Below are 116,707 nucleotides of genomic sequence, written 5' to 3'. Positions count from 1 at the left end.
CAAGCTGCACTGCCTCCCCTGGTCTGATGAATATTTGATACGAGTTTGCTGCTTCATCTGCATGGTTTACAACTTGGGTCCATACATCTGCAACAGTGGTAGAGGCTGGTGTACCAGCCGTTCTTTCACCCACGCTCTCTGTTCTCCCAGAGGTTGCTTTAGTTTTCTCAGATCAGAGTAAAAGGGGGCGGGGGGGGGCTTAGGAGGAAGACGTATTTCCTGTGGTGATTTTTTTTTTTCCCCCACATTCAGGAGTCTGCCTTTACTGCCGCACCCATGCAGCGAGCCGTAGCTGAAACAAGTGAAGATGAAAGGTGTTATCAACAGGAAAATGAGTTTTAAGGGTGTTTATTGTTAAATGCCCCTAATTAAGGAGATGCACTGGAAAGACATTTATTAGTGAATGTGTGTTTTAAGCCCCAAATCTCAGGAAGAAAACGGAGAATCTAATTTCCAATGTTTGAAATGTTCTTCAAATTATATCAAGCCACCGTCGTGATCCAATTTCACACCTACACGGTGTAGAGAACGTACATTTTTAAAGGTGTGAATTATGGAGTTTTTGTCCTGACTTCACAGATGCAGTTTACTGTTATAACAGTATCACCTGATATCAAAACCACCCTCCATCTGTGCCGATGGACATGTAGAAGCTGTCAAATGGGAAACATATATATTTTTTACTTTGGTTTGTATAGATTCCGATGCTGTGTTTCATGCAGTGAAAGAAACGTCTATTTTCATTTCTTCAATTGCCAGGTCGCCTCTGGATAGCCTGTAAAGCATGAGAGGCACTGAAGAGTGATGAAGAATAGGAGGAAGAGGACAGTTGGAAAAGTAAATGGAAAATAAGGAAAATGATGAATGATTTAAGCGTAATTTCACGTGGAGTGGATTACAGTCTTTTGCTCATCAGAACCAAAATCTGTAAAATCAAATTGAACAACAAGTTCAATATATATATTCAGTCAATGTAATGTCTGCCAGATGAGCTGCAGTTGTGTGATAAAGATGAAAGGCTAACGTTGAGAAGATGAAAAAAACAAATATCAGCACAATGCACCAAACTATTGTTCTGAGTGCACCAGTACAGCACTAAATGGCAGTGTATATTTCTGCCAGTCTGATGAGTCCAGACCCAGCACTCCTTCTGGTTCATCAAAGAGAAATATTCTGCCATTAGTGAATGTGTAGCTTCTCTAGCTTCCCTCACAGCTCAGGGCCTCACTTGGCTTCTAGACTGGGTACGTCTCCTTTGGTCATGAATAGTTTGTTAAGATGTGTATTACAACTGTTAAGCTGATAACACCCAGCTGTTCAAACCTAAACAGAAGGAGGAACTTAATGAATTCATAATAACAATCCAGACCCATCATCTCTGTTTCACAAACAGTCCGGGCTCATGTGGGAAAAAAAAAACGAGACGGCAGATGCTTTCAAAATAAGGAATACATTTTTTCAAACTCAAAATATCTCCATCACTGAAGGTGTCTGAGTCTCTGAGCATATAGGCAGGCGCGTGTGTGTGAAATTCAGGCATCCAATCAAGTTGAGCGATGTCACACTTGACTGCACACAGACACCTTGTTTGTTTTGTCTCAAAAAAGCACTTCCTAGTTGAAAGCCTTCAGACTTCATCTTGAACTCCTGAAGCGAAGCCAAGAGGAACAGCCAGGCAAGGAATCAACTTGTCAAGAGAAACAACATATTTCTAGTTTATGATACAGTGGTGAACACTTAGATGTCTATCTTGTGAAGTTAGGTGTGCTCCCATACTCTCATACCAATGCATCACTCACACACAAATATATTCCTTACGATGTTTGCTTTCTTCTGAGCACAGGTTGACATGTTTACACAACTGACCCACACGGCACAATGTCACTCTCTAATCAAATAATACAGCGTTGTCTCTGATGCCATCTAGCGGTGCATCTGTGTCAACTGATTGTGGAGAAAAATCTTACAGCTGCTGATACTGAGATGACGACAGAAGCCATGCTGATTCAATGACTCGTTCGTTTTACACAAAGATACATGAGTCCAACGACATACACCCACAATCAGTTTTGTATTACTTACCGTCTCACTTACTGTGATATAATTACAAGCCATATTACAAGTTGTCCGGAACTACCCCACCCTGCATCCATTGTCACCTCAAATTTACACTTGAACTGCGATTTTTCCTGAGATTTCAGTCAAATTTGAGTTGATAATTCCGACAGTCAGCAAAGGCAGCATGTTTGCAACTGCCAATGACGACGAAGGAGGCATATGGTTGCAGTTTGCTGTGAGCTACACATAACATAGCCTTACACAACTTGAATCTCAGTGAAAGAGGTGATATTTTAATTGTTCATTTCGGCAGTGTTAACAGTCTTTTTAAACAGTTTATAACGAAGTGTATCGCGGTCTGTGTGACTGGATTGTTTAGTCAGCGTTAAGCCTGCACTTGCCGTTGGAAGTAGCTAGCTGATGTTGTTTTGTCATGAGCTGCTAACTGTTAGCAAACGTTAGTTAACTGCTAGCAGGGGAAAGCATCGAAAGGTATTTACAGTTTGCCGAGACGTTAAAAGTGAAGATGATGTAATGATGTGACCTTTGATTTCCAGTTAAATTATACTCGGTCAACATTAAACTTAAGCTTAATTGATATAGAGAAATATCCAGACATGAATTAGTTTCTTAGAGAGTTTAAAGCTGAATATTATTCAAAATAAATGTTGTCACTAAAAGATGTGTACTATTTTGAACCAAACCGGCAAGCGAGTAGTTTTAATTTTTCTCGAAATGAACGTTAGACAATATAGATTGAATTGTAAACCTTGCCACTACAATAAAACTGCGTTGCCGGTCGGAGAGTGAGGTTTTTTGTTCCGGTACAGCTGACTTTAAAAGGTACACCGGGCATGTTCCCAGGGCGCCCCCTGGTCTTATATCAGAGAGACAGAGGCAGTTAAAATGGGAGCAGGATTTTTGTTATAGAAGAGTTGAAAAAAAAAAACAACACAAAAATGAACAGCACAAAGTGTCCTAAACGGATTTAACCAAAGTTAAAAGCTCAGTGGACAAAAATTAGAAGTTAAAGGATTGAACAAGAGACTAAGAAGCGTGTGATACAAAAGAAGCACAGCTGTATAACAACTGGAGTCGGGCCAGAAAGTGCACATAAAGAGGTGTAAAATGACCAAAGAGAGCAGCAATAACCAAACCAGCACACAGAAATCTAAAGGAGGTGCAAAGTGACCACATTGTGATACAAAAATGTTTAAAGAGCCAGAGCTGGAGATACAAAACAACCACAAACTACAGTCAATCTTTGTGGTTGTTGGTTGGCTTGTTTCTCTCCCTGTCGAAGTGTTTTTGTCCTCGGCAGGGTGAAGTTGTGGCTCCTTTGCACTGCTGTTCCCTGGAAACTGTTGTTTCACACTCGACTCCTGCTTTAATGGTATTATTCACTGTGTTTGCTTTTTCCTGTTACAGGGACGGCGCCTTTGAGGATTCCCTCATGGATCCCCCTCGTCAGTCGCAGAAGGCTAACTTGAACCGAGAGCCGAGGCGCGGCCAGAGTCAGTCAAGCACTCCTCCTCAGAAAGATGCCTACGCCAGGCTTCTTAGCCAGCACCACAGCAGTAAGTTCAGTGTGTATTTGGAGCAATATGCAAAGGACTTGTCGTTCCAAAGAGAGGGAAATGGTCCCGGCCCAGTGCTCGGAGTCCAGAGCGACGGGCTGAATACTCAGCAACAAATGAGGGACCAGGTGTCTAATGATCTTGACTTCTCCTTGTCCTCTACGAAAAATAAAGGAGGGGAGAGTTCGCTGTCATTATACATGGAGAAACTAAGCACTCGCAATACTCAGCAGGAGTGCGAAAGGAAGCAAGGTGTGTCAGACAGGCAGCGGCATGGACAGAGAAGGGACACCACCACCAGCCAGGATGGAGATATTGAATCGGGAGAGGAACTTGGTTCGATAAAGCCTAATGTTGCAAAGAAACACCAGAAGCCGCACAAGAAAAACAAGGATTCCAGCAGAGATGTTGCCTCAAAAGAGGCCGAATTACTTGCCGGGCTTCCGCAGTCTCCAAAGAAAGCCAGTTCAAGCGAGGAGAAGTCAAAGAAGTCAAAGAAAAAAGTCCTGCCAAAGCACGCCGATGAGGAAAGAAACAGAGAGGGGATATTAAAATGTGGGGTTGAAACGCAGATGTCAAGGCCCAAATCTCCTCACGGTAAAGACAAAAAACTACAGCAGCCCAGAAGTAAGTTGTTGGTTCCTTTTTGTTCTTTTTTTTTTATTTTTCTCTTCTCAGAGACTCTACATACAATAATCCACCTCGTGAGGTCAGTGAGTCACTGAGTTATCTCTTTTTCAGCTTCAAGTGCCAATTCTCCTGCCGACAAGAGTAAGAACAAAGGAGGAAGAGGATCAAAGAAACAAGTCTTCGAACCCTACATGACCTCCGAGGAGGTCTCCCATGGCCTCAAAAGAGGAGAGCTCCTTCAGGTATGAACCTGAGACTGAAGCTCTTTGATGGGTGCAAGTTTTACCCTTTAATCTTTAGCTCTCGTCAGCTTTGATTACAATATACAACATATTGTGTTAACCGTGCATGAACCATGAACAGTTTTAAAGCGAACTTTTGCTGTGCTTTCTTTTTCACCCAACTGTGAGCCAGTTGGGTCAGTGTAACTCTCACCTATTTCCTCTACAGGGGCAATTGAGAATCAACCCCAAGAAATACCACGAAGCCTTCATCCCATCTCCCGTGAGTTAGTTTGTCCTCATAGCCTCAGTGAAAAAACTTCCCAGGGAACGTTCCAAAATGGTGTCCCTCTTGAAAATGCCGGTATCCAAAGTCGGCTTTCTTTCTTTTCCTGCTTTCAGGATGACGCGCGGGACATATTCCTGGATGGCATTGTGGCCCGCAACAGAGCGCTGAACGGAGACATCGTGGTGGTGCAGATACTCCCTCGGGAGCAGTGGAAGGTAAACGCTTTTCAGTCTTTACTTACAGTATTAAGCTACAGATGAGCTTTTCTCAGATGCATTTTTACGACAAATGAAAATTGAAGCCAAATTTGTGATGAATGCATGGGTTAATGGCGAGGGTTTGTGTCTGTAGGTGGTGAGATCCGATACCGACTGCGAAGGCGCCAGCGAGTCGGACACCCAGATGGAACGCGTGGCGCAAACGGCTCAGAAGAAGACGAACGGCGCGCCGCGGCGCGGTGTCGCCGCGGAGGACCAGCGTAACGACCAGGATGAACCTGGCGGCAAATATGTGAACACGTCGCTCGCTGGTGCAGGTACCGTGAAGATGGAGTGACTGCAGCAGCCAGCGCCAAACAATGCAGAAAGCTTTTAACCTACTTAGTGCAGTTAATCTGCTTCTTTGCTACCATCTCTGCCCTCATGTAGTGTGCTTCAATACAAGTTTACGTTTTCTCAATTACTCAGAAATAGAAACCGAAAAAGGAAGCGGTGATGCTACATGTTCACCGGCACCCACTTATCGTACAGATTCAGCGGCGTGTGATTAAATCTCTGTGTTTTGATGCCTGTTGCTCGTGCTCACGGGGCCGTTCAACACTCTCCAACTAAATGTGGCTACACGGTGTGTCCAATGCTGTTTCAAACTTTGGACAAAGTTGGCAACAATGAGGAAAACTTGTAAGCTGTGTACAGCTCACCTTGGAGCAGGCAGAGATGGGGCTGTGCCGTGAATGAGGAGAAATACACATTTTGAGTCTCTTTTGGGAAAAATAGTGAAATAACAACATTTTGATTCTGCTGTTTTTCAAAAAGTGTCCGTTTTGAGTTTTTCCTCGTTGGTCTTCGTAGATCTATCAATACGCAGAAACTCAGTCGATGCATCTTAATATTTTCCTTCACCTTTGCGGTGTTAGTGGAACATCTGGAAGACCCCTCAACACCACGTTCCAGTGGAGAAATTCTCCAAAAGACTGCAAAAGTGAGCTGTTTTTCTTTCCCACTTCTCTTTCTTTTTCCCTCAAGTCTTACCCAGAAAATCAGCACAGAGCTGCATGCTTTCTGCTCAAAGTAAAGCGCTGGCAGGCGATGGCAAAAAAATAGATAAATACATTGGCTGCGCTTCACTAATCAAGCGAATCTTTCATAAACACCTCTTCAGTCCAGTGAGTGTTCAGTGAAAGTGTTTGATTCAGTCCAGATAAAACCCTCATGGGTTAAAACAAGTTTCCGCGACAGCTGTGAGCAATAAAAAACTGTTTCCTTAGATCACCAGCGCTGTGTTTTGTTCTTTGGTGGCGAATTGCTTGTAAAGGAAATAAAAAAAGAGACAGATTTGACTTTGAATCCCTCCTCGTTTCCTGCAGGTGGTTTTCATTGTTGAGAAGAAACACTCGCGAGCTGTGACTGGCTTCCTGAAGTTCCTCCCAGACAAACCCTTTGCCATGTTCTCCCCCGTCGACCACCGGGTGCCGCGCATTAATGTTCCCCTTGCAGACTGTCCCGAAGACTTCTGTTCCCGCCCCGGTGACTACAGCAGCACCTTGTTCATCTGTCGGATCGTCAGCTGGGAAGCCGACAGCAACTTTGCAGAAGGGTGAGTGTCGCATTTGAAGGATTAGAGGAAACCGTTTGCTGTTGTTGGACAGCCGTGCCGATCCTCTCATCGTTCTCCCTCAGTCGACTCGCTAAAACGCTGGGCCAAGCCGGAGAAATTGAACCAGAGACCGAGGGCATCCTGATAGAGTACGACGTTGATTTCTCTGAGTTCTCTGATGAAGTGTTGGACTGTCTTCCGAAGAACCTGCCCTGGATCATTCCACCCGAGGAGATGAGCAGGAGGAGAGATCTGAGGTTGGATTTGAACCCTTTTGAGTTGCTTACTATTTAAGTAGCAAACAGTTTTTTATGTCGCTCTCTATCTGATGTTTAGGAAGGAGTGTATCTTCACAATTGATCCTGCGACAGCCAGAGATCTGGACGATGCCCTGTCCTGCAAACAGCTCCCCGATGGTAGATGGCTGGAATAAGTATAGATGAATGGTTATAGTGAAGGAATGTATGGAAACATATTTACAAGACTAACTGTATGTTTGTAACACAGGTAACTTTGAGGTTGGAGTTCACATTGCTGATGTGAGTTACTTTGTGGAAGAAGGCAATTTTCTGGATGCCACTGCCAGCCACAGAGCAACCAGTGTGTACCTGGTTCAAAAGGCGAGTCCTTCTGAAATCCTGAAGTCTTAAATCCGCTCAGTGTGTCTTTTTTTGGTTTGACTGTTGATGTCTTTGTAGATTAACCTTTGAGTTCTATCTCTTTAGTCCTGAATGTGTTGTGTTTTGTCCCTCTTCAGGTGATTCCCATGTTGCCCAGGCTGCTGTGCGAGGAGCTGTGCAGTCTGAACCCTCTCACCGACAGACTCACCTTCTCTGTCATCTGGAAGATCACGCCTGAGGGAAAGGTACGTTCACATGAGCCACGAGGGCCTGTCAGAGTGGATCCCGATGGGTGATGTAGCATGGTGAAATGATCTGGTTTCCTCTCCACCCCACAGATCCTGAGCGAGTGGTTTGGCCGCTCAGTCATCCGCTCCTGTGTGAAGCTCAGTTACGACCATGCCCAGAGCATGATCCAGGCCCCAGAGAAGTTATTTTCCCCCGAGGAGCTTCCGCCGGTGGATCCCGTGCACCCTATTGACGAGATCCACCAAGCTGTGCTCCACCTGCACTCTATTGCCAAGCACCTCCGAGCTCAGCGCTTCTCAGGAGGAGCCCTAAGACTAGACCAGGTTAGAGCTGCCGCAAGACCCCGTTCAACAGTTTTTCCCTGTGTGCAGCAGTGGGAGCCTGCGGGTCAAATCAGGGAGTAACATTCTGTAAAAGCACTTTGTTGCAGTGGAAATACTGAGATTCTTGCTTTTAAGTCATTTAAGAGAAAGACAGCCACCTTTTACTTCCCCTCCTCAAGAACTGTTTCCCAGTTAGACTAAAACTATAGAATCAGTGCCCGACAGCCTCCACGAGCAGTTTATATGTACATAATTCAGTCAAAAATAATAAACTAGCTTGATTATCTGAGGAAGTGGCACTCGTCAGAAATTGTTGTCCAACCCAGCCTGCAGGATTCAGTGTATCAGCATCCCTTCATGTTGTCATAGTTACAGAATGTGTCTGCGTTTAAAGAACCCGTTCCAACACATGATGTTGTTGTAAAAATGGAATAAGTCGGAACCAAAAGGGGAAAACGGGACAAAGCTGGACAGTGTGACAAATGAATCTGAGTTTTAAATTGAGGTTACCTCACCTTTAACTTCAATCATGGTAAATAGAAGAGGTGAACTAAGATCTTCTTACCTTGACCAGTTTCTTACATTATTTAGAATGTTTAATGTTTTGTTTGTTTGTCTTTTAGCTTAAACTTTCTTTCACCCTGGACAAAGAGACAATGATGCCTCAAGGCTGCTATGTTTACCAGTACAGAGACAGTAACAAGTGAGTCATTTCTGTTCAAGCCGTTTCACTTCCGTTCAGTTTTTTTTCTTTCTTCTAATGACATGTATTCCTGAATATCCCCTCGCTCGTCCTTAAATCTGTTCCACAGGTTGGTGGAGGAGTTCATGTTGCTGGCTAACATTGCCACGGCGAACCACATATATCGCAAATTCCCCGAGCTGGCCCTGCTCCGGCGCCACCCGCCACCGAAAGCCAAGATGGTGGATGAGCTGCAGGAGCTGTGCAGCCAGTTGGGAATCGACATCGACTTGTCTTCTGCAGGAACGTTACATGTCAGTAGAGTAATGAAGAAGTGCGCAATCTGTCATAGAGCGTTTAAAGATTCGGTTTGATTTGAGCTAACTTTGTTACGGCTTTGAGGAGTTTCTTCCAACGGTGCACTCCCATGTTCGCTGCCTGTTATTATTAACGTTGATATTTATTGTGGTTTTTACGGCCATGTTTCTCTCCACCGGATGCATCTGAAGCTCCGTTGTTAATGAGCTGATGTCGTTTCTGCTTCTTCAACAAACAGACGAGTCTCAACACGCTTCTCGGTAACGATGAGTATTCCAGTGCCAGAAAAGAGGTCCTCACCCACATGTGCTCCAGACCCATGCAGGTAACGGCTGATTCCACGCTTCAGATACCCGTTTGAACACTTCTAGAGCGCTTATTTAATCTGCACCGTCGCTGTTTCCCAGATGGCGCTGTACTTCTGTTCGGGCGCGCTGAAGGGCGAGCAGCATTTTAAGCACTACGCCCTCAACGTTCCCCTCTACACACACTTCACTTCGCCCATCAGACGCTATGCTGACATCATAGTGCACCGGCTGCTGGCATCCTCGCTGAGTATGTGCCTTTTTCTACAAAGAGCTCTTAGACACGCACACATATGCCTTATATTCGAATGACAGAGTGTCTGTTGTGCTGTGAGACAGTAGAAATGAAGAAAAGAACAGAGCGGCCTCAGCTCTCAGCTGATGCATTGTTCGGTGTTGTTTGTTTCTGCATTTCCTGCCCCTACATCTTGTTTGTGTGTGAGAGAGCGACTTTCTTGTTCATCATTTGCATCGGCTGAATCTTTGCACGCAGAATGCGGGCCTCACATCGGGCTGTCCACGGGGAAAGTTGAGAAACAGGCATCCCACTGTAACGACAGGAAGACTGTGTCCAAGAGGGTCCAGGAGCTCAGCTCTGAGCTCTTCTTTGGAGTGTTTGTAAAGGTGAGCCACCGGGTCACCGAACACCAACAGCTTATAAAAGAAAAAAAAAGATAAATCGATGTTAAAAGAACACATTCAACACAGGATTTTTACATCATATGCTGAACGAGTCACTCTTTCTGAAATGCAGGTGTATAGAGAAGCTGTGGCTCCTATTTAGATTTTTATCAAAAAGCAAACTTAAAGCAGCATCCTGAACTTAAACTGAGATTTGGTCTACTGCTTTGTTGGTCTGCCCCCGCAGGAGTGCGGCCCGCTGGACTCTGAGGCCATGGTGATGGGGGTGCTGGATCAGTCCTTCGATGTGCTGGTTCTCCGATACGGAGTGCAGAAACGGATCTACTGCAAGGTCAGCTACATTTCAACAGTTTGATTAATGGTATTGATTTCTGAACACCTACAGGCATCAGTTTCAGGTTGGGCTTCCTTTCGTTTGAGGCAGGATCGTGACTGTAAATCACTTTCAGTTCAGCCGCCATTTGTCAGACACAAAAAGCTGATTTAGGAGGGTGAAAAGACCCGTCTGAGGAGCGACTTTGTTACAGTACAAAACCAAAACACCAGCGTCGAGGGGTCGAAGTTTTGTTTCAATGGAAGTGTAATAAACACTTATCTCTGCTTTCAGTCTATATCAGGCCTGGCTTCTTTCCATCATCGTAAAGTGGGGAAGAAATCTGAGCTGACTCTGGTGTGGCTCCCAGAGGACCCAGAGAATCCCCCTGTAGAACAGGTGAGACCCACAAGCACTCGCACCGACACAATAACGAATAATAAAACAGCAGAACCTCATTTCTGCTTTCATGGTTTTACAGGAATCTTCAAAACATCATTAACATGTGATAGTTTGTAGTTTTGTTACTGTTATTATGGAATTTCAGGTATCATTTCTAGTGAATTATCGATTTAAAAAGAGTAACTTTTTTTCCCTAAAGTTACAAAAACCAAAATAATTCGAATTTCTCATTTCTGTTCCCAGGTGATCTCCATCTTTTCTCTGGTGGAGGTGCAGCTCAAAGCGGACGAAGCTCCGATGAAATACAGCGCGGTGCTCAAGAAGCCCGAGGACGGCAGATCCTAAGAAAACAAACGCTTTGCCGGAGTTTTGGAATTGCACATTTTCTTTTGTTGATGATTAGAATCCTAACTGACACGTAGTTTAGGGAGTAGTGCTGCAGTTCTTCTGCGGTGATCACGAGAATCACCAGTCAGCTCAGAGTCAGACCCGTGGAAGTCTGTTCCTTCGTATTCTTAACAGATTCACAGCAAATGACCAAAACACGCATTAGAACCTTATTTTAATTCTTTTACTAACCTTAAAATGGGATTGGTGAAAACGTAGATGATCTGTTACGTTGTTTTAAATGGGTAAAAACCACCTAAAATGTCACTTCTCAGCCCGTCGTTCCGTGTGGAGTTCAGTGTGAGCTTTGACTCTGGTCTGAAGGTGAAAAGCAGCACGGACTTTTGATTTTGCTGTTGATTTATTGACCTAATGAGGTCGCTTTTGATGTGACGCACTGTTGCGCCTGATGTGATAAATCTGATTTTTAACATTTTTTTTAATTTAATGTTAGCGACTCCTAACATGACACTGAGAAAAGACTCGTGTTTTTTCCATATAGTATAACACAGCGCTGAGGTTTGCTCTTTAGTCGCTGTAACTTTAACATGTTGTGCTTAAAACAAGTCGTATGTTTGGAGATTCTTAATCCTCGGTGTAACCTGAACAGCTTCAGGTGAAAGCATCTGGACTTGAACGTCTCAGCTCTTCCTCGGTTCTCTTTTGTAAGACGTCTGAAGCTCCTCTGAGGCCGTGAGCAGAGGTGAGACGCCTTCAACAACCAAGCAGTCCAGCTGCCTCCTTCTGGAGCTTTTAGTAGAACTCTGAACAGGTACATTAACACTGACAGAGAGGCTAAGTAACAGCGACCTCCTGACCTTAATATCGTTAGGTGGGTGTGTTTGGGTTTTAAACTCGGAGCATTTGCCTCACAGGTGGTTTCTTTTACTTTTGTTCTTACCAGAAGGTCTCGTGAGTCTGCTGTAATCTCCCGGTCCAATGGAAGCTTCGTGTTTTCTGTATTTATCATACAAGCCAAAGTTTAAGTACTTGTCAGCTCGAGTTGTTTTTAATAGGAAACACGGGAATGACGTGAGCTACTGCTTGAAATGGTTGGTGGCCTTTAGGTCAAAATGAATTTCTTGTTTGCTAATTTTCTTCAGAGTGCTTCCACTGGCTGCTTGTGTTTTTTTTTTCATGCTCAGCTTTCAGGATTGATTTGATGGACGGACAGCAGGTCGTGTTGTGAGGGTTGGGAGGTGGGTTCTGGAAAAAAATAAATGAATTTCTAAATGTGTTATTGTCACCTGTAACGGATGCTCAGTGCTGTTCTGTATTCATTCAAAGCTCCCAAACGGCTGTATCCGGTTTAAAGAAAAATACACGTAATAACCCAAATTGTTGTTGTTCTGGTTTTTTTTGTTGTTTTTTTTTATCACCTGAGAACTGCTCACATATCTGCCTTTTTGATGGAGTCACAGGAATGGGGGGGAAAAAAAAGCTCACACCCTCCTAATGTGAACTGCCCTTTTCTGTGTGGCGAATAAACAGATGAGCTGTTTTTGTTGCCAAGGAGTGTCTTCCATTTATTAGTAATAAACCCCCCCCCACAGATGAAACAGATAATGACACTGAATCACTGTCTTATCAGCTGATTGCAACTGTGACTAAGTTTAAAAAAACATTTTTGATTTAAATTGACATGACTGCCGGGTTATTTACTTTTCTAGACCTGGACTTTGTCATACTTCAAATAATAAATGTTATTCAAAAACCCACTGATCACGTGACGCCATATTTGATAGAATCTAACCACACCACAGTGGCGCTGAAGCGTCCTCCCTTTGGATCGCACGATGGGAGCGTGCAGCTGAGGTGATGATGTGTTTGTTTGGGAGGTTTTACATTCTCCACTTTGACCAACCTTACAGTGGCTTCCTTATCAGCTCTGAACGCACTGACGTAAATGAATAATCAGCAGTGACTTCCATCCCCACCAGGTCCACTGTTAGGACTTTAAACCTACACGGTTACTGCTGTTCTACAGGTAGTGCCGGTATTTCCTTTTGGTTTAAAGCAAACAAAGCCAAACTTGAGTAATCCATGACTACACTATATCATGTTGGAATACAGATTGAATCATACCTTGTCACGCATATAATGAAACCTTTTATGAGCGAAGTATCGCCTTCCTACCCTTCTGTAAATTAATCTCGTATTTATAATCTTTATTGCAGAGGCAGAGAGACGCTCAGCTGCGTCTCCTCCGATTTACACAGGCAGGGTCCAAAGGCTGCACGTAAATTCATTACAAAACTCTGACCCGTTGTTACGTAAAGTATTATTCAACATTAATATTTACTGAAGTGGCTTTCTGTTCATGTAAAAACATGGTTTCGGCCATTTATTTAAACATGAAACATCTGTACTGGATTGCTTTGGGATGCACATTCCCTCATCAGTCCACCGCTGTGAAAAACGATGGGGATTCAAACAATGGTACCAATTTCATAAGAGTTCATTTCAAGTTGGCAAATCTCCCAAAAGCCATAATGCAATGAGTGTCTACAGAAAGACAACTCCTTAAAGAAAAAAGGTGGCCATACACCTCTGAGCACATTTAATTTCCTCTTCGTCACAGAGAGTCCAAAGTTGAAGCGCCATAAAATCTCACCAATAGGACAGCTGGGTTTTCTCCTTCTTCACAGTGAATCAGACTCTGTTCGACGTCAAGACGGAGCTAAGTCGGAGGACTAAATGAGGATCACAGACACAAAGATTGTTGGGTAATTCTCTTATTTTGTGTACGGTTAGAATTAGTGCTGCTTAAAATATGTTACCTATGTGACAACACAACAGTGGGTTATGTCAGCTGTAAGGAATTACAAAGCAAATACTAAACACATTAAACTAAACACTGAGGTCACTCTTTTCTCTTTTTACGGGGTTGATTCGGCAACTCATTCAGATTTACTTTTTAGTGAGAAGAAAAGAAAATAACTGGAGATGCTGAGAAAGGTAAGACATAAGTCTCTTAATATGGACTCTGAGTTATGTGTGGATTTTATTGATGTGACGATTTCCTTTCGGAAAGTCTAGTTCTGCCATAAACGGCATGAAATAATACCAAGTGCTATCATCACTTATTGACTTTAAGAAGCATTTGAAAAAAAAAAAAAGATAAAAGATGTCAATGAAGTTATCAACAATATGTGTTATTTCCGGGTCCTTAGGGGGAATGGGTTTGGGTGGACTCGGACATCGGTCTACCCATTGGAGCCAGGGTCAAAGAAACACCGTCAGGTCGGCGGTTGCTGGTGGATGATGAAGGAAATGTAAAGGCCCTTAACCGTTCATTCAGAAAACTACAGATAGTTGGTGCCTGCCTTCCACTGCTGAGTGTGTTTCCTTCTTGACTCTTCCCAGGAGCAGACGCTGTTCCTGGAGCAGGAGGCCTCTCTCAAGATCATGCACCCCACGTCTGTGGAGGGGGTGGACGACATGATCAAACTCGGGGACATGACGGAGGCCGCCCTCCTCAGGAACCTGCTGCTCAGATACAAACAAGGGAGCATCTATGTAAGTCTCACTCTCACTGAGGGAAATACTGTAGACATTCCTCCTGCTGGAATGTGACAAGCAGCCATTTTATTGATTTCATGTTGCCTCAGCTTTGGAAACAGCTTTTAGATGTGTGTTTTTTTTTTTTTTTTTGTATTTTCTGGGCTGGTGTAGTTGGTTTGCCTATCCCATTATAAACATTTTTGGCAGAAAACCTAATGCAACAACTTTGCTGGTTCTGTAGACCTACACAGGCTCCGTGCTGGTGGCAATGAATCCATACCAGGAGTATCCGATATATTCAGGCGAACAGGTCAGTCTCTGCAGAAGTGTCGGTTTGTATCAGCATTCATCAGACGCTGAATCTTTGAACCAGCTGTTCGCTTCATGCATACATCCTGCTGTTCTACAGATGAAGTTATATCGCGGTCGAAAGCTTGGACAGCTCCCCCCGCACATCTTTGCCATAGCTGAATCCTGCTACTTTAACATGACACGCCAACTCAAAAACCAGTGCTGCATCATTAGGTCAGAATTATGTCCGCTTGAATGAAATCCATCCTACTGGTCCATGCTGTGGAGTCATTCGGTGACTTTATCTTTTTCTCTCTTTCTCAGTGGGGAGTCAGGAGCGGGGAAAACGGAGAGCACCAAACTAATCCTGCAGTACTTGGCAGCGATCAGTGGTGAGCTCTCTCAACAGCAGGTCGAAACGCAGATCCTGGAGTCCAACCCCATTCTTGAAGGTACCACAGAGCTGTACATTCATTACGCTTCACCTCAGCTACATGCACTTGTTTCTGGTGAAAATGACTCAATTCGTTGCCCCTCGCAGCTTTTGGAAATGCAAAAACAGTCCGCAACGACAACTCCAGCCGCTTTGGGAAATATCTGGAGATCTTCTTCAACAAAGATGGAGTGATCGAAGGTGCTCGTGTGGAGCAGTATCTTCTAGAAAAGTCCCGCGTCTGCCATCAGGTGAGGCCGCCCTGTCCAAACAAAACGGAGTTCTCATCTCTGCACTAAACCTATGAAAATCACAAAAAAGCTGTTGCAGGATTATTTAAAAAGGTATACGGTTAGTGTTTTTATCTGTTTTGTAACTGTCAATGCAGTTGATATAAAAAGACGTGAAGGTACAGGCCGTGTGGAACATCCCTCATAACTGTGTTTGATTACGTCCACTCAACAGAAGAGTTTCAAACTTCTTTGGTTTATCTCTTTCTTACCATAATCATTTCTTTTTTCCTACAACCTCAGTCTCTGGAGGAGCGAAACTACCACATATTTTACTGCATGCTGGCAGGAATCTCACAAGAGGAGAAGAGAGTTCTGGGAATTGGGGTTGCCGAGGAGTATAACTTCCTTATTAAAGTATGACGAGCAGCTATCAGCAAGTCATTTCTGGCACGTTCATAAACCTAAACGGGTTATATAATCTTCGCACGTTGCAAACTAACAAAATGTGATCTGTTGTCTTGCTGAAGGGCAACTGCATCGAGTGTGAAGGAAGGGACGATGCTAAAGACTTCAGCCGGATTCGTTCGGCGATGAAAACCCTGACTTTCTCAGAAATCCAGTTCCAGGAAATCCTCAAACTGCTTGCGGCTATATTACACCTGGGAAACGTCAGCTTTGAGGGTGAGTGGATTAAGATTACGATGAATGGAGCAGTTTTCTCCGTACATAGTTTAGATTAGTTTAACGTTAAATTCACTCATTCACAAAGTCGTCAAAATAGAGCAAAGCAACATGTTTTTCAGCAAAACGTCCTGCTCTTCAGACTGTGTCTGATTTCAGGAAAGACTTTGCTTATTTCAGTTGCATATTACAAAACCCCATGGCACAGCTCATATCCTACTTTACCACAGTCTGGAAAACATTCTGAACTACGTCAGTGTTAATCTTCTTGGTGCATGAGTGTAGTTTAAAGAAGAAACCCTGTCCCGTGTCTTTTCTGAAATGTGGCTTGCATCCAATTCAAAACCAGACAGAAAGAAAAAGAAGAAAAGGGATTGAAAAGGGGGAAATTCCCAGTTTCAGTCTCACTGTTTTTGTACTGTTTTCAGCAAAAAACATCCCAAGCACAATTCCCCTGAACCTTTAACCTCTCAGATGCTTTTACTTTCCTCCTCATTCTAAAACTCCATGTGACATTGTACACAGCTGCATTTGAAATGAACAGCAGCAAAACGTCATGGCATTTTTCTGGGTCACAGCATCTGTTGTTTATGTTCTTGTGCTCGAATCAGCTTCCACCCAAAATAACTTGGAAACTAGTGATGTCTGCAAGTCGGAACATTTCACCTTCGCAGCGTCACTTTTGCAGGTGGGTGTCCACAGATATTCCACACAGAATAAGTACCTTCTGTTGAATATCATTGATTTTTCTAATTATTTTTATGATTGTCATTATTTATCTGTGTCCCACTTCACAGGTTAACAATTCTTCCTTGGCGACAAGTTTGACCCATCGCACCTTTATGACCAACAAAGAAAGAGTGACCAAACCTCTGAACTCAGACCAGGCAGCTGACTGCAGAGACGCCTTCGTTAAGGTAATGACGCCCAGCCAGTGATAGTAAAAACATGTTTAGTGTTTCCTTATTGGATTCTGACCCGGGAAACTACACAATCATTTCATAAGCAACTGTTCTTGTGAAACAATCTCAGAGCTTGAGGCCATTTGTTGCCTCTCAATAATACTTGTAAACTTGACACAATCTCCCAGAAGTTTACTTTGATTTTCTGCAGTCTTCTGTGAATAATTGTAGCTTTTTTACTGTTCTCTTAGGCAATCTACAATAAGCTGTTCATATGGATTGTTGGGACAATCAACAACGTCATCTACAAGAAGGTGGCCAACAACCGCAAATCCTTCCTGTCCATCGGCCTGCTCGATATCTTTGGCTTTGAGAACTTCTACACAAACAGGTCAGAAGACTGCTCTGCACATCCTTGAGGCTCACTGTGTCACAGCCAAACAGCTGCAGTGAGTCCAGCGCATACATGTCGCTCTCTGTTTTACAGTTTCGAGCAGCTGTGCATTAATTTTGCCAACGAAAAGCTGCAGCAGTTCTTCGTCAGCCACATCTTCAAGCTTGAGCAAGAGGAGTACCTGAAAGAGGACATCGTGTGGAATAACATCAAGTTCAGTGATAACCAGAACATCCTCGATCTCCTGGCTGGAATACCCTGCAACCTGCTCTCTCTGATTGATGAAGAGAGCCATTTTCCAAAGGTGTGGTGTCAACCTTTCCCGCAAAACCTGACTTGGAAGCCAGTTTCCTTTTTTTTTTTTCTTTTGTCACTAATTTCACTTTTGCTGTGTTGCAGGGTTCAGACGTCACTATGCTGACCAAGATGAACCAGCAACACCACGAAAACCAGATCTACATCGCCTCTAAGTCTGAACACGACACAGATTTTGGAATCAACCACTTTGCCGGCGTTGTTTACTACAACACCAATGGTACACAAGCAACCTGTAATTCATACGAATCTTTTCTAAAAGTGTTCAGGAATTTAATGTTGTTCTTTTTTACTACTAAGGATTCCTTGAAAAGAACAGAGACGCCGTCAGTTATGACGTCCTCAAGATGATTGACACGTCCACCAATAAGCTGCTGCATCAGATATTCGAGTCTAACCTTTCAACCAATGGACTGAATGTCCCAAAGAACACCAGGATCGTCATGACGCCCAGGAGCTCTCTACGGGTATGAATGTATATGCTCTTATACCTGTTTTTAAAGAATGGATTGTGTGGGTGGGATGTGAAGACAAATCTACGACAAAAAACATGAAAATCTTTCTCAAATCGTTTTCAAAAACAAAAAAAGAATAGCAACTGGGACAGATGAAAAATAATAGAATTTATAGTATATAAGGTAAGAGCAGGATTTGTGCCATTCTAATGAGCTTGAAAGTCAATATTTGGTCTGAGCTCCTTTATTCTCCATCACAGCCTGAATCCTCTTAAACAAGCTTTCTGTCGTTTCTTTAAGTAGTCTTCAGGAATAGTTCTCCAGGCTCCTTGAAGGACATCCCAAAGCTCTTCTTTGGATGTCGGCTGCCTTTTGTTTTCTTCTTTGTCAAGATGATCCCACTCTGCTTCAGTAATGTTGAGGTCTGGGCTCTGGTGAGGATTCATCCCTCCATATGACCTGTTGCCACTGATTTTCAGACCACTTCTTGTGTCGTAGGGTATACCTCAGCCTTTTCTCCCTGTTTCCTTTCCTTAAAAATGGCTTCTTGACAGCCACCCTTCCATGGAGACCATTTCTGACAGCAGATACATCTGCTGTTGATAGCTTTTTAGGCCTTACATTTCTTCTTTTGCCCTCCACTTGTTCAGTTTTCTCAGATGTATTAAGGACTCAATGCAAACCATGCTGAGATATGACATGTTTTCAGCTAATAGCTCTTTGGGAATCTCCTTGTTGATGGAGAAAAATATATTTTCTGTCTTTCAAATGTGTTTTCTTTTGTATTTTTCATAGATATATAAAACCAGGTGGATGTAATAAACCATGAAACCTTCCTGTCCACTGTCCCATTTGGCTCATAAAATTTGTCAGAGCACAAACGTTGTCATAAATGTGGTTAAACAGTTATTTGATGAATATATTTATGAACAAGACATAATATAGTAAATTGAGATGAAAAGTTTGAAGTCTTACAAAAGTTGTTGATTTCAACAGAAATGCCTCTGTAACATATCATTTAGTTTCATTCTCCGGCAACTGTTTTAATTATCTCAAGGGATTCTTTTTTTTCTACTTTTCAACGGTTGACTTGGCGTCATGAGCACCTTCCTCTCCCTGTCGTCTCTGCAGGCAAAGACTGACAAACGAAAGCAACTGCCAACGCTGAGCGGTCAGTTCCGTATGTCTCTGGACTCCCTCATGAAGGCTCTGTCTGCCTGCCAGCCCTTCTTCATCCGCTGCTTCAAACCCAACAGTGAAAAGCAGTCTGAGGTGAATGAGCAAGCACTGCAGCACAGAAGGCAACTGCAACAAACTGCGGTCGCTGAGTGTGCTGAGCAGTCATGTACCTTGACCAAAGGAGGTGAAAGTTGAAGCGAAACCTCGCTCCATGCATGAGCAGTGACGTCCAGAAAACTTCATGCAAATGAAAATAACAGAACAATTCGATTGTTTGCTGTGATCCCAGCTACATTGATCTGTTCTCCTTCAGGTGTTTGACAGAGAGCTGTGCATGCGCCAGCTGAGATACTCCGGCATGATCGACACCATCCGCATCAGGAAGCTGGGATATCCTGTCCGACACACCTTCAAGGACTTCCTGAAGCGGTACAGGGTGCTCCTGAAGACCAGCAACTGCGACCCCAAAACCGTTAAGTCCTGATTTCATCTTAAAATTCTTGTCCTTTTTTTATTATTCTATTTATATTTTTTTAATTTAATTTAATTTGGTTTCATACTCAATTTGGTACTATTATTGAAGATCTGGAGCTTTATTAGCCTCTCTACATGCTGACAAAATGCTTTACTGTCCCTACAGAAAAGAGCTGCGGACTGTTGTGAAGCCATCTGCAAGGCTGTGATCAAAGGACAGGACGAGTGGAAGATAGGCAGGGCCCAAATTTTCCTGAGGGTGCGTAATACACATAAAATTCCAACCCTTTTTGTATTCTTGCTCCTCTTAAGACACAAAATGTTATTGCTGTCAGTCAGAGGTAAACTGCATCAACTGGAACTACTGAAGTGCAATCAATACAAGGAAGCAGACATCTTCTCTCTGTTAGTTTACACAGTGAACTGTTACTCTGGTGTAGTTGCTTTGATTTGGAAGACACCAATCTTGGAACTTTATGATTACATTATCGGAGAAAAAGTTTGTTTGTGTTGATCAGGAAGCCCATGACACTGATCTGGAACGGCTCCGGGAAGAAGAACTGAGCAGGGTTGCCGTGGTGATCCAGAGGGTCATGCTTGGACACAAAGACAGGTGCAGTTTCTGCCATAAAAAGAGTCGAATAAGAGTGCTGAGTTGAGCTGAGCTGAACTGAGGTTTGATTAGGCACCACACAGTATTTCAAACCTCATCACACCCCGTAATAACTGATATGCATATCACTACAGCATAGCTACAGATAGCGCTGTTTTATTGCCATGCGTGCCGTGCACATAAAGGTAAGAGATGGTCTACAGATAGAGTTTGATGGTGTTAATAAACTTATTTTTCAGGAGGTCTTTCCTGCAGAAGAGGAGGGCAGCTGTGGTGTTGCAGCGGAATTGGAGAGCTTACAAAGAGAACAAAGATCAAAGAAAGGTGTGATGCTTTATAGGCTTTGGTAACACGCACACTGATGTTTAAGGGCGACCTATCTCAGTTGATATAAATTTTCTCCCTACCTGCTGCATCTAGATTCAGCAGTGTTTCGAACGGCTGGTATCAAAGGTCCGTGGTCGGAAGCTTCAGTTGCAATTCCAGAGACAGCGAGCGGCATCACTCACCATACAGACCCAGGCATGATGTTCAGATATTCTTGTTCCACTTTCCGTAGTGCTTTTTCTAAAAAGAACAGTAAACTTGCAATGTGATGTGCTTCTGAATGTCAGCTTAGGATTCCAATTCCTTTTTTTTTTTTCAATGTTCCATTGATCATCTGGATGTAGGTACGAGGCTACTTGGCAAGAAAAGACTGGAAGAAAAAGAGAAGCGCAGTTAAACGTCAGGCTTACACCAGTGGAGTCCTGGCCGTAGCAGCAGCTGAAACAATGACGACAGACGTGAGTCTTAAACTCCAATGATGGAAAACATTTTGCAATATGTTGACACACAGCAGGTGCAATCAAAACAAAAAAGACAAAATGGAGGCAACTCACCTAAAAATCCTCCTGATAATCCACCGTCTGATGGCAACCTCTGCAAAGACCTTGAGCACAAATAAGAACAGTTGCTTCCACAAATTCCCACAGATTGCTGTTGTGTCGGGGCTTTCCATGAAAAGCGCTGAAAGGAGTGAAAAAAATGACAGTACAACTGGTTCTTCTGAACATGCATCCCTTTTCATCCTTATTTTTTATTGTTTGAAACCCATGGCAGGCCTTTCTTGATCAGATGGAGACAGACGAGGAGGATGAGATTGCCTTGGAACTTCAGAGGCGACTGGAAGAAGTTGCTGCCCAGCAACATGCTAAAGAACCAGAGCCACTTAATGACCTGGATTCAGCAAGTGACTTGTATGAAATCACATCTTTTGTGGAGGGGGTAGAAGAAGAAACATCATTTAAGGTAGGATGATATTTCTGTTGTGTTAACGTGCCTTACATTTTTTATAATGTATGATAACTACTAATGTAAAGTCTATTTTCACCCTTAAGAATACTCCAGAGCCAGAGGAGGAAGTATCTGTGATCTCAAAGAACAAGATTATCATTACTCCGCCCTCTAATTCAACTACTCCAACCCCTTCAATGGATGAGGATGAAGATGAGGATGAGTTTGATGATGAGAGTGACGAGTTTTCATTCTACAAGTTCAGCACAAAACACTTCCAGGGCAAACAAAGCCACAACCACACCACTCAGAGACTCAGGGAGCCCCTCCTGCACCATGATGACGAGGGTGATGCACTGGTGAGAGGACTGAGTGACAGATACAGCGAGGCAGCTCTTAAACTGTCCATGCTAAAGATTTGTGTTTCACATTTTCTATCTCCGCTCACTCTTCCAGGCATGCCTGACTGTATTTTGGATCATTTTGCGATACATGGGGGACTTACCGGAGCCAAAATCACCAGACTCTATCTCACAGCATTCGAGCACCATTTCCCGTCCTTCGCATCAGAGTCGGGGCCGGAGGCTGAGCCACCTGGTGGGACTGGACCAGGTAAACCACTGGAAAATAATCATTTTCAAACCTGTGTTAAGTGACTGTCTTTACTTAACCTCTAATTACCATGTCAATTCTGCACAGAAAATTCTGAGGAAGAACAAGAAAAAGCTCAGTGGGATCAGAAGAGTCTCAGCTATTACTGAAGAGGTCGCTACAATAGTCAATCATTCAGTCATTATTTCTCTGTTCATTCATAATGTGCACATTATGTTCTAATTGTTTTTATTGTTGTCATCCTAACCAGCCAGAAAATCTGACAGAGGACGAGGACATTTTGGTTGGAGAGGGTCCAACGCTGGACCGACCACTTACGACCCTGGAAAAACTTCACGTCATTATCGGACATGCTCTGTCGAGACGAGGCATACGGTAAAAATGACATCAAGTGTCTCCTCAAACACAGAAAGGGATGAACAGTCTGCTTACGATGAAGAGGTCATTTTTGTTTTTTTCTTGCTTTCACCTTTCTTTCACGCCTGTCTGAATGTGCAGGGATGAGATCTACTGTCAGATCTGCAAGCAGCTGGTGAACAACAAGAACAGGAGGAGCTCCCTGCAAGGCTGGACTCTGCTCTCCATCTGCCTGGGGATCTTCCCTCCAACAGACTTCTTCATGAAGGTCAGCCTATAGAAGTCAATCAGTAATGGTGTCTTTATCACAAGTGATTGTTGAGATTGTTGATAAAAACACTGATCCTTCTTGTTGTCCAACCCTCCCTCATGATTTGTCCCGATGATCAGAAAAAGATAAAGATGTGAACAAACACACTGTCTGAATGTTGTTGAAGGAAGATGGTGAGATTAGCTTTCACTGCTTTCTAAATGGCACCTGTGACTCTGTCGCTAAATGTCATTGCGTTTACAGTGGTCGGGCAGTGTATCCCACCACTGATCAGCTATGACCGACAATTTTATTGGTCTAATCCAGAAATACCAACTATAGAGCAACAGCTATTCTTAAGATTCTGGAAAACCATAAAGATGCACTTTCTTTAATTTTTTTGCTAAAGTAATGCCCAACAGTAAGCTGTCCAACAAGTCTGACACTTTGTTATCAAGCTAAGTACCATCATTTGGACTCCGTCCTGCTCTTGTCTGTTCCACAGTATTTGGAGAATTTTCTTCGTAAAGGCCAAGGAGGTTACAGAGAATATTGCATCAAGCGCTTTCACCGGATAATGGCCAACGGGGAGAGAAAAGAGTTGCCCTGTTGGATCGAGCTGCAGGTAATGATGATGTTTCTTGTTGAGAATATTAGCTGGAAAACAGATTTTTTTTTTTAATCATCATTAACTCTTGTCCTTAAATCGCCATTACTGACAGGCTGCCATTAAGAGGGAGCCCATAGATGTGACTGTGTCACTAACGAACGACAGAACAATCAGTTTACCCCTGGATTCAGCCTCCACCTCAGCCGAAGTCTGCCAGGCTGTGGCTGACAAAATTGGACTCAAAGACACCTATGGGTTCTCCCTGTACATCAGCCTCTTTGACAAGGTGAGTAATGGCCTCCTATTCCAGATCATACCTTTTAGGTCATTCTGTCCGGTTTCTCAATGCTGATGATCAGCACTAAAGTTCAGCACTGACAGGCTACCAATTTGACGGGTCTTTTGTGTCCAGATGTGGTCTCTGAGCAGCTGCAGGAAGCACGTGCTGGATGCTGTGTCTCAGTGCGAGCAGGAGATGAGGAGGCAAGGCAATGAAGAGAAGGACACCCCTTGGAGACTCTCCATCCGCAAGGAGCTGTTCACACCCTGGCACAACTGCTCCAAAGACCCCGTCAGCACAGATCTTATCTACAAGCAGGTTATCAAGGGGGTCAAATCTGGAGAGTACACCAGTGACAAGGTGAGGCTGTGGAGCGACATGCCATTGTTTGATTAGTCAAAAGTTAACTACTTCTTGGTTGTTGCATAACTCAGTGTTGCTTTTGTAAGCATTTCCAACATTATGACAGTGGTGTTGGACCAGCTGCTTTAAACTGTTGGGGGAATGGCACGTGGTGCAAATAAAGATGCTAAAACACTTTGTGTAAGCAGCCTAAAGGTCAGAAGACACTGAACAAAATGCGTCGAAACAGCCGCTTCGTTCTCCTTTTTATTTTCTGATATAAAATCCTCCACGCCTGCAGCGGCTGGTCATGCGATGGCGCTCAATGCGTCACCCCACATCACTTCATGACAATATCCTTTTTTCAAGCACTGCCACTCCCAGAAAAAAACATTCTCCTCGTCATATCTGCTCCAAGCAAGTACAGCAAGCTCACGATTTATGTGGTCAAACCCTTCTTATTGGTGCTAGTGGTGGCAAGCGCCACGAGTGTGTTGATTTTCAGCCTTTTGCAACCTAAAGCTTATATAATCAATATCGTAATGTGTAAAACTTGGCTGTAGCTTGATCATTTCCAAAAATACATTTTTCTCCATGGTATAGATTTCAACCTAGAACCTTGTGCTGCGTTTAAGTATTTCCAGCGCACATTTTCTTATGCTGCATGTTGAATGATATCGATGCATAATCCAAAACAAATGGATGCAATAAATGCATTCTGAATTCAAACTGATCTGTGTCTCTCAGGAGGATGATTATGTCCAGCTGGCAGCGATGCACCACTACATCCAGTATGGCCGAGGGCACAACAAAGAGAACGTCCGGGAGGTGGTTCAGGAGTGCATCACCACCACACTGATTGAGAACAAATCTATGACGAATTGGATCCAACTCATCACCGAAGAACTTAAAGAGGTAAAGAACAAAAATAGTCCCTGTTAGTCTGTTATGAATATGGCTAGAGCCTAAGAAATGTGGGGTGTTTTAAACAATACACTCCTCAGAATCTCTTCAGTTCCAGTGAGCATATTTAACTGTGTGTGAATATGATCTAGTATTTACCTGCGTAATTTCAGCACAATGTAAGTAGTACTAAACTGAGGTATCTGGTGATAATTCTGACATTTTGCTCCTGCAGGAGCAGTATAACACTGGGAAGCAGAGCTCAGAAAAGGTGAAAGGAGAACTGGTCGACATCGCTCGACGGCAGTGGCCACTCAACTTTTCAAAGTTTTACGAAGTTACAATGATATCAGGTCAGTCCAAACACGGCTTTTTTCGATTTTTTTTCTTTCCTCATTATCAAACGAAAATTTCTAACTTTTTTCATCCATCTGAATAGCACATACAGTCAGACCATAGAAATATAACGGAGAGCACGATCCTCAGTCTGAAAAGGGAGGATTTCCCTCTTTGGGCTGGCAGCCAGATGAAATCGAGGAGTTCTTTGAGTTTTTATTCAGGACTGACAAGCGGATTTGGTCAGTGTCTGCAGTGATGCGGATTCTGTACAAATCTGTTGTGGTGAACGGAGCTGAGTCAAAAGGCAAAGCTGCCAAGCTATGTTTCAGTCTTCACCTGTGGGTACAAGCAGTGGGTAGTGACAAAAAGACTTAGACTGCGAATACAAGCGGCCAAAACGAGCTTTCTCTTAAGATTAGCCAGCCTCACCCAGAGGGTGAGGAGCTTGGTGACTTGGAATGGACTTAGGGTTGATTGCCTGATCATCAGGGCAGACCCAGGTCTCGCTTGAGAGAATAGATATCTCTTGTTTGACTTGGGAAAGCCTCAGAGGAGCTGGCTGGAGAGAAAATTCTGGTTAACTCCACTCAGATTGTTGCCCCTGCGACCCAGGCCTGCGTAAGAGGCAGGAAATGAAAGGATGGGTTTTTAGACCACACAGAGCTGCCAATAAAACACTTTCAATGTCCCCTTTGTCCACAGGACCGCCTTTGCCCAAAAGCAGGTTTGTTGTGGCTGTAAACTGGAGCAGTATTGTCTTCATGGAAAGAAGAGACAGGTGCCTCCTTGAGATTCCTTACCTGGAGGTAAAGAGCGCTGGACTAGTGAGGTATGGGTCGTTTTTTTTCTTTTCGTGTTGATTATGTTTTTAAGAGTCCCAGATATATGAACCATTTGTCATCTGTCTAGTGAGGGCCATGTCAGTGGTCACTATGTGAGATTGACCACAATCAGAGGAGATTTTGACCTGAAGTGTATGGAAGCTGTGGACATGGCAGATCTGATTGACAGTAATTTGAACGGGCTCATGCGACGCTCAAAGTATGCAGTGGCTCAGCATGATTTCAGTAAACCCGGTAAGAGCCTGTGGCACCTGTAGTATACTGTAATTTTGTAAACTCTCACAAGCTAAACACTCCTGCCTCTCTTCCTGTCTGTCTTTCCTGCCACAGAGGACCCGATGTACCTAATTTGTAAACGAGGTGACTTGCTGGTGACGGAGAAAGATGATGAATACTCGCTAGATGCCAGGTGGATCAGAGCAACGAACTGGCGAAGCGGGGGCAGCGGTGCAGTCGATAAGAGCACATTGCAGTTTCTGCCAACTCTTAGCATGCCCACTGAGGAAATGCTGGTAGCGTTACATTTAAATGTCTTATAGATTTACTTTTTATTTCCTCTAGAAGATACAGTTATCTGAAAAAGCAAGTACACCCTCAGCTTTTACTTGTCAGGACATAAAAAGTCACCCTGTCACATGAACAATGCAGGACAGATTACACTGTCATTATGTGACAAAAACTAAGCCAAAAATACAGAAGCAGTGTGTGAATAACTAAGGCAATCCTTACAGCCCCCACAGGAATTCAGAGGATAAGAAGCAGCCAGGAGCTAATAATCAAATACACTTAATTATCTGATCATCATCAGTGTGAGCACCTCTATAAAAGAAGAAATTTTGTCCGTTTGCTGGTCTGGAGCATTCAGGTGTGTGTTAACACAATGCCAAGGAGGAAAGACATCATTAATAAGCTTAGGGAAGCAATTGTTGCTGCCCATCAATCTGGGAAGGGTTATAAGGCCATTTCCAAACTATTTCAAGTTCATCATTCTACAGAAGATTATTCACAAGTGGAAAACATTCAATATGGTTTTTAGTCTTCCCAGAAGTGGACATTCCAGCAAGTTTACCCCAAGGTCAGACAGAGTGCAACACTCAGAGAAACTGCAACAAAAAAACAAGAGCTACATCTCAGACTCTCCAGGCCTCAGTTAGCATGTTAAATATTAAAGTTCATGACAGTGCAGTTAGAAAAAGACTGAACAAGTATGGCTTGTTTGGAAGAGTTGCAGGAGAAAGTCTCTTCTCTCTAAAAAGAACATGGCAGCACAGCTTGGGTTTGTAAAGTTACATCTGAACGAACCACAAGACTTCTGGAACAATGTCCTTTGGACAGAGCAGACCAAAGTGGAGATGTTTGGTCATAATGCACAGCAGCACGTTTGGAGAAAACCAAACACAGCATATCAGCACAAACACCTCATAGCAACTGTCAAGCACGGTGGGGGAGGGATGATGATTTGGGCTTGTTCTGCAGCCACAGGACCTGGACACCTTGCATAAACAAATGTCTACAATATCTATATCTTGTGGAATCATGGGGTGTACTTAGATTTTCACAGTGTTCTGTATTTTTTCCATGAAAAATGACACATCTTGTTTATCTAAGGTTGTATTTACCTCATTTTAAGACCAGAGGACCAGATAAAAACATTCCTTATCAGCTTACAATGTTGTGACTTCACTCAGTTCCACAGAGAGCTGCAGATATGAACTCCACCGTGAGATCTCAGGTGTACCTGTTGGTTTACACGAGCGCCCCCTTGTGGTGTAACTGATACAGTGCTTCTCGTCCTTCAGGAACTGCTCAGGCCGAGGCAGAAGAAAACTGCACTCTCAAGTAATCTCCCTGCGGAGGAGACAATGGCTCCCGTTTCCTTAAAAGAGTTTGCACTTGAGTATTTCAGGTAAAAACTAAACCATTTTTTTTAAGTTAAAACATGGCACTTCTCGAATGTTTATCTTATAATATTTGTGTTAGACCTCCTGGTAAAGAAGGTGGTCGACAGGGTGCAACCAGAGGGGTCAACAGGGAGAAGCTGTGGGCTTATTCCAGAGAACCTCTCAAACAGCCACTCCTGAAGACTGTGGTGAACAACTCGGACCTCAGCATCCAGGCCTGCAACGCCTTCACCGATATCCTTTGAAAATAATGCTGCTTTGAGTTAGTTTAAAAAGTATTACTGGCATTCGAGGATTGATTTTTGCACAGAGAAATGAGCCATTGGGAATTCTGTTGCCTCAGGTTGACAAAGATATTTGAGAAAAGGGTCTAACCATCTCAAAAGACACTGTATTGTTCTCCAGTTGATTCTGTTAGATGTGAGTTTTAGAAGAAATTGCCCTTCCACAGACTCAGGTCTAATTTTCACACATCTGTTTTAAGTCCTTGACCGTGGCTGCCACCTATCCTGAAATACATGGGTGACTACCCCATCAAACACGCCCGCAGCCCAATAGAGCTGACTAACCAGATCTTTGGTCCTCCCACCAAGCACCACGACCTGCAGGATGAAATCTACTGTCAGATTATGAGACAGATGACCAGCAACGGCAACAGGTGCGCTCGAGTCTGCACAGCTGTACTGAAAGATGAAAAATAAACTCTAAATCTCTAAATCAGCAGCTTGCACATCTAACCTTCCATCCTTAAATATATATTTCTGTTTTGCACCTCACCCTCACCCCTCAGGTTGAGTTTGGAGCGTGGGTGGCAGCTGATATGGCTGTGTACGGGCTTGTTCCCACCCAGTCCAAATTTGAGGAACCACGCTCAGCGCTTCATGGAATCGCGGCCCAGAGAAACGCTCTCAGCCGAATGCCTGCAGAGGATGCAGGAGATTTGCTGGTAGGAGGCCGGAGACAGATATAAGAAGTGAAGAGAAATAACAGAGCACTTGTTTGTTGATTTATGGCTGGTAACGATGCTGATTATCAGACGGGGATGAGTGACAGCATTAGTAGTTGTATTTCTCATTATTAGTTTTGTTTGGTGTTCCAGGTGCACCGTTAAGTTGGTGGAGATTAGTGGGGCTTTCCTTTGGTCGCCAGTAAAATAAAAACAAATAAAAACGTAGTGCAACTCATTCCACAGGTAGTCATTTCTTAAAAATAGATAAAAATAATACTTGAAACAATTCATCAGTCGTTATCTTCAAGGCCTTTTAAGTGAGAGAAGTTTGAGAAAAAATGGCAATGTTACAGAATGTTAAAAGATTTGTTGGAATGTGTTGCAGGCCTAAAATGCATCAATGGATGTATATTAACAAATGAAATTATCTTTATGAAACAAAACATTAAATGTGCAGGGTCCAAACAGACTGCCCTGAAAGAATTGTCCAAACGTCCAACTAAATGTTGGAATTAGTGGGGTTTTTTTTTGTTTTATTTCAAATGTATGTATTTTCTGTACCACTGCAACTTCTTTGTTCTGAGGTTGAAAAATGTTTTACTTTAAAAAAAATAATAAATAAATAATCATTTTAATCAATATGGTCTAATATAATAGATTTCCCAAAACCTTACCTCAGGGTTATATCATTTGTGAGTGTGGTTGTCCAATAAATGAATCTGTGTACTTCTGCCTCCTCAGTCGGGAACCCAGGAAGTTTCCTCCCTATCAAGCAGAAGTGGATGCCATCCAGCAGAACAGCACTCAGATCTTCTATAAGGTCCACTTTCCAAACGACACGGATGATGTAAGACGCAGAACTTTAAATTACTATTCTATGCTGAGTAGTAAGTTAGCTCTTTGTCAGCTCAGCTTTGTTTAGTAATAGGTGGATGTTTGAACCAAACTAAACAGTTTCTGTCTTCATATTAAATCAAGTCTTTTTGAACCTCATGTTCTGATGTATGAAACCTTAGAACTGAAAGAGGGTTTACTGTCCTTTCCACATGGCCCACCTTTACACATTTAACCACACGCAGGAGAGTCCATCTTCTTATTCAACATTCTTCACAGAAGCTAATTAGTGAATTGTCATATGACAGTCACACGGTTCCTTTGAGTTACATATTATGACACGTTATCTTGTGATTTCTTGACCTTGCAGTTGTTCGAGGTGACATCCACAACCACAGTCAAAGACCTGCGCTGCAGCATTGCTTCTCAGCTCAGTCTTACCTCACCTGAAGGATACGGCCTGTATGTGAAAACACTACAGAAGGTGCGTCCTTGTCAGGTTTCTCTTCTTCGATACATTGCTTTCTGAGGAACGAGGGGACATTAACGACATAAACTTCTGTCCTGTGTCATATGTTGTAGATGATGAGCCTGGATGAGCAGCAATATTTCTTTGACAATGTAAGGCAGCCTGCAGAAGTTCCTAAAAAAACAAAAAAAGGGAAGGAAGGTAATACAACTACTATGGCACTCATGATTTTTTCAATGTCTGTGCTGTCCGTATTTCTGATTCAAGTCTTTAATGTCAGTCATTCAGACCAACATGCCGAGCCTGGTGATGTTTAAAAGGAAGCTGTGGTTCAATGTGACTCCAGGAAAAGACCATGTCGCAGATCTCACTTTCCATTTCCCACAGGTATCTACCATGACTCACAATCATGCTCTTTATTCTGCTGGATATTTGAGATGCAGAAGGGTCATGACGCCTTTGATTTGCTTCCACGCAGGAGATGCCCAAGTACCTGCGGGGATTACACAATTGCACCAGAGAGGACATGTTCCATCTGGGCGGCCTGCTGTTCAGAGTCGCCGTAGACTCCGACAGGTCGCAGTTTGTCATGATCCCCAGAATGCTGAATAATCTGGTTCCTGCCGACCAGCTACAAAGCATGTCTCCTGAAGAGTGGAAGAAGGTAAAAGAGGGAACTTTAGGGAGGTTCAGTGGAAACGTTTCATTCCTGATTTCAGAGAATTGAAATGATGAGTAAGTAGCTCCACTGAGCATTTTCTCCCTGTGTTCATTCCTCTTCGTGCAGCACATCATCTCCTCATACAACAAGCAGAGTGGCATCACAGTGCAAGAGGCCAAGATCGCCTTCCTGAGAACCATTTCAAGCTGGCCAACCTTCGGCTGCGCCTTCTATGAAGTCAAAGTGAGTTACCTGGCTGATAGGATTGCCCCATTGGAAATGCAAAGAAACTCATTCATAATCTCATTTCATTTGCAGCAAACATGCGACTCCAGCTACCCAAATCCAGTTTTGATTGCCATCAGCAAGAAAGGTGTCAACTTAATAGATCCACAAACAAAGGTATGATAATAGTTGCCCATACATTTTATTTTTACATTATAGAGCTTGTTCTGTTCTTTATTAGTGGGGGGGTACAAAGTCTTGTGAAAAACAAAAGAACACCTTCTGTCAAATGTAAAGTTTTACAAAGGTGTTGCCCAGACAACATTGCAAAGAAGAACGGGCCAAACATCCTCCACAAAGTGAGATTTAAAGCGGCTACTTCAAATTATTGCTTGGAGCAGTGGTTCAACAAGCTCGTGAATCAAGGGCTGTACTTAGATTTTCACACACTGCTTCTGCATATTTTTATTTAGTTTTTGTTAAATAGATTAATAATGGCTGTTTTTTGTTTAGCTGTCCAGAGTGAGAGTTTACTTTCTTACTCATATGACTGTATGAGCCCTCTTATTGTGTTCTCTGGTCGTAAACAGTTCCATTTTGGCTGTTAATTTATTCCTGTTACTGGTAACGAATGATTGTATCCTAGTGGATCATAACTGTATTGTACTGAAAACCGTGCAGGAGCTGCTGGTGTTGCACGAATTCAACCGCATCACAGATTACCTCAGTGAAGGGAACTTCTTCCAGATGACCATCCGCACCCTGGTGAGGGGCATCATCTTTGTTTGTGAAACCACGCAGGTGGGTGGCTTCCTCCTTAATGTGGCTCCGTGTGAAGTCAAAGCGTTCCTTTCAGAACATTCCAGTCCACGTTCATACATTTAAGTTGGATCATTTGAGAAAACTGATTTGCAGTAACAACTATTTCTTCCTTCACAGGCTCACGCAATCGAGGACCTCATTAGATCGTATGTTAGGATGTATGAGGGGCACAAGCAGGCCTTTCGACCAAACAACCGGATGTTTTCCAGGGGCTTCACCAGAATACCCACCGGGCCATTCTGATTTACGTGCACTCTTGCTCAGTATCTTTGCATTAATGAGTTTGTAAGGATTAAATTAAGTTACTCCTATTAAAATAATAGTTGTATCCAAAGTTGTAAGTGCAATATTTTCATTATGTTTGTCTTGATTTTCCTTTTACCCTTGTGAGAACCCACACTGGGATTCATGTGCCGTACACTGGTAGTATTAAACTTCACTGTGTCTAGCTGCACGTGTTTTTTCTTAAGGTGCTCAAAAGTGAGTATCAGTAGCTGCTGCACTTAAAAACACTAGTTCTATTTCTCTGCTTCTGTTTCTGATTTTATTGATTCTGAAAACGTATGTCAAGGCCCTTCTATCTCAAAATGAAGAGTTCAACATGTCTCCACTCAAGAAAGCTGCAGTCTTTGTCGTGTTTTTCAAGGTGTGCCGTATATGCGTGAAACTGTACGTTTAAATTTCTGCTCCCCCTTTAGCTCCACATGATGTCGACATGGTGACACTTTGCATGCTTCGCTGGCGCAGTCATCTACACGCTGCACAGATGAAGACCAAACTAACTGGAAAATTAAATGACTGCCCTAAAATAAGCCAAATACCCCACTCACACCGATGCTTGGTTTTGCCTGAAAATAAACTCATGCACGACGACGGTGGAGAAATAAAGAAAAAAATGCTCATATGACTAGGTTTTCAACGACACCGGTGACTGACATTTCTTTTATATTTTTCCCTCGGAGGGTGGGCCTACAACACCAGTAATATTGGCAGTTCATTTTCAATAATTATATTAACAAATGAGCTAGGAAATAGCTATCCTCAAATAGTTCCTTAAGCAGAACTTGTTCTTGATGATGGGAAATGTTTCCCACTCCCAAACGAGAGAAGAAGAAAGGGGTTTGGCGGCGGTGTCCTGCTGCAACGAGCTCTCATCAAACCGTTTTGGTCGATGCTGACTTTTGCAAAAATGTTGCTTTTGCTCCACAGTCCCTTAAGCTGATGTAGTTTTCTGATATCTGGACACAATGTGGTTAAATGTCACTGAGTGTTGCCTTTGGTCTTGAGTTACACTTCCCAGAGGTGGTTTTTCCTGTCATGGTTATTACATCAAGTACAGCATGCATCTGTAGTGAATGCATTAAGATCTATGTACCACTGGGTTTCTTGTTTATGTCAAAATGCCCATTTCCCTTTTTTTTTTCTGTCCAGCCACTGTAGATACTAGATATCAGTGATTATGTATTTCAGTAGCAGGTATATTTAGTTTTTCATGCAGTCTTCTGAGGAACTATATATGTGTGTGCAGGTTTACTGTTGCTTGTGTTTCTTTGTGATGGAAATAGTCAGTATAGGTAATCATTTATGGTCAACTCACTCATCGGTATGGGTTTTCTTTTTTTCAAAGCCGTTAGTAGTTAAATTGATTTGTCTTGCCAACATTTTCTATGTATATATATGCTCATAAAATTCATTAATAAGTTAGAGATTTTGTAAAATGTATCAAGTATTCTTTAAATGGCAATAACACAAGTGAACATGCATTTCCCATTTGAAAATTTCCAAGAAATCAGTCTTTTTCTTTCAAGTTCAAAGAAGCTGACATCAGTACACTATGCAAAACAAATTAATGATTTTCCTCTGACACTTAAAAATATATACTGATAAGAACGTGTTCCTCTCTGCCGCTTACTGTACGTTGCTGAATGCTGCGTCATGAACTGTCTTTCAAAACTTTTATTACTATCTAAAAGGCCATTGACGACTACAGCCCTCTGTCTTGGCCGGAGGCTGTTTTCCAAAATGTCAGCCAACACTTCCAGTTTTCCATCAGGCATCTGACACAACTGGAATGTCCCGACTGCTTCTTAAATATCAGTTACCCATCACCCCTTTTCCTCATAACACAACTCCAGTTTCGAGGTTACGTCACAAACTCGGGTTGACTGTGACAGTGAGAGCGTGTGTAACGTAGTAGACTGCTTATACAATATTTCTTGCTGCCTGTCAGTACTATTGCTCTGTTACCATGGAAACCCTGCCACAAAAAAAAAAGAAATCAGCCATGGGCAGGTGCACGCGAGATGCAGTGTGATCGTTTGCACCTCAGTCTGTTTCCCTGATGCAATTTGACTGCAAGAGATGTAAAAGGTTTGCCAGACAAAAAGCCTTTTTTACGTTGTGTTTACCATCGATTTGGATGTTTATCTGAAACAGTCAGACAACCGTAGCAAATAAGTTTGCAACTGTGACAATAAAAATCTTCCCTTCGTAGAGATAAAAAAAAACAACAAAACTATTAGTTGACTCTTCACATAGATTGTAGGTTACAACGTTAATGGGTTTTCTTTTTCTTTTTTTTAAAAGCAAAATAAGACAGGAATGTAGATAAGATGTAGGCCACGTTGACTGTTCAAGTGAGGGAGAGACTTGTGCATGCGCTGCCCTACAAGATGGCAAAGACATTTTGATGCACTGCACCAAATTTGGAACAAAAGACCCTATAGCCCAGACCACATCACTATCCTCCCACCTGCACCCCCTCCCTGCAACTTGTATTTCAAGACAGAAAAAAAAAGCCCAAAACAAAACAGCATATCAAGTCGACAGCCCAACCAAACACGTTTCCACACGCATGGTGCACGCGCACAAACGCGCTATTTTCTGTCGAAGTTAAATAACATCTAGATTAACAATGCCTTATGAACTTACAGGAGTGTGCAAGTCTGTTTACTGAACATGAATGTGTCTGCGTGTCCATAAGTGTTTGTGGATTTAAATACAAATGTGTGCTTATTCCTTCGCTCTCCTCGTGCAGACAAGAACTTTCGGCCATTTTTTTTCGGGGTGTTTGTTGTTTGTTGTTTTTTCGGGCTGTTCTCAGTTCGACGCAGGGTGGTGCCTTCCGGTGAACCCAAAGCTACTTTAGAGGAGGGTAAAATGATCCCAGATCAGTGTCTGTTTGGTCTGTTTCGGCGAGAAGCCGCCCCCTCCTCCCCTCCTCCCCTCCCCCTCCCTTCGCGCTGCTAGGTGAGCGCCAGCCTCGCGATAGCCTCGCCTACAACTAGAATCAAAGCTCCGCTCGCGAACTGGATGCTGACAGGCGCGCGGTGCGGTCATCATGCAAAGGTTACGTTGGATCCGTTTCAAGAAGCCGCTCCTCCGCAGGGCTCGTACGGGTCACAAAATGCGAGACGTCTAGCAACACAAAAACGGACTAACTCACGTTTACAAGGCTGTTTGACTACAGCAGGTGTCAAACGATGGACGCAAGTTTGGGATTTCCGCAGCAGGCACTACGTACGCTGGCTCCTCTCGGCGGTAAAGTGGCTTCATGAGTGTCCAAAGTAACAGTGGAAGTGGTGGTGGAAGTTTGGAGGCGACGCCATCTTGGTCGCAGCTCTCCTCGTCCCCAACGATTTCTCAACAACATATAACGGCGACCGCAAAGAGCAAGGAAGGTACATCAGCCCACCAAGTGCGCGACCTACTCCGCTTCACCTTAAACTGTGTCCTTTTTTTTAGAAGAAAGGGACCGTCTTGGCCTGGTCGAGCTAACGCTTGTTTAAGTAAAAATGGATGTCAAGTTCACTGATGCCGAGAATTGGAAACCAAACGTCAGCTGTCAGTTCAGTTTACGGCCAGTCTAAGTAGCAGAAAGCTATCATGTTTGCACAAAGGCTGCGCTAGCTTGTTGTTGTGTTGGAGCGACTGCCGGGCGACTCGATTTCTGGTTGCCAGCGCCCGCTGATGCGATAACACTGTTTTTGTAGCAGTTTGTAACATTCGCCTCCTGACATCTAACAGATAAACAACGTAGCTCTGCACGCATCCATGAACGCATTACAGCACATTCCCCCGCTGTTATGAACTTGAAAATAGGCCGTGAATTGGACTTTTTATGAGTTTGGATGCATCCTGTTTCTCGGCATGTTGACATGAAGTGACTGGCAGTGAGTTGTGGTGTGGCTTAACAGTGATAATGGGCAGCAGCTGGTTGTGATACATTAGTAACAGGGCATGATATGTAAAAATATTCATGTCCCGATGGTGATGGAAGGGTGGTTTCAAATGAAATCTGCGCAGCAAGTACCAGAACGTGAATTTCTTTCAACAACGCCACTCAAAACGCGCGTGATTACTGTGCTCTGACATTAATATCGCAGTATTAAGCTCTGTCTCTATAGATTAGCACGAATCAATCTGTCCTTTGTCCTGGGATAACCTCACAGTTTGTTTTTTTTTCTTATCAAGGGTTTCATAATGCCCATTATGCCTTTAAAGGCCTGTCCCCCTTGCCAGAGGCTATGGAAAGATGACAGCCAGGAAATGTCCACTAAGGATACAAACACTCACAGCAGTCAGCGGGGAGCAGAGACCTGTGTTGGCTCTCTGGAAAACCGGTTGCATTAGAACAAACCCCAGTCGGACAGCACATATGAGTAATCTTCCTCACGTCTGAGAGTCATGGGTTGGTCTGATTTTCAGCTCAATGGTTTGCCACAGAGGTGTCTGACTGTAGTTTAGATGTAAAACAAGGCCTGAATAGCCTTTTTGACCAGTGTAAAAACCACTGATGCGCACATGCAGCATTTGCTTTAGACACAGTTGCCCGAAAAGCTTTGGTAGGGCATTTTTGCCTTTGGTAAAAAAAAAAAAAAAATCTAGTGTTACCATTTCCTGTCCTTGGGGTTTCTGCCTTTATCTCCCAGAATGTTTGAGACTCGCGCAGCGTTGTGCGGTGAGGTCATTGTGGAAGCAATGACTTCAACGTAATACTGTAGGTAGTGAAGATTTTTGTGCGGACAAACCGGTAGGCTCACTTAATCCGGCCTCGACTCGTCTCATTCTGGCTCCTCTGTGGTAAAGTGACCTTTGTGCTTAGTTTAGAAATACCGTGTCACTAATCTGCTGCATCTTCCACCGAATTCCCAAAGCCCATCATTTGAGGAACCATCGACTTCTCTTTTTTTATTTATTTTTATTAGTGGCCTCTAGTAATTTTGTGACGGGAATCTATTTCACTCTGACCCCTTGTATTCTCTAGCTGGTGTCTTATCTTACACTACTCCTGTCCTCGTGCCAGGCCCCATGGACGAGCTGCACAGCCTGGACCCCAGGAGACAGGAGCTGCTGGAGGCCAGGTTTACAGGAGCTGTCAGCGGCAACACAGTAGGCAGCACTGGGAGCACCAGTGGAGGTGCTAAGGTAACGGCTGCACAGAAAAACAAAAGCCTCCATTTTGAGATACGACATGCATGCAAAACCCAGAGAGCCTCGTGAGTTAAAACGTCCATTTATGCATTTGTGTCTCTTCATTATCACTCTCAACCGGAGCTGCTTGACAGATTGGTTCAGATGTCTGTAACAAGAGATACCAATCTCAAGCTCTTATCAGCACCGAGACCAGAAACAACCAAGCAGCCTTGAAGATCGTGTTCATGAGTAATGCAATAGGTAATTGTCAGAAAGTACTACTCCCAAGCAGGAGCCCTTTTTTATGCTGAGAAGTTCAAAGTTCCAGTGATTGGAAAAGCAGGTTAAGGATCCCGTTTTCCTAAAAGGGATTCTGGGTTCCTGGAAATGTTCATGTGTTGGAAAAGGGCCAAGTGGCACACCTATGAACCGAGGATCTGCATTCCTGACAGACTTTATCCAGTATTGGTTTACCTGGGGTTTAATGAGGTTACTGGTCTTGCACGGCTCACCTGCGCTGCCTCATCACCGGTTTTATTCTTTCACTCATGTTTGAATTCTTTGTGTAGGGTCTGGCCAATGAATCCTCTAACCACAGCTATGGAAGTCTGGGCTCATCTAGTGACAAAGAGTCGGAGGTAAAACGCACATCGAGACAAATATAAAACCGTTTAGAACATATATACTTGCAGTAAAGTGTCGTTAGGCTCTTGAACATATTGTCAGGCCTCCTTCCTTGCATTGCCCACTCTTCTTTCTTTGTCTCCCACTGCCTCCGCCTCTTCCTGTCCTCTCATCCTAGAACTCTGATTTGAAAAGAGGGAGCTCCCCTGCCTACTCAGTATGTACTCTTTCTTCCTGCTGAACACCAGCACTGCTTTCTGCTCTGTTAGATAAAACACCAGGGATTCATGCTTGTTTTTTTGTGTTTTTTTTCCTCCTCTTATTTCATATCGATTCCCAGACCCCAGAGAAGAAGCACTCCGAGTCGTCCAGGGGGAGGAAAAGGAAAGCTGACACCTATTCTGAGAGCAGTCAAGGTGTGTTAGATTAAACCAGTGGGATTCAGGTACATATGAATCTGTTATAGGGCATTCTGAAATCTCGATATGCGTGTTGTTTTCCTTTCTTCAGGGAAGACTTCAACACGTGGGCCAAAGATCAGCGACTATTTTGACGTGAGTACCGCTGCTACTGCACTTAGTTCCAAATCTGATCTTTTTGAATGGGATTATTAAGTCTACCCTCTCTGCAAAGTTCCAGGGTGGAAATGGTTCCAGTCCGGTTAGAGGCCTCCCATCAGCTCGCCGCTCTCCGCAGAGCTCACACTCAGCTCCAGGCTCAATCGTAAGTATTTCGGCGAGGACTGACTCTTGCGCTGGGATTTCTGATGAGTGGGCGAGAGTCTCCGAATGTTCCAGTGAGGTTTGATTAAACCGCTTGTGTCTGCAGGTCCGGCAGAATAGCTCCTCTCCCACCAGCCTGTGTTTCGGGGAGCACAACCTCAAAGCCTCCTTAAGCAAACTTGTGCAGGTACTGGGTCCCCACAGAGAATTCACACACCCAGGGCACCGTTTTTACACAGTGGTGAGAACGGCTTTCAGCGGTAATTCTCTGTCTTGCTGTCGTAGACGGAGCTGACGGGCCTGAAACTCGCTGCGCTGGAGAGCAACAAGAGTTTGGACCTGGAAAAGAAGGAAGGGCGAATAGATGACCTCCTCAGGGTGAGTTCTGTTCCTGTATCCTTCAGGACAGCTGTTAGCTCCTCTGTAGGTTGTCCTGCTAAGTTTGTGTTCACTGCATAGAAGTTTCACGCCATGGTTTTTTTTTGTTAACAGGCTAACTGTGACCTGCGGAGGCAGATCGATGAACAGCAGAAACTTCTGGAGAAATACAAGGAGAGACTGAACAAGTGCATCACCATGAGCAAGAAACTGCTCATAGAGAAGGTGTGTATTTTGTATTTCTTTCCGCACTCGCTAGCTTTATTTGTTATATTTTATTTATTTGTTATATTTTATTTATTTGTTATATTTTATTTATTTGTTATATTGTCGTACAGCTTGCAGTACTGCGCAGAAGTCTCGAGCCACCTCTCATTTCTTTATAGATTTGCCAGGAAAAACCGAAAAGAGTTGCTGTGATCCATTAAGAACGTGCAAACATAAACATTTCAGCTCATGCAATTCAAACAAGCCTGACAGTCAGTATTTGGTTTAAGCACCTTTTATTCTTCAACACAGCCTGAACCCTCTTAGACAGGCTCTTCAGACACAGTTCTCCAGGCTCCTCGAAGGAAGTCTGCCAAACTTTATCTTTGGTATTTTTTGTAGATGCAACTAAAGAAGCAGGAACTCATTCCGTGCCTTTGCATCAGGCTGCTAGTAACAAAGCTTTTAAAGATATATTCATTTGATAATGTTTCTTTGTCCGCTCTCTGTTGAGACAACACCGGTTCATCCCTTGAGTTTGGTGCCTTTTTGATGCTTGAGTGTTTCATAGGTCAGTGTTAAGTGGCTTAGAAATGGTCAAGTACAAGGATTGAAATGAAAGTGAGTGAAAAGCAGCCAATGAGAAGCCAATCCCTCACATCGGTCCAAAGAGAAGCTGAAAAACCCTCAAAAAGCCTGGAGAGTCCCCTTTTTAATAGATTTAAAAAAAATCTGGCTGCTTGGATGCAAAATATAAAGAAACAAAGGCGGCTCACAACTTTTGCACAGTACAGTATGTGTTAGCTTTCTCTCGATTCGAAAGTAGACAGTATGTTGAGATCCACGGGCATCTCTTTCCAGTAATAAGGGCACAGTTGTTTGGTTTAACGTTGCTTTGAGTCACTGTTACTGAAAAAAAGTCCGGTTTTTGACCCTCCTCACCTCAGCCATCTGTCGACCTGCACGCTTTGGGTTGAAGTTGCACAGAGACACGGTGTTAGAACTTAGTCTATTAGCTACCCAACCCGGTTCAGTAATATTAGGCAATACTGTTTCTCTCCCGCTGAAAGAGAAACAGCTTCTCCGATCGCGTACTGCTAATAAACCTTCCTGGTTTCTTCCTCAGAGCACACAGGAGAAGCAGTCGTGTCGTGAGAAGAGCATGCAGGATCGCCTCCGTCTCGGTCACTTCACCACCGTCAGACATGGTGCATCCTACACGGAGCAGTGGACAGACGGATATGCATTCCAGAACCTGATCAAGTCAGGACCCAGTGTTTTATTTTCTGTAATCCAGCTAACTTCTGCTGCTGCATATGACCAGCTGAGCCTGTCATTCTCCTGTGATTTCCACCACGCAGGCAACAGGAGAGCATCAACCAGCAGAGGGAGGACATAGAGCGACAGAGGAAGCTGCTGGCGAAGAGGAAGCCTCCGAACCCCGCGTCTCCCTCCCTCTCTGTGGCCTCCACATCTGAGCCCAAGCAGCGCAAAGCGAAGGTGGTCAACGGCAACGATTCCGACCCCTTCCTGAAGCCTTCCCTGCCTCAGCTGTGAGTAGAGTCAAATAACTGCATGTTGTCAGTGGCTCCCTGTTTTTTTTCTTCATTTGTTGATCGTTTATTTCCACTTTTGGACAGACTGACCCTCGCCGAGTACCACGAGCAGGAAGAAATCTTCAAGCTTCGCCTTGGACACTTGAAAAAGGTCAGTGGCTTCAAACTTAAACCAGTAAATGAGCCATTCAGTAAGAGCGATGTAGAAAGACGTCACGCTAATGCTTTTTTTTTTTCTTTTCCTTTTTTAATCATCAATTGGAGTCTTGAATCTCTGTAGAAGATAATTGACCAGAATTCCTATATTTCCAGGAAGAAGCTGAGATCCAAGCAGAGCTGGAGCGGCTGGAGCGGGTCAGGAACCTCCACATCAGAGAGCTGAAGAGGATAAACAACGAGGACAGCTCAGCGTAAGAGCTCGTTTGTTGTGTCTTCTAATGTATAGTTTTCACAAAGGGTTCCGTTGTAACGGCAAATCATTTAGAGAAAGCTGACATTTTAGGCCTCGATAAGGCCGTAAGAGACACTTTTTTTTCCCCCCCAAGAGAGCCGATCAGGAGTCGACGGGACTGAATGTTGGATTTTTCAATTTCAATTAATTTTTATTAAAAATAGCTACAGAAACCAGCAGATTCCTCTGAAACCTCTCTTTGATGATTTGGATTTTCACTGTGATGTGTCAGATGTTTGCTCACCAAAATGTCCTCCCACAGTTTTAAAGACCATCCGACTCTGAATGAGAGGTACCTGCTGCTGCACTTGCTGGGCAGGGGCGGCTTCAGTGAAGTCTATAAGGTACCGTGTGTATGCCTGCACTTACTTTTGCCCTTTCCCCGTGCATGAAGTGTATTCGAAGACGAGGCGTTCACGTGTGCTTTCTTTTCACGCGTAGGCTTTTGACCTGTTTGAGCAGCGCTACGCAGCTGTTAAAATCCACCAGCTCAACAAGAACTGGAGAGAGGAGAAAAAGGAGAACTACCACAAGTAGGTCTCAAGCACACGCAAAGATGCACGGGCGCAATATTTCACCCATCATTGCTGGGTAACTCCATCATAAGTGGACACGTTTGAGAGCCAGTCGCTCAGGCTGCATTTTTTTTGCACAGTCGGACCTGTGCTGGACTCTTTTGGTTTGTTTGGTCCTTCTAATCGTAGTAATAAGCATGTGTCTGCACACAGCAGAAGAGTAAGATTCTTTTAGGAGATGCGTACCAATCCCTGGTACGACTGACTCGCCTCCAGCTGTCCACTTTTGATCGGATCACCCAAGACGCACGTTGGGGGACTGTAGACGCAGCAAGACAAAATGTTTCTTTCCTTACACACACACAGAGTTGACACCTCTTCTTTTGCAGGCATGCATGCAGAGAGTACCGGATACATAAGCAGCTGGACCATCCCAGAATAGTCAAACTGTACGACTACTTCTCCCTGGATACCGACACGTGAGTCACTTCTGACCTCTGCCTGCTCGCACATCCTGAGGCTGTTCCTCTCCCAGCACCGAGCTAAAAGGCTTCAGGGGTGTTGGGTTTGAACTGGCTCGGTACATCTGTCGGTGTCAAACCTCTGCAAAGGCCCAACCCAGTTGAATATTCACATACGGCCTGATTTGTTTGTGCTTTACCTTGAGACTTGTGGTGAGGTTGTTATTAGATGTAAGTTCACAGAGGAATGTTTCATTTAGTCCTGACAGCTTGAGTTGTCTTTTAGTTTAATCTAAACATGTATGTCTAAAGAAAGAAAAAGGACGACTCAAACAACTTTACCCACCCAGTTTGAAAAGACTGTATATTTGTTAACATAATTAGATGGATCTAGTCATTTTTGGAGTATGTTGAGTTGGAGTTCGCCTGTGAGCAGCTCACATACAGAACATGGCAAGTCTATCCAGCTCCGAAGGCGACTTGGTCTCCTCGGGTCGATCTTTTTTCCCCCGAACGTAACCGGGAACGCGGCTGTTTTCAACAGGTTCTGTACCGTCTTGGAGTTCTGTGAAGGAAACGACCTGGACTTCTACCTGAAGCAAAACAAGCTGATGTCTGAGAAGGAGGCGCGCTCCATTGTCATGCAGATTGTCAGCGCCCTGCGCTACCTCAACGAAATCAAACCTCCCATCATCCACTATGACCTCAAACCAGGTACGCCACACGTTCCACAAGAGTTTCCCAGAGTCGGCCTCCGAAAGTGAACGATCTAAGTGGTCTTGAGTGGGTCTCCCTGTCGAACGCTCACTGACTCTGGCTCCCCCTGTGGCTCAGGTAACATCTTATTGGTGGATGGCACTGCATGTGGAGAGATCAAAATCACAGATTTTGGCTTGTCTAAGATAATGGACGACGACAACTACGGTGTGGACGGGATGGACCTCACATCACAGGGGGCAGGCACCTACTGGTGAGACACACAAAAAACGCCTTTCTTGCTCGCTAAACCCATCTTAGCAGTAAATCTCTTGTAGTAAAGGTATTATTAACTAAATCTTCCTTCTCTTTCTCTGCACACAAACGAAAAAGTCTGAGTTACTTTTTATGACGTGCAAGGAGTGACATGGATTGTGTTTTCTGTGTGTGTGTGTGTGCTCAGGTACCTCCCTCCAGAGTGTTTTGTCGTAGGGAAGGAACCACCCAAGATCTCAAACAAGGTGGACGTCTGGTCTGTGGGAGTGATCTTCTTCCAATGCCTCTATGGACGCAAGGTACAAGAGTAGGACTGCGTGTAGCTTCCCATCTGTGTTCAGATGAGGGGTTTTGTTCTTTGTAAAAGACTCGTTCCTGTGGATGACTTTCTGTTTTGTTTTTGCAGCCGTTTGGTCACAATCAGTCACAGCAGGACATCCTCCAGGAAAACACCATCCTCAAAGCCACAGAGGTCCAGTTTCCAGCGAAGCCACAGGCCAGCACCGAGGCCAAGGTAACATTCAGTCCCAGGCAGGCGACAGTTTTACTGTATGCAGCTGCTGAGCTGCCGTGTAAATGGGTTCTTCTTGCTGTGGGAGTTAATGGGGGGTAGCATGGGTCAAATCTAACGCGTTTGTCGTTAATCTAATTATATAAAAAATACATTAAAATAGAAATAAATGAACAGAATAACTGTTTAAAAAATCCACAAAACAGCAAATAGCATTCGTAGTTCTGGAAGCCTGGCGTGTTTAGAGAGGTGAAAGATGTGGTAGCTCTGGGGAGATGAAACATTCACTACGGTTACATTGATTGTGTAGACGGAACGTAAAAGATGGAACTTTGAGAAGCGAAGCTCGCAGACGGCCTGTAGCATGCGTATAACAGACCGCGTGCTCTGCATTAAGACCTAGAATACGGAGTTAAGCTTCAATGTCTTGGAAACACAATAAAGATAAGGAGCAATATAACAGATTTCCAGCCCAGGGAGGGATGAGAAACACTAGACTGTAGCTGCTGCGATGGCGTGCATCTTTTTGTAAAAACAGCGACGTATCGGTACACAATGATGGAGTAGAATTCCCACTGAGGCTGCTCTCATTCTCTTTTTTTTTTTTCTGTTTCATGAGTTTTTAGCAACTTGGCTTGACTAAAATCCTCTGCATTGATCTGGTTATGAATGAAAACGGGCATAGCTGCGATTAAGTAACGTAATTCCAGCCATGATGGGTATCCTCAAAAAGTTGGATGGCTAAAAACGGTTACTTACCTTCTGGCAAATAATTGGCAAAATAATAGCACACAGGGTTGGTTGTTACCAGTTTGAAAACATGTTTGTAGCTAAAATATCGACTGTGTCCTGCAGGCGTTCATCCGCCGGTGTCTGGCCTATCGTAAGGAGGACCGGTTCGACGTCCACCAGCTGTGTTCGGACTCCTACCTCCTCCCTCACATGAGACGTTCGAACTCTTCCGGCTCCCTGCAGTCCTCCACCTCCTCTCTCCCCTCCTTCTGACTCACGGCACCGACAGGACCCTCAGGTCAACATTTAGGCAGGATTATCGGAATCGAAGGCTAACAAACGTGGATGTCTTTTTGGTTTTTTTTTTTGGGGGGGGGGTCTTTTCACCTGAGCTGTTCCCAAAAGTGGATGAAATGGCTAAAAAAAAAAAAAAAAAAAAGAGGAAGAAGAAGAAGAAGAAGAAGAAGAAAAAAAAAAAGGATAAAATGGAAAAGAATTAGATGGAAGAGAGAGGAAGTGGAAGCAGGATGCTCCCGCTGCGTTTACAGAGCTGTGCCCGAGCGAAAGGAGGGACGTGACGGAGATTTAAGGACTGGAAGGAAGAAGGAGGGGACACGGGACGATAAGAGGCGCAGCTTTGGTTGGAGTAAGAAAAAGTGATGAAAGTGAAGCGAGCGGATGTGTTTCCGGACTGAAATGAGCCCTTAGCAGACACCACAGCAGCATAGATGCACTGTCCAAACCCACTCCTTGTAGCTCCACATCCATGACACAAGTCATGATGCTGTGTCAACAAAAAGTCACCATCGCACTCTTTTTACTTATTAGAACTGAGGCCAGCAGGGGGGTGAGGAGATGAGTGTCTGTATGTCACATGAGGCAGAGAATAATGGTTGCATCTCATTGGCATTTTGAACTCAACTCCTCACGCCGGAGGGGTTCATTCATAAGCGATGTAGCCACGATGGGACTCCACTCACTGGATTTGCACTTCCGATCCGGGTCATGCTCGTCTGGTCTCAGATTTGGCTTGAAGTACCACAGTGGCCTCGCCGTTAAAATGGAAAGCATTTCAGGTCTGCGGATCTGTCTCAATGCTTCTGCTGTTGTTTCACGCAAGAGTCAGAAGGTTTGAGAGCAGCGTGTTGCAATACGACACTGATGTCGGGCGTATAAGTACGGGCTTGAAAAGCTGTTACTGTATTGCAAAACCTATCATGAGGGGGTGGGGCACCAAATTCATTGTACATTTCATGTGCAGGAGACATTACTCACTAGCAAATATATAATAATGAAGCTTTTCCTCGCTTCTTAGGGTCTCAGTTTGCTCCGTTTGATTTGTTTCCCCCTGAAAGCTGTCAGTTTGCTGCTATAAATGTTGCTTTTAGTTTGTAAACGTGAATGATTCTCATCCTGCGTCTGTGCATACTTGAACTGTGTCAAGAGGACATCTCCAGAGCCTGTCCCACATCCAAGGGGAGGAATGTGACGCGTCATCGAACCCCGACACGGATTTTTGTTTACTCAAGTGGGAAAAGTCCGTCAGACGTGTAAAAGTCCCATCGTGCTTTGTTCATGCCGGCAGAGAAAGGGCATGCTTCAGGTTAGCTGAGTTTGCTGCATAATTTAACCCTCTGGATTTCAAGTGGACATATCCAAATGTTGTCATCCTGTAAATAAAACACTTACCTGTTTGATGTTGTGACGTTTGAAGCCCGAAGCACACCCGTGGAAAGAGACCAATATTTCTGTGGTCAGGGGGGAAAAAAGACAAGTTTCACCGTTTATTTTCCCTGTTTTCCCACATTTTGTTTTCTCATCAGATGAACTAACTGCAGGATAGGCCGGCCTCACCTCTGCGGCGTTAGGCCGTGTCATTACAAGCCAAAACTCCCGCAGCGCGAGTCTTGCTTCCTTCGTAGTGTTATGCAACCTCACTGAAACGAGGTGGAGGGCAGAGGAAGCTGATGACACTCGTGTTTGTGAGCAGAAACATGAGAAGACATGCCTAAATCATTTATACACCCCGTCTTAGACTCTTTGTTGCAACATATTGGAGCACTACTGAAAAATAAAGTTAATAAGTACGCTTATTAATTCTAAAGCTTGATGTATCAGAATAAATCATCCATTTGATCCTCACCAGGTCTTAAAAGGAGGTAAAGACAACCACAGAATGTATTACACTGTCATTGATTCTACAGCTTGTAGAACTTACTTTAGCAGTAACGACTTGAGGTAATGATTTTCTTTATGTTGTCAGTCTCTGATCTGCTCTCCTTTACAATGTTGCTTCAGTTCATTGGCCTGCCTGCTTTTATATACAGTTCTCCTCAGGTCTCAGGTCAGCATCTCAGTCAGGCTGAGGTCTGGACTCTGACTGGGTCACAGCGACACCTTGATTCTTTTCTTTTTCAGACATTCTGTTGTAGATTTGCTGCTGTGTTTGGGATCATCGTCCTGTTGATGACCCAGTTTCAGCCAAGCTTCATCTGTCAGACAGGTGGCCTCACATCTGATTCTAGAATACTTTGGTACACAGAGGAGTTCATGGTGGACTCAAAGCTCCTGTGGCTGCAGAACAAGCCCAAATCATCATACCTCCCCCACCGTGCTTGACAGTTGGTATGAGAACAAGCTGTACTTGTTCAGTCTTTTTCTAACCGTACTGTAATGAACTTTAACATTTAACATGCTAACTGAAGCCTGGAGAGTCTGAGATGTAGCTCTTGGGTTTTTATCAGTTTCTCTGAGCGTTGCACAGTGACATTGGGGGTGAACTATGGTGGGACGTCCACTCCTGGGAAAATAAAGACTTGTCTTTAATGATGGACTCCAGATAGTTTGGAAAAGGTCTTATAACTCTTCCCAGACTGATGGGCAGCAACAATTGCTTCTCTAAGATCATTGCTGGTGTCTTTCCTCCTTGGCATCATGTTAACACACACCTGAACGCTTCAGACCAGCAAACTAACAAAACCTCTGCTTTTATAGAGGCGCTCACACTGATGATGATCAGATAATTCAGAGTATTTGATTATCAGCTGCTTACCCTCTTTAATTCCCACAGAAGCCGTAAGGCTGGACTTCACACACCCTTCTTCTGCACTTAGAACAACACAGTGTAATATGTCATGTGACGTATTTACAGAATTTGAAGACCTGGTAAGGACCAAGGACCAATTCAGTTGCTATTTTCCCCCCAAAAAATCTATTCTTATTTGGTATAAACTAAAATAATAAAGCACATTGAAAGAGTACCAAAGAAACAAACACAGTAGACCGCACACCGACACAACCTGTAAAATTCATTTGGCTTTATTGCTCGCACTGTGCAGCCTGTAGTTGTTTTCTGAGAGTTTTACAGAGACACCTTGTGGCCATACTGCAAGTCTGCCAACCGTTTCACTTTGGCCATGCCAGGGGAGGTGTGCATAAAGTAACATATCACCCAACAGCAAGCGCACACTCTGCTCAGTGTCTCGGGTACATATAAACCTCTGGCTGTTGGAACTGGTGTGTATTATAGAGTTCTGCGTATACATGGCGACATACAAAGGGACTAATAATTTCAAAACACAAATGTGGTGCAAAATAATGCAGATTCATTCACTGGGGAGGAGATGTACTTAAACATGAACAGAAATGATTACGTGTTAATCCAATCAGTCTACTGGTCAGGGGGTCTATCAGCTAATGAAAAAAAAAACAAGTTACATATGGGAGCTGGACAGTAAGACAGAATCTACACAGTTTCCTTTGTTTTATACAGCAGTGCAGGAGTTTTCTTTGCTTGTGTACGATTTCATGATGGAGGTGAATCAGTAAATTCTGTTTATTGTCCAGAACCATTAACAGACACTGGTTATATGTTAAAAATAACCCCCCCCCCAAAAAAAAAAAAAAACCCAGATTTGTCAGATCAGAAAAGAGAAACTAAGAAAGTTCTGCCTTGTTGTGACTGCAGAAATGCGAAGCAAACTACAAACCGAAGACGTCACCTCGTCTCCGTCATACAGTAGCTTAGACAAGCTGCAGTGCCGTCGGTTCCTCTGCTTTATGACAATCTGGACAGATCAATCTCCAACCGTCCTCCTTTCTTCATATCCTTCATCTCATAACCGTGTCTGAATTGTTGCATCTGTCTGCGTGCTCTTTCTTAGCCAAATAAATAGAAAAACACAGAAAGACAGATGGGAGAAAGAGAGAAACCAGGTGTGTTTAAGTTTGATTGGTGGGGGGAACCTTCCTCCCCACGTTATGACGACGCTAGCGTTGTTTCCGTGGCGACTGGCGGTTCCGTGGCCTTCGAGGAGTCGGCTTCTGTGGAGGCTGCGGTGACTGTGACCGAGGCTGGTGGGACGGCGGCAGAGGTGGGCACGAGGGGAGCCACGCCCTGAGAGAGCAGAGGAGGTAGCTGGGAGGGCATCGTGGTGGGCAGGGAGGGAAACGGGGTAAGACCCGGCAGGTTCAGGGGCGGCAGTGAAGCCAGAGGCGGCACTGAAGAAGACACATTTATTTAGTTTTACTAAGAGTTATTCCGAACGTTCACACACAACTGATTAGCCTTGGAGAAAAATGTCAGCTGGAATCTGTGGCTGCTCCCAGATCCTGCTGACCGTCTCAAAAAGCCGCACTTTGCGAAACCTCACACAAAGCAGAGTGGAAGTGGCACTGCTGGGCTCTTTACTCACCTGTCGTCCCTGCTGCTGGTGGTAGGGTGATGCCTGCTAGTGACACTGCGCTGAGGTCTGGGAGTGGCAGGTTCAGGTTGGGAAGGTTAGGGAGTGGAGGTAATCCAGCTGGGAGGGGCATCAGACCTGGAATTATGCAACAAAGTGAAGGTCGATCAAAACTGGAGACAGGAAAGGGTGGCAATAACAAGAGCTGTGTAATCAGAGTGTGGGATAATAGAAAAGAAAGAAGTTGAATATAAATGCTTAGTGGCTACACAGAGGCATGAAACTCCAGCGGTTTGAGAAATGTCTCACCTGGTAGCGTGGAGGCCGGGTTGAAGCTGGTGGCAGCAGGATTCAGGGGGATGAGCGGGGAGAGTGACGGGTTGGTGGTGGGGAGGAGAGGGACTGTGGGCAATCCTGGAAGGGAGGGAGGGAGGAGGAAAACACTTTAGCAGAAAAGATGCAAAGTAAACAAAAGACTCCTGCAAGCATAATGGGATTACTAAAATAAAAAAAAAAAAAATGCCCCCCCAATGCACAGTGGTACCTGTCTGCAGCTCACTGGGCATGGGGGGCGGAGCCGAGCTGATTGACAGGCTGGAAAGTGAATCTTCAAGGCCGGAGGGAACGGCTGGTGCAGAGGAAGGAGGGGTGACAGCTGAAAGCTGGACCTGGAGAGGGAAAGTATGAAGGAGGAGCACAAGATGCTGTTAACCTCATATCCATTCAGACGCGACTTCAGGCTCTTTGGCTGCGTACCGTCTGATCTGCTGCATTCAGAATGGGGACACACTTATTTAGCAGTGGAGTAAAGTGAGAGGGTGCAACTAAGCATGAGCTGGGTTTGTTTCAAAAAGTCACACTTTCAAAACCCCTAAAATAATCCATCACACCGTTCCTGTGGTACAAGCCGTTTTTCTCTCCACAATTTGTCAAAGACAGACAGTGCAGGATTCCAACAGGTAGTGTGAAAGAGCAGAGAAACACGACGTGTCAAAACAAGTAGGGTGTTTTGGGATAACAATAAAAGAAGTTAAACCCGCATGCAAGACGTGCTCAGAACAGTGGAACAGCACCAGCCATCACTGTCCACCAAATTCAAGGTCATTTTGTCCTAAAATGTACATCTTCAGTCAAATGAGCATTCTATCAAGACAGATAGCTGTCTGCTGGCTCTCTGCTGTTTCGTGGCTGTAGGGAGAAAAAGCACGATGTGTGTGTGTGTTGGTAAAGACATGAGCCCAGGCTCCTGCTTCTCGTATGCATGTGCATCAGTGCTGAAATAACTAAATCAAATCAGAACTTGGTCTGAAAGAATGTGGAAAGTGACTCCAAAAACCTCGACGAAAAGCTCACTTACAGTCCTTTAAATCCATTTAGAAGAATTCAATCATTCATTTGATCATAATACCTTCTTTTTACATTAAACTTATACTAAACGTTGCAAACGTTTCATGTGTTGCATAAAAAACATTAAATGGATTGTGTTCAACGGGGAAAAGCTTTTAGTTTCTTACTCAGACGTCTCAAAGAAACGCATCCTACAAACTGTGATATTTTCCCCAAAGGTTATCGTACCGCCAGGATGAAAGCTAAAGAGCATGTGCAGTGTGTGTCTGTCCTGACCTCGGTGAATCCATCTTTGAGCGGACTGATGGGCTCGCTAGGAGAACCTCCAGGGAAGCTTATCTTCTTCCCCTCCTCAAAAGGCCGAGTGGGAATTCTGTGGAGGTATCCGTAGCCGATCCCACATCCGAGGCTGAGAAGTGGAGGAAAAGCCAATTTAAGATATCACCAACTGAAAACCATTAAAGTGTATTTCTTAAGTCTTGAAATATGTGCTACTTGAAGGAGAATTAAGTGTGACTGTGGTGCAACTTCAAGTGTGTGTATTACCTGCCCTCCCCTCCCCACGCACTGTGTGGCGTAATGACCACCTCTCTGCAGTTGTCCGTGTCTGTGTTGTACACATAGAGCTTCAGGCCCTTTCCCTCGTGGCTCTCGATCAGAGAGAATAAGTCTTCAGACTGTAGATTGTCAAAAGAAAGGCGTAGAAGTTGGAAAAAGCATCAAGACACATGATCGTGGTCATAACTGGGAGGCAAAAAGGAGACAAATGCTGAGGATAACCAACCTCGTTCATGACCGTATCGGCTCCAATGATGTAGTCTGTGTGCGGCCGCAGGCCAGCAAGGGCCGCCGGGGAGTTAGGCTCCACTTCCTGTTGCAAAGCGGAAACAAACTGCTGTTGTATGACATAGACGGAGACAATAAAAGTACAAGTGGGCCTCTGTGGCTACCTACCAGCACATGCCACACATTCTCATTGGCTCCTTCGAAGCTGCAGAAGCGAATGGAGACGCCGAGCAAGCCCTGGCCACCCCACAAGTTGCTGGGTGTCACCGTGCACTCACGCAGCTCCAGGGTTTTTGAAGAGTAAACCAGCATCTTGACTGGTTTCTCCACGCTGGCTTTGAGCAAGTCCTTCAAGGTGTCGTTGTCCTTGTTCTGCAGGGAAACGGGAGAGAGATGAAAGAGCAGGCTAACCTTGGATGGAGAACGCCTCTCAGCTCAGAATTAGTCCCCCTCGATGCACTTGCTCCCATTTCTTACCAGCCTGGTGTTATTTATGGAGACAATGAAGTCAAAGAAAGGCTCCAGTCCTGCCCGATGTCCAGGTGAGTTCTCCTGAACCTAAAACAAAGGTGAGAGACACCCTGAGCTGCTGGACTGTAACACAAACAGATGCTCTTCTAAAAAAAGACTTCTTAAAAATCTCATTTCTTGTAAACAGGATGCACTGACAGGCAGAAATAACTGAGCCTTACCTTTATTATCAAATTTCTGTTTTTGGGGTACAAATCTGTCGAGTGAGATTTTGGTCTGGCTTACAAATGCATTCGAGACGATCACTGGTGGACGTTACAGTAAAAATGACAGGATCAGTTCGCTTACAGACACATACGTCTTCACTGCTGTCTAGTTTAGCTTTACGTTGCTGAACGTAGCTTAACCTTGCCGATAATTCCAAGTTTGATAGACTATACCAACGACATCAATTACCCAAAGTTGGCCTGACACCAGAGCCCTCATATTCCACAAAATAAACTAAAAGCAGCAAGATGTATAATGTCAGCGTCCGATAATGGATGTATTACTACACTCAGCTTGGCAGCTGTCATTCAGCAGGCTACAGCTACGTAGCTTTAGCACCACTGATGCTTGCAAGTGGCAGAGACACTGAACAAGAGGACATATAGAGAAGATGTTTTTAAAAGGTAAGAGGCACTGACATATTTCTAAAGTTCACAGCATTTCCCTGGCGTTGCGTTGTGTTTTCCAGCCGGAGGCCGCAAGACTCATCCCCGGCCTCTCGTCAACAAACCGAGCTGGGACTCTGCCTCTCACTTAATGCTAAGCTAACAGCAGCTGGAGATGCTAAAAACTCACCCGCAGAACGTGGTAGCCCTCTGAGCCTCCACCCGGTATCTCCACGCTTTGTGATCCTCCCATGATTTTGCTCTTCTGAGGCTTTTGAGGATGTTCTGGCAGCCTGTTACCCGGCAGAAGTGAGATACCTGTGCACTTCCACACACCGGGTACACGTCGCCAAATGACTAGCTTTGCTATGCGCATGCGCCATTACGTGGCAGGAAATAACGCCTTTTCGTAGTTTTCGAATTCCTATTCGTTTTCGATAGTTCATTAACGTCAAAGAATTAACACTATCATTTAAGAACGTAGAATAATATCCTTCCACACCAAAATAACACACAACACCTAATGTGAGTGACGTGCACTAATTTTTTTTAAGTTGCTAGTTAGAATCGTCGTTACCTTACCCTCATTTTCGATTGAGATATGATTCTCTTCACAAATCTTTTCAAGTTCATTGTACCAATTTGTATCCTCCGCTGGTGAAACTAGAAAAATCTTGGAATTTCATTGGCACTATTAACACTATTGTTAACACTGACAGTCAAAGCAAACCAAAACCCATTATGACAAATAACTTGTTAAGAGTACTTACCAAGTTAGGCTTACACTGTGATTATTGATGATCATTGATCACTAAAACTGTTATACATAAGTAGTTTGTTAACAAATAAGTCAACCCTTACTGCTTCCAGAAGAATAAAGAGGGTACGTAGCAGCCATTAAATACACTTGATGAACTGGTCATCACCAGCAAGTTTGAACACCACTAAAAAAGTTTTGTCACTTTCCTAATCTGGAGCATTCAGGTGTGTGTTAACATAATGCCAAGGAGGAAAGACATCAGCAATGATCTTAGAGGAACAATTGTTGCTGTCCATCAATCTGGGAAGGCCATTTTCAAACAGTGGAGTCCATCATTCTACATAGCGAAATATTACTCGCAAGTGGAAAAAAATTGAAGCCAGTAGCCAATCTTCACGGGAGTGGACGTCCCAGCAAGTTAACCCCAAGGTCAGACTGTGCAATGCTCAGAGAAACTGCAAAGAACCCAAGAGCTACATCTCAGACTCTACAGACCTCAGTTAGCATCCATCCATCCATTTTCTATACCGTCAATCCGTCGGTCGGGTAGCGGGTGGGCTGGAGCCTATCCCAGCAGTCCCTCAGTTAGCATGTTAAATGTTAAAGTTCACAAAAGTATAGTTTGAAAAAGATTGAATGTGGATGGCTTGTTTGCAGGAGAAAGCCTCTTCTCTCTGAAACAACATGGCAGCACAGCTTAGGTTTGCAAAGTTACATCTGAACAAACCACAAGACTTCTGGAACAATGTCCTTTGGATAGAGCAGAGTGGAGATGATGAAATTAATTAGATTAATTTAAAATTTAATTCATTGGATTTGGTTGGGGGGGTGCAGGGTGGTGTGGTGGTTAGCACCGTCTCACGGTAATATGGAGAGCAAGGTCTCAGGCCACTCTGCCACAGATGGGGGGCCGAGCAAAGCCTTTAAGTATTATTAAGCTGAGGGCCATAATATATGTATATATGTCAACAGACAAAAATGAAAAATCATTTTTCAAACTTTTTGAGCAGCCAAAGCAGGAGAGAATGTGTGTGAATGTGTCAATAATTCAGACTCATTTTTTTCTTCCCTTTTAATAGACTTTATTCAATATTTTTTCATGATGGTATAATTCTGTTAAAGTGCCTACTGAATGAAGCTACTTAGAATTAGCCTCATCAAAACCCAGACTGGTCACATACAGTATACAGATAACCTTAAATATAATCTATGCAGTTGTGCCATTCACATATGGTCCCTAATTACCACAGATTTATCTTAATACACATCCATTTACAATGAAAGATAGAAAGGTGAACACTGTGCAAAGACACATACAGGAGCCTTTATACAAGATAGCCACTGGGTCCCTGTAACACTGAGAATACAAGTAATATGTATTACAATGAATATACTATATTACAGTTAGGATTCACACGGATACATTACTTTCTTCCCAGTCCCCAGAGGAGAGTACATTCTCACATCCTTGTGCTTCTTTCTAAAATAAAAGACCGGCACAACAGACAGAGGATTATATAGATTCACTCTTAATTAATCTCTCCACATGACCAGTCACAGCGAGAGAGTGTTCCAGGTTCAACTCCCGGCTGGGGCCTTTCTGTGTGGAGTTTGCATGTTCTCTCCGTGTGTGCGTGGGTTCTCTCCGGCTTCCTCCCACTGTCCAAAAACATGCATGTTAGGTTAATCGGTGTCTCTAAACTTGTCCTTAGGAGTGAGTGTGAGCGTGTGTGTGGTTGTTTGTCTCTGTGTGGCTCTGTGATGAACTGGCGACCTGTCCAGGGTGTGCCCCGCCTCTCGCCTGATGACCGCTGGGATAGGCTCCAGCGACCTCCCCTCCCCTCACCTTACCGACGGATGAATTGAACTCCCAATTGGCTTGAATTAAAGTACCTTGAGATGACATTTGTTGTAATTTGACGCTATATAAATAAAACTGAATTGAATAGATGTTTGCTCATAATGCACAGCAGCACGATTGGAGAAAACCAAACACAGCATATCAGCACAAACACCTCATACCAACTGTCAAGCACGGTGGAGGAGGGCTGATGATCTGGGCTTGTTCTGTAGCCACAGGACCTGGACACCTTGCAGTCATTGAGTCCACCATGAACTCCTCTGTGTACCAAAGTATTCTGGAGTCAAATGTGAGGCCATCTGTCTGACAGCTAAAGCTTAGCTGAAACTGGATCATCAACAGGACAATGATCCCAAACACAGCAGCAAATCTACAACAGAATGTCTGAAAAAGAAAAGAATCAAGGTGTCGCAGTGACCCAGTCAGAGTCCAGACCTCAGCCTGTTTGAAATGCTGTGATTGGACCTTAACAGGGCAGTGCATAAACATATCCCTGCAAACATCAATGAACTGAAGCAATGTTGTTTAGAAGAGTGGGCCAAAAGTTATCAAAGTTTTATGAGACATCATAAAGCTGAAGGTGCTTCTAACTCTCCCCATAACAGCCTGCTGATACCCAACTGTGTTGGACTCTTCTATCCGCAGTTGATTAATTTAAGACTTAAAGAGAAAAATCTTTACAAATGAGTGTTTCCACATCCAGTGTACAAGACACAGGCCAAATCAGAAGCATGACTTATGGGATCTAGTAATTCAAACCAAATGCAAAATAATATTGTAATCTCAGTGGAAAGCAAAAGACACTATAACAAAGTAAAATAAGCATCTTTAAAGTTCAATTTTTCATGTGTACTTCACTTCCATTCACCATTTCTCATGATGAGGTGATTAACTCTTAAAGCCTCCAGCTCCACTTTTACCAGATGAATGAATGAATGCTTAGTGACTGGCAAATTTCTACGCACAAATGGAATCCAGAGGAGGCTTGCCTCCAGTACATATAGATGTATTTGTAGGTTTAAGGAACCCTCTTCTCACAGCTATAAAGCACATGCCTTTTTCCTAAAGATTTATCGTCTTCCAGTGGATTGTGAGGGCACAGAGTCACCACCAGATGGAGCTGGTGACACACAATGGTGTCAAAATGCAAACTCCTCGGTCTCAAGAGGCAGAAACAAGACGTGGACATAGGTGGAAGCAGAAAATCAAAGGAAGACATGAGTAAATGAGCCTGGGAAAATGAGATGATAGGGATATATAATATATAATATGGAGAGCAAGGTCTCAGGCCACTCTGCCACAGATGGGGGCCGAGCAAAGCCTTTAAGTATTATTAGGCTGAGGGCCATAATATATGTAAAAATGTGTGTGTTCAGCCAACAGACAAAAACTTTTTGAGCAGCCAAAGCAGGAGAGAATGTGTGTGAATGTGTCAATAATTCAGACTCATTTTTTTCTTCCCTTTTAATAGACTTTATTCAATATTTTTTTCATGATGGTATAATTCTGTTAAAGTGCCTACTGAATGAAGCTACTTAGAATTAGCCTCATCAAAACCCAGACTGGTCACATACAGTATACAGATAACCTTAAATATAATCTATGCAGTTGTGCCATTCACATATGGTCCCTAATTACCACAGATTTATCTTAATACACATCCATTTACAATGGAAGAAAGAAAGGTGAACACTGTGCAAAGACACATACAGGAGCCTTTATACAAGATAGCCACTGGGTCCCTGTAACACTGAGAATACAAGTAATATGTATTACAATGAATATACTATATTACAGTTAGGATTCACACGGATACATTACTTTCTTCCCAGTCCCCAGAGGAGAGTACATTCTCACATCCTTGTGCTTCTTTCTAAAATAAAAGACCGGCACAACAGCCAGAGGATTATATAGATTCACTCTTAATTAATCTCTCCACAAGGCCAATCGGTCATCTCCAAACATTCAGTCAAAAAGACTCACAACCACAGAAATAAACAAACTGTAGAAATTGCATTGTGTTCGGAGTTCAATAGCAACATTTTACAAACACCTAGAATCTATAAGAAGTTTTACTCAAAAGACAATGGATTGCTCTGTTCCCGACTTTCTTTCTTTGGCAGTCAAAAATCACTAAATAAATTCAACTCCATCCTTATGACTACATTTACAAATGTATTACTATGTAATACACATAAAGATACATTTACAGTAAAATACCTGAATCCGCAAACAGTGGAAATGCAATAAATATTTGTTCATCTATATTTAAATATTAATACTCAGTCTATCTTATACTAACTTATGGGTACTGCATGATTGTGTGGAACAGACAACGAACCAGCGTTTCACAAGTCAAAGGTTGTCACAGGCTCCAGATATCTGAAGACTTCATCAGTCTGAATCTTACAAATAATCTTCTATGAGGAAAAATGTTGCAGACTGAAGCTCTGTTGACAGAGGATTCTAAATCTGCTCAGTTTAACGCGCTTTTTATCTTCACTGGGTACACTAGCCTTAAATAAATGACAGGACACAGTCAGTGTGTTACATGCACACCTGCACACACACTGCTTCAGGGTTTTTGGACACTGATTTAGCACAAATAGGTTGGTGCACTGTGATTAAATATATGTATATACATCTGAAAAGCACCAGTGATTCAATTGTAAGTAGCAAACGTATGATAAAGCAGAATAACTTGATGCTCTAAATATTTTGTGCTATTCTGTGCTTTTTCCCCATTTCTGTGATTTAGCATATTGACACTCGCTCACTCTGGCACACACTGAGACATTAAAAGACAAACATCATCAGAAGAAACAGACAGACACACATATTTTTCACAACACACACATACATTGGAGTATGTTTGTTGCACATGGAGTATTCCGATTCTCTTTTTATATTTTGTCTACAGAAGGAGCTCTACAGAAACATTTAGAATGCTTCAGGCAAAGACCTGCTGGATGGAAAGGAATTCAAACGTATCATCTCCCTGTCTGCAGCACTGTGAATGTTTCGCCTCAGTGGCATTAACCAGTAAAATATAAGAGATGTAAGATTTTATCAGTTATGTCTGGTCTTCAGAGGGATGATGGCATAGACCTCTACAGGTCCTGACCCAGCCTCTCAATCTCATCAATGAGGAAGTCGATGTCAGACTGGGTGGCGGCAAGATTGGATACGACCATTCGGAAGAAGTTTACTTTGTTGCCCTGGGGCTGGTAGCCCACCATGGTGGTCCCTGTCTCCATCATCATGGCCTTGATCTTCGGAGCCACCTGGTGTTATAAAAACACAAAACAATTCTCAAAGGTGCCCTGCTATGAATATCCATAATTCATTAAAAAAAAAAAGTTCTGCGATTAAAATTAAACAGCTTGAAAGCTGCAAGTCGTACCCTGTGGAGTTTTTCTCGCCTCTCATCGCCGTCAGGCATTCCTCTCAAGCTGGGTGGAATGTACCAGAAACAAACGTTGGTGTGCTGAGGCTGCAGGTGCAAACAAACACAGTCAACACACGGGTATCGTGCAATTTTCATCTTCACCAAAAACAGTGAAAGATAAAAACTAGTCAGTTCTGTTTTTATATTATATTTGTTAAAGTAACACTTTTCTGCTCTTTGGCTCCCCCTACAGTTGTGAGATGTAACACCATTATCATTAAAAACAAATCTCTGAATGAGCCCTGTGCATATACAGCCATACATGGGAATTTGCTGTCATGTTATAGAGGCTACAAAGATGGCCTCAGAAGCCCACAACAATTTTAAGAGAACATAAAGTAAATCGGTTGGTGTAGGGCTGGAAACCAGAGTCATAAATCTCAGCCCTCAGGTCCTTTAGAGCAGTTTCAGGCCTGGGCATGTGCATAAGAAAAGTCAGTGTGCTTCAAAACGAGTAAGACGTACATAGTTTTAAGGTTTCACAAATTGCTAGTGTTGCTTTAATGAGCCTTTAAAGATAGTTTCCATTGAGGACAATATTCAATTAATTTCTGTGATTCTAAATGATACCAGTTGAACAGAAAATTAGGAAAGCTCACCACTCCATCAAACACCATCTCATATCCCTCCCTGTTCTTAATTTTGTTGTACAGGTACTGAGAGAGGTCCAAACACTTGTCAATGTGCTGCTCAAATCCAATGGTGCCCTGCAGGACAAAGATTCAGTCAGACAGTGTTCATGACAGAAAAACACTGTGTGCAGACCCAGCGTATTTACTGTGTGCGCTTGAGAACTCTCTGTCCATCTCACCTTGGCTTTCCACATGAGCCAGAACTTAAATATGTCAACATGCCGGCCACACTGGATTGCCTTGTCACCTGTGTCATAAGTGGTGTCGTACTGTTTGTCTGGTTGGAACAGGTAGCCGGCGCACATTGAGTTACAGCCAGCCAGGATTCCCTACAGAAAGACATGAATTACAACCTTTTTAACATTTACTTTCAACTCCTTTCTTATACACTGGTCTAGTTTTATTCAAATATTCCACTGACTGCAGGTACTATAGAAAACTGGAATGGATATGAGGATTTAATCATACCATAATGTAGATATAAACAGAGCTAAAAAGAAACCCCCTGATGTAACTCTGTATGGTATAGCTTGGCTACAGATAAGGGTAAGTTTAGGTTAAAGTTAGGTACGTTATGGTTACGGTTAGTCTAAGCATCCAGAAAATGTGTTTTCTTGTACCTTCTCTCTGACCAGGATTGCTGAACACTGCAGAGGGACGCCCATCATCTTGTGAGGGTTCCATGTGACAGAGTTGGCCCTGTGAGGTTTAAAACATATGGTGTGTGATACACTGATGTAGTTCAACTGAAAGCTTCTTCAGAGTGACCCCACACGCCGTGTCACGTGTTCTCATGTGCTTACCTCTCAACTCCATTAAGCTTATGGCGATGCTTCCTAGACATCAGAAGTCCACCGCCCCAGGCACCCTGAAGAGAGAATGGACAACTCTTACAAAGGGCTCTGCACGGAGCGACACAGAATAGCCACAACTACAACCAACTACTTGATGTCAACTACTCACATCAACATGGAGCCATAGGTTGTACTTCTCACAGATGTCAGCGATCTCATTGATGGGATCAAATGCACCATAAACAGTGGAACCAGCTGTGGCATTGACAAATAATGGCACATAACCCTGCAGAACGACAGAAGGGAGAAATCTTAGTTAAAGAGAAAAATACAGAGATACAAATACAAGTAAGAGAAAAATAGAAAAAAAAAGACACCAACCTTCTGTTTTGCATCAATGATTTTGGCCTCAAGATCTGCAGGTATGACTCTCCCTCTAAAACATGAAGTACAGCCAGAAATCACCATTTTTTCATGTTTTCAGCACAGTCTTTTCATATGCTTTCTGCTCTGATTCAGGCTTTTAGGTTAATTGAGAAATCTCTTACAAACCTTTCATCTGTGCTGAGCAAGATCACATTATCAGTCCCGAAGCCCAGAGCAGCACCGGCCTTTTTTATAGAGTAATGGCTCTGTGGGGGAAACACATTCCACAAATATTTAATCTCTAATTGAAAGGCTACATGCAAAGAGGGTGAACATTTTGTGAGCTAATTGCTAATTGAGTTTAGTATTGCTAGCTCTAAAGTTGCCAAGTGTGCAATTCTCATAAAACAAAAGTAGCTGTGAAGAATAGAAGAATCCATTAAAATGGCCATTGTACTGATTTGAATAGACTTACAGTTAGATGATAGACTTAAAATTAATCAGTAGCCAGGAAAACATGGCATTTATTTAATCAGAATATCTTGACATGTGTGTGTTTGAGTGTGTGTGTTCGTAGTCATATACATGTTCGGATGTGAAAAGGACAAGACGGGGAGCAGCAGACATGCCCTTGGTCTTGACTTCAGGGAAATACTTGTAGCGTGCGATCATCACGCTGTACATGTTGGAGATAGCGCCCCCTATCAAGCAGACAGAGACACATCATCATCCCAGCACGGCTGCGTTCACGCATATGTTACCATCATAATCCCAATAACAACTCATTATGGTGGTGAAGCTGGCAGCTTCCATTATAAACAGTCATAAACACTCAGCTTTCGCTGATTCCGTGATTTTCTGTGAACTGACCGGGCGAAAAGAGGCCATCTCCTTCTCCACCTGGCCAGCCAATCATCTCTCTCATCTTCTTCAGAGTCAGCTGCTCCATCAACACAAACACTGGAGCGATCTCATAGGTGAACCTGCCAAATCATATTGTCAATTTATGAGTACAGCTCGTCATTCCACACATTCGAAGAATGAAGGCACACAAAAACTTTTGGGCAGCCTATCAAGCGGCACAAACACGGACACAGCAGCGCACACACAAACACTCAATGATTTCTTTTCATTAGCCTTCCTGTAATTCCATCCACAGAGCACGGAGCTGACGGGGCTAATTAAAAAGTGCCCGATAGGAGTCAACCAGCAAACATTCATATTCAAATGCATTCTAAAAATCACTGAGTAGTTTAATTAAAGCACACAAAGCCCTGATGGCTATCTGTCAATCCTGCCAATCTCAGCAGCGAGTCTGAATGGGGCTGATGTGATGGCTTAGAGGACTTGAATGTGTAGAGTGTGTGCGGATGTGTGGAAGAAAGAGGCAGAAAGGAGGTTTTACAGAGATAGCAGCTTCTGCTGGACCCAAAGTACAGAAAATGTGGAGGAGTCTGTATCAGTGAATGTCATTATCTCATTAAAAGACTGAAAAAGGGAAGATTAAGATACAAAAAAAAAAGATTGTCTTTGTGACACAAGAAGAATAGTCCTAAAGATGAGCTGGTGATTTTAATGCTTGATGTATGTACCTCTCTGTCAGTTAGTAAAATATAAGATGACAGACAGCTCCACAGATAACAAAAGCTAAACTCCAGGAGAGGCTAAAGTAGGTTAAACAGAGAGACAGCTATAGTTAAGTCTTTGCTAACAGACAAGCCATCTCCTACATGCACCCTTAGGACTGATTCCTGTTTACCCTGCCTGTAATTAGGTCCTTTACACAACACTCTTCCACTTTCACCACCGGAGCTCCGTCAACGCCTAAATCAATGACAGCATACTCTTCACTCCTCTTTGATTCCTCCCTGTTTTACTCACAGATAAATGTCTGAACAAGGACTGCAGCACTTTGTTTTTTGGGCAGAAAGGGAGGAAAGCAAAAGCTCTGAGGAGGGGGGATGTGCAGGGAAACACTATGCTTTAGAAAGCTGTGACAGAGGACAACAAAGAAAGAGGACTGGATGATACAGATGCAATGCGTGCAGAGCAAAGCATACAGAAACAGGACAAGAAATGGAATAAATAGCAGCTGAAAGATGGCAGAGAAAAGAAAAGAAAAAAAGCCGTGAACGATGACGGGGAAATTTAATTAAAAACGAGGGGATTTAGAAAAATAAGAGTGACATTTTCTTGTGTAATTGGTCATTGTGATGGCTAACACATGAGCTGGATATGATTTAGACCACTGGCTTTACTCAATATACCAGAGCTAATGATGACTTCTGGGCTTTGACTATGATCTACAACAACAAAGGACAAAATAAAAAGAATAAAAGACAAAGCGTCTCCATTTTGAGGCTCTTATTGGCCTAGAGTTCTTTGATATGTTGGAATTATGTTCCATGTAAAGCAGACGGATATATGTAACATGTTTATCTCGCTTTTTTTTTCTCTTAAAACTGAGCCACAGCAGGAAAAAAAGGAAAAAAAACAGTGAGCCATTTTAAAATTCTGATTTCCCCCCTGAGTCATTTTGCGCTGTAATGACAATAATGGTGATCATTATCACAATCAGAGCCAATCATTGGTCTTTTCAGGGTGAAAATTACCCCTCAGTCACTTGTCTGTCTCCAGAGTCAGCCCCTAAATGCCCTTATTATCATCATCAAGGGCACTCAGTGTGTATAAGTGTGTGTGCGTGGATGTGTGTGTGTGTCTGTATATGACTAACCCTCTGACCCTAAGCCACACTCTGCTTTCAGCCCCTCAAAAGACCTCTGAGTCAGTCCGTACCCTCGGGGGACAATAGAGCCAGAATGAGCACTCTGCGGGGAGCTGCAGCAGCCAGTTTCCACGATGTAACAGGGTTTTCTGTGCAGCCCGAAGACATTGTGTGTCAGTGTGGGGCCCAGCTGGCCTATCTGCTAAGACCAGCTCACAATGAGGCTGCAGTCAATGGACTGGAAACCTTTGCTTCAGTATCTGGGACAGCCAGAGCTGGTGTGTGGATGTGTGAGTGTCTTTATGGAAGTGTGTTCGAGTGTGGGAAGTCAATGGTCCTGTCTCTTGGGGCTTTCTTCCAACCAGGAGATGAGATGGGAAAGTTTCTCTAAGAGGGAGTGGTTTCCCAAACTAATGTGTAAGAAATGGGACAGATTAAGTGTCTCAGATTTTCGTTTATTATCCTCACAGCTAATCTTTTCCTCAGCTGCCCACTGTTTGTTCTGTTTTACCCTTTTGTACAGCACATTTGCATTTTGCTACATAATTTTTACTCAGATATCCAGTGAAGTAACCTGGTGTCTAAATCTGATTACCACTGAGCCAGTTTCTGTGCTGTCTATCAAAAGCTAATCTGTCCTGACCATTTTGACTCCTGCTGTTTGGTGTCTTGTCTTTATTCAGCTCTCAACCATAAAACACAGTAAGTTGATCCATTTGTTAAATAGATAATGCTGCATGTCTTTATTTCACATTAAATACACTGACTTTGGGCTGTTAGTCTGCCTTTTAAGAAAGTGTTTTGGGATTTTTTTCTATTTTCTGTTTTTTGATCAATTAGATGATATCCTACACCAATCAAGATTCAATTATTATTAGTTGCATGTTTGTGGTGGGCTGATTGTTTGTATGAAAATCTTTTTTTAGGTAACTGAAGACAAGCCCATGATTTTCTTTGGTCTTTGACAATTACTAAATGAAATGACAGATCAATTAATTTATGCACAGAGAATGAATTCTTGTGCGTGTGAATGTACCTGCAGTCAATACTGTGATGTTATACACGACTACTGCCCTGATGTTCCTGATTCTGTTTTGGTGATCTTAACACAGAGTAACTGCTTATTTACAGTATGTGCCTGCAGAATTTGTGTGGATGTAATTTTGTGTTGAGAGTGTGTGAAGCAGAGGTGGTTCATGCCCTCTATCAGCCTGGGCCACCATGTAAGTGTGACCTGAGATCAATATGCAATCTAACCACCCCTGGGGGCTTGGCTGGCTCCGATTTACAGTACAGCACAGTGGCAGTCGAGCATCTGTCAATACACGGTCCTTACAGGACAAACCAAGCACTTTATATAACTGGCCTTTGTGATTGTGGGGACCAGTAGCGGAGTAAACAGAGCTCAGGGGAACAAGACAAACACTTTCGATATGCCAAAATATTATTTGGACTGGGGGCTATTTCCGGTGGCCTACAAACAGGAAATCAAAATTGTCCCCTCCGGACATATATATGGATCACTGTGTTCTGCTCAAGCAAACATGCGACCTGCATACTGTACGACTTACATGTTGGTGTTTGCGGTTGAGGTGAGCCACTCGCCAGCCAGACCAATGATGTCCAAACCAGAAGATAATTGGTTGAAGAAGCGAGGGTGGCCTAAAGAAAAAAAAAGATATGCAGGCTAGAGTGCATCACATTTTATACAGTGGCCACTTTTTTGTCCTGAGTACAATTTCACTGCACATTTCATTCTGTATTTCTTCAGTCAGTCATGATACCAGAGGGATCTGACATAGCAGGCTCGCTATGCCATAATTACATTGGTAACAGCTATATGACAACCATTTAGACTCTAAGGTGCATGCACAAGCAGCCACAGTGAGCCTGGAGCCAACATGCAGTCATGGATATATGTAATCTGTGGCTCTAGTATTATACAGTAATACCTTCCATGATAAACAGATGTCTTCTGCGCATAAGATATATAACAATGAAATCTATTAGTGTGATTCCGTTGAACAAGCCGACAGCGTTTCTAACAAGCAGAAGTTTCCACTCTTTCAGCACCATGGACAGCTCATCCGGTTAGTCCTGAGAATAATGAAATGAAAACTCCAAAATGTTTTTTTTTTTTTTTTTAAAGGAGAGAAGAAAATGGTTTGGGGTTGAAGACACCTCTGGCAACTCCAAAGGGTTTTTTGTTTTTTTAAAGGAGAGAAGAAAATGGTTTGGGGTTGAAGACACCTCTGGCAACCGAATGCTCTGTAGACCCAGGGGACAGTTTGAGCGTTGTCGTTTTTAACAGCTTGAAACAGCCTCTTGATCAGATCCCCTCAGGCGACACTTGGTTTAATAAGTCGGGGGGGGGGGGGGGGGGGGGGGGGCGGGGATAAATAAGTCATAAATAAGGGGCTTTTTTTTTTTTTAAGAATAGCGTGCGACTCTATATGAGCGTGAGCTAATAGTAATACAACTGCAAATGTAAATATGTTCAATTACTGAATTCCAATATCAGTTACCATGATACCCTGTGTTAATTAAGGTAACACATTTGAAATGATACTGCCGGCTCAGCTGGGAACACAGTTTGACGTGATGGCGGTGTGGCTGCTTACCTGTCCGGATGCCATATTTCAGCGTGTCCCTGCAGTCCACCAGGATCTGCTCCAGCGACTCGGGTTGATCGGACAGCTCCAGGTTGAATCCCTCCATCCCCTCCAGGAGCTGGTGAGGGTGGTGGAAGTCCAGCACCTTGGTGGAGCGGTCGAAAGTTTTCTTGACGTAGTTGGTGAGAATGTCAACCACCTCCAGCAAAAACTGAATGGTAGGCTCTTCTCCATTTTTGGCCGGCAGCAGGTCTAAGGCGCGATGGGAATGGAAGTTGAAATTAAGCTTAGTAAGGAAGTAAAAAATGTTGGCCTCCTCCAGCGTGTATGGCTTACTTTTGATACGGTTTATTGAATGGTTATTTGGACAATATTTAGTCCACTTTCATTTTTTAAATTTTTTTTCTCAATAATTTTTCTTCAACTTTTGTCCGCTAATGATTTGTGTCGAACACTGAAATATTCCAGCTAGAGGAGCTAGTCTACAAGCTACATTTAGCTACTTCTTCGTATGACAGATTTAGACAGTTGGGCATTTTGGCAGCAAAATTGCAGCATTGTTTCTTAAATTTGAATAGATAATTCAGTCAAATACATCTGTTTTTCCTTTCAATTCTACAGGCAGTCCAACCTCCACCCCCTGTCTCTTTGATAATTACAGTCAATTAGCTGTAAGTGCAAAGCCGGAATCTTCCAGAAGGTTGAGTTTCATTGAGCATGCAGACCGTTTTCACAGACGCCAGTTTGACGTGAAACACGTCTGTTATTAATGAAATTAATCAAGGTTCTTCTTTACGCATAAGACTAATTAATATATATATATATCTAACTTGAATAATATTTTTCTTTACACATATTTATCTACTGCTTCATGAAGCTTCGTTATTGAGCAGAATTTTACCAATTAACGTGACAGTTAAAAAAAATGCTTCTCTATTGTGAGGACTTTGGCGGATAAAAGTCAGCCATATTTAATTAGAAATAATGAGCTTATTATTAATGGCGGCCACAGTGCACAACTCTACTATCGCAAGGAGGCTAAATGATTTGAGAAAACGACCACAAGCTCATTGCTTGGCAGCGTAGGCCTCGTCTGAGTCGGCCAAGAGTTCAGTTCTCACCTCGGGCAAACAGGTTGGAGAAGTCGGTCTCGGTGTGGCGGAAGCGAGTGTCGCTGTTGTCGCACGAGAGCAGGTTCTTCTGGCCCGCGAGCCTCCCTTTCTCGTCCAGGCTGTTGTTCTTCTGCAGGAATCCTAAGGTGTTACAGGGCGGAGAAAACGAGTTACCGCCAAACACTTCCATCCCCTCTCACAAGGAGAAAAAAAAAATCTAAAAAAATGTATGATAATAATAATAGTAATAATGAGGTTGTCTGAAAAACAGGTATTGAGAGCGATATGCCTAAATATTCCGTGTTCAGTAACCTACGGACAGTCTTAAAAAACAGAAATAAAAAGCCCTGTTATCCGTATGGCCTGAACACTTAATACATCTAAAATGCTTGTCTGGTGAGGGGGCCAAACTTAAATAGGCCAAATACGCACGCCAGTTCCCATGTGAGCGGGGGGCTCTCCTCACCCTGTGACGTCACAACCACAGCCCCCCTGTCAGGGAACACCCAGTCCCCGTTGTCCCGGAATGCTCTGATCGCCTCAGTGGCCAGAACAGCCTGCGGTGACAGAGCCACACAGCCGCTAAATATACATCCTATAAAGAAGATTTAATGAAGGATGCACGATAGCCCCGAAGCGGCGATCCTCTGGAAGGTCAATATGTTTTAGACTCCACAACTTATCCGTCTGGATATCTGCAGAACAACGCCATGGGGCCTAATCATGCGCAACAGCATGGAAGTCAGAAACCCCGATCAGTAAAGATAGCTGGGAAATATCATGCCACATATTTTCGATGGGGAACTAAACCAATAACATATTGCTCATTACATGCAATAGACATATTCATAATCGATATTTCAGACTCTCTATACCATTTTCTGCTCCACTTCCACCCCCCGGCCATTAAAATGTCATTTAACCAATCAAAGGCTGAAGCTCGTTCTCTAAAAGCGGCAATATCAGACTTCTTCGGGCCTTTAAAGTGATTTGTACCGGTACAAACGGGTCAATAACAAGCCGGTGGATACAGTATCTACATGGCATTCATCTCCACGTGCAGCTCCAAATCCATATGCTGTCAAACACAGGCCTGGCTTTTATTTTCCGAGGCAATTAAATATGATTCTTTAAAATGCAGAAAAAAATACGGGGTCAAAGATTTCAAATGAATTTAATTTTTTCCCAGGCTTGTCCTGAGGATTTTTTTGTCTCGGTGCTGAAATGGGAAAAGACGTGGGGGGTTTGGGGGCAGGCCGGAGGGCTCTCATCACTACACCCACGGTCTAATGGCCGCTGACCTTTAGAAGATGGAAATGCATTGTGGCAGTTGAGGATGGGCCAGCTCTATCTACATCACGGCCTGTTTCAGACGGCCCCGAGACAGTGACGATAATGGCAACAGAAAAAAAATGCTCAAATGAACATCACAGCCGCGATGAGTTCTCACACAGGTGAAGGTGCGCCACCTTGCAAAGTGGCGAGATTGTGTCCGGAAAAAGATAAATGTGCCCAAAACCAAAAGAAACTTACCACAGATCTTCATCCCCAGTTTCCGCGTGCATCCGTGCATCCACGCATATTCGTAGGCTAAAAAAAGAATGAACGTTTGAGTTGTCTGTGTTTCGGGTCGCGGAACATGGTGGAGAGGCGGATGATGGAGCACACTGAGCGGTGGAAGCGTAATGGAAGCGGACGGCTCTTGGCCAGGTGAGCGCATCTGAAAACTCTCGTTGTTTTTGTTTTTCTTTGAACCAGATTTTTATTTCATTACCGTTTTTTTTTTTTTACCTCCCTGCAATAATTCGTCCACTGTATCACCACTGCTTCTGATTATAGGGAGATGATTCTTATCACATTTCAGATTTGAGTTTAATCAATAGGGACCGACTGGGGCCCACGAGCCAAATCCACGCCGGCTCACACACACCCAGCCAAGGGGCGGACTGGAATTAACACCCGTGAAATGAGCTCACGGAGGAGGGCAAGAATTAATTGAGTGAAACACAGTAGGTTATGTGACTGCACCGTGCTGGTAATGTCTGTGGTCTGGTAGCAGAAACGTATTATAAAGCGCATCTCTCGCTCTCTTTCGCTCTCTCTCTCTCTCTCTCTCTCTCTCTCTCTCTCTCTCTCTCTCTCTCTCTCTCACACACACACACACACACACACACGCATACGCATCATGCATATGGACAAGACGCGAGCGTGGACATGCGACAGCAGAGATGGAGCAGCAGCCTGCGGGAACTCGGTGCAGAGCGCACGGCAGCGGAGTCTGAGGCGAGGCGGCGAATGCAGGTGATGGAGAAGTCATAAAAACAAAAACAAGAAGTATTTAAATCTACTGAAGCAATCTCATTCCGAGAGAGGCAGCTCGAGGTGCCGAGGCCAACACAGAAACACACTCGGACGCACACGCACGAACACGCACAGACAGAGCAAGCCTGCAGGCGTGGAGAGATGGAGCGTGGCAGAGAGATAATGGCAACAGCAGCAGCAGAGTACACCGGCAAGTCAGACAAAACAAACATCTTTCCTTTAATGGATACCTTCATGGTAAAAATTCAACTTTGAAATGATTATTTAAAAAAAAAGAATGTTTAGAGACATACAGGAGACAAAAAAGACCCCAAATACACTTTATTCGATAAAAAAGAGAAAATACATTATACAGCACACTGACCCCGAGGGGTGTTTTCTCCGATGTTTGGCTGAGGACAACACCCTGTTATTATTTCCCTGCGTTGCAGTGCAGATGGCTGCTCAAGTGTGATCTAATGGAGTCGATTTTGACTTTGCGACAAAGGCCCAAAATGACTGATTAACCCGCAGGTTCGTATAGCCTTATTGGTTTTGCCATTATTTTTTAAAAAAGAAAGAAAAGAAGGCGAAAAGTAATTTTTCAAGAGAAGCTTAAACATATGCATAAAACTGGAGATCTAGAAATCATTCTGAAAATATCCACGGAACCAAACGTGAATAAATATTTGTTTTTTTTTTTAAAGAAAACGACTGAATATCTCGATCCCCGAAATATTCGAATCGAGAAGATATTTTTCAAGGGTTGTTTAGAAATAACAAATAAATAAGAAAAAGAAACATAGAGAAAGCCTTTTAAATATCAATGCTTTATTGGCGCTTATTTTGAAGCCATGGCACCGCTGCGTGGCGCGCGCTGCTGATCCGCCAGACAGCGGCAGGCAGCTGTGATAGCTCTGTTTTTAACCGGAATGATTAACGACGGAGCCCACACAGCAAATGGCCCGGACTAGACTGCTGCTATCAGACACAGAGGGAGGGGACAGACGGAGAGAGAGAGAGGCAGACAGAGGCTAAAAGAGGGGCGCATGGGGGTGAAACTGGGTTTAAGCGTTTTGTGCTGGCAGTAGATCAAACTGCAGAAGTGTCTTTGAGCAAGGCACCAAGTTTAAAAAACGGAGATCCGCTCTATAGGCGAGGGGGGATTTCTCTTGGGGACCGATAACATCATCGCAGTGTCATTAACAACAACATGAGTGTGAGGACCTACTTGAGGATGGTGGTCTTAAATTCGCCGAGTTGGGGTCCTGGTCCCCGCCGGTGGCTGTCGGTTCAGACGTGGCCATAGCTCCTCTGTTATTTGATCTCCAGCTGGGGGAATAATTGAGCTGCGAACAACAACAACAAAAAAAGGTCCGGCGTCATGAGAGGCTCTGTGTCAGCGCATCCAATTCAGACCGAAAACAAACATTTTGAATAACTGCATTCAATTTGATCAGAGAGTGACGTTTAGTCGTTGCGCGTCGCCCATCCAAAGGACAGGCGGCTGGACAGAGGATCAAGCCGCGCAATTTGCAGCGGATTGCGCACGACGCACAACAAAGACGCGTATCAGAATTTAGAATTGTGGACATAATGTAAATGCCTTTTTAAAAACATCTCTGCCATTTAGACTTTAAATACCCCACAGTGCCAGAGAATGTGACTATATGTTCCACACAAAGATGAATTGATTGATATTCAGAATGTATTTTGGCGCCGGAAACGTACGACATTGTGTTTCTTCTCACAGATGGGCTCGTATGTGATATCTGAACCAAACTATCAGTTTTTCCTTGAAATCAGTTTTTAGCAGAGCGTCGTCCGACCGATATGCTCTTTGGTGCGTGATAATCCACGCTCTCGCAACAGTTTGGTATTTCAAAGGAACAAAATCAAAAATACACGGGACCGTTTTACAAGTTGATTCTAATCAGTTGAAATGATTATAAATCACTTTCAGCAGTAAACATTTAAGTTAAGTTCTGTTTTGAGCAACATATCCTCAAAAAAATAATTCGTTCTCTCACTCATCTGGCACTAATCTATCAAAACTACACAAATGATCATAATATATCTACATTTAGTTCTAATGGCCATTTCATCATTTAAAACAGCCCCCAGACAGGCAAGCGCTTTAATCGATTGACTGTGAAGAAGTAAGAGGCCAATCTATGAAGCCGTGCGGCTGAAATGAAAGGAGGACAAATCTTACCGGCGCACAGGTTGTCGGATTCAGAGAAACTCTAAATGGTACAACTGAGACCCAAAGGTGCGACAAGAAACAGTCCAGTGGCGGCGATGGCGGAATACCAGCAGAGCGTACTTAGGAAAGAAAAATCCTCATCCAGCGGCGCGCAAGTGACCCTTTCTCCCTCAAGAATATTTTTTTAGTCGTTATTTATATCTCAGGCTCTGGCAGCCCATTGGTCTCTTCACTCAGGCATGAGTCACAGCGTTGCTCTCCTCTGACGACTCCTCCCTGTTATCCACTGACAGCTACAATTCACTTCAAGAAGCCAACGTTTAAAAAAAAAAAGAAGAAGAAAAGGAAGGGCAGAGAAAAAAAAAAGGCTGAGAAAAGCGTCAGTGACGTATCTCCACCCCTTGAGTTTGCACATGTGTGCCTCCAGGTGTGGGTGGGCGTCACGGTGGCTGTGGATGAGAATGTGAAACGAGCTCTGATTTGCTGCCATAGACTCTGACCTTGAGAAGATGACAGTTGAATCGTGAGGCTTTGTAACCACAGCTTCGCAATCAAGAGTATCAACCCCATATCTTTATCTTCTGCCCGAGGACTTGTGGAAACTCTGTAAGGGCTTTTTGTTTGGCTCAGAACAGAGGCATTTTTGATGAAAGTTTGAATAGAAAGAGAGAGATGCACCATCCATGTAGACTGCACACAATACGGCCTCTAATATTCACCTTGGTTACTTTTTGATCTACACCCTTATGGCCGTGACACAGATAGTAACGCAGAGATATCAAAGGGAATCTAGCCTTGTGTCCCGGTGCATTCAGTGGAAGATCAGCCATTATGTTCATTCAGCTGCTGGAGCTTATTCAACCTTTACAGTGTGGTTTGCGTTTGTTTCACAAGTCACTTGTGATCTCAAAAGACTGTATGAACAGGTGCACTGAAACAAGTTGTGCTTGTTTAGCTGCCAGAAACATTTCATCCGTAAGTTAAGTTTCAGCCACTTTGTGTAGGTGGTTTCTGGTAAAAGAAAAATTCCTGCTGAATGTTCCATTCTTCGGTGAAATGTTTTGCTGTCACAACTGTTACATGAACTCTGAGCACTGAGAAATGTGTTTGCTGTTATGCCACTAATCTGTTGTTGGGGAGGGGGATCCGGTGCCATGAAGTAGTTACACCTGTGATCACAACCTGTGATGGTGGAAATCCTTGCTATAAACATGCAGGGAACATTCCTGCATTAGTTTATGAAATATTAGTTTCCAAAAACCGTAGTGAACGAACAGAGTAAATGTCCCCTTTACCCAGCCTCGCTGATATCTCTGCTGACTCAGAGTTGACGCAACTTAAAAACTGAGTAGATGAGCCAGGTTCTGACAGTAAATCTCCTGATTGTGAAAACTAAGAATCACAATGTGCCCAATAATATTTGTACCCACTATAATGGGTGTTGTGGGTCAGTGGAAACAGTTAACACAGAGTTCACAGATCACCCACTCAAAGCAGAAATGAAGCATTCGACAGCCAACAGTTAAAAACTATTGTTTGTATTTGTGGTCATCTCTCCTATAGCTGCATCCACCACCTGATAACCGACATATAATAATGGTTAGTGTTCTTTTGTCAGTAGCTTGTTTATCTTTTTATCAATCTGTTCAGGTATTTAAGTTGCTCTTTTTCAATTGACTACAGCTTTTTTTTTAAATTTCTTTCATCCTCCCATTTCTTTATTTCTAAGCACACAACCGACACATGATATCAGTACAACAGAAGGCAACAGACACTGTTTCGTGGCGTCCTTACATGCTGGCAAAGCTCTTGTGAATTGTCTTTCATGACAACATGCTCTGCTTGTGTTGTCTTGCCAACGTCACATTTTTTCACTTGTGAATTATTTTTGGGTTTATTGTAATTAAAAAGCAATAAAAAGTGTTCTGAGGCACATATTTAATCTGAGGTGTTTATTGTTACATCCAAGAACTTGAAGTGTAAACTAGATTTTTTGAGGGCATCGATATTATAGCGTCAGTTCATTTTGGTTTAAAAAAATAACTCAAATATTTGCATTTGTTATTCAGTAAAGTGTTATCCTCGATGTTAGCGACTCGATACTGATTCTTTTTTCATTCAGCTCTCTCGGTGCTCTAAGGATAGACATTGTCTAGCATGCTATTATTCCAAGGAACTGTATGTGTAAATGTTGAAGTCGGTTTCATAACATTTTCTTCTGCAGATGACGGGTTCATGCAAGCCAACATTCAATCTCATACTTCAACAACGCTCGTTTCCTGGAGACAAGAGCAACAGCATTGTCCACAGTGAAAAGAAAGTCCACTCTCTTGCAATTCTAAGGTTGTATATATCAGAACATAACGGAAAAAAAATCACCTCAACAGGTCTTAAAATGAAGTAAATACAACTTTAGATGCACAGCAACACATGGCGTGTTATGCTGTGTAACAAAAAATAGGTAAATGCTAAAACGATGTGTGATAAAAACAAGGTCCATCTCACTGCTTCCAGAGGGATTAAGAGGGTAAGAATTATAGTAAAATATAGTTGATTAACTGATCATCATTAGTGTGAGCACCTTTTATCAGGTGTGTGTTAACACAATGCCAAGGAGGAAAGACATCAGCAACGATCTTAGATCTGCTGCCCATCAATCTGGGAAGGGTTAGAGTCCATTTTTCTACAGAGAGGAAAACATTCACGACAGCTGAATAAACCTGAAAAAAAACCTATGAACTATGAACGAAACACGGTCAAACCTGACTTGAGACGAATGGCTGTGACTTCATCAGTGACGGTGAGGATGTGGCAATGGGCATGAACAGGGGACTAAATACTGAGGAGTGTGATTATTGAGTGAAGACAGCTGAGGGGAAAAACAAAGGTGACATGAGGGAAGCTGAAGGCAAGGCATCCACACACTTATCTGTTCGATGCAGTGACACAATGTATCTCCAGATAACAGTGACTGAGGAGAAACAGTGGCATAAACTAAAGACTAAAGAGAATAAAACATGATAAACCAACAGACATGACACAAACCACAAGACTTCTGGAACAATGTCCTTTGGACAGAGCAGACAGCACAGCATGTCCACAGCATATCAGCACAAACACCTCATAGCAACTGTCAAGCACGGTGGAGGAGGGCTGATGATCTGGGCTTGTTCTGCAGCCACAGGACCTGCAGTCATTGAGTCCACCATGAACTCCTCTGTGTACCAAAGTATTCTAGAGTCAGATGTGAGGCCATCTGTCTGACAGATAAAGCTGGGCTGAAACTGGGTCATCAACAGGACAATGATCCCAAACACAGCAGCAAATCTACAACAGAATGTCTGAAAAAGAAAAGAATTAAGGTCTTGCAGTGATCCAGTCAGAGTCCAGACCTCAGCCTGACTGAGATGCTGTGGTGGGACCTGAGTAGAACTGTATATAAATTAATGTTGCAAGCCTCAATGAGCTGAAGCAACGTTGTAAAGAAGAATAAATAACGAGCTGAGTCATGAGCTGGACCTAGTTTTTCCACACACTGCTTCTGGATTTTAACTCACGTTACACAACTTGGCTGGTACAGATAAGATGTTCTCTCATGTCCTCATACTTAAAACTTCAGAACTGAAAGGGGAAGTTGTTTTCATACTCATTCTTCTTTCTCAAAAGAGAAACTAACTGTTACTCTGTCTACAAAGTACTGCAGTTGTGTGTAAAGGCTTTATGGATACAAATAAATACAATTTTCCACATGTAAACAGATCAGGATACAACAGTTTTAGGGGGAGATGTGAGAAGGAGGGCATGGTTTGTGTCTATTCATATGTTTTTCACCATCATCATCATCCTCCTCCTCATCATTATCATCATCTGATGAAGAAGAGGAGCAAGACGAAGAGGAGTTTGAGGATGACTTCTCAGAGTCGCCGTCTTCACCTTTATCCTCCTCGTCGCTCCGCTCTGACTCTTGTTCTAATGTAAAGGACATGGGGAAAAACTCAGGGTAGTCAGAAAAAGACAGCAGAAATGTTTTTATAAAAACCTCCGTCACCTTCCAGCAGCTTCCTCTGGATCAACGGGAGGAACTCGGAGGCCTCGGGATTGTCTGGTTCATAGATGAGAACTGGAACAATGAGAGAGGAGGCAACACTGAACACTGAATTTGTGCCTGACAAACGTACGGCTGGCGGATGCAGGATACCTACTCATCTCACACAGTTTACTGGCCACCTCAAACTCCTTGTCCATCAGAGCTCTGAGGAACTGAAACCAGACATTTCCACTTCAGTTTAGGATTTCAGTTTTTTCAGACACCAGGAATTAAAGTGTTTTAGGCATTTGAAATACACAAAAGGCACGACAGCTACAGCAGTAGGTGTACGGAGCTCCTCTACCTTCATCAACAGCTCCACTGGAGCCTTCAGGTCTTCATCCACAACATCCTCCTCCTTGGTCTGCTCTTCCTGTCCATTATGTTTAGGCTTGGGGAGCAGTTCAACTGCACGTGTGGCTGCTCCTGGCGACCATAATCATCATTGTCAGTTTCTTTGTTGATTCCTCTCTCACTCTGATTTTTATTCTTATTCTATTCTTCATATACAGATCAACCTGTTGCCATTGAGTCAGGTGGCTGCAGATTCTTTGGCACTATAATTTCTAGCTCCTCACAGGGCTCTCCTTGTTCATCAATCCTGAAATAATATAAATTCTAAATTGTGTGAGGGGCATATTTCTTTGGTCTGAGCACTGACAATGTGAACTCTGAGTACAGACCTGGGTGAGAGGCCGACAAAGTCCTTCACAGGATGTGCTAAAGGCCACAGGAAACATTAATTAATATAATATTAATAATATTAATAATATTATTAATAATATTAATATTATTCGCGAAGAAACTAAACTAGTTCAAACACTCCAGGCTTAATAGAATGTTTAATGCTTTATTTACCACATCACATATGATGTTGGTGGGACTTGCTTCATTTCCCAGAATTATTTTGATAAATGCAATAACTTTGAAAAAAATGATTAACGTAACTCATAGAGAGTGATCAGTGACTATAGAAATAGTTTCTCTTTTATCTTTGTGAAGCAAAAGCTGCACCTTTTAACACATCCTTTGTTGCTCTGCACTGTGGCGCTCTGAGTCTACTTTGGCCAGAGAAACTGCCTCTCCCACCTATCCAGCAGCACAGTTTTAACCAGCTGCTTTAGTGCCGCTCGTATTGTTTTCATCACACGAATCCATGTGTCTGTCATCAGGGCTAAAATTGGTCCTGGAACTACCTAATGTAACAGGTTATTGACTGTGCCAGGTGTCCACGCATCAGACCAACACGACTGCGTCATAACAGCGTAGACGGATGGCACAGTAAAAGGGACAAGATTAAATAAGAAGGAGAAGATGGCAGATGTTCCCAGTTATTAATCAGGCCAATGACAATTCAGCGCTGGTATTTGATCAACCAGCGGTGGAAAATGGGAAGGTGACTACTGTAAGTTGTACTATGTCTAATCCAACAAGCCACTGCATTAGCTGCTGCTTTAGCAGGTTGTTGGCACAATGAAGCTAACGACGCGCCGTATGGAACTGAACAGTGAGCTGATGTTCACCTCTCTTTGGCCAAAGAAGACACCCCCCCCCAAGCTGGAGTGCACTGAAACGGCACAGACTGAGCTGTCATACAGGGTTAGCGACTTCTTCTGTCATTTCTCCACGTGGCAGAGAAAATGCTTTTCTTTCCTAAAGAGAGGCTTTGAAAAACTTAAAATAATGTCAGCATACTTGTCAATTCACACTTGTGAAGTGCATCTAGGTCTTTGCACTGTAATAAGATGGAAATCACCTTGATTTTACCAAGTCAGAGTGATAGAAATGGTATTGTTGAAATATTTTCAGTATAGCAAACTTCAAATCTGTGTACATCCAATATAAGCAGTATAGAGCCAATTTGTTAGCAAATCAGAGCAAAATATGAAAATATATTATATACTTCACTCTGATTCACCATCTGAATGCATGGTTACCATGGTAATCGGACACATAGTCGATAGCATTACTTCAACTCAATGGCTTTCGGACCGCAAGTTTTTAATGAAACTGATTTAAAGTCTAAAGGGTTGATTTTTCGTTCAGGTTAACAACTATTGAATAGAGGAAACACTGAGAGATGTCACTGTGCTATGATTAAAATGTCAACATTTGAATGACAGTTAAAGTATTTACCTTCTGTCATTAAGCCTATTTGACATCTAGACTTTCAACGTCAGTCAAGAGACTTTCAATGTGGTTATAATGTCTGGCATCAGCAGAGATGAAACACTTCTACATGATGACATCTCACTGCTATTTGAGTGGGCTTTTGCTGTCTGGAATATCATCAGGTCAAAAGAGAGCCACTTTCGTGATAAAAACTCATGATATTAGTTGCAATATTCCTCACAAAGGCATTAATCTTGCTTCGCAGAACACTTCTAATGATACCATCTCCACCGCATACAAGCTATCGTAGCTTTTTCACCTGCAAAGTGTGTCTGTGAGTGATGACAGTCTCCAGGTATTCATGGGTTGGACTTTGAGAATAGGTCATATGTATGCATTGCTACCAATGACATCTGTGTTTCCCCTGTCATAGAGATTCGACACTCTACAAACTCCACGTGGGCTTACTTTCTGTTATCAGCTCGTCTCCAGACGTTTCAATCTTCTGACGACACACCTGGAGAATGAAGTTTTGAGGTTAAGCTGTGACTCTAAATAAGATACCGTCAACCCAGTGTTCTCAAAATACCAATACCTACCTGGACAGAACAGGGCTGTGCATATGTCGGAGGGCTCCTGTTGGGTGAAAACAAAGAGAGAGAAAAAATAAGACTAAAGGATGAGCAGTGTGTTTTGGCAGAAATGTATGTATCTACTTAGATTTCTTACTGAGGTTGACCAGTGGCTGTTTTTCTTTCCACCTTTTCTGGAACATAATCAAAACATTAGCTTGCTCTGAAACACTTGTGACCAGCATAAACTCTGACATAAAAGCCCTCGGTCTCATTTCAGCCAAAGAATGACAAAGCACATATGTCTGGATGTAACGTTTTTTTGTGCCCGGATGGATTACTTCATACCATTAAGTTTGTGATCTTCAGCATTTGCAGAGGTGACTTCCATCACCGACTTGATCATTTTAAAAAAGTGAAGACAAGACAAAAATAAATGACATTTTTCTGAAGATTTTAATAAGATCAGAATGTTAGCAAAAGGCACAAAAGGGACAATATAAACAATCTTAATGTGAATCTGAAAAACCAGCAGAGTGTCTTGCATACCTGTATCTGTACAACTGCAGAGGACCTCACAGAGCACTGTAATCTGGACATTAGATAATAAAGGGAAATCACGCCAGTGTAAAACAGTCTTAGCTTGGTTGAATATGACGTCATTATTTCTTTAATTCTGCAAGCCTGCTCACACCACAACAGTTACTGAAACAAACCACGATAACGGTGACGATAAAGCAATTGACAAGCCGAAATTAGCTGTGAATGTTAACTTCTTTAGCTAGCAGGAGCAGTGTAGCTACTGTTAGCGAGTTGCCCACCTGCTCATTCATAAAACAATGTCCTCTTGTCCTAACGGGAAATGCTGATAAGTTTTGGTTTCCTGTAAGCTGACGTTTTGTCGCTTTATTCTTAGTTTAACGAAGCTAACTGTTGCCTGGCGTACAGACGATGGTTGCTACGACACAAGGAAATAAACAATCGTTACCATAGCAACGTGGGACTCCTGGAGAATGCGAACTTCATTGTTACCGAGAATTTGCTAACTGTAAAAGTAATTATGTTGTCCCAGTACGTAGAGATGAAGGATTATTATCATAGCCTTGAAACTTGGAGTATTGTGTTTGATTTCTGTTCTCAGTGTGTTGATGGAGTAACTTGTTTCAGCTCAGTGATTAGTATTGATTAAGTATTAATATTTGTATTAAGTCTTTTGTATTTCATTCTAATCTGATCAGACGTGTCTGTGCAATTGATGGGCGGCCACTTCAGTTTCAAAATTTGTGAAAGGAAACCTCTTTTGACGTCATTGAATATACGTTCATATGGAAAATAAAATAAACCATTTTTAATTCTAAGGGTTTCCATTAAAGTATTTTTCTATTCTATTCTAAGAAAAGAAAAGATTTGGTTCTCATCAGGTCTTAAAACTGGGTAAACGCAACACCAGATAAACAAAAACAAATGACAACAGCCTATCTGTTTAACAAGAGCTAAGCCAAAATGAAGTCCACAGCACGATTCACTGTTTATACAAACAGCTGAAGGATCTTGCTGGCCTTCATGCAAGCGAACATGACAGATCAGTCAAAGTGAGCCCCCTTTGTGGCTGGCTATAGTGGCTAAAGGTCATAAGTCCCACATTCTTCATAAAAGTAACACTAAAAACTCAAAGTACTCTAAAAAATAAAGTTTCTCCAAACGTGTTTGTTGTTATTTTAGGTATTTATTATCACGATAATTCATGTCCAAGAGTCCATTTCCCCTGATAAGATGGGTTTTATTCGTTATTTGCCACTATAAACATACTCTGACGTCATCGAACTTTTATTTTGGTACTTTGGTAATTTGCATATTAGCTAAATATTTAGATTCACCTGAAACATTTAGATTTAACATTCATATTTAGATTTAACATGCAGATTTAAATTTAACATTTAGATTTAAATGTAACAATTAGATTTAACATTTAGATTTAAATGTAACAATTAGATTTAACATTTAGATTTAAATTTAACATTTAGATTTAGAATGTAGAGTTAACATTTAAGTGTAACATTTAACATTTGGATTTAAAATATCTCTAAGGCTACGTTCACACTGCAGATTTAATGCACATTTCCGATTTACTGCTCAAATCCGATTTTTTTGTTTGGCTGTTCACATTACCTCTTTAAAGGGGAACTCTGGTATTTTTAAACATCGATCTTATTTCTGGCATGAAATACGTTTATCTACTCAGTTTGGTGAAGGTTGGCGTCCTTCGGAAGCTATTTAGATAACTCACGATCGGCATATATCCATATAACAGAGTGAATGGGGCAAAGACGATGCAGCCTCTAAATAAGGCATTATCTGTCTTTATTTCACCAATACTTTAAGACGAATGAATGAACAAACGTGTACTATTGCTCTGTTAGCTCATAGGTGCTGTTATGTGGCTACTTGCAGCTATAGGAGAGCTAACGGAGGGAATTCTACACACACCTCTACTGGGGCGACTGTGTGCGCTGCATTCTTTTGCAGCTGAGAAAATTTACTGCACATTTGAGTTGACAGCTCACCAGCAGCAACAAATGCAGGATATGACTTGTACAGCTAACTATCTGTTACACATATCTAATATAAATGTTTAACTGGAAATTCATGAGATCTCAGAATGAAAGATGGAATCAAACATTTGTAGTTCTCAGGGTGACAGCTGAGTCCCTGACCCTGCTGAAAAAGTGACTTACCATTATCTCCAAATTAGTTTTTCTAAGCCTCTAGTTGCCAAATAACTTGGGTGTGCCCTGGTTTATCTCATGAGAACATACATGGTGCCTCTTTCACGAAATTGCTAATTCATGCAGGTGATTGTGATAATTTTCCCACTGCTGACTTTGATTTAATCATCTTATCACAAATAAACATCTGTCTCTTGACACTTCTGATCACTTCTTGGGCAACTTGGTTTTGTTGCTTTAGGAACATGTTGCACTCTCTTTGAAAACTTTATTTTGGCCGTAGTTTATCTCTTTGCATGTTGTAAGGAGGTTGATACATCTTCTTTTTTTTTTTTTACTTAAATAATTCTTAATATCAACTCTAAACAACTTCAGATTGACTTCAGGGCATTTGCACAACAGTCATTGTCACTCATGAAAATTCCTACCGCTGTAATTGCAGCACAATGAAAGAATAAGGTTGTTTTTTAAAAAAAAAAAACTTTTATTCACTATGGCTATGGGCTAGTTAATAGGTGTACAGACTCCTATTTAGAAGTAGCCTACCTGGAGTAGGCTGACAAATCTGAGGAGCAACAAAAGTCATCTTATTGAGTCATTCTTGTCTGGTGCAGATGCAGATATACAGCTGGTGTGAGATTACAATAACAGCTCCCTGTGCATATGAACCTGATTCAGGGGTTTTCTTGGGTAATCTTTCTTGACATTTTTGCATAATTACTTTGATTTCTGTAAGAAACAGGGTGAAATGACCACATTGCTCTGTCAGATTACACCTGATTGTCTCAATCTTCTAATTCTCTCTCTCTTTTCCTTCATCTCTCTCCCTGTTTGACCTCCTATTTTCATCTCTCTCTCTCTCTAGTACTTATTATTTTCTCAGTCATTATTTTACGCATGACACCTCTTTTTCTTATACTTTGTATTTGTTCTGCCATTCTTTCTGCATTATTGTGTTCTATTTCTGAAACGACAGATAAACTCTTTGGATGTTTCAGGTTGGAATGTCATTATGATAGGAGGGAATGAGGGGCACGAATATTACTTTTGTATGTATTATAAGTTGTTTTGGAGCTGATCTCTCTCTCTCTCTCTCTCTCTCTCTCTCAGGCACACACACACACCACACACACAGCTTCCGAGGCTGGATTGAGAAAACTGGGGTCTTTGAGTGAGTCGTAACTCTCCTGCTAATGTTCTTGGACTTCCACACTAACAGTAACTACAGTTTTGTAACTTTGTATAGTGATGTTCATTATACTGATGTTTTTATTTTATTTTAACTGATTTGCACAGACATATTTACCAAGTTTTTTTTTTTATTCAACATTCATTCATGTAACATGCAATTGTTCTGTATGTAAAGGTTTTGCATGTCAACTTTACATTCAAATATAAAGGAAAGTGCAATAAGAAGCTGTGAAGCTTTTTCTCTTACATTGCAATCACAGGATTGAAAAATCTGTAGGTTTATTGTATTATGGTTCGCCATCTGCTTGTAGCCATATTTTAAACAGAGATTTTGTGACAGTGCCATCTATTAACATGTTTTCCTTAACAAAAGTGCATTTAATTGTATGCAATCATATGATTATTCATGTCTTAATTTATTTTTTTCAAATAGTTTTTTCAAATGTATAAATAACACAAACTAAATAGTCATCAAATTGTAAAATACTGTGAAAGTAATTTTAAAAACCAGTTCATACTGTATTTTTCACGAACAGTACAAAATTGTAAAGTAAGCGACAGTAAAAAATATGTTAATTTTATGGTAACATAATGGCAACCCAGCTGCCAGTAGTTTACTGTGTTTTTACAGTCCTTACTGTATTTTTAATTTACAGTACAAAACTGTAAGTTTCAGTAACAGTAAAAAGATGTTCATTTTACGGTAGCATAATGGCAACACAGCTGCGAGTTGTTTACTGTTTTTCTACAGGAACATTTCTAACAGTGTAGATCAGGTGGAGGTCAAAAGTCACCTATCAATTAGTTTGATCGATCAATAGGAAGTTAAAGGTCACCTGTCAAATTAGTTTGATTGAAGTGTCCATTTATTCTCATCAGAACATGATGAAAAGAAATGATCTGGTCCTTGTCAGTCCTTAGGTATTAAGTAAATACAACTTTTAGCAACTATTTTTCAAGTCAAAATGACAAAACAGTGTGTGGAGGCTTTCTCCTGCAACCCTTCCAAACAAGCCACACTTGTCCAGTCTTTTTTTAACTGTGCTGTCATGAACTTTAACATTTAACATGCTAATTAAGGCCTGTAGAGTGTGAGATGCAGCTCTCTGGGTTTTACGCAGTTTCTCTCAATCTGACCTTGTCTGACCTTGGGATGATCGTCCTGGGGCGTCCACCCCTGGGATGAGTGGTAACTGTCTCGAGTGGATGTCAAATAGAAGTGCCTCTCCCAGCTCATCTGTCCAGAGGCAAATACTTTTCTCTGATCATTGTTGATGTCTTTTTGTTGATGTGTTTTCTCCTTGACATTTGCACTTGAATTGACCTCATTTTAAGTACTGGTAATAATCTGTTGATAAAATTATCTCCCGAAGAGGATGTGATTTTCTTTTTCCCGTGACTGTATGCGCCAACGTCTCCCCGTGATTGTTCTATCGACATATTTGGCCAAACTGTCAGATTAAATCTGTCATATGTTTCTATTTAATCTTTGCTAGTTTTGTAAGTGTACAATAGCTCTTCAGTTTCTTTCTTTTTTTTGTAGAAGTTTTTTGTCAATCTCAGTTCGCTAAAAAGTTTTTACACCTACTTATAGATTAGCTTTATTCAACAAAAATAACAAAAGTCAACATCAATAGCCTTTCCCACTTTGTTCCTTATGAATTAGATTGATGGAAGAGCTTTAGAAGAGCAGGAAAACTCAACATAGAAAGACTGCTATCCAAACCAGGAATCTTTTTGCTATGAGGTCGTGGAGCTTAATGCGATGTCCTGTATTGTTCTGATTCTTATAAAACATGTTGATGCAGATATTCTGCCATTTCTCTGTCTTTTTGGTATAAAACTACATAGCTACCTTGTCTACCTCCCTTGTGTAAGACAACAACTAAAAATGCATTCTAATGAATAATTTGCATGTTTACAGCTTTTAAGGTCAGATGTACAACCTTTTTAAGGCTTTTTTCTTAGTCCTGTATAATAACTGGTCCTGTCCACTATCCATGTCAGCCATATTTCATCCAATAAGTAGCTGTAACCGCTACATTAGCTGCGCAATACGTCGAAAGAGCTGACCTCTGTCTTAAATCTGCAGGCTGATGTGTGTGTGCGAGGGAAATATATTGTGGCAGTGCTGTGGTGTGCTAAATAGGCTCAGGTCTCCTCAGCAGTTGGCTGTATTATTTCACGGTTGTCTTGTGATTTCAGGAAGATATAAACTGTCGGACTCAGACATCCCAGAGAGCCTAAGTTAGCCCATGACTGACAGGACTGTTCATTTTCTGCCAGAGTTCGAACCAATGTTTATTGAGAGGTGAGGTTAGTTTGGACTGTTAAATGTGTGTGCCTTCTCCTCGTCTCCACCACTCTTCCTCTCACACACACACAGAAACGCACATCAATTAGGCGGTGCAATGAAGTTGCTCGGACTGAGTGCTCCCTCAGGACTCCTGTCATGCACACTGACTTACCACCGAACCGTTTTAGTCTCCATGCTTATGTGTAGATTGTGCAGGTTTTCTTGAGCATAAAAGTGCAGAGGAATAAATCAGTAGTATCTGGTGAAAAGTTTCTTCTGTAACTGCAGCTGCAGAAGATCATTAATGACAACAAAAACAAGTTAGAAGAAGTGGCTTTCAAAAAAATTTTAATTTTAAAGAACATAAAGAAACAAACACCTGAAAGAATTTAAACTATCATGCATGTTTGGATCCATAAACCATGTATCTTTTGTCTGACAGTCACTTCACTTCACAGTGTCTCTATGGGTATTGATAGATGTTGCCATGGAAACGAACTAATAGGAGGAAATTAACAGCTACACCTCTTATCTGAAGCATCCCTTCAGCTCTTTGTTTTGTTTAATAATTTAATTACACATTAGATTTCTGATATTCTGCCTTCCAAATCCTCCGATCTGAATGAGTACACGGTTGTTTTTGGATATGCGTGTTTAAAAAATTACAGGGGATGATAGTTCCTTTGAAAATTGCCATAAAGCCTGTCAACACATTGGACTTGTGGCAGTAGGAAAGGTCCTACAAGACCTAGACAGACTAGTTTTTAGCTTTCATTATTTCTCTTTGGTTAGGTTTAGGAACTAAAACTGTTTAGTTAAGTTTAGGAATCTAAAGTTTTTGGTTAGGTTTAAAAAGCTTGGGCTAAAACAGATTCTTACATGTCAAAAGATCCTTGTATTGGTTGCCCAGGATACATGTTTACAGGATATTTCACATGCACTATTGACATGACCACCAGAGGAGAGATGGTTTGTGATCACATTAGCACTGCTTACTTCATAATTATACACTTAAATGCTCCAGTCATTATGGAATTAAATAAAATATGGCTGGATGAAATTGATATGATAACCTACTATAGTTTATTTTGCTAAGTAACATGATCAGACACTAATAATTTTATGATGCATTTTTTTCTTTTTTTCTTTGCCACATAGCCAGACTTCAATCGATGAACGTTTGAGCAAACTTACCAAACACCTGCAGTTTTATACACATGACATGTTATTGATATATGAATGGGATTCCAGAATGGCACCACCCTAGAACAGTTTTTTTTTCTTGCATCTTCTTGAGAATTTCTACTGAGTTGTTTCTGTGAAAATGTAGATTTCTGACACATTTATCTGTGCTGGTTTGGCATAGGACAGTGCTGAACGGTGAAAGAGGGTGAAACTATTTCTTCCCTTGATCATCATGGGAAGTGTGAGATCACTGGCAGATAAAATGGACAAGCTTGGCTCCCTGATTATGACACAGCAGGAATATCAGGAAGGCAATATTACTTTCTCATGGAAGCATGGCTGCAGTTGCAACTGACATCCCTCTACTCAACGTTAAGACGATACGGGCAGACAGAGACTGCAAACAAGGAGGAAAAAGTGAAGGAGGAGGATTACAGAGCCTGTTAACAACTGATTGTGTAATCCTGGACACATCACTGAGAAGGAGCATCTCTACACCCAGATGTTGAGCTGTTGGCTGTTAGTTTTCTGTCCATGCTGTCTGCTGAGAGAGTTCACCTGTGTTACCTGCCAGTGCAGCATGTGCACTCATCAGCAACAAAAATACCCCAACCCATTGATAGTGACCTACAAAGATGTCTACCACACCTCTCTCTGCTGCACTTCAACTTTCTACATGTTTGTCAGCTGATTTATATTTTATCTCGTTATCTGTCTACAACAATAGCATATTCTTTATAATAATTGATACTGCAGCAATTTCATTTCCCTTCATTCATTAATAAAGTTGCACGTGTTGTGGAGAAAATGAGTGGTCGGACACTCCGTGGTCAGCCTCTTATGGAGAATTTATTGAACAGACCGTCACAGAGGCATGTACATTTCAGCATACACGGAAATTCCCAATGACCTCAGTTTTGGGGCAACCCTTTATACCTTTCTATATCATTCAGTGTGTACATGGCCCAAACCCAATCTCTATTTGGCGCCTGCTGTCTGAGGACGCTACTGCGTCTTCGTCATTATCCAGATAGTGTTCATTCTGACCTCAGCAACATGTCGTAGCACTGTTGTCTCACAGCAAGAGGGTTCCTGGTTCAAATCCTGGCTGGGGCCTTCTGTGTGGAGTTTGCATGTTTTCCCTGTGTGTGCATAGGTTCTCTCTCGGTGGTCTGGCTTCCTCCGACTGCGCAAAATTAAATTTTTTGGTTAATTGCTGACTCTAAATTGACACTAGGAGTGAGTATGAGTATGGATGGTTGTGTGTCTCGTTGGTCTCTGTGTGGCCCTCCCCCCACGACCTTGAGTTGGATTAAGCGAGTATAGAAAATGGATGGATTGATTGATAATGTGAATGTAACTAGAATGAATTTAACTGAACTTAATTGAATTAAGAATTACACAATACTGATTTGACAGCCAAATTAGTCAAGAGTGGCCGAGCAGCTAACCCCAAAATGGAAAGTGTACAGTAAATAAGGTTAAAAGTCATCCCGTGCTGCAGGAGAAATGTCCACATTATGTCAGAAAAGTGTGCAAGAAAGCACTGCCTGAAGTCTAGCCTGTCTGAAACTAGCAAAGAAAAAACACAGGTACCAAGTAAAACTGTTGGACTTGAAGAAGTTTACAAAAAAGGCAAATGTAGCCCACATGGCGCCTACACAGAAATTAGGGTTACAGACGTAATACCTGTTACTTGTGACTTAAACTTGACACAGCTTATTAACACTTTACTTTATGATGCAGGATTTGTGATAGACGAGTTTGCTAGACGAGTTTTGTTTCCTTACACACCAGAGTAAGTCATGAAGTTCCTCAGGGTTCTGTGCTTGGACCGATTCTTTTTACTATACATGCTTCCATTAGGCAACATTATTAGACAGCATGGCATAACTTTCCATTGCTATGCTGATGATACTCAGCTGTACATATCTATGAAACCAGATGAAACCAATAGGTTGGTCAGACTACACGCTTGTCTTAAAGACATAAAGACCTGGATGACTCAGAACTGTCTGCTTCAAAATTCAGACAAAACTGAAGTCGTTATCTTTGGACCTGAGTGCTTCAGAGAGAAATTGTCTAGTTATATAGTTACTCTAGATGGTTATTTTTGACCAGAATTTATCATTTGACTCGCATATAAAACAGGTTTCTAGGACTGCCTTCTTTCACCTTCGTAATATTGCTAAAATCAGGAACATCCTGTCTCAGGGTGACGCAGAGAAACTAGTTCATGCATTAGTTACTTCAAGATTGGACTACTGTAATTCTTTATCATTGGGCTGTCCCACATATTCTCTGAACAGCCTCCAATTGATCCAAAATGCTGCTAACAGGAGAGATCATGTTCTTCCAGGTTTAGCTTGTCTTCATTGGCTCCCTGTTAAATTCAGAATAGAATTTACGATTCTTCTCCTCACATATAAAACTCTTAATGACCAAGCTCCATCATATCTTAAAGATCTCATTGTAAAATATTTTCCGAACAGAGCACTTCGCTCCCAAACTGCAGGTTTACTTGTGGTTCCCAGAGTTTCTGAAAGTAGAATGGGAGGCAGAGCCTTCAGTTATCAGGCCCCTCTTTTGTGGAATAAGCTGCCAGTAAATGTCAGGGAAGCAGACACCCTTTCCACTTTTAAGACTAGGCTTAAAACTTTCCTTTTTGATAAAGCTTATAGTTAGGGATGGCTCAGACGATCCTAAAACATCCCATAGTTAAGCTGCTATAGGCTTAGACTGCTGGGGGACCTCATCTGTCACACTTTTGTTCACTTTTTTCAAATGGATGGATGGATGGATTTCATTGGATTATGATTACAATGAATTGAACTGCAATTGGCTTGAACTGGACTATATTATTTAAGTGCCTTGAGATGACATTTGTTGTAATTTGGCGCTATATAAATAATACTGAATTGAATTGAATTGAATTGAATTTATATGTGTTGATTCATTAAGGATACACTCGGCAATGCAGGATGCTGTTTATTCCTGTATGTACACTGTGAAAACAAAACTGAATAAAGGAAAAAAGGGCTTTAACTGGAGCTTCTCTCTTCAACATGACATAGTGACTGAACTTTGTTCGAGTAAACTGGCTGTGGCGCTTTGTTCTGCTATAAAACAAAGGCCCTTAGTTTACAGCAGCGCCAGAGGGACATTTTCAAGCTGCACATTTTTCACATCACTGAGGTATCTGGGAAATGTAGTAGACTCTTTTTCATTAAACTTTTGTTACCCACCGGTGGTGATGACATTTCAAGAACATTCTTTAAAGCTTACACTGCTTATTTGTAGATCACACAGTTTAAAAAAAAAAAACAACAAAAAAAAAACAGATCAGGGTCACTTTGAAGGAAAACACATTCCATTGACTGATTTGTGCCTCTGTAAAAATTCTTGAGCCCTTGCTATGAATAGTTCAAAAAGCAATATTTAATTGTAGGATAAGGAGTTTGAGTGAAGAAACAAAACAAAATGTCCTTTCCAATGTGGCTGAAATGAGTAACATATCTTTCAAACGAGGTCCACATCAGACACCCAAACAAGAACATGACAGAGTAAAAATGAAAAATGTCAAATTCCTTTTTTGCCCGGGAACCATGTTTCTGGACGAAATTAATCCCGCAAGATTTGATTTCACAGCAGTTTAGTGTGTCCTGTTGTCAAATGGCAAACACAGAGGCAAAGATGAGGTACTGCGGCTGCTCTGAATCTGTCACCTCGTTTTAACGGACACCACCTGAACAGCTCCTGTGCGAAACAGACGGGCCGTCGAAGCAGACATCATCAAAATGCACACACACCAACACGGCGGCACCGGCAGCCCATCAGGCACACCTGCCATGGAGGTTGATGGGAAATTATATTCCACACCGACCACATGATAACAGAATCATTTCACACTTCACTGCTCTTCTGCGCGTTCTCTTTTTTTGCAAGTGTGTGTGTGTGTTTGTGTGTGTGAGAGAGCACCAGCATGCACATCTATTAGGATGCTGGCAGGTTGTATGTACTGCATGTGCTTTGAAACTCTGTTCCTGACAAAAATTTCCATACGATGAGCACTGAGGTCGCCTTGACAGAGAAAGAGAACACAGACTGAGAACATGGATGTTTCTGTGATGGAACGCCGCTGAACATACTGTCCCTGCTGTGACTTCATTAACAGGCATCAGTATTAACAAAACAAAGCAGTACCACACTGTCATCATGACTTCATATGAGGGGGATGCATGTGGGTTACACTCATGCTCATGTTACTGGGTCCTGGGGCGCCATGTTTATGAAGCATCTGTGCAGGTCTATCAGTGTGACGTGGTGTGTGACCATCCATCCGCACGCTTCGCAGCCTCTGGCAGGCTGAAGGCTAATAATAAATGCAAATTACAATCAGAGGAGCAGATCGGATTTGGAGAGGATAATTGCTCCATTATGATGGTGTGTGTGCGCGTGCTTGTGCATGTGTGTGTGCGTGAGGATGTATGCATCTTGTATAATAGAGAGAGAGAGAGAGAGAGAGAGAGGGAGGGATGTACCACATGTCAGGTGGTGACGTCACAACAGGCTACGTAACGGGGCGTGAGATGAAACATCGATTTTTTTTTTTGTTGGATAAATTCCACTTCTCCAGGTTGAGTAATTATGTGTGATGTAACATCGAATTTGAGTAAACGAAGGTCCAGATTATTCGCAGCTTCTCAATGTGACCTGAGAAACCTGAGAGTGTTGTGCAAGTACAGTTACATGTGTCACAAAGTAGAGATTTTGCAATTACTTCCAAAACGATGACTTTTACAGGCTAACGCTGTCTCAGATGGAACACAGCAAAAGTACTTACTGTAAGTGGTAATTAAAGTAGTGATTGTTGTGCAGTTTTCCAAATATGTACAACTTGTCAAGCCTCAGGCTGCACATTTAAGAGCCATTATACTCTGACATCAAAAGGCCCTGTTGCTGGCACTTGAACACATTGCAAAGACCACACCCAAGGCCCCTAAACAGAATCCAAAGAAAGAATCCACCCATCGACCTCATTTCTCAGGCTACTCATGTTACCTCACACCTCAGGTCCCTGCGCTCTGGGCCAGTCGGATCTGAGCAAGAGTTTCTGTTGTCGAAACAGACTAAATTGTCAGTGATGTCAGCTTAGCAGTCTTCTGGAATCTGTCTCTCAAAATATTTGAAGCAAAGAGTAAGCATTATAGCTTCTTAATTTTCATCCATATTAGGTCCATAAAGCCTAATTTCAAATTCTGGGCTAACTTTCAAAAGAGAGACGCTCTGGTGCACTTCCTGTTATCTTGATATCACTTTTTCTTTACACACCTTTAGAACTGTGAGGCAATTCAGAGGTTTAAAGCTTTCATAGTAGCGTAAATCACTCACATATGAATACTTTAAAGGCACAAGCACATGGTTATTTCATTTAGCACCTCACTGATTTAAATCTATCATGTAGCCTATTCGTATTTTTAAGTAATATACAAATAATTATTGATTTCTTTTGAAGTCTCCTTGTTCTGAATAAAGAACAGACATAAAAGCAATTTGATTTAGGTTAGGTGATGGTTGATACTGAAAATCCAGACCTGAACCTCAAGTCACCTTTCTAAGACACTAATCCTGCTTCGTCGTACAGGCCTGTCATTGGTGTGCTCCAATGAGTTTCCCATAATTTTAGTACATTTTTAAGACTGTCGTCAATGTTCTGTCTGTGTTAAAAAAATGTCTTTCAGAAAATATCAAACTTTTCCTTAAAGTTCTTACTAATACTAGATTCTGCAGCAGCTACTGTACAACTGGCAGCAAAAAAAGAGCGATCTGTACTGCATATAGTTGAAGCATAGATGGAAAGTAACACCTTACATGATTCATGTTTATCTCTCCAGTTTCTTCCTCCTGAACATCCGTTCTGAATATCCTTCTCTTAAAGATCTTCATTCTACATTGCATCTGTACACATGAATAGTCAAAACAAATGCTCAAATGACACATCAGTATATTGCTGTATTAAATCACTCTCTTGTTTGTGTCATCGTAACACCAGCCAAAGGGTCTCATAACTAATATTTATATCACTACATATGCTTTGCTTTTAAGCGGAAATCTATGTGTGAGGATGATTCCAGCCTCTGGGTGTTTTACAGTGTGTATGTCATCATTATCACTGGGTTCATGAGCGTCCCTTTGACTTACTGTTTCCATTTCTCTGCCAAGCTCAGCCCATCTGTCTCTCTTTTAGCCCATTCATCATTTCCTCACTCATCATCTCTGGATTTCTTCATGTTCTTTCCTCTCTCCATCTCTGTCTTCTCCACACTCATCACCAGTTTCGGTGGAGTTTCCTTCCCCCTCTTCCTTCCGTTCCATTCATCTGCCTCCTGCTTTTGCCCATACAGTCTTTCTCTGGTTCTATTTTTCAACCTCTCGACTCAGCTGGCCGTCCATCCACAGCAAGAGATATCTTGCATGGATGAGTCTGTGATGTGTGCAGTCACCAAAACCCACTTTAGCAAAGATCAGCTTATTAAGAGGACAGCTGGATAGGATAAAAAGAATTTTGAAAAACTTAAAGATTAGATTTCAAAAAGTTGTGATTATGACCAGGCAAGAGGCACATAACTTGTGCAACAAGAAGCAGATGCCCAGAAGAGGCTCTGTGAAGTTAAACTGTACAGCAGCTTTAAAAGTGACTGCTTCAAAAAGCTTTTATGTCCACCCTTTGTGTCCTTATGATATCACATCTGAAAGTGTGGCTGTATCATAAAACAGACCCAATGCAACTTATATGTAAACTTCCGGTTTATGAAGCGCACACTCTGCTCTCCCACCATCTACTCTGCCCCTTTAAAGCAGCTATATAGTTTGACCTTTCTCTAAAAGATCTACAACGCCAGCTCACAGTCTTTAGGAGGATTTCTTTGGAGTAAAAAAGACAAAAAAATTCTTCTTTACATTCTCCACTCGCACCTGAATACCCTTAAACCTTCTCAAAACAAGTTCTACCTGAAAGTGAAGTGGTTGTATGTGAACAGAAGATTTGTGTTAGTGTGCTAACTCAAGAAAAACAAGATTTATTTACAAAAAGCAAGAACAAAAAGCGCGGCTGAGCCGGATATCAAAAAGCTTAACTGTGGAAACAAAACAAGACGAAACTAGACTATGAGGCAAAACCTGACCTGACAAAACATGCGCAAACTTGACATGAGCCATGGAATGTGAGGTGATGATTCTGCAATGACTTTGGGAAACCTGGAAACTAAATACTGTGGGGAGGTGATTGGTGATGGAGTGCAACTGTGAACAAAAACAGGTTACTTGAATGAAACTAACGTGGCAGGGGAAAAAACATGACCAGAGAAATGAACCTAAAACCTGAAAACAAGACAAAACAAAACAAATCTGTAGACTTTTTTACAGTGTTGTATAAAACATTGATTGGAGTGCATATAAAGAGAAATACCCAAAGCAACTCCATTATTCAGCTTTTTAAAATGTTTGTTTGTGGGTGTTCTACTTGAAGAGGACCACATTCTCCCATATTTCTGCCCTCCTTCTTCTCTTCCTGTCTGTCCTTCTGTCTGTCCGTGTTGCCGCTGACTGTGAGGTGACTGACAGCCCAGGCGGCCATTTTCAGCAACATGAGGGAGAGAGACAGGCCTGAGCTGTGGCGACTGCTCAGATTCGTCTCCTAGTGTGTCACGCGCTGCAGGGAGATTATAAAGATTTATTCCCCAGGCGCTCCAGCGGCACAGGCATGATTATGATACCATAACACAAGGTGCCATAAAGAAAATACTGTCAGCTAAATGAAGAGCGGAGCGCTGAAATGTGCTCCATTATGTAATCAATCACTACTGTCAAGCATGCAGCCCTCGATCAAGAGAGCTGTCATTGTCAGCTGTTGGCTGTTTCTCCCTCACCTCAAACTTTCCTGCATTTCTGTGTGTTTTCTGTTCATCTGTGTGTATGAGTGTGTTTCTGGGTCATTTTACCTCCTTTTCCAGGCGGCCAAAAGTCTCCCACCTACAATTCCTCATGTGAGTGCTGATAAGAGGTGAAGACTTACCAAACAAGCTGGCCACATGCTGGCCGAGATCACACACACTGGGCTCCCCTCTAATATTTCACAGGGAGGAAGAAAGGGATGCATGAATCATTCTGACAGAGCCAGAATGGAGAGAGACATCCCTCCGTTATCTCCACACACACACGCACTGTCAGAGATTTATGGTACAAGGCTTTAATGGCGCCCTCACACACCTCTTTCTCTCTCGGTATTCTTCTCTCCTCTCTCACATACAGTCGCACAAACACACATCCATCAATCATTCACCTTTCTCTTCCTCTGTTTTCCTCCTCTCCTCCATCTTTCCTCTATCAGCTGTCCATCTCGCATCTCCTCCACAGTATTTCTCATTTCTCTCCCGCCTTTCCCCCCTTCTTCAGCACAGCTCATAATTTCTCTCTCCTTTGCGCCCTCAAATTGAATCTACAGTGATAATAAAGATGTCAATGTCCGTCCGAGTTCCAAGGGGTAAACATTTCTGACGTATCATTCTAAGGGTGAAGATGAGTTGGGATGCCGTCACAGGAAAAGAAAGGGAAGAACACTCAACTCATGCCGCATGCATTATTTTTCTAGCTTGCTAAATGTTCCAAATATACAGCATGCTGACAGCTATACATGACTCCTTAATGGGGGGTGTTTAAACCTTAAACACAGACTATTCACCCATGTGATTTATAGGGAAGTGCTAAAGCCATACAAAGTAAGGTTGATCTCTGGTTTCTCCACTGTGAAACGTGCTTCTTGTGAGCATGTACTATATTGTGCTAACACTACGTCTGTGCTGTCATTTTTCATGTTTTAACCCAGGATGCAATTCATCCTCATGAAAAACTGTTTATTTTTCATTGTGTCTGATCAAAAAAGACATTAATACCTGAATAAATTAAACAACTGTGAAGCTGTCTTCAATAATTAACAGTGTAAGCAAAAATATATTCAGTAAATTACATGCATACACAGCCCTGAGGCTGTAAATACATGTTACATTCAGGCGTGGCGCAATTTATTGTTTTTTTACTCCGACTTATCATGTCAGTGCTGTTTCTAGTTGAAGCAGCCAGCAGTTGTCAGCTCAGAAGCTCTGATTAATCTGCTGCCTGCTATGCACCGAGCAGCAAGCACACAAATTTGGGGACAACAGTAACCGATGTTCATAGTGGAACATTTAGCAGCTAAAGAGACAGATCCCTCAGGAGTCTGTGAAAAACTGTGTTAAAGGAAGAGGGAATATTGGACTTACATCCATCAACAGGACAACGGGGGAAAGGACATCAAATGAATGGTGATGCCAGTCTCCATCTTTAGATGCAGAAACAAGAACAGAATTCAATTGAGAATTTTTTCTCCGATGAAATGAACCAAAACTTAAATCTAAATTTGTTCAATTGTTTCAACACACAGAAGTGTTTTTTTAGTGTCTTCACTGCCCAGCTTAATTGTATTCTGAAATTGTAATTTTATACTGAAAACTACCAAAAAATTGTTTTCAGTTGCGCCTTCCTGCGAAAAAAAACATGACGCAGCACAACCTGATCTGTCTTTAATGGCACCTACAGTTTCCCACGGTTTCAACATAAGCGACATGTCTTTCTTTTTTCCAGCCTGTTGAGAGGGAGAAAAAAACTCTTCTTCATTGGCTAGCCTGTTGATTACAGCTTCTTTTTATTGTAACTGAATAAGAATAAACAAACGATAAATCACGAACAACCAACAATAAAGCAGCGATGTGCTCATTTTGATCTTACTGCTGATGATGCACAGGCCATGCTCAATAAGCACAGCTTCCTTTAAACACGTACAATTAGCTCACTTTGACGCACAAACATAGCAGCAACCACATCAACATCAAAGCCTTTTTCACGCCTTATAAGCAAAAAATAAATAAATAAATAACAACATGCCCTGCTCTTCTTTGGTAGTTCATACACACCAAACAGAGGAGGCTCAGCACTGCATTAATACATGCAGCGACATCGTGGAATCAGCTGTTCCTATTTCTATCTTTTTTTGGAAATTAGTTCGTAAAACAATCTAAATGCAGTAAAGAAAAATAATAGCCATGTAAGCATAAAGGAGGAAGATGTCATTGTCATCAGTAGCACTGATTGTGCATAACAATTGTGACAGATGAATTTCGTGGTGCTGCTCGCAGCTGAAATAACTGGAAGGAAGCTATTGTTTCCTCTTGATCCACTTGTTCACTGGGTTTTATATAAGAGGGAAGAGGAGGCTGTTTGGATTTCACATGAGTGTGACTCCCTCAATCTCGATAGCACAGTTTGCATCATTTAAAGCCCAAAGCTCTTTCTACACATACTTCAACAGCTCTCACCAGTGATGGAGGTCATTGGAGACGCCATTTTCCCTGTTTCCTTCTCTGCATTTGTTCATGCGCAGCGAGGTTAGAAAACATTAGTAACACTGAAAGATAAAGTCTAATGTGGCATAATTGACTCTAAATGTTTCTGTCCTGTTGTCTCGTGAGAGTCGCTGATTAGCTGAGAAAAAAGAAAATTGTTCCATTTTCCCTTTGATTTTCACCTGAACCTCTTTTCTGTAATTTCTGTACGCAGCAGAGGCACACGCTCTCCCACAATCCCACACGACAACACACGCTTCACACTCTCACGTACGCACACCCTCTCGCCCTTCAATACAGCCCTATAATTTGCCAGATGCGGTGAATCACTGGTTACTATGGCAACTAGAAGGGGGGAGACTTTTTCGTTTTTCTCAATTTTTGGCGACAGGGTTGCTCATGTGATCGTGGCTGCGGCTCTGAATGGAGGAGTGAACAAAAAAAAACCTGCTCTGCGTCTTCAGCCAGCAGATGCTGAACTTAGATGATGGTGACAGAGGTGATTGGTCTTGTGAAATCATCCTATAATTAAGTGACGGGTGTTCGCTTTCAATTGTGGCTGGACAGGTGTAACTTTACAGAATGCACACACTCAGATACAGACACAACCATCATGCAAGGCATCACAAATATGTGTGAGGAAGGCAAATTCTCAGAAGGAGCAAGCTGGTAAAAACAGAAAAAGCTGAACTGACACTAATGCTCTTAGACAAGCTCACTGGGTCACTATATACTAACGCAAACACACACACACACAGAGTGATGCTTTCAAATGCACTGACATATGCAAATGAAATCTGATTAGGTAAGAGTTAATGGATTTTCGGGAATACCACTCTTAGATGCTTCACATTGTAATTACTGCTGAACAATTTAAAAGACACAACCTTTAAAAAGCTAAATGGAACCTGCCATTTCTAAAATAAACCCCCAAGTCATCACCTACACCAAAAACGGGTTACTGCTGAGCCAATCAGGGGCAAGGGATTATCCTCATGCACACACACACATACACGTGCACGCACACGGCTGCATCTGTTTGGAGCTGATAAGAGGAATTTTCCTCCCCTCGAGCAAAAGGAAAACACGATGGAAGGACACAAGGATTGAAGGGCTGGCGTACGGGGGAGGAGGGAACAACGGGCGGGTGACAGCTGAAAGTTGAAGCATGTACGTCAGCAGCCCCCACCGTCACTTTACAGTAACACTGGCTTAAACATGCCAATTTGTGTCTCTGTGTGCGTGAGATCCCAGCTGCTTCAGGGTGCTTCCTTGTTTTACAAGCTGGTTTAGGGAAATGGCAGCTAATCAATAAACAGCATGTCGACACAAAGCCCCACGCTGCTGCATCCTACAGCTGAACCGTGTTCTGTGAAGTTACCTCACAACAATGACTGCACTTGAGAAAAAAAAACTTCTTCCGCATCAGTGGGTCTTAGTGTGAGATGTGAATGAGGTTAGATCCAGACATCATTGTGTTTGATTAGAAGGCGTTACTGTGAGGTGAGTCATTTGAATCATTTTCTGTGGGGGGAAAAAGAAAAAAAAAGGAGAACTCTTTGGGCATCTGTGATTTGTCCTGATGTACATCCATCTTTGTATGAGAGTTCTGAGTGTGTGGGTTTCCTACATACGTCTGACGACTGCCACCCAAAGACGTCATTCGAGAGAAAGCCTTCCCTCTCGCCCTCCCCTCATGTCAAGCTATGCTAATGCAGCTTTGAACTCTAAGTCTATTTTGCTGGGGTGTTAGGCGTTGGCCAATCAGAGGCCTAAAGTCTGTGGCAAGAATTTCCATAAATCTGCATGGCTAATGTGCTGTGCAAATTAAAGGAGCGACGGCATGACCTCACCTTTTCTCAGTGATGATATAACACAACAACTGACCTTCGACTAAAAAAGTAACGGCCTGATAAATTCATTCATTTGCCTTGCAGCCAGATAGAGTGGAAAATAAACTGCATTTGTTTGTGTAATTGCCCATGAGCAAAGAAGATGGAAGGAGAAAGAGGTGGAGAGAAAATGTGTGTGTGTGAAACTAGTGAATAAACAGAGGAGATGGATGAGTCTATTAAAGCAGCAGCTAATCCAGGCTATTAAGAGGCAGAATGAAGGAGTGAGGGAGAAGGGGCTACATACGGTGGGTTAATGGCTCTAAATACAGACCTAAATGGAGTAAAAGATTGTGAGAGATTATTATAAATGTACCCTTGGGCATCACTTGGAATTATGGACCATCCTTAATGTACTTCTTTACCAGTGGCTTCCATATAAGGCCAATTCTTTCAACAGACAACTCAAACGCTCCAGTTTTACATTTCATTGACATAAAAAATAACCACGCTAAACACCTGCTGACATACGTTCAAATAACCTTCTCCTTCCACACTGCGTAGCCAGGAGGACCAGCTTGGTTTAGTCTGTGAGGCAAACTCTTACCAAATGTTATTTTTGCCTTTTGCAGACATTGCCGCTCTCGTCGTGTCATGTTCTTGACAAGATTATATTTGACACACATCCAGTCACCCTTAAAGAGAACCACTGCCTGCTTTTCAGTGAGAATGAAAAAGGGAAGATCAAAAAGACAGGATTGAGCATACAAAATTACTTCTTATATACACACACCAGCGGAAAACATTCAAGACGGCTGTCAATCTTCCCTGGAGCGGATGTTCCAGCAAGGGACATTAAGAGAGCTGCGAATAAAACAATGCCTGCAGACCTCATTGACCTGAGGCAACGCTGTGAAGAGAAGTGGACCAGAAATCCTCCAACAGACTGATAAAAATACAGAAAACGTTTACGTTAAAGTTATTGCCGTCAAAGGTGGTTCTACGAGCAGCTGAGTCATGGGATCTGCTTCTGCTTCTGCATTTTGGTTTGCTTTTTGTTTCATAAAAAATGCCGCAGTGTAAAATGTTATCTGAGATTGTGTTCACCTCATTTCTAAGACCTGGGAACGATCTGCTGACTTTTTTCTTCCATTTATGTCCTGATCCATAGAATATCCAATTAACATTTTTTTAACATGACTGCATATATCATTTCTTTTTCAGAGATCTCTCTCAGTGCCATTTCTGAATAATAGCAAAACTTTCTGGGTTGTAGATTATTTCCACAGCCCAATGAATTCATAGCATTCACATTGTGCACCTCTAGCTTTCTTTTTTTCTTTTCGTTTTCTTGGTGGTTGATTATATTTTTCACTTTTCGTCATAACTGCCTTGCTTTTGATTACGGGGACCAAATATGTTATAATTCATTTTCTAAATGTGTAAAAGTGTTTTGGTGGCTTTAAAAGGGATGCTTTTATGTCAGATTTTTGCAACTTATCCACATTTTCAGAGAGAATTTTCAGAAAGGGAGCATTGAGAACCAAACTTGCTGACACAACAGAAGTGATCTACCCCACAATATATTTCTCCATATTTCCATAGAGCTTTGGAACTTATGTCCAGCCTATCAGATTTTCTGGGGTGTGGTAAATGCCCACTGACAATCTCACGGGAACACAATGCTGCCTTTTTACTCATATTTTCTAACTTTTCAAGGTTCCTCGTTTTCTCGGTCAGGCTTTTTGAAGATGGATGATTTTGTCCCTGCATTTCTCATCCACACGGCCTCACTGACACTAGCCAGCCTCCCTTTCCTCCTGGAAGTGACAAAGCTTGTGTCCAGCAGATCAAAGTGGAGTAAGTCAGCTGCAGAGGTCAGTCTCCAAGGCCTGGGCAAGTTGGATTTATCTCGGTTTTAAATCATGTGTTTAATATGAGCTTTTCCAGAGAATTTTCTGTCATTGAGAAACCTCCAACTTCAGCTTTTTGGAGGCCTCTGCAAGGGAGTCCTGCTGACATGGCAGTGACCCTGAGGTACACACACAAAAATGTTCACTAAATACTAACCCCTGCATGTACTCATATTGGAGGTGGACATGTCTTCACATGCAATGTAACAACAGGAAGAATTTCAGTGATTCAAAGACATGTGCAGTGACATTCCAAAGTCAATTCCTTATACGGCGTTAGATTAAAAATTCAAAGCAGGGATTTATGGGAATCACAATGTGACCGTAAAAAAAAACACAGACTTAGAAAACAAGGCTATTTTCACGTCAGAGCTATCTCACATTCTCGCTTCCAGTCTCAATGCATAACGGAGGAGCGGGCGGACTCACATCCGGCCAATCACATTGCAGCAGGTTGCATTCTTTGTCGTAGCAATGAGCCCATGTTCTTAGAGCTGGAGGGTGTGAGGAGCACAGCCAGCGAGAGAGCACGATAAACAACTAGGACACACACACACACACACACAGCACACGCTAACCATAGTGGACAAGCTTTCGCTTCCCATTAAGTTCAATACCGCCCTGAGGTAGGAGTAAAAATACTTCACCAAAAAGGGAGGGTGTGTTACATGCATGTATCCTCACCTTTTCCCAGCTAATAATCGCTTGAATGGGTAATTGAATGGGAAAAGTGTGAATGGGTATAATTCTCTGAGTAATTCTGGAAAAAAAATAAAAGAGCTGTAAGATGTTGAGGATATGTGTGGGTGTTAAAACACTTCAGCACAAAAATCAGCTGGTTCTTTCCCCCAACTCCCGACCTCTAAAGACAGCCTGAAATACAACTGCATTTCATTTACACCGATGTGCTCACATGTGTATTTGACATCATACTGTGTCCAGTGTTCCGCAACAGTGGACATGGTACAAGTGTTAAGATGTCTTTAAGATGCAAAAAAAAGATGCCGTAAACTGTCACTCATGCAGTACTTGTTAGTCTTTCACATCTTTAATGCTTCAGAGTGCTTTTTGATTTATCTTACACAAACTCACACGCTGATGAACACACTGGAGGAAAAGTGAAGTAAGAACACTCACCACTCAGCTCATGAATGGTAGCCATCTGTTCTTCTTGAGTTCCCCCAGTAAATTTTCACAATTTTTGAGAGCTTAAATCCCGATTCAGTCGGGAGTTTAGTCATCGAACCCTTTAGTTTGTTATCATGGTAGTTTTCTAAAACTGAAAAGCTGCCTTCAAACTTGAAAGATGAACGTTTGTCTTTTATGCGATGCTCCCTGTTTTTAGGTCAGTGTGTTATTACTGGCAGCGCTTTCTTTATCAGGGCAAGTTGTTGTCGCTGCTACACTTGAATGAACTCATTCTGAGACATGCATGAAGTGTTTCGGTCCTTTGATTTATTTATTTTTCTTTTCTTTTGTTAGGTCACATTAACTGGGCTGAGATGCTGCTTGATCATGCAAACCGTTCAGAGTTTTGGAAAAGCAAAAGTAGCCTAAAAACAAAAGGGCAGATTTAGTTGCCTAACTTGCCTGACCCATTAAAATCTTTTGTATCTCAGCAAAAAACAAACAAGTGGATTTCTGCAAACGTGGAAGAAGTCATTTGAGGGCCTTCATGTAGTTCACGCTCTGTGTGTGTGTCTCTGAGAGACCACGAGCCGGCGGTGGGATACATCGTTATGTAAGAGAACAATTTCTACATGAGTTTCCATACATCCCAGCTCACACTGTGTACAGTACAGTGTTGTGGCCACAAATCCACTTAGTTTATTGTCAAAACACAATATCACACACGCTTTTTTGCAGAGATTTAACAATGATCAGCCTCGTGATAATCAGTGACATTAGTACAATGTTCCCCCCAGTCACTCACAGCAAGAAGGCAACAACTGACACAGAAACTATAGGATGCATTTTGTGTAAGAAGAACCGCCCAATCATGTGTATAATGCAATGATCAAGTGTTGATTTTGGCATCAGTAATACACATTTTGCCAAGGATGACTCACTGGAGCGAGTTTGGTAAGTATTTCTTAACACCTACATCTGTTTGTGTCTGTACGGTACCTGCAGAGCTCTAAGGTAACTGTGGATACATTTCAAGCAAACGGCCACAAGTGTACTCTGACTTCTCTCTCCTAAATAACACAACTTTCTCCTTCCTCATTTCATAGACCTCCAAACACAGATATATCTCCCCCTCTTCCATCCCAGCTCTCTTCTCAGGCTCTCTTTTGACAAATCACCACATTAAATGTGGCCATATTAGGCGCACCACACTTCCCTGTGCTTATTGGTTTCAGATAAAACTGCAATATTTCCATTCATCTATTTCCGTTTGTCGATGTTGTGCCTCGCACTCAACCTTGCGCACACCACACACGCACACACTCACACGTAAATATAGGAATGTGCACGGTGATGCACGCACCTTCTCTATCTCCTGGTCATTAATAATGTACCAATGGCAATTCTGGGGTTACTGACCCATAACAAACCCATTAATCAGACAATACAACTAGCATATGAAAATGATAAATATGCTCTGGGAGAATGTCTTGCAGTCGGGGGGAAAAAAAATAAAAATCCTGCAGTTTCCCACAAACTGAGTCCAGAAGGACAAATATGATGGTGAACAGATAAAGATGAAGCACATTCTTCTTGAGCAAATCTACATCCAGACAAATATGTGATCGATCCCGATTAGCTTCAGATGTAGATGAAGTCTTCCTGCTGTCTGAGTTCACGCATGAAGCAGGTTCATATGTGATACTGAGGCAGTCAGACCACCATCACAAGAGACAGATAAGCTGTGGATTTGGGGGAATAAGACAGTGGTGTTATCCTGACCTCTAGCGGCAGAAAAGTAAAACTACAGGTATAAAACACACTTCTGTGCTGACTCACATTTAAGGATTTTAAGGGTTTTTGATAGATTTTAAATTAATCCCAAGTTTTCACACCACCAGACACTTAGTGAATTGTGGATTTTGATTTCAAAATAAACTGTTCACATGACGATTAATTTGATCTTGTGATTTTCGAGTTGCATTTTGGTTTGTGTGGTTGAGCTGTGCCCTACGATGGATTGGCAGCCCATCCAGGGTGTACTCCACCTCTGGCACAATGGCAGAAGGGATATGCTCAGCAGCACATTTGAAGCTGTATTGCGCGTAACGAACATGTGTCTTTATGTAAACTGGAACCACATAGGAATAAACTAAAATTACGTCTGAGGACATGTTGTATACAGTTTTCTTTTGAGGTGGAGAACATGTGTTCATCAAAATATGTCAATAAAACAAGCTGGAACACACAAAGTTGAGCTAGTCAGTATTATGAATATCAGTATTTATTAAGAGAAAAAGTGTAGATTAAAAAAGAAAAAAATATTACAATCATTTTAACAAAAATGGCCTCTTTGACTCCTCTCTCAAACCATCGGTCTTCTCTGTCTAAATTGTGTATATTGCTGTCTCTTAAATAAGTTTCCTTTTCCTTAAGATTTAGGTGAACTACTGAGTCTCGACCTGAAGACTTCTTCCGGTTGTCTCAGATATCCCCTTTCCAGCACCTACAATGCACCCTTGACGCTCCTCCTCAGGCGGGTTCACAACCATTCACACGTTGGATATTGTGACCAAAACATGCTTGATCAGGCAGGTCCCAGCTCACAGGTGAGAATGACTGAAACAACTCACACAGTTATCAGGTAAGCCAGTTTTACACATGTTACCTTAACGACCCACAAAGCCAACTAGTAATAAGCTGAATCTTCCCTCCAACTAATTAGAACTGAAGAGGCTTTTCGGATGAGAGGTGAAATGCCTCATCAATGTAACGTATACATTGGTTCTGGTGGAGAGGACATTCAGAATATAACTGTGACTGTTCTTCATTCTTAGCCGGTAAAAAGGGAGAAGCTGATTTCCCATGTTTCTGGTAAGTGCGTTAGTCACGATAACACAGTATTCTTTGAACAACTTCTTACAATTCAGCTGCTTCCACTGGGTTCAGGATCCTCATCATGACTCAGAAGTCATCCCGACGGTGCCTTTGTTATGGCTTGAACTTAAGTAATGATGCCTGAAACAGAATATGAGATGACATGAATTCTCTAAGGAGGTCAGTCAGTACATCGGCCCCCTCGCCAGCAACATCAAATCACCTGCGAAGACCCTTGGTATCATCTTTGGGCTGCACGGTGGTGAGGTGGTTAGCATTGTTGCCTCACAGCAGGTTCAATTCCTGGCTGGGGCCTTTCTGTGTGGAGTTTGCATGTTCTCCCTGTGTATGCATGGGTTCTCTCCAGGTAGGCCAGCTTCCTCCCACCATCCAAAAGCATGCATGTTAGGCGCCTTGGGGAAGGAAAACCTCAAAGAAACAAACCAGGGTCTTTAACCTTGGCAGGAAAGTAGCTTACGATAGGGAAAACTCGGACAACAAAACCAACGCCACTTTGGTTCACACTTAAATTTTCTCCTGCCTTGATCATTGAAACCCACTTTTTCCATGTGTATCTCTCAGTCCTCCATAGCCCGTCACCGGTACAGACTGCTAGCTTTTCCTTAATCTTTGTCCTATTATTTTGAGCCGTAGTTTACTTTTATTTGTGTGTATGGAAGTGTGTGTGCTGGAACAAATCTGAGATCGTATGGTCAAATATGTGTCTGTCTGTTGGAATGTGTATACTTATGTCGGATGTGTGGTTTTCATTCACACTGGGAGACACTTTTTAACTCTGAGTTATACAAATAAAGTTATTATTCTAATAACTTTTATTTCTCCATGGTATTTTAGAATCAAAGGACAGAAATATGAGGAAATATGAACAACTGCCTAACACAAGGTTCTTAAAGATACTTAATACAGACTTACCTTTCTGGGCATAACAAATCATCTGGTCTAGATAGATGAATTCTACTTCAGATTAACAACAACACATGACAAAACTAAACTAAAATGAAGATGCAGTGAGTAAAAAAACTACACCCAATGATTCCGCTGTGTGTAGAAGCATCTGCAGCAGCAAAAACTTGAAGTTATCCTTTCATGTGTGATGTTATCAGTCTCTCACATTTTTGTAGAGGAATTTTTATTTACAACATTGCCTCAGTTCATTGGGGTTTATGGGCATTTTCTTATATATATGTTCTTTTTAAGCTCCCACCACAGCTTTTAAATCAGGTTGAGGTCAGGACTCTGATTGGGTCACTGCAACACCTTGATTCTTTTCTTTTTCAGACATTCTGTTGTAGATTTGCTGCTGTGTTTGGGATCATTGTCCTGTAGATGACCCAGTTTCAGCCAAGCTTTATCTGTCAGTCAGATGGCCTCACATTTGGAATAGTTTGGTCTGCAGATCACTACATGGTCTGGCATTGGGGTGAACTTGCTAGGATGTCCACTCCTGGGAAGAATGGCAACTGTCTTCAGTGTTTTTCACTTGTGAATCAGCTTTCTTACTTTAAAATGATGGAATCAAAATTGTTGTGAAATTACCTTACAACCCCTCCCCTATTGCTGATGTCTTTACTTCTTGGCATTGTGTTCACAAACTCCTGAATGCTCCAGACCAGCAAACTGACAAAACTTCTGCTTTTAAAGAAGTGCTCACACTGATGATGATCAGTTAATCAAGTGTGTTTGATTAGCAGTACCTGGCTACTACTAATCCTCTTAAATCCAATGGAAGCAGTAAGAGTGGACTTACTGTTTCGCACCCCGTGTGTGCATTTTGGCTCAGTTTTTGTTAAATGTCCTCATAATTAAAATCTTAAAATTGAGCGACTGTGTTCTTTATAATTCATTTGACTTTATATAGAAGAAGTTGAAGAAGTTGACTAATTTTTCGTGTAAGATAAAAAAAAAGAAAAGTATAAATATAACTATAGCCTAATAATCAATAAGGTCGTTGAGTTTTAAAATTGTGCTGTGACCTTAAAGAACCCTTAGCTTCCGACTACTGCCTGGTATGGTTGCCTGGCAACAGACAGTGGGCGGGAACAAGAAGGAGAGCAGCCGGCGGAGGAGCGGCAGGCAGGTAGGCGGAGCTGAGCGTCTTCAAAACCCGGCAGTCTGAGGAGCGACGTAAACCAGGACTCTTCTAACCCTGGTAGAACCCGATACTTACGCAGCAAAAGCAGTGGCTGTGTATTACTGGGTTTTGTCGGGAGGTTCTCACTGCGTCTTGGTATACTGCCGGAGAAAATGTCTAACGTTAACTGGAAGCCCTTCGTCTTCGGCGGGCTAGCTTCCATGACGGCGGAATGCGGTGAGTGATGCGTCTGGAGGCCGTGCGGTGAGAAGGCATCGAGTCGTTCTCAACCTGCTTGTGACTCGCACAGTTTAAATAACCTGTGCTTTCCTCTATGTTGCAGGGACTTTTCCTATCGACCTAGCCAAGACGCGTCTTCAAGTCCAAGGCCAAGTGGGCGACGTTAAATACCGAGAGATTCGCTACAGAGGCATGCTCCACGCGATGATGAGGATAGGACGAGAGGAGGGGCTCCGGGCGCTTTACTCAGGGTCAGTGGGTTCACTTTACACGGCGTGTCTCCGCAGCTTTGCATGACTTTGCATGAATAGCCTCCCTGTACATGACATTTGTTTTTAACGCTTCCTTCTTTTTTTTTTTTTTTTTTCTCATACACATTTTTTCCCATTTTTCTAGCAACTTGTGTTTCTGCTTAACTCCATATTTATCCTGTCTAAAGACCGGGCTGGAGGGTTGGCTTAGAATCGACTTTTATCAGTATGCTGTAGTGTTGGCTCTGATGAGCTCAAAGCTTTGATACAGTTAAAATTTGCTACCTAAATAAAGTTATCTCTTTTTTTTTGCAGAATCGCTCCCGCCATTCTGCGCCAGGCCTCCTATGGGACCATAAAAATCGGCACATACCAGAGCTTTAAGCGACTGCTTGTCGACAGACCAGAAGGTGAGTGTCGGTTTCTGTTCCTGCTCTCTGAAACACGCATGTGCTGTATGCATACACACAACATGGCCTGCAGGCACTCAACACATTTCTCTTCCAAGGTCACAGATGTTTGGGTTTGACGTCTTTAAACATAAAAACTATTGCACTGAATGTAGTGCACTGCAGAGTTGGTGTCAGATTTGTTCAGTTTCTTTTTGGCTTTCAGATGAGACCTTGCTGACTAACGTGGCGTGTGGGGTTCTCTCTGGAGTCATCTCCTCCTCCATTGCCAACCCGACGGATGTGCTAAAGGTACTTGTTTGCAAACCCAAACGTAATCTGATCTTGTTGTTGTCCTTCTGAAACCTCTCTTTCTACTTCTAAAGCGGTAGCACAGGTCTGACAGTTTTCCAAAACTAGGGTAATGCCTGGTGTAAAATTCCAGGCAGATCCAAGGCGGGAGCTCGCCTGTTGATGTGACCCCGTAGTCCCGGTGCTATCGTGACCCCACTTTTGGATTATTTATAGACCACAGCCTCAAAGTGTTCACATAGTGTTCTGTTAATGATACAGGCGCATGACTGCCACTACTTATCTGGGCTCATAATGTTTTGCCTGGGCACTGTCTGGCATTTATTAGACTCGGTGCGTGTTTTAAGGGTTAACAGACGAACGCGTGCTTCTGCAGGTTTGGAACGTTGCGTTTCGTGGCTGTGTGTACAAAATGTACCCATCAAGTCATCTCAGGGCCAGGAAATGAGCCAAAGCTGGTCTGCTCAAGCAGCCGTTGCAAACGGGCTAAAGAATTACAGTGAGCGAGGATCAAGAAATGTGTTGCAACATTCCAACTGGCAAAAATCCCTGTTTAAAAATAAAAATCTTGTTCTGACTTTTCATTCAAATGGCTGCCAAAGTACCCACATACCTGCCCCAGTAGGGAACGGTTTGTTCACTAAAGTTCAACACTGTTGGCATGTGTGTGTGTTCTCTCAGATCCGGATGCAGGCTCAGGGACGTGTGATCCAGGGCAGCATGATGGGCAACTTCATCAACATCTACCAGGAGGAGGGAACAAGAGGACTGTGGAAGGTAGCCAAGACCTGGGGGCAGGAAAGTGTCTGTCTGTGGGCTTTAGGTTGACAAACATTAAACTGAATCCCTCTGTCTCTGCATCAGGGCGTCTCTCTAACCGCTCAGAGGGCAGCCATCGTTGTGGGGGTCGAGCTTCCGGTCTATGACATCACCAAGAAGCACCTGATCCTGTCGGGTTACATGGGGGACACCGTGTACACGCACTTCGTGTGAGTTCGAGTTACCTCAAGGTCTTTTCTCCTGTGATGTTGTCACTGGTACGAAAATAGTTTGGTCAATTTGAACACATTCGGAAGCATCCAGGTTGGAAAAAATGAAAAGCAGACCTAAGTCTGTTGTTTAGGCTGTAGCCCTCATTTGTCTCATTGGGGATAAAAAAATCTTAGTCTAGTATTATGTGCACTTTTTTTTTCTTCTTCATGTCATCATACACATGAAATATTACACACCGATACTTTGAAGGATTTTTGAAGGACATTCCAAAGCTCTTCTTTGGATGGTAATATGATCCCACACTGCTTCAGTAATGTTGAGGTCTGGGCTTCCTCAAATTGTATTTGGGGAACTGGACTGAAACTGAGTGTGGGGGAAAAAGTCTCAAGAGCAGCTTTGAATGTGTACAAATTTATTATTCTTTTTTTTGTTTGTTTTTTTTTTAATTAGATTTGTCACAGCAAGACATACACTGATGACTCTATGGCACCAAAAGCATAATTTGGGAACATAAACATGTGCTCTTGGGTCTCCAGGTCCAGCTTTGCGTGTGGCCTGGCGGGAGCTTTGGCTTCAAATCCAGTGGATGTGGTCCGCACACGCATGATGAATCAGAGGGGGGGGGCGCTGTACCAGGGAACGCTCGACTGTTTACTGCAGGTCAGTCAGCCAAAAACACCTGATTGAAGACTGTAAATATGTTGGGGAAACCTCTGCAAAGCCTGTAACTTCTGCCTCATGTGGTTTGAGTTTGCAAATGGGCAGATTTATTTATTTATTTTTTTTAAATAGTAAGAGGTCTGAGAGTGTGAAATCACCCGGCCCCGCCCCTGACGCCCTGTCAGTTGGCTGCTGCTGTTACGTTATGTTTATGCATTCAGCAGACGCTTTTATCCAAAGCGACTTACAAATGAAGATATATTACGACTGGAAGAGTTCCACCTCCCTGGTGTGAAATCTGCTGTTAGGTTCTGCCGCTGCTGTTCACTCTTTTGTTGTTTTCTACCACTAAGCAAGTCTCGACCTGAACACATTCATGCTCTGAAGACAAATGTGGTAATTAAGTGCTTCTGTGTTTCTATGGATTGAGATTACAGCTGAATCATGTTGAAACGCTTGTCTGGACAGATATCAGTTTAGTTTGGGGTAAGGAGAAAAAAAAGAAATGCAACCGTAAAGATGTTTCTGTCGTTTTTTTTTTTTTGTTTGTTTTGTTTTTTTAGGTCTAAGAGCTCGTAGTCCGATACTTAGTTATTTTATTAGTCCTCCATTTTTATGGACCTCAGTTTATAAATAGCTGGAGTATCCCTTTACGTGAACATCTTTGGATGTGTGAGGAACTAACTGACCTTTATCACAGCAAAGGCTGTCAAAATCTTTTTTTTTGGACTGAGTAATTCACCTTTTTAATAGCCATGAAACGTTCAGACTTCAGAGCAATCCTCTGAGGATGAATAAATGAAACTGGGTTTGAGTTGAGCCGCTTTGTTTTCTTCTCACAGACGTGGCGCTCAGAGGGCTTCATGGCGCTCTACAAGGGCTTCTTTCCCAACTGGCTCCGTCTGGGACCGTGGAATATCATCGTATCCTTTGACCCGCCTTATTTATGCACTGTTTTGTTAAGCTACAACCTTTGTGATATAACATTCTCTTATGTGGAGAGATCGGCTGGGAAAAGTTGTAGAATTTTTCTTATGTATTAACTGATGCATGGCATTCTTTCATGTGGTAAAGATTAGCTTAATGCCGGCTAACTCTTTTATATAACTTTGTGAAACTCCTGCCTCATTACCCCCATGACTCCCAGTCAGAGAGAGAGAACATAAGAAGCCCTCAGTGTGCAGGAGAGCAAAGGGTGTTGAGTGAACTTTACAAAAAGCCTTCCTGCAAATGTTAAGACCTAATTAAAGATCTCTGAGTGGTGGAAAACTCCGGCTGGCAGACACTCGCCCTGCTCCATCTAGTCCTGAAAGATGTAATGAGGTTATTGAGTCGCTACAGCAGAATGGATTGGGGAGGGGGGTGCAAAAAGAGTAATTCTGCTCAACAGAAACATTCACCCACTTCTTTATGCCTGTTTTCCTTCACTCCGTCTTCAGTTCTTCCTCACTTATGAACAGCTGAAGAAGATCGAGGTGTGACTGAAGGGATGACACTGAAATGCAGAGACGAGTATGGGCTGAAACAAGCTTAGAGGACCAAAATCAGGAATGGCTGCATGATGATGATGGTGGATCCTTCATGGAACCAACAGTGGGACAGGATACACAAATGTAGACCTGAGTTAAGGGACAGCCAGATTCCTGTGTGGGCTGTCTGTCTCCTGCCGCCTGCAGCGTATGTGGAAGGGACTGTGACACAGAAGGACTTTTTTTAAAATTTATTTTTTCTTTCACTCGTACAAATGCCACCGAAAGGCTTCATTGCATTGTTCCGCTAGGATTCATGTGACCTAACTTCCAAACTCTGAACCTTTTTAGATAATTTTAGACATTTCTCATGTCGTACGTAAAAGGCTTGCAGGTTCTTGGGCTTAAACGCAGAAAATGCTCTCCTGCCAGCTACAGGCTGTCTGAGCCTAAGCTGCGTTGGATAACGGCTGACGATCGGCACCATCATTCCCTCTTTGATCAGATGTTTGGGGATCGCTCAACAAACTTCTATTTTTATTCTTTTTTTTTTTCTTTTTTTTTAAATTAAGGAATGTGTGAAAGGTTAAAATTATGGACACTATTGGTCTCCTTCCAGTATTTTGAGTTAAGAGGCCAAGAGTAAATCCTGGTGTCCTGTTATAAATGACAGTTGCATAAATAGCTCAGATGCAGAACACACACTGCATTTGTGGTGGAAACCAGTGAGCGTGGAGAGTAAATATAACCCCGGGCAGCTCGGGGTTGACACTCTACTCCCTGAGCTCCTGTGTCAGAGGTCACTGAGGAGAGGAAGGGAAAAAAAAAAAGCTCATTTGAAATGGTGATGCATGTTATAACATACACACCTCAGCATTATTGGGTCAGATTAGGAGGCTCGTGTCGCCGCTTTGGGGCACGGTCGGCTCCCAGTAAGTTTTTCGCTCGTCTGCTTCTGCGAGCTTTCGTTGGAGGCACTGAATATATTATCGTGTGAGCTGCTGACTCTGCCAAAGTGTAAGCCAGTTTTTGTTTTTCTTCTGGTGTATATGCAGCTGTAGAACTGTATATTGAAAATAAAAAGGGAGTGGGGGAAAAAAGAACCCATTGTAGCTGTCTTGCTTTGCACGCACCACAGTGTGGCGCTGTGGAGCCGCACACCCACCCGCCACAACTCGACCCAGTTGAAAACACCAGTAAGCCGTTTGAGTCTTTTTAAATTCCCAACGCTGGACCATGAGGCCACAAATCTAGCACATTCATGTTTCTGAGGGATTGCACGTTGCTTTGCTTTGTTTATCCTTTTTTCTTCCAAACATGCCGCATCCGGCAAACTTCTGAATTTCCAAGAAGTATCTGAAATGTAATTGTTCTATTTCTGGGGGGGAAAATTCCCAGTTTTCTTTCTTCCGAGTTGTTTGAAGAGATGATGGGAGCTCAGGAGAGCGGCGCGGCGCGGGAAGTGCTGCTGTAAACTCGGTCTGTGTCACTTTTATTTGGGGAGCGTCACCGTGGGACTTATTAGTTGTGCGAGAGCCGTTATTGTTGTACTGCATCTGCTTCATCTAAGCCTTTCGCCGGCTGCACTGCCTCCTTGTTGTTGGTGCAACAATCATGCCTGCGAGGAGTAATTCAAGCAATGCCACAAAGCGTGATGGAGGAGCTGGTTTCCAACGTCGGCTGACTACTGTGTCAAATTAAGCCAGGAGAATAGCTCGCACTGTCCATGAGGCGAGTTGGGAAGGAGGAGGGAGGGGGAATAAGAATAATATGTGGCATGCCTTGGGATTTGGCATCCATAAATTGGTGTTATAGCCTGCTGCCTGGCATCACGTCTCTGGCACAGCCTTCTACAAGCTGGACTAGTATGGCCACAGGGGATTCCAGCAGTCACAGACGTGCTCTATTATGGGTATTATTTGTTGCTTGGCCCAAGGGCGCAGGGGGCTGGCTTTATAGTGTTCCGGGGATCAGAGTGAGCTTTTGTGTTGGATGGATAAGGCTCCACTCTGCTCCAAACACCCTGCCCTTTTCCCCCCCCTCCTTTCAGTTGTTTCTCTGATGAGAGCACTGCAACACACAGATGGATATTGGATGTGCAGATGGAAACGCAAAGAAGGAGACAAATTTATCATCGTCTGTTGATCCATTTTGAACAAGGACTGTGCTGCTTCTGGGCTGCACAGTGCTGACGAGAAAGAAATCGCAGGCCTCTTTTCCTTTTTGCTCAGTGTTGCAGGCTGAGATATGGGACAGGGAGGTTTTTGTTGATGCTCAGAAAATCCCAGGGTGTTTAAGTAAATGAATGGTTTTCTCTCCTGGAAAATAACCTTGTTTGCGAGCCACAGATGCGGCACAACATCAAAATCCTTGCTTAAGAGGCAGACTGAAACACATTTATCAGGCTGAAAAAAGTGCAGCGTTCTGCAATTTTGAAATTGTGCCTGTGGTAAATATTTAGAATTTGATGCACCGCACGGTTACGACTGGCCTGGGAAGAATGAGCCGCCAAAGTGAGCATCTCAAACAAGGGAAGGGAGTAGTTTCAGCAAACATGTCATATTATTTTCTTCTTTTTTTGAGAGGCTCTCCATCCTGAATAATAATACAGCACGTTAAAGGAGAAAATTTGCTGTAAGGACGAAGTCTAAAAGATACAAAAAATGGTTTTCTCTGAGATTTGGGGAAACTGACCGATTAACTGTCTTGCTGTAAAATAATAGAGATCAATGTCATGCGTTTGTTTCATTGTGGTAGCTGGAGCCAGGAATGATCAAAATCAGAAAACTGTGTGCATCCAACAGATTACTCTTCATAAGTTAACCAGCGTAGGGCCGAACGTTTAACTGTGCAAATACCCCCAAACAGTCACCACCTTCCGACCCCATTGCACCCAAAAAACCAAGAACCACTGAGAGGAAGGACGCAAATAAGAGGATCCGTTTTGGTGAGCCTAAACATGCTGGTTGGCACACTTTTATTGCCTTAAAATGAGGTCGTGTTTACCATGTTCTCAAAAAGATTCTCATTTGTGGTATGTGCAGCCGCATGGATGGAAATTTTCTGAAAGCCCTAAAATTTTGCGCATTTTGTTTGCTGGTGCAGGTGGGGAAACACTCCTGTGGTTAGGGTAGCTGACACAATGCAACACAAACTGACTGACAACTTGAACTCTAATTGTGTACAAATGGCATCAGTAGCTCACAATTTCTGTTTGATGGTAGCACTTTGTAGCGTCATACAGACATAGCTAGCTGCTTATTTCTCCTTCTATCAAGTGGTGTTGCTAATTTTCAGCTGGCCTTCTGGCTGCATCGTAACGCTTGAAATATTGACTGAGAATGGTGTTAATGGAATTGAAATCAACACAAAACTGTTCATTTAGTCTTTCTTTTCTCTGTTGAGAAACTACACTAACTTTTGGTTCAAAATTCTATTGAGATTGAGCAGTTTACACTTTACTTGCCATGCTTAACCCTCTGGCTGCTGTTATTTAGCAGGACTCCCGCTCAGCAGCGCAATTCAATACCTCCCACTTAGATCCATCCCCTATCTTTTCTCCATGTCTTCCCTTCACCAGATTTTGGCCTTTTTTGGGTGGTCACAAAAAAACCCCAACAAGGTAAGGTGGCAGGCAGATGTAGCCATATAAACTTTCACAATACCAAAATAAGCAAAGCTATTAAAGATTTACAAGCTTAAAATTCTTGTGTTGTTGCATCCTTCACATGGCAATTTATCTCAGTCGCGACACCATTTGAGAAGAGTGGCTCACGTTTTAGACGGTTAAGTGCCTAAGTCGACTAAACCCCTCGTCCCAAACAAACAACGGGCCCGCTAAATCACGGTGCAGTCGACCTACATTTCCACACCACTGGAGGAGGACGGGGGCCCCCTGGGAGACAGGATCACAAGGATGAGCCGCTGGTAATGCTGCTCCATTGTTCCATTAAGATGGGAGCAGGCCAGTACAGTGAATGTTAAAGGAGATAAAGTGAGAGCGGTTTGTTCCACATGTTAGCATCTTTGATTCCTCTGCTCTACGAGTCAGAGAAAGTTGTATCGATTCTGGAGTCTCATGACTTTTATATCTGTATAAAAGAACTGAATAAAAGGGAGATGCTTATTCCTTTCCTTGCAGAAACTGAGATAGAACGTTTGATTTTGGTAATATTTTTGCACATTTAAATGCAGCTGTTAGCTTAGCACAAAGAGTCAACGAGAGGCTAGCTCTTTCAGGAAGATGGATAAAAAGATCTGCTCCCTGTTTGAAGATCAGTGAAATTCTCTTATTACCTCCTTTGATTAACACAAACTGTATTAATGTGCATTAAATGATCTGTTTTATAAGCTAAGTCGAGTTTAGTTAACGGTCTGCTAGCTGAAGCTTCACATATGACACACTCGAGGGAGGTATCAATCTCGCAAGGAAATGAAATAAGGATTTTTCAGAAGCTTGACAGGTTTTCAATGTGTCTGTGCTGCTTTGCATTTGTTTTTCACTTTCACAGTCATTTGTTGTTTTCTGAAATGAGGAAAACTGGGTTTAAAAAAAAGAAGATAAGCTGCAAATGAGGAGGAAGTGCTGTCATCATAACATCCCCAAGTCCATGAAAGATGTTCTCTGTCTGATGTAATTCTAAAAGAGAAGCACTAGGCAGAGCTCATGCGCTTCACCCGAACTGAGGCTTGAAAACAGAGGCACAAACACAACATCTGCCTATCCCCCCCAACTACTAAACTCTCTGCACAACCTGCTCACTCACAGGTCCTGCATAAATATTCCAGCTACTGATAGGAAAAAAAAAAAAATATTCAAATATTCCGCTGTATCAGTTTTCTTGGACGGCTGATTTAAAATTCCCTGCCTTCAGGCACAGCATGCACCCACACTGCATACACAGTAAGTCACACACCGGGGGGGCCTCTGATGTATGTTGGTGGCGTTCCTATGATCGCTCTCCGACACCAGAGATCCCTCCCACATACAGTGTGAAACCGCTGTTCTTTTCTTCTGATCATCTCTGGCTCTCACCCATTTAAAGGGAAGGTAGAGGATGGAGAACGACCAGGGAGAGGTGAGGGGCTGAGGAGGGGAACGGGGATATAAACGCACTGATGGCATGCTGGATGGAGTCTACAGGAAGATGTGGAGAAAACTGTATTGAAACTCGGCTGATGTCGAAGCAGTGATGAGTGTGTGAAGAAAGAGAATAGAAGATGACAAGGAGAGAAGGGATCCGTTTGAGAGAGAAGAGGATGCAATACGTCTTGATTCTCTGCTGCGCTCCAGTTATCATCCATATGAAGCCTTGAAGACAGTAGTTGTCAAATGCTGTGCCAAGGTTTCAAGACACAAATAGGCTGCTGGAGGAAGGGTTATTGGACTTGACATTATTAGAGTTGAGAAACTCAGTAAAACTATAAAGAATGTTTTTGTAACGTCCTACGCAAGCAGATGTTAGCAGCTTGAATTTTTCCTCTAAGCCTGGAAAAATCATATATATATATCATAATATTCTAACTAATCGTTTCTGTAAGTACCTGTTTAGTGTGGGGGAAAAAGAGGAAAAGAGGGGCTGGACTCATGTCAGATCCACAGTAAAAGCAAAAGGGTTTCTTTCAATTTTATCTGCACAATCTCTGTACAAGGACCACTGCGACACCTTGATTCTTTTCTTTTTCAGTCATTCTGTTGTAGATTTGCTGCTGTGTTTGGGATCATTGTCCTGTTGATGACCCAGTTTCAGCCAAGCTTTATCTGTCAGACAGATGGCCTCACATTTGTCTCTTGTGCTTATATGCTGTGTTTTCTCCAAACGTGCTGCTGTGCATTATGACCAAACATCTCCACTTTGGTCTGCTCTGTCCAAAGGACATTGTTCCAGAAGTCTTGTGGTTTGTTCAGATCTAACCTTGCAAACCCAAGCTGTGCTGCCATGTTCTTTCAGAGAGAAGAGGCTTTCTCCTGCAGCCCTTCCAAAGAAGCCATACTTGTTCAGTCTTTTTCTAACCGTACTGTCATGAACTTTAACATTTAACAAGCTAACTGAGGCCTGGAGAGTCTGAGATGTAGCTCTTGGGGTTTTTTCTAAGCTGCTACAGTCTGGCCATACTGGGATGGCCGATCCTGGGAAAATTGGCAACTCTTATGAATGTTTTCCACTTGTAAATAATCTTTCTCTCTGTGGAATGATGGATTTCAAATAGTTTGGAAAAGGCCTTATAACTCTTCCCAGATTGATGGGCAGCAACAGTTGCTTCTCTAAGGTCATTGCTGAAGTCTCTCCGCCTTAACGTTGTGTTAACACACACCTGAATGCTCCAGACCAGCAAACTGCTCGATGAATCTTTGTTTTGTAAAGTTAAATAAATATTATGTAAAATATACATATATATATACGTATGTATTTGCCACTTTCTAGTAGGCCTCACCTCCTGTTTTACTTTATAAGACCTGCCCTCTTTTGCATTCTTGTTGCTCATCTGGTCTTAGTTTGACTGCCTCACCTGCAACTTTTTAGTCATAATTTTGCTCCCCAGTTTCTTTTGTTTATTGCCAGATCCTTGTCATAGCTTCCCCATATCAACCTCTCTCATGTTTTCTCTCGAGATTTCTCTCTTGTTGGTTCTGAGTTTAATTCTTTGTATTTCTTGCTTTAGTAGCTCT

At 42.6% G+C, this 116,707-nt stretch overlaps 7 protein-coding genes across 13 annotated transcripts; 4 read left to right on the top strand and 3 right to left on the bottom strand.

The window, feature by feature from the left end:
* The first annotated feature begins 2,255 nt into the window (after nucleotides 1-2,255).
* Nucleotides 2,256-12,169, top strand: dis3l2 (DIS3 like 3'-5' exoribonuclease 2). 3 transcript variants are annotated; one of them, XM_072363035.1, is made up of 22 exons: nucleotides 2,256-2,343; nucleotides 3,487-3,635; nucleotides 3,810-4,262; nucleotides 4,377-4,507; nucleotides 4,716-4,769; nucleotides 4,889-4,990; nucleotides 5,127-5,310; nucleotides 5,911-5,975; nucleotides 6,361-6,590; nucleotides 6,674-6,847; nucleotides 6,927-7,006; nucleotides 7,098-7,210; nucleotides 7,348-7,455; nucleotides 7,549-7,782; nucleotides 8,406-8,485; nucleotides 8,595-8,778; nucleotides 9,021-9,107; nucleotides 9,190-9,337; nucleotides 9,581-9,711; nucleotides 9,956-10,060; nucleotides 10,337-10,441; nucleotides 10,688-12,169. In XM_072363035.1, exons 2-22 carry the CDS (start codon nucleotides 3,512-3,514, stop codon nucleotides 10,787-10,789), a joined length of 2,994 nt encoding a protein of 997 aa, XP_072219136.1. In that variant the 5' UTR covers nucleotides 2,256-2,343; nucleotides 3,487-3,511; the 3' UTR covers nucleotides 10,790-12,169. The 3 variants fall into 3 exon arrangements, with proteins under 3 accessions (XP_072219136.1, XP_072219134.1, XP_072219135.1); XM_072363033.1 differs by having other exon boundaries at nucleotides 3,487-4,262; XM_072363034.1 differs by lacking the exon at nucleotides 2,256-2,343 and adding an exon at nucleotides 2,458-2,550 and having other exon boundaries at nucleotides 3,487-4,262.
* A 1,310-nt stretch (nucleotides 12,170-13,479) lies between these two features.
* LOC140268221 (unconventional myosin-VIIb-like) lies at nucleotides 13,480-32,310 on the top strand. The gene is made up of 47 exons (XM_072362990.1): nucleotides 13,480-13,557; nucleotides 13,753-13,789; nucleotides 14,005-14,106; nucleotides 14,198-14,350; nucleotides 14,577-14,645; nucleotides 14,745-14,860; nucleotides 14,951-15,078; nucleotides 15,168-15,310; nucleotides 15,593-15,706; nucleotides 15,820-15,973; nucleotides 16,585-16,661; nucleotides 16,771-16,890; nucleotides 17,127-17,266; nucleotides 17,363-17,573; nucleotides 17,669-17,804; nucleotides 17,885-18,051; nucleotides 19,171-19,311; nucleotides 19,532-19,690; nucleotides 19,859-19,951; nucleotides 20,211-20,305; nucleotides 20,545-20,629; nucleotides 20,726-20,827; nucleotides 20,977-21,090; nucleotides 21,407-21,595; nucleotides 22,280-22,345; nucleotides 22,443-22,567; nucleotides 22,691-22,817; nucleotides 23,305-23,424; nucleotides 23,522-23,695; nucleotides 23,822-24,049; nucleotides 24,779-24,946; nucleotides 25,047-25,051; nucleotides 26,183-26,349; nucleotides 26,446-26,627; nucleotides 27,915-28,021; nucleotides 28,096-28,231; nucleotides 28,511-28,674; nucleotides 28,807-28,962; nucleotides 29,707-29,812; nucleotides 30,170-30,283; nucleotides 30,382-30,469; nucleotides 30,549-30,655; nucleotides 30,747-30,932; nucleotides 31,056-31,172; nucleotides 31,248-31,331; nucleotides 31,836-31,955; nucleotides 32,094-32,310. The coding sequence occupies exons 2-47, from the start codon at nucleotides 13,778-13,780 to the stop codon at nucleotides 32,217-32,219; spliced, it is 5,793 nt and encodes a 1,930-aa protein (XP_072219091.1). The 5' UTR covers nucleotides 13,480-13,557; nucleotides 13,753-13,777; the 3' UTR covers nucleotides 32,220-32,310.
* Nucleotides 32,311-35,236: 2,926 nt separating this feature from the next.
* LOC140269291 (serine/threonine-protein kinase tousled-like 1-B) lies at nucleotides 35,237-46,213 on the top strand. 4 transcript variants are annotated; one of them, XM_072364323.1, is made up of 22 exons: nucleotides 35,237-35,656; nucleotides 37,243-37,403; nucleotides 37,961-38,029; nucleotides 38,194-38,232; nucleotides 38,356-38,431; nucleotides 38,526-38,569; nucleotides 38,649-38,738; nucleotides 38,844-38,924; nucleotides 39,023-39,115; nucleotides 39,230-39,340; nucleotides 40,449-40,585; nucleotides 40,684-40,875; nucleotides 40,963-41,029; nucleotides 41,191-41,288; nucleotides 41,592-41,673; nucleotides 41,771-41,862; nucleotides 42,234-42,323; nucleotides 42,850-43,019; nucleotides 43,140-43,275; nucleotides 43,465-43,576; nucleotides 43,684-43,791; nucleotides 44,644-46,213. In XM_072364323.1, the coding sequence occupies exons 1-22, from the start codon at nucleotides 35,530-35,532 to the stop codon at nucleotides 44,791-44,793; spliced, it is 2,325 nt and encodes a 774-aa protein (XP_072220424.1). In that variant the 5' UTR covers nucleotides 35,237-35,529; the 3' UTR covers nucleotides 44,794-46,213. The 4 variants fall into 4 exon arrangements, with proteins under 4 accessions (XP_072220424.1, XP_072220426.1, XP_072220425.1 ...); XM_072364324.1 differs by having other exon boundaries at nucleotides 35,238-35,656; nucleotides 37,282-37,403; XM_072364325.1 differs by lacking the exon at nucleotides 38,194-38,232.
* Nucleotides 46,214-47,822: 1,609 nt separating this feature from the next.
* LOC140269292 (Golgi reassembly-stacking protein 2-like) lies at nucleotides 47,823-52,827 on the bottom strand. The gene is made up of 10 exons (XM_072364328.1): nucleotides 52,650-52,827; nucleotides 51,813-51,893; nucleotides 51,504-51,707; nucleotides 51,334-51,420; nucleotides 51,096-51,226; nucleotides 50,826-50,958; nucleotides 49,747-49,870; nucleotides 49,512-49,616; nucleotides 49,215-49,340; nucleotides 47,823-49,020 (listed from the first exon to the last, which is right to left on the bottom strand). The coding sequence occupies exons 1-10, from the start codon at nucleotides 52,710-52,712 to the stop codon at nucleotides 48,779-48,781; spliced, it is 1,296 nt and encodes a 431-aa protein (XP_072220429.1). The 5' UTR covers nucleotides 52,713-52,827; the 3' UTR covers nucleotides 47,823-48,778.
* Nucleotides 52,828-56,529: 3,702 nt separating this feature from the next.
* LOC140268955 (glutamate decarboxylase 1-like) lies at nucleotides 56,530-71,529 on the bottom strand. Of its 2 annotated transcripts, XM_072363953.1 has the most exons (17): nucleotides 71,286-71,529; nucleotides 70,302-70,419; nucleotides 68,303-68,359; nucleotides 66,779-66,910; nucleotides 65,667-65,909; nucleotides 64,617-64,707; nucleotides 61,191-61,303; nucleotides 60,906-61,021; nucleotides 60,507-60,586; nucleotides 60,336-60,390; nucleotides 60,124-60,240; nucleotides 59,964-60,028; nucleotides 59,781-59,859; nucleotides 59,340-59,489; nucleotides 59,128-59,235; nucleotides 58,484-58,573; nucleotides 56,530-58,364 (listed from the first exon to the last, which is right to left on the bottom strand). In XM_072363953.1, exons 2-17 carry the CDS (start codon nucleotides 70,375-70,377, stop codon nucleotides 58,191-58,193), a joined length of 1,746 nt encoding a protein of 581 aa, XP_072220054.1. In that variant the 5' UTR covers nucleotides 70,378-70,419; nucleotides 71,286-71,529; the 3' UTR covers nucleotides 56,530-58,190. The 2 variants fall into 2 exon arrangements, with proteins under 2 accessions (XP_072220054.1, XP_072220055.1); XM_072363954.1 differs by lacking the exon at nucleotides 68,303-68,359.
* Nucleotides 71,530-74,649: 3,120 nt separating this feature from the next.
* On the bottom strand, nucleotides 74,650-77,997 carry erich2 (glutamate-rich 2). The gene is made up of 6 exons (XM_072364139.1): nucleotides 77,944-77,997; nucleotides 75,882-75,964; nucleotides 75,668-75,789; nucleotides 75,479-75,536; nucleotides 75,325-75,396; nucleotides 74,650-75,245 (listed from the first exon to the last, which is right to left on the bottom strand). Exons 2-6 carry the CDS (start codon nucleotides 75,889-75,891, stop codon nucleotides 75,052-75,054), a joined length of 456 nt encoding a protein of 151 aa, XP_072220240.1. The 5' UTR covers nucleotides 75,892-75,964; nucleotides 77,944-77,997; the 3' UTR covers nucleotides 74,650-75,051.
* A 27,726-nt stretch (nucleotides 77,998-105,723) lies between these two features.
* On the top strand, nucleotides 105,724-110,514 carry LOC140269017 (kidney mitochondrial carrier protein 1). Its single transcript, XM_072364042.1, has 9 exons — nucleotides 105,724-105,960; nucleotides 106,067-106,214; nucleotides 106,530-106,624; nucleotides 106,830-106,915; nucleotides 107,597-107,692; nucleotides 107,780-107,904; nucleotides 108,445-108,568; nucleotides 109,411-109,491; nucleotides 110,008-110,514. The coding sequence occupies exons 1-9, from the start codon at nucleotides 105,897-105,899 to the stop codon at nucleotides 110,047-110,049; spliced, it is 861 nt and encodes a 286-aa protein (XP_072220143.1). The 5' UTR covers nucleotides 105,724-105,896; the 3' UTR covers nucleotides 110,050-110,514.
* The last annotated feature ends 6,193 nt before the right edge of the window (nucleotides 110,515-116,707 follow it).

The sequence above is a fragment of the Leuresthes tenuis genome, unplaced genomic scaffold (assembly GCF_036924035.1).
Source record: "Leuresthes tenuis unplaced genomic scaffold, fLeuTen1.0.hap1 SCAF_14, whole genome shotgun sequence".
NCBI lineage: Eukaryota > Metazoa > Chordata > Actinopteri > Atheriniformes > Atherinopsidae > Leuresthes > Leuresthes tenuis.
The sequence above is the reverse complement of the archived record's forward strand: the minus strand, read 5'-3'. Positions and strand labels throughout refer to the sequence as shown.

What these genes read in the sequence shown, in the direction of transcription:
- LOC140269017 (XM_072364042.1), top strand. Translation starts at nt 105,897, where the DNA reads ATGTCTAACGTTAACTGGAAGCCCTTCGTCTTCGGCGGGCTAGCTTCC. An exon ending in ACCGTGTACACGCACTTCGT is followed by an intron (nt 107,905 to 108,444) that starts GTGAGTTCGAGT and finishes TTGGGTCTCCAG; the next exon opens with GTCCAGCTTTGCGTGTGGCC. An exon ending in CGCTCGACTGTTTACTGCAG is followed by an intron (nt 108,569 to 109,410) that starts GTCAGTCAGCCA and finishes TTCTTCTCACAG; the next exon opens with ACGTGGCGCTCAGAGGGCTT.
- erich2 (XM_072364139.1), bottom strand. An exon ending in CAGTGGAGCTGTTGATGAAG is followed by an intron (nt 75,537 to 75,667) that starts GTAGAGGAGCTC and finishes GTCTGGTTTCAG; the next exon opens with TTCCTCAGAGCTCTGATGGA. An exon ending in CAGTAAACTGTGTGAGATGA is followed by an intron (nt 75,397 to 75,478) that starts GTAGGTATCCTG and finishes TCATTGTTCCAG; the next exon opens with TTCTCATCTATGAACCAGAC.
- dis3l2 (XM_072363033.1), top strand. Translation starts at nt 3,512, where the DNA reads ATGGATCCCCCTCGTCAGTCGCAGAAGGCTAACTTGAACCGAGAGCCG. An exon ending in TTCTCCAAAAGACTGCAAAA is followed by an intron (nt 5,976 to 6,360) that starts GTGAGCTGTTTT and finishes CGTTTCCTGCAG; the next exon opens with GTGGTTTTCATTGTTGAGAA. An exon ending in CAGTACAGAGACAGTAACAA is followed by an intron (nt 8,486 to 8,594) that starts GTGAGTCATTTC and finishes TCTGTTCCACAG; the next exon opens with GTTGGTGGAGGAGTTCATGT.
- LOC140269291 (XM_072364323.1), top strand. Translation starts at nt 35,530, where the DNA reads ATGAGTGTCCAAAGTAACAGTGGAAGTGGTGGTGGAAGTTTGGAGGCG. An exon ending in GGAGCTCCCCTGCCTACTCA is followed by an intron (nt 38,233 to 38,355) that starts GTATGTACTCTT and finishes ATCGATTCCCAG; the next exon opens with ACCCCAGAGAAGAAGCACTC. An exon ending in AAAAAGGAGAACTACCACAA is followed by an intron (nt 41,863 to 42,233) that starts GTAGGTCTCAAG and finishes CTTCTTTTGCAG; the next exon opens with GCATGCATGCAGAGAGTACC.
- LOC140268955 (XM_072363953.1), bottom strand. Translation starts at nt 70,377, where the DNA reads ATGGCCACGTCTGAACCGACAGCCACCGGCGGGGACCAGGACCCCAAC. An exon ending in TTGCTCAGCACAGATGAAAG is followed by an intron (nt 60,391 to 60,506) that starts GTTTGTAAGAGA and finishes TTCATGTTTTAG; the next exon opens with AGGGAGAGTCATACCTGCAG. An exon ending in GGCTCATGTGGAAAGCCAAG is followed by an intron (nt 59,236 to 59,339) that starts GTGAGATGGACA and finishes TTTGTCCTGCAG; the next exon opens with GGCACCATTGGATTTGAGCA.
- LOC140268221 (XM_072362990.1), top strand. An exon ending in GAGAACTTCTACACAAACAG is followed by an intron (nt 17,267 to 17,362) that starts GTCAGAAGACTG and finishes TCTGTTTTACAG; the next exon opens with TTTCGAGCAGCTGTGCATTA. An exon ending in CGCCCAGGAGCTCTCTACGG is followed by an intron (nt 18,052 to 19,170) that starts GTATGAATGTAT and finishes TCGTCTCTGCAG; the next exon opens with GCAAAGACTGACAAACGAAA.
- LOC140269292 (XM_072364328.1), bottom strand. Translation starts at nt 52,712, where the DNA reads ATGGGAGGATCACAAAGCGTGGAGATACCGGGTGGAGGCTCAGAGGGC. An exon ending in GCGTGGGGAGGGGAGGGCAG is followed by an intron (nt 50,959 to 51,095) that starts GTAATACACACA and finishes TCCACTTCTCAG; the next exon opens with CCTCGGATGTGGGATCGGCT. An exon ending in CCCGGCCTCCACGCTACCAG is followed by an intron (nt 49,341 to 49,511) that starts GTGAGACATTTC and finishes GCATAATTCCAG; the next exon opens with GTCTGATGCCCCTCCCAGCT.